General features: G+C 39.0%; 8 protein-coding genes and 3 long non-coding RNA genes across 12 annotated transcripts; all 11 read right to left on the bottom strand.

The window, feature by feature from the left end:
* Positions 1–5,955: 5,955 nt before the first annotated feature.
* Positions 5,956–15,973, bottom strand: LOC311082224 (scavenger receptor cysteine-rich type 1 protein M130-like; the record flags this gene model as incomplete). Its single annotated transcript, XM_084112958.1, has 19 exons — positions 5,956–6,005; positions 6,169–6,231; positions 6,341–6,391; positions 6,667–6,723; positions 6,916–6,975; positions 7,184–7,279; positions 7,378–7,578; positions 7,683–7,997; positions 8,375–8,452; positions 8,662–8,964; positions 10,353–10,670; positions 10,747–11,070; positions 11,532–11,846; positions 11,951–12,265; positions 12,417–12,731; positions 12,816–13,112; positions 13,675–13,839; positions 14,810–14,938; positions 15,763–15,973. 19 exons carry the CDS (start codon positions 15,971–15,973, stop codon positions 5,956–5,958), a joined length of 3,663 nt encoding a protein of 1,220 aa, XP_083969084.1.
* Positions 15,974–27,210: 11,237 nt separating this feature from the next.
* Positions 27,211–56,610, bottom strand: LOC311081440 (scavenger receptor cysteine-rich type 1 protein M130-like; the record flags this gene model as incomplete). Its single annotated transcript, XM_084111977.1, is given in 18 exon segments — positions 27,211–27,263; positions 27,589–27,684; positions 27,783–27,992; positions 28,958–29,272; positions 29,719–30,015; positions 30,174–30,491; positions 30,529–30,891; positions 30,979–31,072; positions 31,075–31,289; positions 34,221–34,538; positions 34,676–34,978; positions 35,547–35,864; positions 36,003–36,305; positions 51,790–52,104; positions 52,212–52,508; positions 53,836–53,853; positions 55,635–55,832; positions 56,562–56,610. Coding segments are annotated over 18 exon segments (4,080 nt in total).
* Positions 56,611–68,819: 12,209 nt separating this feature from the next.
* Positions 68,820–71,211, bottom strand: LOC311080756. The gene is made up of 3 exons (XR_014605713.1): positions 71,125–71,211; positions 69,217–69,276; positions 68,820–69,093 (listed from the first exon to the last, which is right to left on the bottom strand). It is a non-coding gene; the product is annotated as an uncharacterized lncRNA (long non-coding RNA).
* A 127-nt stretch (positions 71,212–71,338) lies between these two features.
* On the bottom strand, positions 71,339–77,934 carry LOC311081439 (scavenger receptor cysteine-rich type 1 protein M130-like; the record flags this gene model as incomplete). The annotated part of the gene is made up of 11 exons (XM_084111976.1): positions 71,339–71,349; positions 71,471–71,785; positions 71,984–72,061; positions 72,267–72,569; positions 72,966–73,283; positions 73,360–73,683; positions 73,772–74,086; positions 74,183–74,494; positions 74,624–74,938; positions 75,318–75,432; positions 77,920–77,934. The coding sequence occupies 11 exons, from the start codon at positions 77,932–77,934 to the stop codon at positions 71,339–71,341; spliced, it is 2,421 nt and encodes an 806-aa protein (XP_083968102.1).
* On the bottom strand, positions 71,339–91,425 carry LOC311081438 (antigen WC1.1-like; the record flags this gene model as incomplete). The annotated part of the gene is made up of 25 exons (XM_084111975.1): positions 71,339–71,349; positions 71,471–71,785; positions 71,984–72,061; positions 72,267–72,569; positions 72,966–73,283; positions 73,360–73,683; positions 73,772–74,086; positions 74,624–74,938; positions 75,318–75,432; positions 78,535–78,615; positions 81,385–81,444; positions 81,587–81,735; positions 82,090–82,185; positions 82,284–82,484; positions 82,590–82,904; positions 84,033–84,104; positions 84,222–84,524; positions 85,929–86,246; positions 86,323–86,646; positions 86,739–87,053; positions 87,133–87,447; positions 87,596–87,910; positions 89,300–89,494; positions 90,041–90,077; positions 91,405–91,425. The coding sequence occupies 25 exons, from the start codon at positions 91,423–91,425 to the stop codon at positions 71,339–71,341; spliced, it is 5,211 nt and encodes a 1,736-aa protein (XP_083968101.1).
* Positions 81,380–94,642, bottom strand: LOC311081437 (scavenger receptor cysteine-rich type 1 protein M130-like; the record flags this gene model as incomplete). Its single annotated transcript, XM_084111974.1, has 18 exons — positions 81,380–81,444; positions 82,090–82,185; positions 82,284–82,484; positions 82,590–82,904; positions 83,659–83,754; positions 84,033–84,104; positions 84,222–84,524; positions 85,929–86,246; positions 86,323–86,646; positions 86,739–87,053; positions 89,300–89,494; positions 90,041–90,077; positions 90,838–90,893; positions 90,983–91,285; positions 91,405–91,719; positions 92,949–93,090; positions 93,383–93,430; positions 94,625–94,642. 18 exons carry the CDS (start codon positions 94,640–94,642, stop codon positions 81,380–81,382), a joined length of 3,219 nt encoding a protein of 1,072 aa, XP_083968100.1.
* Positions 94,643–103,412: 8,770 nt separating this feature from the next.
* LOC311080755 lies at positions 103,413–106,186 on the bottom strand. Its single transcript, XR_014605712.1, has 3 exons — positions 106,092–106,186; positions 103,830–103,892; positions 103,413–103,665 (listed from the first exon to the last, which is right to left on the bottom strand). It is a non-coding gene; the product is annotated as an uncharacterized lncRNA (long non-coding RNA).
* A 31-nt stretch (positions 106,187–106,217) lies between these two features.
* LOC311081436 (scavenger receptor cysteine-rich type 1 protein M130-like) lies at positions 106,218–110,296 on the bottom strand (the record flags this gene model as incomplete). The annotated part of the gene is made up of 10 exons (XM_084111973.1): positions 109,986–110,296; positions 109,447–109,827; positions 108,842–108,912; positions 108,610–108,766; positions 108,133–108,447; positions 107,686–107,985; positions 107,253–107,567; positions 107,107–107,140; positions 106,590–106,888; positions 106,218–106,483 (listed from the first exon to the last, which is right to left on the bottom strand). Exons 1-10 carry the CDS (start codon positions 110,242–110,244, stop codon positions 106,218–106,220), a joined length of 2,397 nt encoding a protein of 798 aa, XP_083968099.1. The 5' UTR covers positions 110,245–110,296.
* A 2,001-nt stretch (positions 110,297–112,297) lies between these two features.
* On the bottom strand, positions 112,298–128,758 carry LOC311080735 (protein O-mannosyl-transferase TMTC2-like). Of its 2 annotated transcripts, XM_084110852.1 has the most exons (5): positions 128,557–128,749; positions 128,413–128,474; positions 120,200–120,314; positions 113,746–113,809; positions 112,298–113,510 (listed from the first exon to the last, which is right to left on the bottom strand). In XM_084110852.1, exons 3-5 carry the CDS (start codon positions 120,268–120,270, stop codon positions 113,331–113,333), a joined length of 315 nt encoding a protein of 104 aa, XP_083966978.1. In that variant the 5' UTR covers positions 120,271–120,314; positions 128,413–128,474; positions 128,557–128,749; the 3' UTR covers positions 112,298–113,330. The 2 variants fall into 2 exon arrangements, with proteins under 2 accessions (XP_083966978.1, XP_083966977.1); XM_084110851.1 differs by lacking the exon at positions 128,413–128,474 and having other exon boundaries at positions 128,557–128,758.
* On the bottom strand, positions 123,771–128,090 carry LOC311080746. Its single transcript, XR_014605703.1, has 2 exons — positions 124,795–128,090; positions 123,771–124,619 (listed from the first exon to the last, which is right to left on the bottom strand). It is a non-coding gene; the product is annotated as an uncharacterized lncRNA (long non-coding RNA).
* Positions 128,759–129,633: 875 nt separating the features above from the next.
* Positions 129,634–143,922, bottom strand: LOC311080703 (scavenger receptor cysteine-rich type 1 protein M130-like). Its single transcript, XM_084110798.1, has 14 exons — positions 143,647–143,922; positions 137,212–137,356; positions 136,589–136,900; positions 135,484–135,810; positions 135,066–135,380; positions 134,884–134,967; positions 134,480–134,797; positions 133,774–134,070; positions 133,593–133,670; positions 133,102–133,416; positions 132,826–132,975; positions 132,639–132,731; positions 130,553–130,615; positions 129,634–130,429 (listed from the first exon to the last, which is right to left on the bottom strand). The coding sequence occupies exons 2-14, from the start codon at positions 137,267–137,269 to the stop codon at positions 130,374–130,376; spliced, it is 2,466 nt and encodes an 821-aa protein (XP_083966924.1). The 5' UTR covers positions 137,270–137,356; positions 143,647–143,922; the 3' UTR covers positions 129,634–130,373.
* Positions 143,923–144,179: the final 257 nt, after the last annotated feature.

The raw sequence follows: 144,179 nt of genomic DNA, 5'->3' as shown, positions 1-144,179 counted from the left end.
TATGCAGACCGCCGGAAGCCCAAGCTCGGTGTGGTACTCGTGCACTCAGCCAGCGCTGTAGCGGGCGCATACATAGCAAACCCAGCTGAAGCATGTTGCGGTTGAAGCCATGCAGCCTAGCATTCTCTGAAAAGTTTTCAGGGGAACAAGGCTGCCCGTCCGGAATGAGGTGGCTAGGTGTCGAACACGGTGCGCGCGCTGCGTCGTCAGGCGGGCCGTCATAGACACAGAGTCCAGATCTATCCCCAAGAAAGAGGTAGTCTGGCTGGGCAGTAATGAGCTCTTGGTCCAACTGACCGTGAGACCCAAACTTTCCAGGTGGCTGAAAAGCCACGTTCTGTGAGATATTAACTCTATCTCTGACTGTGCTAGAATCAGCCAATCATCCAAGTAATTCAGTATTCGCATGCCCTGACTTCTGAAGGGAGCGAGAGCCGCGTCCATGCACTTCGTGAATGTACGAGGTGCTAGGGACAGGCCAAACGGAAGGACGGTGTATTGATATACCTGACCGTCGCGGGCAGCCAAGGGTCTTATGACATAGACTAATTTTTTTTTCCCCATCTGCTTTTCTGTTGTTATCTCGGGACGTTAGTCCCGAGGTAAATACAGATTGTCAGCTCAAGTTTCTATCCAGCCTCCCATGGAAACTACAGATGCCCCAACACCTGTGCAGAGACGACTAGAAGCATGTGAAGAGACGACTCGACGCCTGATAAGAGACGACTCGACGCTGGCGATATGTTTATGCCCTAAATTAATGCATGTTTAACTAACTGTATTTTTCTATGTACATTTCTATGTATTTTCTATATACATTTATGCCCTAAATTAATGCATGTTTAACTAACTGTATTTTTCTATGTACATTTCTGAAATGCACTTTCTGTAAAGCTGCTTTGAAACAATATGTATTGTGAAAAGCGCTATACAAATAAATTTGAATTGAATTGAATTGAATTGAACATAGCCGGTGTGTGTCGGCTTTATGTTTTTTGTTCCCCGGGATAAGGGTGTGACAGAGCGGGCAGTGAGTAGGTGTGGGCACTGTATTGTGGGCACATTTCCTACATTTGATACTCGAGCGGCATACGCCAGCTTTATGCAAGTGGGCTCTGTATGAGTGAATAACACCGGGGGAACCGTGCTTGTGTGTAGGGGTGAACACTGGGAAGCGGACACATTTTCTACACTCAAAACACCAACGGCATGAGCCGGATAACCAGAAATTGTACTCTTTATGAGATTTCTATGGGTCGCCGTGAAAACGGCGTTTGTATGCAGGTGAGCGGGTTGCATGACACGCTTGTTGGCTGCAGAATACACATCTGCAGTCGCCTTTGCTAAGGGAACTGTCAGAGCGAAATGTTTTGATGGCGGTCCGGCCGCGGCAGGACTCAACCACCGTTTCCTCCCAGATGCTAGGAGGTCTTCGCTGGCTCAGGTGTCAGCGCAATCCTAGGTCGGGGTCCCCGTGAGGGAGGCGGCCTGCGGCGGCTTGACGATTGCCATCTCTGGCGAGAGCCTGGGCATCGTTGCGGAGGCGGCTGAGAGGACTGCTGAGCCGGAGCGTGAGCAGGCGGCTGCTTCTGAGAGCGGCCTGCGGTAGAGCTCGAGCATCAAGGCAAAAAGAGCTTCATAGCCTGAGTGGTCTTTTGTACCTTTGAGAATCGGTCCACAATCCCGCTCACAGCTGTCGTCGCGCTTCTCAAATCCGTAACAATGGACTGATCCGCGCCTTTCTCATCCCATTCACGGAGGAGATCGGCCTGAAGGATCTGGAGCACGGCCACGATTTGGTGAGCTCAGCGGGGAGCTCAGGCAGGAACGGGGCTGATCTGGACGCGGGCGCTTGGCGGCGGCCAGGTAGAAAACACCCGTCGAGTCTGTTGGGCGCGGGCTCTTGAGGCGGGGACCACTTGAGGCCGAGTTGACCAACTGCCTTGGTGAGGAGGCGAATAAGCTCAGCCTCCATGCTGGCCCGGGACCCAGTGGACTCCTGGAGCGAAGGGGAGGGGTCTGGGTTGGAGCCAGACCAATCTTCTCTTCCCGACGCCACGAGAGAACAGCTGTCGTTAATGGCGTCCTCTCGCGCTTCGTCCCCCGAAGCGTCATCAGTGAGGGCGGCAGCCGTCATCTGTGCATCCGGGAGGGAGCGTGGGGAAAGGGGCGGCGAGGCTGGTGGGGAAGGCTCCGGCGAGCGCTTGGAGGCCCTATCAGGCTCCGGTAGCCTCTGGGAGCGATGCTTCTTGCAGCGTGGTCCAGCAGAGGCGGGCGGAGGTGCAGGTTTGCCGTCGAACAGTTGAAGTCAAGCCCGCAGGGTCGACATGGTCAGTTCTTCGCAGTGGACGCAGCCGCCTGCGGAAAGGGCGAGGGCTGCGTGTTCACGGCCCAGGCAGAGAGCGCAGATAACGTGGCGGTCTCCGTCGCTGAGCGGGGCTCGGCAAGAGCCACAGGAAGTACGAGGCATTTGTGAAGTAAAATGCCTCGCGCTCTTTTAGGAAAATGTGTGTCGCAGTAGCGAGCACACACAGGCAGAAAGGATATGACGCCGGATAGCGTAGCTCACACGGATGGCTGAAGGCGGCGAAGATCGTCCGGCTTCTTCAGGCGCTGTCCTAAGCTGGCTTTTTCGCTTGATTCGACGGCGTCGGCTTCTCTCGGAAGGATCCAACGATGCGAAGAGCTTCGCTGAAGAGATGAAAATCAGATAAGCAGCCTCCGAGCCATCCTTATATACGCTAAGCCACACCCATTCTGGCGGGCTGTGACGCGTGAGGGCGCGACGTCACGCTGGGCTCGACGATAGGCTGCTGCAGTTGCCGCAGGGCAGCCAATGAGCTTGCTAGTAAGCCCGCTCTAGGTCTGCTGGCTGCTGCAACGCGTTGACAATAAATACAAAATTAAGGATAATTTTTTGGCTTCAATATCTCGAGAAAAGATGACTTTACCCGTAGCGTAAGCAACTTACGCAATACGAGAGAACCTCTCGTAAGAGAACAAATGTATGCATGATGTGTATGTCTGCGGGACATAAAGTGAACAACATGCTCTTTTGCTCAGTTCAAAGAATCATTACATTCTTTTGAGGGAAAGATCCTTGATCACAGCTGCTGTTTGTAAACGTATTTCCCAAAGTACATTCCAACGTTCTTTAGCTAAATATACTGTACATGTTCACCACCAGTGGGTCTACATTCAATAGGAATATGATATTTTAAGTTGTGAAATGTTAGAGACTGGAGCAGTGGAAGTTAAATGGTGAAGCATCTGAAATCATAACAACTATACATGTCTACATGTTTCATTGCAAAGAGATCACAAAAAACTTTTTATATAAAAACTTTTGGAAAGAGAAGTTTAAACTAAGCATTTTTTCCTGTTAAACACTGATAAAATGTAATTGATTAAAGGTAGGGTAGGTAGGATTTTTATAAAAACCTTTTTTTCTAATTTGTTTAAACTGTCTTTATATACCAATACATAATTAAAATGTAAGTGCTCTGAAAAAGAGAGTATAAAAATAGAGTGACTGTAGACCTTTTAATCTGCAATAAACACAGCTCATTATTTCCATTCGGGACGAAACAATTGATTGGTTTGGGCGACTGTCACTCACTCTCGCAACCATGGCTACCACCACTGTTGCTACAAGATCGCCCATATGCGTGCACACCTGTTTGATTTGAAGAGTGCAACAAGAGAGGCGCGGAACCTACGAAGAGTAAAATTATGGCAGAGAAAGAGCATTCAAAATTCAAAGCACCTGCATATGCAGTCAGCGAAGGCAAACAAGGCAAAAACTACTTCCTCGGACCCTGGTTGCCCGCACTCTTGAACGACCTCCTCTGCTTCGCCCTCGACCCTGGACCTGTCCTCGAACCGACGATGCGGTACTTGTCTCCGGAGTTTAACGTTAGTCCTCATCAGAGTCAACAATGTTTTCATCATGGAAACTCTTACATGCAAAACACAGTATATGTTATTAATCTTACACTAAATTCACCTTCATCACAGTTTAACTGATGGTAATGGAAAAACGTGTATCAATGCAACCTGTTTTAAGCTTTGCCTTATAAATATAGCTCGTTACCTATAAATATAGCTTGTTACCGAATCAAACAAAATATATTTTAAACTTTACCAGTATCGATATGCTAGCTTGATAGTGAGTACTAAAAGCCATCTTATTTGTTTATATTTATAGTGATAAAGTTAGGTATTTTATTACATGTGATTCTGACATGTCACTGCATGCACTGCGCTTCCTCTCCACTCGTCTCAGGTAAATAAATGCGTCTTCCAGCTGAGCCTGGTGCGTGTCCACTGGCACGGTCGAGCGGAGCGGAGCGAGCGTTTTCAATTCATTCCTATAGAGCTGGTAAGTTCCGCCCCTTCCGTAAAACCCCGCTGGACCTCAAAATTGAAAAACCGTCAATGCAAGTGAATGGGAGAAAATAATTATTTTCTGGTCCCGTTTGAATTGTGCCATGAATGTGAACATATGTTGTCTGTGAATTTTTTATATAACTCTTCATGTTACGAGTTTGACAGTATATGGTATGATTCTTCAGCTAGCAGTTGTGGAAAAGACATAACGAAAAAAGACTACATGTCGCCTATGTGACGTCACCCCATAAAGTTGACTTACCCGTGGTTTTCGCCAACCTCAACGATTTTGTCCTCTCCCTGAAAGAAGGCGATGAAGTGCACCAAAGGCACAGCCATGTTTAGCGGGATCCGTGAGCTAGTCCGTGTGCTAGTGGTGTTGACGTTTCAAACGCGTCGAGAGTTGTAGTCCACAAAGTGCTCTCACACAAAGTCTAACCGTATCAAACTTCTACCCGCTAAATTGTAGCATTCTTTACACGAAAAGTTATATAAAAAATTCACAGACAACATATGTTCACATTCATGGCACAATTCAAACGGGACCAGAAAATAATTATTTTCTCCCATTCACTTGCATTGACGGTTTTTCAACTTTGAGGTCCAGCGGGGTTTTGCGGAAGGGGCGGGACTTACCAGCTCTATGGAAGTCGAGCTTCACGCTCGCGCAGTGCATTTTGGGATTGATAGCGGACCGGAGAAAGCGCTGAGAGCGACCGAGAGCGTCAAAAGGTTGAGCAGTTCTCGACTTTATGCAAATATCAAGCGAAAAACGCGGTCGGCAGCCAATTGCTGTGAGGTTCGGAATGTGACGTCTGTTTTGAGAGTTTAAAAATATGCAAATTGTGCCTGAGTTTATGCTGGATTTAGTGCTTAAACCATTTTGTTTACAAATTAGACCCTTTGCAGTTGTTATAAGTATGTTAAAGATTTTATTTTGGATGTGTTCATTGTGATTACATTGGCTGGGTTTATAAAAGTTTATAAAATTGAAAGGATATCTTTGCTTGGTGCATTTGAGCTTGTCTATTTCTAAATGTAATCGCGTGCATCGCTGATGATTATACTGTCCGTGTGTTGAAAAAAACTTAGATTAAACACACTCGCAACAGACACACCCAAAAGCGGAGACGTTACAGCGTTGCCAGCGGCACTGAGCGGAGTTTTGGCGCTGTAGTGGACACGCACCGTGAGCGTTTGGCGTTTGGTCGCGCGTTCATGTGTTTTGGGGGCGTGGCTTTGGAAGGAGCTCAGAAGGGAGGGGGTGGAGTGAATGGAAATAATTAGCTGTGTTTACAACAGTCGTGAGTGGTCTACAGACACTCGATTTTTATACTCTCTTTTTCAGAGTACTTACATTTTAATTATGTATTGGTATATAAAGACAGTTTAAACAATTTTTTTTTAGAAAAATCCTACCTACCCTGCCTTTAAGTAGATTTCAATGCAAAATATTACATGTGGTTACATATGGTGGATAGCAGTTAAAACGTATTTAGTAAGACACTTAAACTGCAAAGCACTTAAAAGCTTTGAAAATATGTGATGCAGTGATTGTGGTTTCAGTTATAATGTCCCTCCCTGTTTTCCTGGCTCCTCCCCCACATCATCATAGTCTGTTATTAGAAAACAAGAGCAAATTAATGTATCAATATATGCAACACATCAATATTGACAATCAAGTTAAATGACCTATCATAATCACAGAAATTGATATTATAAAGCAATTATAAAAATTAAACAAATTCAGTGTAACGTAAAAAGGTGTCAGTAACATACCAAACATGTCACTCATATATTCCCTGATATTCTTCACATCATCATACTCCTCCTGAACACCCTCTATTATAAAGGTGTCCATTATTAATTACATAAGTTTAAATGCAACTATAATTTGAAGACAAACAAACAAAAAAACATAAAATTTAAGAGAGTAATTTGAATCCCACACCTGCTTTATCATTGGAGAATTGTTGTACAATTATGACATCATCATAGTTTTCTGGCAAGTCAAAAGAGACAAATAGACAAAATAATGAAAAATTAAATGCATTCATTAAATGTGCAAAATTTTGGATTTTGAAACTGTGCCTATGTATAATTAACTAAACCCTTATTAAATAAAATATAATAAAATAAAACCATCATAATTCTCAAGTGTGATTTGCTGCTCTTCTAAATGAGTTAACAGCAAGGAGGAAATAAACAAAAACTGCTTTAACTTTTCAAAGGCCCAATAGTTCATTTAATTAAGTGAAATGAGTTCAAGTCACTGACCTTTATTTGACCCTTCAGTGGTGGTGATGTCATTATAGTAGTCAGGTGCGGCTCCTTCTGCAAAATTTGCTTTAAAAAGAGATTCAATAAATCCTTATCTGAATTATTATGGGCTGAAGAGTTTACATAATTTAAACTCTGTAACCTGCTGGATGTTTTTAATTAATTTACTGTAACATTCATTCATTTCTGTATGTAGAAGATAAGATTTGAGTTAGGCTATATTGATTTATATTTGAGTCCTCTAACCTGAAAGAAGCTCATCAGCATCTTCATACCCAGAATGCTGTTCTTCAGAAAGGACACTTCCTATTATGGAGAAGTAGATTCATCAGACACACACGATCACAATCGTAAATCAGCCAAAATCCCCACTTCCTTTGAATCACAACACTAACACTGTATATCTTACAGATAACAAACAAAAGTCCCACAAATGGATATGATTAACTCTACTCTCCGCTATGAATAAAGTGATTATGATCTCCTCAAATCAGACTCTATGACATTTACTCACCCCTCTGAGTGAAGAAAATCTGTCTATTAGTGGGTCTGTGATGAATCTCCTCATAAACGGCCTCAGTCGTCGTCTTGTGTCTCCTCTTAGAGAGAGCTGTGAGTGTAGACAGACAAACCTGCTGTCAGTTCACAACACATGACTGATCACACACTGAATAAGACACAATATGACAGTCTCTGGATCTATCCTACCTCTCCTCATCACTCTGTTCTGCTGAATCAGTATAAGCAGTGGCACTAAGAGCAGTAAGAGCAAAACTCCCAGTACAACCACAAGCACAGAGAGAGACACTGGAGGAGTTTGTGGAGGAGTGACTGATGTTGAGCGCACTGTCTGAGAAACTGGAGGAGAAGCTGATGTTGTTGTGGCAGGAGTAGTGGACACTGACAAATCTGGCAAAACAGACACAGACAGATAAAAAATAATGCAAATACACAATTAGTAGCATTAAAATGATGTAGAAAATGACTACTATTGCTCAGTGTTTTGCAGTGACCTGCACAGGTGAGTCCAGCGTGCTCTTTGTGGGAGCAGTCAGTGTGGTTCTTCAGGGAGAGAGGACAGTCCCACAGGTGAATCTCATTCCCTCTGCACTCGACTCTGTTCAGCCACACAACACCTTCACCAGCACCAAAGATTGAATTCCCATCAGCCCTCAGTGCTGCTCCACAACCCAGCTGCCTGCAGACCACCTGAGCATCGCTGATGTCCCACAGATCAGCACAGACTGAACCCCACACAGCGTTATGATACACCTCCAGCCTCCCAGAGCACCGGCCCAAACCTCCACTCAGTCTGAGAGGAACATGGTCTAAATCACACACAGCAACCATCAATGACCAGCTTTAGCACAACATTTACAATAAAACACACACTGGTCTATGATTAGATTTATGAAATTGATCCATCCATCCTTCAAAGTGCTCATCATCCGTAGGGTCACAGAGATGCTGGAGCCTATCCAAGCATCTCGGACCGCAGATGGGGAACACCCTGGACAGATGGCCAGTCCATCACAGGGCTTCATATACTCACTCACACTTGAGGGCAATTTATTGAGTCCAATTCATATGCTGCATGTCTTTGGATTGTGGGGGAAACCCACTCAGGCACGGGGAGAACATGATAATATAAAAAAAAAAAACAGGCTAACTTTTTTTTTGTGTGCAAATTTGTCAAAAAACTTACTTGAACACTGTCTCTGTTGAGGAGATGGTGAGGTTGAACATATCAGACGACTCCGAGGAGACTCAGAACTTTCCTCCACTAAGATTAAAACATGAGAAAATGAATAAAACTGAAGTGAAAATTAGGATATAAAAGCAATAATATCTATGTTAAACGTATTAAGAATTCCACTTCAGCTCAGTTTAGTTTATCAGAAACATGAGTTTACTCTCCACATTAGATATAAATATTGTATTTAAAGAAACTAACTACTGAGACCATCTTAGGTCATTTAAATATCATCTCACTTGAGCAGGTGATCTTGACCACTTCATCTTTATTACAGTAATTCTCTCCCCAGGGTGAAGACGGACACTGCCAAAGTGTGGAGTCATGTGGTCGACATGATACTATATCCAGCCAGTTAGTTGCTGATTCCAGTCTTGGTGTAGAAGAGGATTCAACACCAGATCTTCCACAGTTCAGCTCTTGACAGATCAGACTCGCTGTGTCTCTGTCCATCTGGTTCCAGCACACATTACCCCAGGATCCATTGTAGAAAACCTCCACATTCCCTTCACAGCCCTCAGTTAACCTGATCTCTTTAAACTCTATACATGCAAAAGGATGAGAATCAACTTTAACTTTCATCCAACCCCAATACATTTCTACCACTGAATGGTACATACACTCACCTAAAGGATTATTAGGAACACCATACTAATACTGTGTTTGACCCCCTTTCGCCTTCAGAACTGCCTTAATTGTACGTGGTATTGATTCAACAAGGTGCTGAAAGCATTCTTTAGAAATGTTGGCCCATATTGATAGGATAGCATCTTGCAGTTGATGGAGATTTGTGGGATGCACATCCAGGGCACGAAGCTCCCGTTCCACCACATCCCAAAGATGCTATATTGGGTTGAGATCTGGTAACTGTGGGGGCCATTTTAGTACAGTGAACTCATTGTCATGTTCAAGAAACCAATTTGAAATGATTCGAGCTTTGTGACATGGTGCATTATCCTGCTGGAAGTAGCCATCAGAGGATGGGTACATGGTGGTCATAAAGGGATGGACATGGTCAGAAACAATGCTCAGGTAGGCCGTGGCATTTAAACGATGCCCAATTGGCACTAAGGGGCCTAAAGTGTGCCAAGAAAACATCCCCCACACCATTACACCACCACCACCAGCCTGCACAGTGGTAACAAGGCATGATGGATCCATGTTCTCATTCTGTTTACGCCAAATTCTGACTCTACCATCTGAATGTCTCAACAGAAATCGAGACTCATCAGACCAGGCAACATTTTTCCAGTCTTCAACTGTCCAATTTTGGTGAGCTCGTTCAAATTGTAGCCTCTTTTTCCTATTTGTAGTGGAGATGAGTGGTACCCGGTGGGGTCTTCTGCTGTTGTAGCCCATCCGCCTCAAGGTTGTGTGTGTTGTGGCTTCACAAATGCTTTGCTGCATACCTCGGTTGTAACGAGTGGTTATTTCAGTCAAAGTTGCTCTTCTATCAGCTTGAATCAGTCGGCCCATTCTCCTCTGACCTCTAGCATCAACAAGGCATTTTCGCCCACAGGACTGCCGCATACTGGATGTTTTTCCCTTTTCACACCATTCTTTGTAAACCCTAGAAATGGTTGTGCGTGAAAATCCCAGTAACTGAGCAGATTGTGAAATGCTCAGACCGGCCCGTCTGGCACCAACAACCATGCCACGCTCAAAATTGCTTAAATCACCTTTCTTTCCCATTCTGACATTCAGTGTGGAGTTCAGGAAATTGTCTTGACCAGGACCTCACCCCTAAATGCATTGAAGCAACTGCCATGTGATTGGTTGATTAGATAATTGCATTAATGAGAAATTGAACAGGTGTTCCTAATAATCCTTTAGGTGAGTGTATATATGACTGACTGAAATATCTGGAAAAAACTTTTTTGATTTTAAATGTTACTGAATAACACATTTTTCACACTAGTGTACCGTTTACCTGAGCACATGACTCCTACATCCTCCTTGTGTTGACAGTCATGTTTCCCCCAGCCTGGAGAAGAGCAGTTCCACAGGGATGTCTCGTTCCCCTCACACTCCACCTCATCCAGCCATATGGGTCCAGAACCAGGACCAAACCAGGCTGGTACCTGCTGGTTACTGAGGGCCACTCCACACTGCAGCTGTCTGCACACCACATGGGCATCTTTAATATCCCAGGAGTCATCACACACTGTCCCCCATGAGCCGCTGTGAAAAACCTCCAGCCTCCCTGCACAGTCTCCCCCAGAACCCACCAGCCTGATAGACCCGTGACCTAATATTCAGAGAGAGAAAAACACATTATTGATCACTAACAACTGAAGAATCTGCCCAGATGTTGTTGTTCTCACCAAGGCATGTGATTGACAGCTGTTGTGTGGAGCTGCAGTTGAGAGTTTGTGGAGAGCTGCAGTTCCCCAGATGAGCTTCACTCCCAGAGCACTGGAAGCCCGTCACACACTCATGACTGTGTTCAGGACTGGATGAAGATGAGCCGGAGAAGTTCAGCACAGAGCCACAGCCCAGCTGTCTGCAGACCACAGAGGATTCAGTGAGACTCCAGGAGTCCAGCAGAACTCTCCTCCAGACCTGATGGATGGAAACTTCCAGCTCCCCATCACACTGTCTCTCTCCAGACAACCGCACCAGACCGTCATGTACAGCCAGAGAGGAACCTGAGGAGAAGATCTGACATTTTACTAAAATATTGCAAGAGCAGAGATGAAATTTGCATAATATATATCAGGGGTGGCGAAAGTCGGTCCTGGAGAGCCACAGTACTGAGTTGTGCTGTGCTGACTGTGCTTCAACCCTAATTAAACACACCTGAACAAGCTAATCAAGGTCTGAAGGTTTACTAGGAAGCTGCAGGCAGGTGAATTTTAACAGGATTGGAGTTGAACTCTGCAGGACTGAAGCTCTCCAGGGGAGTTTGCCACTTCTGATAATAATATATAATATTATGCTTTATTTCAATTTTACATTTTACATAATAAACTAATTTAGAACTAACTTAAATGACACAAGCATTAATATTCAACCTGAAATGTGCATGTACTAGGAAAAAATATTGTGTACTGTATAATACTATTTGAGTAGCACAATATCAGTGAATCTCACAGTAATATAAACTCACTAGAGCAAATGACTCCAACATCTTGTCTATGAGAACATTCAGCTCGACTCCATGAAGAGACGGAACATTCTGAGAGTTTTGTTTCATTCCCGTCACAATCAAACACATCAGCCCAGATTTCACTACTTCCCTCTCCAAACCAGTCTGATCCCACAACAGACACAGCAATCCCACAATTCAGCTGTCTACAGAGGACACTGGCAGCTCTCATATCCCAGCATGCATCACACACTGTCCCCCATTCATTGAGGAACCGAAGCTCCACTCTTCCAGAACAAAAGTCTGAGCTGTTAACCAGTCTGAGATCAGTGTAACCTGGATAAAAAACAGAGAGGTTAGGAACTGTATAATGCAGCTGACAAAGAAGAAGTTAGACTTTTTCAAAATAAATAAAGCAATACTAAATTTTGATAATTTACCTGAACAGATCAGTCCCACAATGTTGTCACTGGTGCAGCTTTGTTTGTGTAATGATGATATTGTGCAAAATGAGATCTGAGATTCATTTCCTCTGCACTGAATCTCTTGTGTCCACATCTGAGCGTCTCCTTTGCCAAAAGCATCTTCTCCCAGCACCTGTACAGGAGCCCCACAGTCCAGCTCTCTACACACAACCTCTGCATCCTGCTGGTCAAAGGCAGCGTCACACACTGAAACCCACGACTGATTGTGAAGTATCTCTAACCTCCCAGAGCACAGGTGAGATCCATTAATGAATCTGGAAGGTTTATGGCCTGTTTGTATGTACATGAACCACAGTAGACAAAAATAAATGCTTGATAATACCATAGCAATCCAAACATTTATTACACAGTATTTCAAATGAAAAAAAAATAATTCTGAAATAATTCCATATATCCATGGACAACCAGTTAAATGATTTACCCGAACAGATGACACCGGCATCATAATTGTGAGTACATGCATGTACGCTCCATCCTGATGTCCCACAGTTCTTCAGTGTTGACTCTGATCCAGTACATAACACAACAGTCATCCAGATTGGTCCTGATCCTTGTCCAAAATGAGCATCACCCAGAGCATCTACAGGTTCTCCACAGTCCAGTTCTCTACACACCACTGCAGCATCAGCCATATCCCAGAAATCACCACACACTGTTCCCCACTGACCTCTATGAAGAACCTCCACTCTACCAGCACAGCGACTGTTGCCACCAACCAACCTCACATTCTTTTTACCTAAGTGACAAGAGAGAGACTATTAGTAAATAATAAGACAACTAAAAATTATTATTCTTATATTATTTTAACTCCTACTAGCACACAGCAGCCCCTGGTCATCATCATGAGAACAGTTGTGTTTGAGTGTGGATGATGTTGGACAGAGGTGAATCTGAGACTCATTTCCTCTGCACTGAATCTCTTGTGTCCACATCTGAGCGTCTCCTTTGCCAAAAGCATCTTCTCCCAGCACCTGTACAGGAGCCCCACAGTCCAGCTCTCTACACACAACCTCTGCATCCTGCTGGTCAAAGGCAGCGTCACACACTGAAACCCACGACTGATTGTGAAGTATCTCTAACCTCCCAGAGCAACTGGAGTTTCCGATAAGCCTGAGGCCTGAAGTAGCAAGAGATAAGAAACATTAAACATTAAGTATTGTACTGTTTTTATCATTTTTGTTTGTTATCAAACTGTGTTATTCTTGTCATTATTGGTCTACTAAGAAGCAACACTTATTCATGTGAAAAGGAGTCAAAGTAAATGAATTAAATTCATCACTTTCATTTCAATCCAAACTTCTATAACTTTCTTTCTTTCGTGGAATACAAAAAGGGAATTTTAAAGAATATCCTGGCTCTCTTCTCAATATAATAAAAACAAGTAAAATAAGTAAAAAGTATTGTTTGTGCTCCACAGAACAAAGTGGCAAGTAAATGATAACTGAATTTTGATTTTTGGGTGAACATTCTCTTTGATGCAGTTGGATCATCTCTGATGTAAAAACAGTGCAGGGTTTGGAGCAGTTTACCTGAGCAGATTACTCCTGCATCTTTTGTATGATCACAATCATAAAAACCCCAATTTACTGTTCCACAGTTCTTCAGTGTAGATTCTGATCCAGTACATAACTTGCGATTCGTCCAGATTGGTCCTGATCCTGGTCCAAAATGAGCATCACCAAGAGCATCTACAGGTTCTCCACAGTCCAGCTCTCTACACACCACTACAGCATCAGCCATATCCCAGCCAACATCACACACTGTTCCCCACTGACCTCTATGAAGAACCTCCACTGTACCAGCACAGCGACTGCTACCATTTACCAGTCTCACATTTCTTATGCCTATGAATGTAAGAGAAAAGGCTATTGTAAATTTAAATTGTTATAATAAAATGAAATTAAATCTGCTTTGTTGTACTTTGAACTGTTACCAGTACACAGCAAACCAATGTTGTGCTCATGAGAACAGTTGTTTTCATCTAACGGTGATGTTGGACAGAGGTGAATCTGAGACTCATTTCCTCTGCACTGAATCTCTTGTGTCCACATCTGAGCGTCTCCTTTGCCAAAAGCATCTTCTCCCAGCACCTGTACAGGAGCCCCACAGTCCAGCTCTCTACACACAACCTCTGCATCCTGCTGGTCAAAGGCAGCGTCACACACTGAAACCCAAGACTGATCATCAAGTATCTCCAACCTCCCAGAGCAGCGAGAACCTCCAACCAGCCTGACTTCTGAAAGAACAACAGGAAAGAACAACATCTTAGGAAACTTAAATTCTATACCATTTATCAATCCAATCACATAAGAAATTTTATTTTATTTAATCTTATGAAATAAAAGAATTTTTTATGAAAACACTATACACTTCAGAAAAACTTGGCTCATGTCAAAAACAGCATATTGGTATGGTTACTGTATGCCTTAAATATGAATACATACAGTCATTAACAGAACAACTCATAGTTTCATGTCAACAACGTTTATTTTTTTGTTTAGGCCCACACAGTTACAGTGAGGAAATAAGGAGGATTTAGGATAGATAGATAGTAAAATGTAGGGGAAATCAACCAGTTCTTGTGCACACCTGCTGCCCTGAATCCTTTCAGGCAATGGCATTAATATGCAGAGTTAGAAATGAGCCACTGAAGTTTATTTTTAACAAGATTGCTGATTAATACAATCTCGCCATAACAGGTTATGAGGTCACAGAGATGGTGGAAAATGGTTACGTAAAAGAAAGAAAGAAAATGACTACCTTTGGTGAAATTGTTTTGTGTTATAAAAGACTAAACTAGGATTTTTAACTTACCTGAACAAACGACTTTAGCGCTCTTATCAAGACACATATCAGGAACACTTGATTGTATGAATCCACATTTCTTAAGTGTGGACTCAGATCCAGTACACATCGCATTTTCTATCGAGATTGGTCCTGATCCTGGTTCACGATGAGCAACATACAGAGCATCTACAGGATCTCCACAGTCCAGCTCTCTACACACCACTGCAGCATCAGCCAAATCCCAGCCATCACCACACACTGTTCCCCACTGACCTCTATGAAGAACCTCCACTCTACCAGCACACCGACTGCTACCATTTACCAGTCTCACATTTATTATGTCTAGGAATGATAGAGAGAGTGAGAGAAAAAGTGAGTGGAAATACAGTACAGTATGTTACAATAAATTTTAATAAAACTGCTCTGTTGCATTTTGAACTCTTACCAGTACACAGCAAACCAATGTTGTGCTCATGTGAACAGTTGTTTTCATCTAATGGTGATGTTGGACAGAGGTGAATCTGAGACTCATTTCCTCTGCACTGAATCTCTTGTGTCCACATCTGAGCGTCTCCTTTGCCAAAAGCATCTTCTCCCAGCACCTGTACAGGAGCCCCACAGTCCAGCTCTCTACACACAACCTCTGCATCCTGCTGGTCAAAGGCAGCGTCACACACTGAAACCCACGACTGATCATCAAGTATCTCTAACCTCCCAGAGCAGCGAGAACCTCCAACCAGCCGGACTTCTGAAAGAACAACACAGATCAACAAAAGCATGGCTTATTTATGGGGCTTCAAGATAATCATTTGTACATCAAAGCCATTTTATTTTTAGTCTTATAATGAATAAATAAAGAAAATCACAACAAATATAAATATAAAATGTATTTATTATTGAAGTCAACATTTTAAAACTTCTTTAAAATTTAGAAGCCAATCTGGAAGCGCATATGAATTTTAATATGTAAAATACTTTACCTGAACAGATGACTCCAGCATCTCTACTGTGATCACAGGTGCTTTTACCCCATCCTCTTGATCCACAGTTCTTCAGTGCTGTCTCTGATCCAGTACACATGACAAAACCCATCCAGATTGGTCCTGATCCTGGTCCAAAATGAGCATCACTCAGAGCATCTACAGGTTCTCCACAGTCCAGCTCTCTACACACCACTGTAGCATCAGGCATATCCCAAAAAAGATCACACACTGTTCCCCACTGACCTCTATGAAGAACCTCCACTCTACCAGCACAGCGACTGTGACCACCAACCAGCCTCACATTCACACTTTCTAAATATTAAGCAGTAACAATGAGAGATGAAAGATGAAGGGATGAGAGTTCAATTTACAGCATTACTAAGTGGGACAACTGGGAAAATGGGACACATACGTCTGAGTATTTAAAATGAAGGCATGTTCATTAACAAAAAAAGAATTATGCTGACTCCCTCCTTTTATAAAAAAAAAAAAAAGTAGGGTTTCAATTATCCTAAAATGCATAATTTTTCAGCTGTAAATAGTTCAAAACAATTACAGGGTTTATACCATTATGTTGTCATGGAAACAAAGTTTAAAACTGGAAATAACTTTGCACAGAAAAGGTTAGTAAGCATTTTTTTCCACACTATAATCATATTAACGCATATTTGTTTACATCTTGTTTCTTACAGAAAACCTCTTTTTTTTAAAGGAGGGACAAGTAGAAATGTATTATTTTGGTAAAGAATTATACCACAAATTATGTTGATTGAGCTTAAACTATATTAAGCTTAAACCTGGTCTATTCTTTTAATATATATATTTTCCCTCTAGTTCTTCTGTAGCTGAGGTCTTGCCATTGTTTAAGACACTAACATTGTAACCCTATAAAAGGCCTTTAGGATTTTTTTTGTTGTTGTCTTGTTTGTCATGATCACAACTTCTTGACACAATATTATACAGCATTTATCCTGCTGGATTATGAATGAGTGATTCTTTTTTTAATAAAAATGTTAAGGGGACTTGCTCAAGCTAACATGTCTGTCACTAATATTTCCAAATCAATGTTTATCAAATCAGAACTCCAAATGTGTAATCAATTTTACGGCCACCCAACTCGAGGGACAGAGATGCCTGCATGGTTATAGAATAATGTTTGACACATGGCGATTAAATCGTTTTCAACCAGAGAAAAGGTGATCAATGTATTATTATTATTTTTTTAGATAACAGAAGATTGAGACAACATTTACAATGTTGATATCACATGAAAATTTTAATTGCGATCACAAGACAACAAGACAAAAAACTACAATAATGACCTCTCAGGGTTTCAATAAATAAATATTAATATTGTTTTGATAACTAGTTATCATTAATATATTATAATTAATGAAAAGAAGACACTCAAGTAAAACTTATTTGTAGCTCTTTATAAATTGGAGAGACAGAGAGAAAGAGAAAGAGATAAACTGCCTGTTAAACACAGGAGCACATTCAATATATTGTGACAATGCGATTACACGGGCATCTAAAAAAACACATTACAGTATAGTTTAATTTTAAGATCTTAAATAACATAGCCCTTCATATAAAAACAAAACAAAATAACAACAACAAAAAGAACACTCTCTTTAATTTCATGTCTGCTTACCAGCTGTGATGAGTATTATAACTGAAGACAGTAAAATGAGTGTCAGGCATCTCTCCATCTCTCTCTGCTTGATTAATTCAACATCCAGTACAAGCTTCTCCGCACTGATGATACAGAAGTACAGGCGTCCTCTCTCAGCCCCCTTAATGAGAGAGAAAGAGGTTCAAAACCCTCCAATCACACTCGCTGTTACCTTATTAGACAGAACAGAGGAAATCATCAAACAACTTCAGTGACAAATCAGAGGAGGCATTTATGATCTTCTCCATATATATATATATAACTGTGAATGAACTCCTCCTCCCCACCCATCAAGACTGAGGGGATGCAGAAACACACACAAACACACACACACAGGACTTACAGGAGACAGGAAACTCTCCAGTTTATTTACAGCATCAAAGCCCAACACCTGCAGAGAAGAGATAAAAGCTCTGATAACTGTGATATTATGTTAGCATGATATTAATACGTAATAAACTCAACTATTTAAATTAAATACTATTGCCAAAAAGCAATTTTAAAAATAGGCAGAAAAGACATTCTCCTTAAAATGTCTTATCACTTTCTCAAGATAATTCTCATATTGCACCAAAGTGGTTTGTTTCAAATGGCCCACAAAAACCCTCTTCATCTTGTGTCCAGCAGAGTGAGCCTCTGTGCTTCATTTCTGCTAAAGCGCCCTTAGTGGTGCAGGGAAGATGTATTTTTGTAGGCCAAACCCCAGAAACATATTAGCATTTTAGCACTTTTGGTTCCATCAACTTTAAGTGAATGGTTTTTTTATTTATATGTTTTTGGTTAAATGCTTGAAATAAGGCCTTTGGCTAAAACAAGCTCAAGATATTTTCACGTTTTATTTAACAATATAAAATACATCAGTAATACGCTCTTGTGACTTTTTTAAATGCTTTTAGTTGTCTTTAAAAATGTTGTTGCTAACAAATGGCTAAATGGGACAACGAGCATCCATCCATCATAAGTCAAGCACTTTTTCAAGTAGGCCTACCTCTTCATAAATATGGCTATTTTCAAGGGTTTTCCAGGACTTAAATTTCAAAAAGTCAAATTCAAGTACTTCAAGTAGCCTACTTTAAGCACCGTACAAACGGAAGAACTCTTCCGCCGCAAATCGCTACACAAGGCCATCTGCCGGAAGCTAGTTATAGCTAATTAAGTTTTAAAGATGGATATTTTTCTTACAAAAACCCATTGCTTTGCTTCAGAAGAACTTTATTAAACCCCTGGAGCTGTATTGTTTTTTTTTTTTGTTTTTTTTTGTGTGGTAAAACCCATTGCTTTGCTTTAGAAGACCTTTAAACCCCTGGAGATGTGGATTATTTTTTATGATGAATGGATTTTATGGCTTTAAAATCTCGTTACCCATTCACTACCATTGTAAAGCTTTAAAGAGCCAGGATATTTTTAAATTTAACTCCAATTGTGTTCGTCTGAAAGAAGATAGTCATATACACTTTGGATGGCTTGAGGGTGAGTAAATCATGGTATTCATTTATGGGTGAACTATTCCTTTAAATCAAACCTACCAGGAGGCATGATTAACAGACTAATGTTGTGTTTCAAAGAAGACACATCACACATGATTATTTGGATTAAGTCAATGAAGATCAATACACACACACAGTATGACTGCAACTCATCTTTATCTACAAGATGGCTGTAAAATATCGTCGAATTCAGAGATTTATTAGCTTTGTGCATCAATAAAAAAATAACGATGACGTAATTAAAAAAATAATAATTTAAAATAATTTTATAACATTATAATTTGAAGACTGTTTGAAAAACTGTATCAGACCATCTAAAACAGTAACATTTTAAACCCACATGCTTTATTTGCTGCTTGCAAACACTTTCAAAATAATAAATACATTAATAATAATAATAATAATAATAATAATAATAAAACATTTTACCCTGTTAAATATTATGATTAAATATAAAATTAATATTGACACAAGATGCTCATTTTGCCATGTTCACACAGAAACTGCTTATCATTTATTTTGGTCATGTTTCATATACAACTGGAAACATATAGACACATTATTTTTAAAGATTATCTCCAGCAAGATATATCCGTAACCTTTAAAGACATTATTTTTTAATACTTTGATTTTGACCCCACAAAAAACAAAGCTTGCTTTGTGATAGAATTTATTTTCTAGGCAAATTTTATATACATAGGCTAAATGTATATTCACCAACAACAAACCAGTTTTTCTTGTCTTTTGAAAGAATTTAAAATGTACATTAACACTATGTCATCCTCAGTAAATAAGAAAGCAAGTAAAACAACCTAAACTTGTAATTACTTTAATTTGTACACTCTTATTGATGTATAAAACAATATCTTAACCTCATGGTGTTTTTTTCTATCTTCTCCTATTTTTCCTTTGTTATTTTTTTCTTTTTTTAGCAAATCATTGTTAACTTTTTTTTTTCAAAGTTGTATATCATTAATGTCATGTACGGTTTGCAATTACAATTTTTTTTAATTTTTAAATTAAAATAATAATAAAAATCATTTTTAAAGTCTATTTGCTAACACCTTGTCTGAATGGATGAAAGGTTCTCTTTGTGAGTAAGTATTATATAATTACTGGAAAGAAATAAAATAAAAATATAGCTGTTGTTGTTGAAAATGTGTAACTCTGAAGCTCTAAAAGAGAAACAAAGGAAGGGAATTTTCGAAACGGCAACAACAACCAAGGGTGTGTAAAATGAACACGGATCATACATTCCCACCAGGGTTATCAATTAATCCTATTTATAAGCTTCCTTTTCACACTGTACATTCCTAAACCCTGGCTTAAAGTCCTTATTTGCATATTTGCGTTGTCAGTGTCATTGATTGAAAGAACAACCCAGTATGTTTACATAAAGGCTCTAGCAATGTGCAACCATTATAGGCTGCTCAGCAACAACAACAAAAAACAACAGTGCTTTTTTCCAGCAACTTTTTTCTTATGTGTAAATATTTGTATGAACATACAAAGCTTGAGATATAAAATGAAATAATACAAAAGTAGCAGTCAGTATCTGGTGTGGCCAGCGGCTGCTTCAAGTACAGAGCATCTCATCTTCAACGACTGAGCCATCAGTTCTTGTTGTGAGATGTTACTCCGCTCTTCCACCAAGGAATTTACAAGTTCCAGGACACTTCTGTGGGGACATTGTGTCACACGTGGTTTGGCCTTGCAAGGCCCATCAGCTGTCCTTCCTGTCTCCCTATAGGACTGTCTTAGACGTCTTAAATGACTGACATTGCAGTTTATTGCTGTTCACATCTGCAGTCCTCAAGCCTCCTGCAGCAGGCCTATGTTCACGCAGGTGACCAGAGACCCTGGGCATGTTTCTCCTGGAGTCAATGGAATGGCCTCTTTAGTAGTAGTAGTTATTGTAACTGTGACCTTAATTTTCAGCTGTAGTTTGTAATGTTATGATTAGCCTCGTAGCTGCTTGGCTTGGTTCACACAGACTTTAAGTGTATAGTGTGTAAAGCCCTCATGTTGTTTGCACAGTAGTTTCAGCATTTGAGGGGGAAAATGTCAAATGGTGAGAGAAAACAAGAAGAGACTGTTTTATTTTTACCTTTATAGTCCGAAAAGTCCATTCAGGATGCTAGAGGTAAAGTATATGGTAAAGTATGAGCAATGTGAAATGTTAATCATGATTCACTTCACTCAGGGTTCAGACTGACCCTGGGATAACCATTTAAAGTGTAAAAAGCACTATTGAGTTCTGACAGGACAACAGGATTTCTGAAGAAAAACATTTTTACCTCACAACAAATGATATGTTATATTAATTAATAAATAATTCTAAAATATAAAAAGACAACATCATATTTGATATACAGTATTTCTCACTCTTTCACTAGCACTGCTTTAAAAACTGTTTTAATGTTACTGTTAAACACATGTACAAAAGCATTTGCTTTTATATGTAGTTGCCTAATTATTTGGACGTGATAACGAGGGTTGCTACAACGTCCTTTTCAACGTACCTTTACTATTAGTATTACTGCAGCATTTTACCCACAAAATCGCTGTTAAACGCTGATTAATCTGAAGAAGAACAGCTATTGTTCTCTTTATTACCAGCACCTGCCTGAAATCACACAACTAAAAGTGCTGAAATGTAAATATGGGGTTGTACTGTGACTCATATCTTTTGGGTAAGACATGCATGCAATATTTCTATTCTACCAAACATGTAATGCAATTGTGTCCATATTCATTTATTAATAGCATCAACATTTGCTTAAGCATCCTGTTTCAGGTTGGATACAATGTTTTGATTCTTAAATAGCCAAATGATTAAGGCTTGGGAAAAAAGCATTAAATAAGCATTAAAAAAGACCATTGTATTTCTTTATTTGTTTTAATTAGATACAGTTGTGCTCAAAAGTGTACATACCCCTTGCAGAATCTGCAAAAAATGTTAATAATTTTAACAAAATAAGAGGTATTATAAAACTTGCTGTCCTGAAATAGATGTTTAATAGCAGAATCTATTAAAATGTCCCCGTTCAAAACTTTACATAACCATGAATCTTAATACTAGCTGTTGTTACCTGAGTGAACCAGTGTTCACCTGAGTGTTTTTTTCATCATTCCCTTGCATGTCAATTGAACAATTAAACTGCCCACTGCTCTTCAGAAAAATCCTTCAGGTTCTGCACATTATTTACTTTTCCAGCATCTTCTGCATATTTAAACCCTTTCCAGCTGTGGCTGTATGATTTTGAGATCCATCTTTTCACACTGAGGACAATTCACAACTATAACTAACGCTGCAAACATTCACTGATGCTCCAGAAGTAAACAATGCATTAAACTTTTGAACAGGATGATAATGTGTAAGTTTTTATTATTTTGTTTAAAGGTAATGTTTCATTTAGTACTGCATGCCTCCAGAAGCTATGCACAAGAGATACTTACATGTTTCCCAGAAGACAAAAATACAATTTACCCTGATCATAAAATTCAGAAAGTTTACACCCCAGCTGTTAATGCATCATGTTGCATTCTTGAACATCAGTGAATGTTTTCACCTTTGAGTCCCTCAGTTGTTCGCTCTCTTATGTTGTACCTTAGGTTGTCCGCCCTTTTTAACGCTGTGCTCATTGTTTTCTGTCTTTCAGTTTGTATTTCCACAGTATGAAGGTAAGATCTTATGGATTTATGAATGAGCCGCTCAATTTAAAATCTTCTGGTTCTATTGACATGTATTATGACACCCGCTTCAAACATTATAATGTCTTCACCAGAAAAGTTCAATATTCTGATGGCTGGGTGCTTGTTTCACTGGCACATAAGGTCTATATGTAAACATCTGTTATGTGAAATAGCTTATTTAGGACAGTACTACATAAAAACAACAATACGTTTTTATGTTCCCTGTTATTTTGTTAAACATATTAACATTTTCACAGATTCTGCAAGGGGTATGTAAACTTTTGAGTACAACTGTAAAACAGAACAGGGAAATGGCTCCAACTTCAAGTAAGGAATAAGGCACAAAATTAACAATGTTCAGAGAAAAAAAAATTACATTAGCATGATTTTATGCATTTATAATGTTTGTTTTTAATATTGTTAAAATGTGTTTGTTAAAGAGAAGCAAAAAAAGAATCAATGTTATACCTCCTAAATTTCAAAGCAATCCTTTTTACAAAATGCAAGCTCATCAATACAAAGTAATTTAAAACCTAAAGTAGCGATTCAACCCAACTCTAGAAGCTGTAAAATGTCATGAACCGAGGCAGTGTGTGTGGCCATTGAGTCATACAGTCATGCCGTCATTTTTTGACAACTCCCCCACATCATCATAGTCTGTTATTAAAGAAAAAAGCAAATGTTTAATGTTGTATTTAATATCTAAAACTGAGCCTATTAAAATCAGCAAATAATTAGTCAAAGATTAAAAAAGAGACAAACACTGACCCAACAGGTTCCTCTCTTCTTCATTGCTGTTCTTCACATCATCATACTCCTCCTGATCTCCCTCTGATTCACATGTGAAATAAAACCTCACATTGTAATTTGTAATACAGCTTGTGTCACTGATGATGTCATTGATCTCTTTCCCTCATTACTGTGTGAGATTATTAGATTTACTCCAGATAAAGTCATGATGATTAATTAATGGTAAACTATAAACGCATGTTCAATATATTGTTCTGTAACTCACCCGTTACACCTTGAGAGTCCTGTCCATTAATGATGACATCATCATAATTTTCTGCCGTGTCCACTACACACACACACACACACACACACACACACACACACACACACACAGAGAGAGAGAAACATAGACAGATCAAATGTTGCATTTTATCGGTACTGAGCATCAATTTAAAGGGACTGTGTTGTTATATACAGTACATACACATAAAACAATGAATACCTTCACCTTCTACAATACCAGGGTTATGTTCACTGGTGATGACATCATCATAGCTCCCAGGTGTGTCTTCTACAAATTTAAAATGAATCAGATGCCATCACACTAAAAACAAACTTGCATATGTAATGTATATTTTCTTAATTTTATATTTTATATAAAAAAATTATAAAATATAAAAAAATATATATAAAAAATATATATGTGTGTGTGTGTGTGTGTGTGTGTGTGTGTGTGTGTGTCTCACGTTCTGGTTTCAGTCCATCAGTAATGACATCATCATAGTACCCCAGTGCGATTTCATTCGCCTCGTCTTCAGAAATCAAAACAGAATATTTTTAGGACTTAATGCTCTTGGCCATTGCCATTGTGATCAATCAATGAATGATGTGACCAGTTTACAAGACATTAATGTAACATGATGTCCTATAATGTAACATCAGTCACAAAGACAGCCTTCATGCTTTCAATATGGAACTAGGCAAAGCTAGACAGACTTTCTTCTCAAATATGATAAACAGCAATTTAAACAACACACGCACTCTTTTTGCTACTGTAGAGAGACTGACAAACCCTCCAAGCCAGTCTCAGTGAAATGCTCTCAGAGAACAAGTGCAGTGAGTTTGCTTCTTTCTTCTCTGAGAAAATCAGTAATATCAGAAAGGTGATCAGCACATCCTTGAGTTGCACTGAGGTCAGACAGATCAAACCACCTGAGAAATGAGTTACTATGTCTGATTTCAAAGAAATTGATGGCAAAATTTTGGAAGAAACCGTACAGCACCTTCAACCTGCGCTCTTGACACACTTCCCACATCATTTTTCAAAAGTGTGTTAAACAGTTTAGAAGCAGATCTTCTAGAAGTGGTAAATGTCTCACTTCGCTCTGGGAGTTTTCCAAACTCCCTGAAAACTGCAGTTGTCAAGCCCCTCCTGAAAAAGAACAATCTGGATAAGACCATATTAAAGGGATAGTTCACCCAAAAATGAAAATTCTGTCAGTAATTACTCACCCTCATGTTGTTCCAAACCCGTAAGACCTTCGTTCATCTTCGGAACATAAATTAAGATATTTTTGATTAAATCTGAGCCTTGTCTCACTCCTCCATAGGCTGCTAGGTGGCCCAAACTTGCTGGCCCAGAAAAGTTATTAAAGAGATCGTTAATATAGTCCAAGTGACTACAGTGGCTCAATCTTAAGTATATCAAGCGACGAGAATACTTTTTGTGCGCAAAAACAAACAAAAATAACGACTTTATTCCACTATTCATTTCCTTCTCTCTCGACCTCTAGTTGGTTCACGTAGTGTTTTTGCGCAGCGCGTCTGTGTTACACGTCACCACGTAGGCTCACTATTGGCCGACGCCGGTCATGTGTGTGATGCGTGATTACGTATAACACAGACGCGCAGCGCAAAAACACTACGAGGCCCAGAGAGAAGGAAATGAATAGTGGAATAAAGTCGTTATTTTTGTTTGTTTTTGCGCACAAAAAGTATTCTCGTCGCTTGATATACTTAAGATTGAGCCACTGTAGTCACTTGGACTATATTAACGATCTCTTTAATAACTTTTCTGGGCCAGCAAGTTTGGGCCACCTAGCAGCCTATGGAGGAGTGAGTCAAGGCTCAGTTTTCATCAAAAATATCTTAATTTATGTTCCGAAGATGAACGAAGGTCTTACGGGGTTGGAACAACATGAGGGTGAGTAATTACTGACAGAATTTTCATTTTTGGGTGAACTATCCCTTTAAGCAACTATAGGCCGATCTCAAATCTTCCTTTCATAGGCAAGATCATTGAAAAAGTTGTCTTCAATCAGCTGAACAAATTCTTGAGCTTGAATGGATCCTTTGACAATTTTCAGTCTGGTTTCCGACCGCACCACAGCACAGAGACAGCGCTCATAAAGATAATAAACGATATTCGCTTAAATACTGATTCAGGCAAATTATCAGTGCTGGTACTACTTGACCTTAGTGCTGCATTTGACACTGTCGATCATAACATACTTCTTGACAGGCTGGAAAACTGGGTGGGGCTTTCTGGGATAGTCCTAAAATGGTTCAGGTCATACTTAGATGGGAGAGGTTATTATGTGAGTATAGGAGATCATAAGTCTGAGTGGACATCCATGACATGCGGAGTCCCTCAAGGCTCGATTCTTGCGCCACTCCTGTTCAACCTGTATATGCTCCCAATGAGCCAAATAATGAGAAAGAACCAAATTGCTTACCACAGCTATGCAGACGACACACAACTCTACTTAGCCCTATCGCCTAAAGATTACAGCCCAATTGACTCCCTGTGCCAATGCATTGACGAAGTCAACAGTTGGATGTGTCAAAACTTTCTTCAGTTAAACAAAGACAAAACTGAAGTCATTGCATTTGGAAACAAAGATGAAGTTCTCAAGGTGAACGCATACCTTCACTCTAGGGGTCAAACAACTAAACATCAAGTCAGGAATCTTGGTGTGACACTAGAGTCAGACCTTAGTTTCAGTAGTCATGTCAAAGCAATAACTAAATCAGCATACTATCATCTAAAAAATATTGCAAGAATTAGATGCTTTGTTTCCAGACAAGACTTAGAGAAACTTGTGCATGCTTTCATCACCAGCAGGGTGGATTATTGTAATGGACTCCTCACTGGCCTTCCCAAAAAGACCATAAGACAGTTGCAGCTCATACAGAACGCTGCCGCCAGGATTCTGAGCAGAACCAGAAAATATGAACATATCACACCAGTCCTCAGGTCTTTACACTGGCTCCCAGTTAAATTTAGGATTGATTTTAAAGTATTACTACTGGTATTTAAATCATTCAATGGCCTAGGACCTCAATACATTGCAGATATGCTCACTGAATATAAACCCAACAGATCACTCAGATCATTAGGATCATATCAGCTAGAAATACCAAGGGTTCACTCTAAGCATGGCGAGTCTGCTTTTAGCTATTATGCCAGCCGCTATTCTATTTTTCTAAACTGTTTTAATTATTCTTATTTCTTTTATTATTTTAATTTCTTCTATGTAAAGCACTTTGAATTGCCATTGTGTATGAAATGTGCTATATAAATAAACTTGCCTTGCCTATAATGTAACATCAGTTAAAGGATTTTAGAGACAAATACACACAGAAACATACCCTACAAATATATGATCCCCTACCTCCCAAAACTTTTGTGTGTGTGTGTGCGCGTGTGTGTGTGTGCGTGTGTCTCACGTTCTGGTTTCAGTCCATCAGTAATGACATCATCATAGTACCCCAGTGCGATTTCATTCGCCTCGTCTTCAAAAATCAAAACAGAATATTTTTAGGACTTAATGCTCTTGGCCATTGCCATTGTGATCAATCAATGAATGATGTGACCAGTTTACAAGACATTAATGTAACATGATGTCCTATAATGTAACATCAGTTAAAGGATTTTAGAGACAAATACACACAGAAACATACCCTACAAATATATGATCCCCTACCTCCCAAAACTTTTGTGTGTATGTGTGTGTGTGTGTGTGTGTAAAAAAACAGAGCTGCAGGTGCATGTCTGTTATCTGACACGTTCACAAATATCCACATTCTTTGGATCATACAACACTAACCAATCATTTTAAATAATGCACAAAAGGTCCCACAAATATAACTCAATGTGATGTACTCCACTCACCCCTCTGAATAAAGTTATTTCTCTGTTGATTTCCACAAATCAGAACCTATGACACTCACCCCTCTGAGTGAAGAAACTCTGTCTATTAGTGGGTCTGCGATGAATCTCCTCATAAACGGCCTCAGTCGTCGTCTTGTGTCTCCTCTTAGAGAGAGCTGTGAGTGTAGACAGACAAACCTGCTGTCAGTTCACAACACATGACTGATCACACACTGAATAACACACAATATGACAGTCTCTGGATCTCTCCTACCTCTCCTCATCACTCTGTTCTGCTGAATCAGTATAAGCAGTGGCACTAAGAGCAGTAAGAGCAAAACTCCCAGTACAACCACAAGCACAGAGAGAGACACTGGAGGAGTTTGTGGAGGAGTGACTGATGTTGAGCGCACTGTCTGAGAAACTGGAGGAGAAGCTGATGTTGTTGTGGCAGGAGTAGTGGACACTGACAAATCTGTCAAATCTGGAAAAACAGACACAGACAGATTAAAAATCATGCAAATACACATATTATTAGCACTAAAATGATGTTAAAGGGCCCTATCTTGCACCCAGCGCAATTGACTTTGTACACCGACGCATGTATCATTCCTATTTTGCACCCGCGCAAAGCGCGCTTTTCCCTCTACAGAAGCACGTCGCTAAACTAGGGAATGAACTTGCGCTCCCTGGGCGGTTCAGCGCAAAAAAGGAGGCGTGTTCCGGCGCAAACGTTCCTTCATGCTATTTTGCAGGTTTAGAAAACAATTGCGCCACTAACCAGGAAAAAATAGTTTAAAGTCAGTGGCGCGTTGCGCATGTTATTCATATATGCTATTTTAAGGGCGCATGCTTGGCCATAATCAATGTAGCGTGTGCAAAACGCGCACTTTGATTCTCTCATCTACACAGAAGCAGCAGTTTTCATTTTTGCAAATCATACATTATTACGATAGATAGATAGATAGATAGATAGATAGATAGATAGATAGATAGATAGACAATTTAATATAAAAGCATACATCTATCTTACACATTTACCCAAATTATCATACGTCTTTTTAACCTAAGTTAATTTGGGTGGGTTTCTCCATCCCCAACATCCCTGACGAGAGCGTTGCTCTCCTTGGCTGTGAACCGCTCCTGGCGCGCGCCTGGCAAATCCGCCGTTATGATCGGAATCCGCTTTAGAACAAGCGCGCCTGCTCTTAAAGGGAATGTGAGATGTCGCTCTGATTGGTTTATTTCACGTTACGCCCAAACCACACCTATGAATAATGAAGCTCTTCAGACCAACCCATTTTAGATTTGCGCCTGGCGCAAGAGTCATTTATCCCGCCCGGAAAATATCAACAGCGCCAAGACCCGCCCACAAAGATACTTGCGCTTTGCGCTTTGACACTTGCGTTTCAGATCGTTAAAATAGGGCCCAAAGTGTTTTGCTCTGACTTGCACAGGTGAGTCCAGCGTGCTCTTTGTGGGAGCAGTCAGTGTGGTTCTTCAGGGAGAGAGGACAGTCCCACAGGTGAATCTCATTCCCTCTGCACTCGACTCTGTTCAGCCACACAACACCTTCACCAGCACCAAAGACTGAATTCCCATCAGCCCTCAGTGCTGCTCCACAACCCAGCTGCCTGCAGACCACCTGAGCATCGCTGATGTCCCACAGATCAGCACAGACTGAACCCCACACAGCGTTATGATACACCTCCAGCCTCCCAGAGCACCGGCCCAAACCTCCCCTCAGTCTGAGAGGAACATGATCTAAATCACACACAGCAACATCACTGACCAGCTTCAGGACAACATTCACAACAAAACACACTGAAACTGATTGCTAGAGGCCTTTAAATTTGTATAAAAAAAAATGTGATGTGGAATAAAAAATTATTTTGTGTTGAAATATAAATAATTTAAGATGAAAACAAATACACAAATATCAGACTTACTTGAACACTGTCTCTGGTGAGGAGATGGTGAGGTAGAACAAGTCAGATGACTCCGAATAGATTCAGAATTCTCATCCTCTGAGATGAAAACGATGACAATAATATAAAATGACAACATCAAAAGATTTTTTACTCTGTAAAATTTAAGGTGTTTAAGAATATTTTGGAGAAAATTTATTTAATCTATGAGACATAAAATAATCATATTTAAATAAACATGACCACTTCAGACCATATTAAATCAGTTAAATATCTCCTTACCTGAGCAGGTGATTTTTGCCACTTCATTATCACAGTCATTCTGTCCCCAGGGTGAAGATGGACACTGCCATAGAGTGGAATCATGACGTCGACATTTTAAATAATCAAGCCAATTATGAGACTTCAGTCCCTCTGAATAATCGGGTTCACTGCCAGATTTTCCACAGTTCAGCTCTTGACAGATCAGAACTGCTGTCTCTCTGTCCATCTGGTTCCAGCACACATTACCCCAGGATCCATTGTAGAAAACCTCCACATTCCCTTCACAGCCCTCAGTTAATCTGATCTCTTTAAACTCTGTACATGCAAAAGGATGAGAATCAACTTTAACTTTCATCAAACCCCAATACATTTCTACCACTGAATGGTACATATATATTGAAATATCTGGAAAAAAACATTTTTGATTTTAAATGTTACTGAATAACAAATTTTCACACTAGTGTACCGTTTACCTGAGCACACGACTCCTACATCCTCCTTGTGTTGACAGTCATGTTTCCCCCAGCCTGGAGAAGAGCAGTTCCACAGGGACGTCTCATTCCCCTCACACTCCACCTCATCCAGCCATATGGGTCCAGAACCAGGACCAAACCAGGCTGGTACCTGCTGGTTACTGAGGGCCACTCCACACTGCAGCTGTCTGCACACCACATGGGCATCTTTAATATCCCAGGAGTCATCACACACTGTCCCCCATGAGCCGCTGTGAAAAACCTCCAGCCTCCCTGCACAGTCTCCCCCAGAACCCACCAGCCTGATGGACCCGCGAGCTGATATTCAGAGAGAGAAAAACACATTATTGATCACTAACAACTGAAGAATCTGCCCAGATGTTGTTGTTCTCACCAAGGCAGGTGATTGACAGCTGTTGTGTGGAGCTGCAGTTGAGAGTTTGTGGAGAGCTGCAGTTCCCCAGATGAGCTTCACTCCCAGAGCACTGGAAGCCCGTCACACACTCATGACTGTGTTCAGGACTGGATGAAGAGGAGCCGGAGAAGTTCAGCACAGAGCCACAGCCCAGCTGTCTGCAGACCACAGAGGATTCAGTGAGACTCCAGGAGTCCAGCAGAACTCTCCTCCAGACCTGATGGATGGAAACTTCCAGCTCCCCCTCACACTGTCTCTCTCCAGACAACCGCACCAGACCGTCATGAACAGCCAGAGAGGAACCTGAGGAGAAGATCTCATGTTTTACTAAAATAAGAATTGTGTTAGAACGTGAAATAGTTCAGTGGTCTCAGTGTCAAATAAGTTTACCAGAGCAGACGACTCCAACATCTCGTCTATGAGAACATTCAGCTCGACTCCATGAAGCGACGGAGCATTCTGAGAGTTTTGTTTCATTCCCGTCACAAACACATCAGCCCAGATTTCACCACTTCCCTCTCCAAACCAGTCTGATCCCACAACAGACACAGCAATCCCACAATTCAGCTGTCTACAGAGCACACTGGCAGCTCTCATATCCCAGCATGCATCACACACTGTTTCCCATTCGTTGAGGAACCGAAGCTCCACTCTTCCAGAACAAGAGCCTGAACCATTCATCAGTTTGGCCTCTGTGTAACCTGAATAAAGAACAGAAGTTAAAATAGTGTATAATGCAGCTGACAGAGGAGAATGAAGAGAGACAGAATATTGATAATTTACCAGAACAGATCAGGCCCACATTATTGTCACTGGTGCAGTTGTGTTGGTGTAATGGTGATGTTGGACAGAAGTAAATCTGAGATTCATTTCCTCTGCACTATGTAAGGATGGACTTTTACTAAGACTGAATTCAAGAATTCTAACTTGCAATAAAACAATAAAACTCACTAATCTGAAGAAGAGATCTATGGGACAGAGAGCACAACACAACTTCTCCAATCTCATCTTTTCCCCCCATGCTGAGTTCCTCTGACCCCTCACACTATCTTCTCCCCTCCAGGTCTCATTCAGTCATGCAAAACACACAAACCTACTGTCTCCAGTTGTTTTATGAGAGGTCAAAATAAATACTTCTGGTGCGAATGGTAAAGAAGTTTCATTCCCGCAGCAGCAGAACAGTCAGAAAAAAGAAAACAATGCATGTTCTTCTGATGTGGGAAGATGCCCCAATAAAGATAATAGATAACCATTTGTGTTTATCCCCCAAACTCAGGCGTGACCACTTGGGGCACGAGAAAGGGTCCAGCAAAAGCTGAATAAATATTTGGGTGCTAGATGTTTATTGTTCTTTCTTTTGTTCCACTTGGGTATTTAAAGGGAATTGGCAAACCACTCAAGGAAGCATCTGTAAACAGAACTTCCCACACTGTTGCTGTGTGTCTCTATTGCCAGGTATGCTGACTCTTTGAAACTATTGATATTGCATTTTGAATGATGTCTCTATTATATGCTGATCAGTTGTGTATTATGTATTCTTTTTAATCCTTTTTATTTGATGCTTAATTCTGCCTGGCAAAAATAAATGTTAACCTTGATTTATTCTGCATTCTTCTAAAATCATTATTTCCAGTATATTAAAAGTGTGGTGTTTCTGCAAATCTTTGTCCAGGATAGATCAAACTGAAGGCACTTTGAATGGACCATGGGGCACATTAAATCACAACTAATCCGAGGATAAGCTGTTAAAATAGAAAACTTGAAAAAACAAAGAGTCACTTAAATTTGGAGTCAGATTAAATTATTCATGGAGTCAAAATTAAAATTGGAAATCAACTGTTTAATAAATTAAAGTGATCTTTCCAGAAGCGACATACAAAAGACATACACGCTGCATTGCCTTCGACCAAGACACCGGACACCGTCTTTGGGCCGGTGATTGGAGCTTACAACTGAATCTCTTGTGTCCACATCTGAGTGTCTCCTTTGCCAAAAGCATCTTCTCCCAGCACCTGTACAGGAGCCCCACAGTCCAGCTCTCTACACACAACCTCTGCATCCTGCTGGTCAAAGGCAGCATCACACACTGTGTACCAGGTGTCCCCATTAACCTCTAATCTCCCAGAACACAGGTGAGACCCATCAGAAAGTATGGGATGTTTATGATATGTTTATACTAAATAAAACCATACAAAATAGATTTATTCAGAGTGGCAGATTTAAGAGTGTGTTTAATAGTAACAACATCTAAATTTAACTAAATAACATGTTTATTATGCCAATTTGTAGGAAAATGGCAAAATAAATAACATATTTGGGGTAGATTTTCGCTCAATAACGTATTGCAAAATACATCCAATTACCAAAATAATAAGAGTGGAATTCACTAAGAATCAACTGTGCATGTTGTTTGAACATGTTAGCTGATTAGCACAACCACACAGAAATGTACAAAATCAGTGCTGAAGGCAATTTGCACAGTCCAGTTTGGATCTCATGGGCCGGGTCTGAGTTCTGTATTGTGGCGGATTTGCTGCTGTCATGAAAACTAGGATCTAATGAGTCATGAATTGAGAAATAAAAATGTCCTTGATCTTTTGACATATAAGAGGTCATTGTACTATAGAAATATCCTGTAAGTTTCAGAACTTAAAACTTCAAAAACAGCTTTTATTAAAACCAAGCCCAGAAAATGATGAGTTTAAGATTTTGTCACATTATTATGTATATACTGATAAAAACACTCAACACATGACGAAAGACCAACGCCTACTTCTACATCATTGGCTCTTTAGCCCCGCCCACTGATTCACGCATGTCGTGTAGTAGTAAATGTGAGACAGATGCAAACAAAAACAAAACAATAGAGATTACATTTAGGATTAGGATTACATTTGCAATTACAATTGCATTGCCATCTTTGTAAGCCTAACTTTAAGAAAGTGTGGATGAACTTTATTTTGTTTTTATTTTAAAAACTTCGTTTTTAAACAAGACACAGTTTGACCAACTCCGATGCAGGCTTTTCAGAGAGACTGAAAATAAAGCTGATGCAGTGCCAACTACATTGTATCCGACATTAATGTTGCCAAACAGAGGACAAGAGTTACTTAACTCTTGAAGTGTTCTTATAACTCTTGTATGTGGCATGTCTATCAAAACAGTGTTCGAAAGAGAGGGTCAAAAACAGGAATTAGAATGTTTTTTAATGTAATAATCTTGATAACATTATAAGTTGACCTCAGAGAACATTATAAAATTAAAAATTAAATAAAATTCATAACCACTTTAACACAAATATATATTTTATATAAAGATTAATTTGCCATCTTCTTTCAATGGTAATAGTGTGATTTAAACTGCACCGGGCAAACAGCACAGAGTTTTGTGAAAAGCCATCAGTAATGAGCCTTATTTAGACAGAAGGAGGCATGTTTGCATGGAAAAGAACAACGACTCAATTAAACAAGTCAAAACATAGTGCCATTTTGGCAATGAATGTAACTGTTTAATTAGTTTGTGGATGGTTAGTAAATGAGATACAGCTTTTTGCACTGATAGCACACGCAAATGTGCCGCAACTGTTTAGGGAACTGTTTACTGTAAGAGTTTTGAAGATCAATATCACTGACCTGAGCAGATGACTCCAGCATCTTTACTATGATCACATGGACCACTTAATAATCCACTTAATGACCCACAGTTCTTCAGTGTTGACTCTGATCCAGTACACATGACACCACTCATCCAGATTGGTCCTGATCCTTGTCCAAAATGAGCATCACTCAGAGCATCTACAGGTTCTCCACAGTCCAGCTCTCTACACACCACTGCAGCATCAGCCAAATCCCAGAGATTATCACACACTGTTCCCCACTGACCTCTATGAAGAACCTCCACTGTACCAGCGCAGCGATTGTTGCCACTAACCAGCCTCACATTCATTACATCTATGAGAGGGTAATAGAAATGGAGAGAGAAAAGCATTTATCAAACTTTAAATAATATAATAGACCAGCGTGTTGCTTTGTGATGGGTTCATATACAGTATATGTGTATCTTTTCAGTCTTTTAATTCAGCTCTTACCAGAACACACCAGTTTAACATTGCTGTCATGTGAACAGTTGTTTTCATATGATAGTGATGTTGGACAGAGGTGAATCTGAGACTCATTTCCTCTGCACTGAATCTCTTGTGTCCACATCTGAGCGTCTCCTTTTCCAAAAGCATCTTCTCCCAGCACCTGTACAGGAGCCCCACAGTCCAGCTCTCTACACACAACCTCTGCATCCTGCTGGTCAAAGGCAGCGTCACACACTGAAACCCATGACTGATCATCAAGTATCTCTAACCTCCCAGAGCAGCGAGAACCTCCAACCAGCCGGACTCCTGAAAGCAGAGAATACACACATAAAAACATTTACTTCCAAGTCTTAAAAGTGGCATGCCTATCAAAATGAAGTGTTTGAAAGAGGTGGTCAAAAACAGGATAGAAAATAGCTTTTTACTTCTAAATTAGAATGTTTTTTGATGTAAAAATCTTGATAACATAATAAGTGGACCTCAAAGAACATTATAAATGTTTTAAAAAAAAATGCAATTCATAACCCCTTCAACACAAATATCTCTTTTAAATAAAGATTAATTTACTGTCGTCTTTCAAAGATAATAGTGTGATTTAAACTGCACCGGGCAAACAGAACAAAAGTTTTGTGGAAAGCCATCAGTAATGAGCCTTATTTAGACAGAAGGAGGCATGTTTGCATGGAAAAGAACAACGACTCAATTAAACAAGTCAAAACATAGTGCCATTTTGGCAATGAATGTAACTGTTTAATTAGTTTGTGGATGGTTAGTAAATGAGATACAGCTTTTTGCACTGATAGCACACGCAAATGTGCCGCAACAGTTTAGGGAACCGTTTACTGTAAGTGTTTTGAAGATCAATCTCACTGACCTGAGCAGATGACTCCAGCATCTTTACTATGATCACATGGACCACTAAATGATCCACTTAATGACCCACAGTTCTTCAGTGTTGTCTCTGATCCAGTACATGTGACACCACTCATCCAGATTGGTCCTGATCCTGGTCCAAAATGAGCATCACCCAGAGCATCTACAGGTTCTCCACAGTCCAGCTCTCTACACACCACTGCAGCATCAGCCAAATCCCAGCCAGCTCCACACACTGTTCCCCACTGACCTCTATGAAGAACCTCCACTCTACCAGCACAGCGACTGCTACCATTTACCAGCCTCACATTCATTACATCTATGAGAGAGTAATAGAAATGGAGAGAGAAAACCATTTATCAAACTTGAAAATAATATAATAGACCAGCATGTTGCTTTGAGATGGGTTCATGTACAGTATATGTGTATCATTTCAGTCTTTTAATTCAGCTCTTACCAGCACACACCAGTTCAACATTGTTGTCATGTGAACAGTTGTTTTCATATGGTAGTGATTTTGAACAGAGGTGAATCTGAGACTCATTTCCTCTGCACTGAATCTCTTGTGTCCACATCTGAGAGTCTCCTTTGCCAAAAGCATCTTCTCCCAGCACCTGTACAGGAGCCCCACAGTCCAGCTCTCTACACACAACCTCTGCATCCTGCTGGTCAAAGGCAGCGTCACACACTGAAACCCACGACTGATCATCAAGTATCTTTAACCTCCCAGAGCAGCGAGAACCTCCAACCAGCCGGACTCCTGAAGAAGAGAATACACACACAAAAACACGAGACACTTATTTTATTGGTGGAATTTTAAAAAAGTCAGGCTTTAATAATTGAGAATTTGATGTTTTGTGTTGATTATCTCTGGATTGATTATTGACCATAAACAGTTTACAACTAACTCCTCAGCTTCTCTTATTCATGAGCCTCGGTAATGTTCTTATCCTGCTCAGAGAATTGCAGTAACAATCAGACTCTTCACAATTTACTGCAAATAATGATTGATTTCTTCTTGGATCTCCACTAAATCATTATTGTGAAGTCTGATTGTTGCAAATATTGTCAGTAGCAGTAGGCACATTGTTAGTGAGGTATTCTAGCAGGGCTAGTTCATCAAGGGTTTAGCCAGTAAACAGGATGGTGTATCGGTCAGGACACCATTAGGTCACCTGATGGAGTTTTTCGGTTCCTTGCCACTGTTGCCTTTGGCTTGCTCATTTGGGGATACTTAATTTAATTTAATTAATCAATCAACAATACTATTGATCAGCATTAACAAACGTGGATGTTTTACACTAGAAACAAACACTGATGTACTATTTTATCTAATACTGTGAAGCTGCTTTGATGCAATCTGTATTGTGAAAAGCGCTATATAAAATAAAGTTAAAGTTGACACAGGAATAAAGACGAGGAGATGTTCTTCTATTAACTGTATTGAGATCCAGCAGTACTCATCAGAACATTCCAATATCCAGTATTGTCATTATAGTCTGATAAGAAACAAATAAATCACCATTAGGTACTGTCATTTAAACAGTTGTACTTAAATTACTATGCAACGTAAATAATAAATCCACACAAATAATACAAATCAGGATCATCAAACATAAATCTCTCAATAAACATTACTATGCCCCTTTTAACATAATATACAATTACATAGACGAGAATATTACTCTTTGGAGAAATATAAGGAGCTTCACCTATCTCACTGACCAGTTTACATGAAACTGTATTAAACGGGGTTTACAGAAGGAGAAATGGCGACATCCTCACTAAGCTACTACACAAACAGCGTCCGCACATGGTCTCCAGAGCACGATATTAATTTTCCTTAACTCAATGTTATAAACGTTACTACATAACTTAGACATCAGAAGGCTCACATCAGTTAAATTATTATTTCCTACAGTGTTTTACAGCATAAACATTGTTCTATCGCTATAAATCTCACTCATCACGCAGCACGTTAATGCATTGTAATTCTACAGTATAGAAACATAAACACAACAAAGTGACAGTCACTTACTTTTCGTCATGAACTCAACACATGAATATTGGAAGCTGGATCATCCAGAACAGATTAAGGGGCCGCTCACACCTGACGCGTTTTTTGCAATGAGAGGCGCCTATTTTCAATTGGTTTCCTATGGCAGCGAGTATGGCGAGTACTCCGTGCCAAAATCAAACATCCGAACGACCTATGACGAGTGGATAATGCCTTTTCTAAGTCTACCCTGAAGAAGGCGAAGGAGCAGTCTACCCTTCCGTCGCCGTCAGTCCGTGTCTATTTTTGAATGGGATTGATAGAGACGTCAAACGACAGACCGGCGACGACGTCATGGCGACGTCACAGTAGTAATGTATACTTACGGCGACGGCGTACGTGAGAAATGTATAAAAAATCATAACGTCTGAACCAGGCACGTCGCCTAATAAGACGCCTGATACACACGTCGTCCCTCAGTACGTCGCCTAATAAGACGCCTGATATGGCGGGTACTCCGTGCCAAAATCAAACATCCGAACGACCGACCGACCGATCGTCTATCCGAACGTCTATCCGAACGTCTTGAACTTTCAAACGGGTGACCCACGTGACGACCTGACGTGACGTCAGCATCTTCGAATTTGCAGCTTTTTAACCATACAAGTATACAAGCTGATGTGTAAAGGCTATAAATGGACATGATAGGCAATACATATAAATATTGTACCCCAAAAACAACTTTCCTGAATTCTGTGCTTGTGCGGCTATGTGTTTTACTTTCAAAGAGCAGAAATACTGCCTACAGACATTCAATAGTCTTGACCATATAATCATTTTAACTAGTTTTTATTGTTAATTTTATTGCCCAATGTACAAAGTTCCCACTGTCCATAAAAACACTCAAAAGTCGATTATTTTATTTTTTACTTTTTGATCCAGAAGGTTTTCATATTAGATTTATATATTTGGACTGAATGGTCTAATGAATGCTCTGCAGTGTTTATGATATGAGCTGTGTATGATCTGAAAGCATTGTTTGATTTTGAGCACAGATAAAATGGTTTTGAGTAAATTTCTTTATTTTGAAAAGCATCAGATGGTCTCTGAATGTAGTTTGAAGATTTGGTTTTGTATTTAAATTTTTGAGAAAGTGGGTGATGGTTCCAAGAAATGTAGGCAGTTCAGGAAAACTGTCCTATAGATTAAAAACATGCATTATTTTTTATACATAATATCAAACAAATAAAGTAGGCCTAATAAAAAGTAAATCTAATTAAGCATGATTTTTTGTTTCAAGAACTTAGAGATCTCAACACTTACTAAATTATCATAATCTTTTACAAATAATCATCATAAATGTTAAAGTGGAAAGGTTTATTAAAAACATATGTATAATAGTTCTAATATTACATTTAGACAAGATCAGCTGAATATATCTTATTTTGTAATTAAGGTTCTTTGATTTTCATGTCTGCAACTTATAAACAATGAGCCCAAAAAAATGTAATGATCATTTAAATAAAATCATATGTAACACGTTCCTACATGTGCTTACGTGTTGTTAACGCGTTCCCATGGCGACCGGTCGGAAGCGCGAGTAACTGATCGTCTTCCCAACGTGTTGTTTACGTGTGAAGACACGTTGTAACACGTTTTTTTATATATACCTTAGTTTAACTTCTTATTCTTCGATTGTATCCTCTAACTAGTCTACATTTGATTACTGCAATCAATGACTGATTTAGAAAGTGATTTAGAAAGTTATGTATGGTGTAGTTTTATTAAAGTTAAATAAAGTTAAATTAAGGCTAAATATTATTGACAAACCTGACATGCTTAAACGGTTATTTTGGAAAAGCACGATATTCCACATCATTTTTCTCCATCTCCCATTAAATCGGGAATAGATCTTATTGAATAGAAATACGCTGTAGCGTATTCAAATGCAGCAAAAACTGCAATCAGTATCCCATCTGCTTTACCTAAATATAAAAATAATAGGAAATGAATTATATAGGCTACATAAAATATGCTTACCTTTTATCAGACATATTGGCATTTCAAATACAAAGCCGGCCTATATGTCTACTTTATGATACCCTAGTTCACTTTGAAATTAATTTTTGATATGTTTTAGCTTACCTCAAGGGCATCCAAGATGTAGGTGTCTTTGTTTCCGCAGTAGTTTAAATTTTGATATTTTTAGGTCAAACCGTTCTTGTCTGTCAGTCATATAATGCAGGTCGATGGTCACTGGCTCAAAACACAAGCACAGAGTCCAAATTAAAACAGTTCCCCATCGTCCAAATGAAACAATTCCCCATCATAAGTACACATTGATGGCCTAAGACACGAAACAAGCGGTTTGTGTGAGAAAACGAACAGTATTTATATCGTTGTTATCTCTTGAAAACAGCACACGTCCAAATGATCTGACGGCGCGGGCGGGTATAGATATATACATAGATGTCGCCTTGGCTACTGCAGTTCATTGGAACGAAACCGTAGCCAAGCGACATCTAGTGTATATATCTATACCCGCCCGCGGGCGGGTATAGATGTATACACTAGATGTCACTTCGCTACTGCAGTTCATTGGAACGAAACTGTAGCCATGGGGACATCTATGTATATATCTATACCCGCCCGCGCCGTCAGATCATTTGGACGTGTGCTGTTTTCAAGAGATAACAACGATATAAATACTGTTCGTTTTCTCACAAAAACCGCTCGTTTCGTGTCTTAGGCCATCAATGTGTACTTATGATGGGTAATTGTTTCATTTGGACGATGGGGAATTGTTTTAATTTGGACTCTGTGCTTGTGTTTTGAGACAGTGACCATCGACCTGCATTATATGACTGACAGACAAGAACGGTTTGACCTAAAAATATCAAAATTTAAACTACTGCGGAAACAAAGACACCTACATCTTGGATGCCCTTGAGGTAAGCTAAAACATATCAAAAATTAATTTCAAAGTGAACTATCCCTTTAATTTCATGAAGTCTCTCGTCTCAGGGGGACATGAAGGAGGTCTACAGGTTTTCTAATAATACAAAGCTTAATGCTAAATCCTGAAGTATCAACAAAAAACGTTCTTAATATGACAGTTTTTTCAACTTGTCACATTTGTTAGAAAAGTATTTTTTATTGTTTATGTTATAACATTTTCAGTAACAATAATTAATATTGTAGATCTTTCCCCCTGAAATATCCTGTAATTGGACCACTAGGAGGTGCTCTACAATTCATTCACAGGTGACCCCCAAAACAGAAACCCTTATTCTCAGCATAACATAACACTTATTAACAAATGACAAATTTTATTCACCTCACAAAACAAAACAAAAACTCTTGTAGCCCAAGAGTCAGCAGAGTCAGCAAAGTAAATTTCAGAATGAAGATGAAATCATGGTAAAAATGAACAAAGTAGCCTAGGCAATAAATAATCTTATATTGGATAATCTTAACTGTGTCTTTCTCAATGTGTTATTACCATGAAAAGTCAATGGCCAACTAATGACAACATGGTCCATGGCATTGAAGACTTTGAAATTAAAAACCCTTTATCTTATAACTTTTAACTCTTACTTGTAAAACAATCAGTTTGACAAATAAAAAAATAAAAAAGGAAAAATACAACAACATTAATTAAAAGCATACCACTGTAGCCTATACAGTTACAATAGGTGAGTCTGGTGTTTGAAACATTAGAGTCATGAAATACACAGAAAGTCATGATACAGGTGGCAACTTGGTCAGTTCATCACTTAGCCTACAATAGGCTTATTCAGGGAAGTGCAGGAAATGGTTGAGTATTATTTTAGGTATAACATCTGTAGGCATATTTAGTGCCTATCATGTCCATTTATAGCCTTTACACATCAGCTTGTACTTGTATGGTTAAAAAGCTGCAAATTCGAAGACGCTGATGTCACGTCAGGTCATCACGTGGGTCACCCGTTTGAAAGTTCAAGACGTTCGGATAGACGTTCGGATAGACGTTCGATCGGTCGGTCGGTCGTTTAGTATGGAACGCCGTTGGGGACAATACCTATTATATGCAACGCGTGAAATTTGGACGCATTAACACGCACAGTTTGTACGCGTCTTTTTGGTCCGTGTAAACGCGAACGTTTTGTACGTCTAAACGCGAAGTTTTTTGTCATGTTATTTAAAGACACGATCGTTTGTATCGCCTTAACGCAACATTTTTGGCCGTGTATTTTTTGTTACGTGTTTCTATACGAACGTTTTCGTCGTGTAAACATGACATTTTTGAACGTGTAATATTTCTGAGTCTTATTTGATGTGCGACATACAAATTTTTCTGTTTTAGTTAAACTGGTGATAATTTAGAGTCAATGATTAAATACATTCAATGACTGCATGAATTAACATTATATTATTTTGTAACGTTAAAGGAATTTGTCCTGTAGGAAAAGTGAGTGGTCTCTGTGATCCAACGAGCATAGCCTATTTCCCCTCTGGTTAATGCATTCGAGGTGTCTATTTGGACCACTGCAAATAGCCTACTTGTTGGCAGAACTAATTACACTAGGCCAGTCTACCCTATATGTGGAAAAAGTCACCTCTTTAGTCAGTGGTTTCTGTGGCGTAACGTGTAAAGGGAGACCGGGGTTCTATTCCCACTGACAGCGCTTTTTTTTAATAACTTTACAGTTATTAAACGCAAAATTGTTTTCAATAAAAATGATTTGACTTAAAATTCATTTTAATTCATAAAAGTTACATTTAGGGTAAGGTTAGGGGTAGCTCTAGTCTTTAATATCTCAATAAGTTGCCATGATTTTAATATTGTTTTATAAATCTAATAATCTACTGTCAGTTATATTGCAGGATGTTTAATGCACAACAATACTGATGAGCAAATAGTAACGTTATCTGTCACTATTTATAAGTAAATAGCATCTAAATGTCTACTGAATCCACAACTGTTGCTATTTACACTTGGACTTGGACTGGCTGCCCCACAGTTTACGTGGTCCGCCTGCTGTAGTTATTCTGTAATGTTTATGTGTCGTATGATTGTGTCTGTGTTTAAATGTTGAATAAAGATTTGTAAATTGTCATAGGCTACTGGTGCTTTGTTTTCTGCTTTTGTATTTGCCTTATTGTTATAATATAATTGTTAAATTTGTGATTGTTACAATATATTGTTGTTATTAGATTATTTTTATCTGACATATACAGTATACATACAGTATATGTGTATTAATTATTTCCAGTCAAACTGACATCCCGACTTCAAGGAGCATTCCAGAGTCTCTCATACCAGATTGATGCTGGCCCACTCGGAGATTACTCCAGTCATTTTGAAAAAACAATAGCCACAGTATTTAGTATTTAGCCTTTGCTAACTTTATTATTCATTGTATTTATTAAAGTTGAATGATTTATGGCATTTATTGGCACTATTATGTATAATTATTGACACCCCACCCTGGACCTCATTAATTATTAAACCCTGGCTATGGCCGTATCCAGTGTTGTATGTTGTATACATATGTTAACATATGTTATACACAGGGCTTAATTTGAGCCTGAACACGCCGGAACATGTTCCGTCACCTCCGACATTGGATCCGGCACCTTTTTTATTGGATCCGGCACCTACTGTGTCACTAAAATTAATTGCCTAAATGAAAAATAAATAAATAAATAAATAAATAAATAAATACTGTTTGTGTAGTGTTCAATGTTTGTGACACATGACTTGCGCGCTTGTTGTACGAGTTGAGATTGCTGTTAGCCTCGATCGTTTCACGCAGGGGAAAAATGTCAAAAAGACAGGAAAGTTTGCTTAACTTTTTCAAATACGCTGGACAGTCAGATCCCAAACAAGCAAAAATCGTTTCCGCTGATCAAAAAGGAGACCACGGTGGACACAGTAGCCTAGTATCGACATAATATCTCGTTATTTCGACATAATAAGGGGACATTCTAATCTGCATTAAGCCACATTAAGCGTTCTTATAATGGGTTTCTATGGGAGGAAAATGCTTAACGTGTAATTGCGTTCATATTCTGGGCTCATTTGATTTGTTTTTCTGATTTGGGCTTTTCTGATTTTTGTACATAGCATAGCCTATTTGTTAGGATTTTAGTATCATAATGATTAATAAATGCACGCACAATTATCCGTGAACTTGATTTGAACAAATGCCTTTCAACTTGTGTGTGCAAAATTCAGAATTAAATCAATGTGCAGAAATTTGTACAAATAGAAAGTATGTAGGCCTACTATACTGTTTTAGCCATTAAAAAAGCGCATTTAGTTTCATATTTGTTAAAATATTATAATGTTATTTTTTTTCCATTTATGTTGATTTATGAAAAGTGAACAGCACGACCGAGTAAGATAGGATGCGCAATATGAGACATGGAGCGGGTCAGACATGATTTTGACCGCTGAAGTTGAAGTTGTTTTGTAGAAAGCCTTTCTTTAAAGTGAATTTCGTTTTGTATAAATTGTATCTTAATTTTAATCAATTTTTCATCAACCAATTGCCTGTATAGGCCTACGAAACAAATATAACGGAGGCGCCCGCGCGCTCACTTCCATTGCACGTGAACTAGAGCACACCCTAACTTAACGAAACTCAGTGTATGCCTCACACAGACATGACAAATACATCAAATACACAAAGCTTGAAATGTCTTTAAACGAAATAATTCAAAACGAAAAAATAAAAAGGCTACTCTCTGATTATGTAATCCATTAGTCTTATTTATGTGCATTTCTCTCTATAAGCGCGTTCACACGGAGATGGCGATCGTCAACTTCATCTTTGCAGCCGAGTCGACACTTTTAGAGAAAACACTTGTTTATTAATAAAAATCAATACACGCGTCACCGGATTTACAGATGCACGCACACATATTATTTCGAAATAACGAGATATTGTGTTGAAATAACATTATTATTAATAATAGCCTACATCTTTTAGAATAGGCCTATTTGATTGAATGCTGAAAGTTGCCCTTGTTCAATTTAATAAAAATAAAACTTTAATTGTGATCATTAACATAACTGAATATTAAATATTTAGTGGCCAAGTTTTGCGCGGCTCTCCGTCAAATCTAGCACCCACTCAGCACATGCGTTAAAAATGCTCTGGCGCTGTCCCTGCAGAGAAGCTACGTAGGCAGTGTAATTTTTTTTTTTTTTTTGTTTGTTTGTTTGTTTTGTTCCGTTACCTCCAACCCCCGTTTTGAGTCGCCGGATCTGCGCTCCGGGACCTCCCACTTTACAAATTAAGCACTGTACATGTGTATATAGCCTGTTATAAGAGGATGCAAACTGAATGCAGTCTGTAAAAGTTCTTTGACAGTTTAATAAAAAAATTCTAAGAGCCATCGTAGAGAGCAATCCACTTTTCCACGTTACCGGAGACAAAAAACCTGCATGAGTACAAACGGGATGAGATGCCACAGCATGACACAGCACTGACATCACAGCCAACGTATAAATGCATCATTGACTCTAAAGGTTTACGCTTGCCTATGTACATGCCAACGTAAAATTACGATCTCATTCACGAACAAATGTTACGTGTGACGTTTGCATAGGTATTTGCTTACCTAACAGCACATCATCCCTCACGGAAAGAAATGTCGTCTGATGTTTATATATGTATACAGCAACGTGCCATCGCATCACAAATGCAAATGAAATCCTAAATAGAGCAACGCTATTGGCTGTTGTGCGGTCTGACGCGACACCCGAACATATACTTCGTATTTACGCGTACAAACTGTGCGTGTTAATGCGTCCAAATTTCACGCGTTGCATATAATAAGTATTGTCCCCAACGGCGTTCCATACTGTGATGCGGCGTACCCCTTCGGTCACGTAAAAGTACACGACTGTCGACATCGGTAAGTTATCCGTGGCATTATCCACTCGCCATAATCCGTGGCATTATCCACTCGCCATACTCGCCATAGTAAATGCACAAATCACACCTCATACACCTCATACAAAAGTCCGCTCAGTGCCGCTGGCAACGCTGTAACGTCTCCGTCTCCGCTTTGGGGTGTGTCTGTTGCGAGTGTGTTTAATTTAAGTTTTTTTCAACACACGGACAGTAAGCTATAATCAGCAGCGATGCACGCGATTACATTTAGAAATAGACAAGCTTTGTTTCCAAATGTACCAAGCAATGATCCTTTCAATTGTATAAACTTTTATAAACCCAGCCAATATAATCACAATGAACACATCCAAAATAAAATCGTAACAACTGCAAAGCGTCTAATTTGTAAACAAAATGATTTACGCACTAAATCCAGCATAAACTCACTGAGACTGTCGACCGTTTCTTTTCCATGCATCATTTTATTATATCCATGTTTGTGGTTAGTTAGTCAAATCATATAAAACAGTGAAATCGCCCTCGAACTCTTCTGTCTTCCTGCATTTGAGACGGTGACGGGAGCTGAGCTCCACTGAAAGGCTTCTTTCCTATTGGTTGTCGCTCGCGAAAATCGCTTCTCATTTTATAAAGTTGAAATTTAGTTGCTGTGTGTGGTTGTTAAATAAAGTGTCTTGTGTTTATGTGCTCAGTGATATGTTAATAACAATATTAAAATTGAAAACAATATTAAAAAACTCACTGTTGTAGGTCTCGAAAGAAATGAATTATTTTACATGAATTATGAATGAATTATTTTAATATTACACTTTTTTAAAATGACTCTATAAATCGAGGGGATGGGGGGCCTACAAAACCTCTCAGCCCCGGGGCCTAACATTAGGTTAAGGCGGCTCTGGTCATAAGTATCAAATTACATTCATAACCGGCCTTAAAGTGTGTCCCCGGCTTTATGCAGTTATTAATGCAGTTATTAGAGAGAGATGTTGCAATAATGAGACAGAAAAGCATGTGCGTCATTATTATTTTTTATTTATTAATTCAATTCGTTTTAATTAATTCGTTCATTCTTTTTTTTTCTATTATTGACAGATGACAGTAGACTAGCCAAATAAAAGAAACACAAAGCCCTTTTAACAAGTAGGCCTATCAATTATTATTTATTTGTTAAATTATCTGCAATAAAAATCCGTGCTGCAGGACTATCCATTTATTTAGCCTATATTCAGTTTAATTGATTATATAGGACTATATACTTTATTTATTCAAATTAAACTGCATGTTTCCATTGATTGTGAAGCTAGACATTGAAAATTGCAGATCAAGCGCATGGGGCTAAATGTTTTTTCTTGTTATGAATTGTATCCTATTTTCCGTTATTACAGTTGACTATGCGAAGTGATATGGAACTGTAATGCGGTCAAGACCTGCCTGGAACTACTTTAGCCGTGCGTTTCCCTGAAAATAATGCACACCTTAGAACGCTCGCCAACCAATCAGATTCAAGCATTCAATGGCCCTGTAGTATAAAAATAAACATTCTGACATAAACACTCAGTCAGCTACACTGTTTACTTCTAAATATTATAGTTTGGTTCCAGAACGTGATTTAAAAATAAACATTCTGATATAAACACGATGAACTGACATTAGAGGGTTGTATCATTCAAAGAAGCTCCAAGAAGGTTGTGGTTTAAAAATAAACATTCTGATATAAACACGATGAAAACCATATTTTCTGTTTCAAACTTTCACATAGCATCTTTAGGTTATAATAACATAACAATTCAAATCCAGATTTTGATTTTCAAAGATTTTTTACAAAAACTTATTATTTTTCCCCAAAAATGCAATAAATTCATGACATTGCCATTGAATCAATATAAAAGTTATTTTTTTATCATATTGAAACTGTTGAAATCAGCCATCGCTAATATCTCCTGAACTTTTTTGACGGCGATCAGCTCACAAAAACTGATTTTGCACTGGCACTTTGCACTGCTCCCTGAATCAACGCGCTTATTCATTTGTGGATGTTAACTGAATCTGTAAGTCAGCTATGCTGTTTACTTCTGAATATTATATTTCATTCTGGTGTGCTTAAAGTTATCGCTACTGTGTAATAGTAGCCTATGTTATTCACCAACTAAACATAAGTTATCCTATTCAATGCGTTCACAGTCTCTTTCACGGGCATCATTTGTAGTTGCCTATTCACAAACTGTTTGCTCAAGCGTTTTCTCGGAGAGTTCACTGTGTGCTTTCTACCATGCACAAATAAAAATGTCACTGAACTTTTGCTGTGTAATTGTAACAATGAGCACTCAAACACACCAAACCAACAATTACTAAAAACACACACAAAAACTGATTTTGCACGGGCATTTTGCGTGTCTGTCTGTGTGTCTGTCTGTGTGCCTGTTAACCACATATCTCTCGAACCGTTAGTCCGATGGATTTCAAACTCGACAGGTGTCTTGCCACGGGCACGAGTAAGTGCAGTGCCGAGTTTGACGTTGTTTGGATGAGAAATGCTAAAGATATTGTTAAATATATCATTTTTAAAAGGTTGTGGTTTAAAAATAAACATTCTGACATAAACACTCAGTCAGCTACACTGTTTACTTCTGAATATTATAGTTTGGTTCCAGAACGTGATAAATCCATTTTGATTAATTTGAGTAAAAATGTGTTTTCTTTACCAAGAAAGTGGCAAGATGAAAACCACTATTTTCTGTTTCAAACTTTCACATAGCATCTTTAGGTTATAATATCATAAAAAATTCAAATCCAGATTTGGATTTTCAAAGATCTATTATAAAAACGGATTATTTTTCCCCAAAAATGCAATAAATTCACGACACTTTTTTTTCCAAAATGCAATTAATCCATTGAATCAATATAAAAGTTATTTTTTATCATACTGAAACTGTTGAAATCAGCCATCACTAAGAAATATCTCCTGAACTTTTTTGACGGCGATCAGCTCACAAAAACTGATTTTGCACGGGCACTTTGCACTGCTCCCTGAATCGACGCGCTTATTCATTTGTGGATGTAAACTGAATCTATAAGTCAGCTATGCTGTTTACTTCTGAATATTATTTCATTCTGGTGTGCTTAACATTATCGCTACTGTGTACTGTAAATGCTATTCACCAACTAAACATATCCTTTTCAGTGCGTTCACAGTCTCTTTCACGGGCATCATTTGTAGTAGCCTATTCACAAACTGTTTGCTCAAGCATAGCGTTTTCTCGGAGTTCACTGTGTGCTTTCTACTATGCACAAATAAAAATGTCACTGAACTTTTGCTGTATAATTGTAACAATGAGCACTCAAACACACCAAACCAACAATTACTAAAAACACACTCAAAAACCGATTTTGCACGGGCATTTTGCACTTGCACTTATTAGGTTGTGGTATACATAAACACTCAGTCAGCTACACTGTTTACTTCTGAATATTATAATTTATTTACAGCCATCATTTGTAGTAACCTAGCCTGCTCCCTGAATTCAATGCATTCACAGTCTCTTTCACGGGCACCAAACCAACAATTACTAAAAACACACTCAAAAACTGATTTTGCACGGGCATTTTGCACTAGTCTCTCTATAAATTACAGAAACGTCTGTCTGTCTGTCTGTGTGTGTGTCTGTTCCTCGCATATCTCTCGAACCGTTAGTCCGATTGATTTTAAACTCGATAGGTGTCTTGCCACGGGCACGAGTAAGTGCAGTGCCAAGTTTGACGTTGTTTGGATGAGAAATGCAAAAGATATCGTTAAATATATCATTTTTAGAAGGTTGTGGTTTAAAAATAAACATTCTGACATTAGAGGGTTGTTTCGGTCAAAGAAGCCCCAAGAAGGTTGTGGCTTAAAAATAAACACTCAGTCAGCTACACTGTTTACTTCTGAATTATTATAGTTTGGTTCCAGAACGTGATAAATCCATTTTGATTAATTTGAGTAAAAATGTGTTTTCTTTACCAAGAAAGTGGCAAGATGAAAACCACTATTTTCTCTTTCAAACTTTCACATAGCATCTTTAGGTTATAATATCATAAAAAATTCAAATCCAGATTTTGATTTTCAAAGATTTATTATAAAAACGAATTATTTTTTCCCCTAAAATGCAATAAATTCATGACACTTTTTTCCCCCAAATGCAATTAATCCATTGAATCAATATAAAAGTTATTTTTTATCATATTGAAACTGTTGAAATCAGCCATCGCTAAGAAATATCTCCTGAACTTTTTTGACTGCGATCAGCTCACAAAAACTGATTTTGCACGGGCACTTTGCACTGCTCCCTGAATCGACGCGCATATTCATTTGTGGATGTTAACTGAATCTGTAAGTCAGCTATGCTGTTTACTTCTGAATATTATATTTCATTCTGGTGCGCTTAACGTTATCGCTACTGTGTAAATGCTATTCACCAACTAAACATATCCTATTCAGTGCGTTCACAGTCTCTTTCACAGGCATCATTTGTAGTTGCCTATTCACAAACTGTTTGCTCAAGCATACCTTTTTCTCGGAGTTCACTGTGTGCTTTCTACCATGCACAAATAAAAATGTCACTGAACTTTTGCTGTGTAATTGTAACAATGAGCACTCAAACACACCAAACCAACAATTACTAAAAACACACTCAAAAACTGATTTTGCACGGGCATTTTTTGCACTAGTCATATATAAAGGCTAGATGTCTCGTGCGCGCTGCTGGCCAATGGAGGTCGACATCCGCACGTGGCGGCCATCTTGCCACAGTGTGCTCGCTCACTCGTTTAATGGTGCATGTACTTTTAAATAACCATAACTTGCTCAATTTTTTGACGGTTTGGTTTGTTATAAACGTCAGAGATGTAGTTATGACACAAAATACATAAACTGCATACATATGAATAATTATAACATACATGTTCAAGCATTCGGGATTATAGCCACGTTAATAACGTTTGTAAGAAACCAAACCGTTTGTAAATCCGTTCAGATTTCAGCGAGATATGAGGATTTGTGTGCATGCTGATCACTCACCTAATGCACAGCTTTACTGTGACAAGATGGCCAAATGGTGATGCCGGAAGTGACTGCGCCATAAGACATCTAGCGTTTATATATGATATCTATGACCATAGATATCATATAAAGGCTAGATGTCTTAAGGCGGAGTCACTTCCGGCATCACCGGCGGCCATCTTACCACAGGGCTCTGTGAATTAAGGTGAGTGAGCAGCACGCACACAAATCCTCTTATCTCGTTGAAATCTGGATGGATTTACAAACGGTTTGGTTTCTTACAAACGTTATTAACGTGGCTATAATTCTGAATGCTTAAACATTTTGAACATAATTATTCATATGTATGCAGTATAATAGCTACATCTCTGACGTTTATAACAAACCAAACCGTTTGAAAATCGGTAGAAAATTGAGCAAGTTATGGTTATTTAAAAGTACATGCACCATGTTATGAGTGAGCAAGCACCCTGTGGTAAGATGGCCGCCGTGTGCGGATGTCGAGCTCCATTGGCTAGCAGCGCGGACGAGACATCTAGCCTTTATATGATATCTATGTCTATGACTATAACCAACACACTAGCTACACACTTCCTCTACCGTAACCACCGAAGAAGAGTCTTAAAGCGGCAGGCACCCAGAAACGTCAGAGCCTTTTATACACACATGATCTGAGACCAGCTACTCTATTAAAATACATCTCTGGGCCAATATGCGGAAAGAACACATAGAAAGTAACATAAACCTTTTAATGTTGTCTGGTTCTTTATTGGTTCATGGAACCTGATGCATTAACTAATGTTTGCAAATTGAACCTCATTGTAATTTGTTACAAAACATTAAATATAGGCTATGTTATGTACATTTGGTTTGTTTTAGACCAGGAGATTATTTCTCTCATGAAAAGAAAATGTTACACTATCTGACAACATAAATCTTTTTGTTGGTCAACCATTAAGCACAATTTATTCAAGCTAAAAGTAAACCAGTTTTAAAATATGGAAGTCAAAACAGCTTTAAAAAATCTAATTATGAATAAGAGGTTAATAGGCTTTATGCCCAGCTCCACTACTTCCTGAACTTCAGCCAGCTCCTTTGTTTCCTGTCTGCCATTATTGGACAAACTGATTAATCCAGGTGTGTCTGAGTATTGTTACTGAGGTCAGGCACACCTGGATTAATCAGTTTGTCCAATAATGGCAGACAGGAAACAAAGGAGCTGGCTGAAGTTCAGGAAGTAGTGGAGCTGGGCATAAAGCCTATTTAAGGCAGGTGACTCATTAGTGAGGTTAGGTTTGAAGCAGTTTACCTGAGCAGATGACTCCAGCATTTCCACTACGACCACAGCCATGACTACGCCCTAATGAGCCCCCACAGTTCTTCAGTGTAGACTCTGATCCAGTACACATGAATCTACTCATCCAGACTGGTCCTGATCCTGGTCCAAAATGAGCATCACCCAGAGCATCTACAGGTTCTCCACAGTCCAGCTCTCTACACACCACTGCAGCATCAGCCAAATCCCAGTCATAGTGACACACTGTTCCCCACTGACCTCTATGAAGAACTTCCACTCTACCAGCACAGCGACTGTTGCCACCAACCAACCTCACATTCACACCATCTAGATATTGAACAGAGAAAATGAGAGACAAACACAAGTAAAGGACAGAAAAAAAACTGAGAGAAAAACAACTTACAGGAAATTTGGAAAATTGTTCAAACCTGCACACACCAGTCCAACATCACTGTCATGTGAACAGTTGTGTTGGTGTGATGGTGATGTTGGGCAGAGGTGAATCTGAGACTCATTTCCTCTGCACTGAATTTCTTGTGTCCACATCTGAGCGTCTCCTTTGCCAAAAGCATCTTCTCCCAGCACCTGTACAGGAGCCCCACAGTCCAGCTCTCTACACACAACCTCTGCATCCTGCTGGTCAAAGGCAGCGTCACACACTGAAACCCACGACTGATCATCAAGTATTTCTAACCTCCCAGAGCAGCGAGAACCTCCAACCAGCCGGACTCCTGAAGAAGAGAATACACACATAAAAACATGAGACACTTATTCTATAGGTGGAATAAAATAAAATAAAAAGGCTATAATAGTTGAGAATTTGATGTTTTGTGTTGATTATCTCTGGATTGATTATTGACCATAAATAGTTTACAACTAACTCCTCAGCTTCTCTCATTCATGAGCCTCGGTAATGTTCTTATCCTGCTCAGAGAATTGCAGTAACAATCAGACTCTTCACAATTTACTGAAAATAATGATTGATTTCTTCTTGAATCTCCACTAAATCATTATTTCCAGTAAATTGTGAAGTCTGATTGTTACAACTATTGTCAGTAGCAGTTGGCACATGATCTGAGACCAGCTATTCTATTAAAATCCATCTCTGGGCCAATATGCAGAAAGTACACATAGACAGTAGATTTTATGTAGATCTTCTGTGTTTTTGGGAGGGGAGGAATTGGAGTTGGTAGCCCAGTTCAAGAACCTTGGGGTTATACTAGATTCAAACCTCACTTTCAAAAAACACATACAAAAGGTAACCAATGCTATAAAATTAAATCTACAAAATTACAAACAAATCAGGTCCTACATTACAACAGAGGCTGCTAAATCCTATCTCCATTGTATGATTTTTTCCCACATTGAATACTGCTTCACAGTTTGGTCTTTTGCTGGAGTTACTGCATTAAAACTCATTGATCAACTATATAAAAATGCAGTTAAGGTATTTGACAGGAAACCACAGTCGTTTCACCTTTGACCAATTCTTGAGAAGTATCAACTTCTAAATTTTGAAAATCTAAAAAAATTTAAAAGTAGCTGTCTTATTTATAAATCAATTAATGGAATCACCCCACCACCCCTGGGGGATTTTATCAAAAAGAGAAATAGCGAGACTAGGACTAGATCATTTACTCGAGGGGATTGTGAAGTAGAAAATCTTAGTTTGCACAAAATGTCTTCTCTATTAAAGGCTGCACAAACTGGAACAGTATGCCAATGCCAACGGAAATTAGAGATAGCCCCAGTTTTGTTTCATTTAAGCAACATCTTAAAAGATGGCTAAATAACAATCAAAAATGTAATCATTAAGTAAGAAGGTAGAATTTGATAGGTAGATTTATTTATATATTTATAATAAGCACTTTGGGATATCTATGCACAGGCATTTATGCAATTTAAATAAATACTACAATAAGTACTCTATAAGGTATAGGAACTTTTAATGTTTTTTAGCTCTATGTATATTTGTATATTTGTTGATATGTATGTTGTTTGTTTGACTGATCCACGACTGATCATCAAGTATTTCTAACCTCCCAGAGCAGCGAGAACCTCCAACCAGCCGGACTCCTGAAGAAGAGAATACACACATAAAAACATGAGACACTTATTCTATAGGTGGAATAAAATAAAATAAAAAGGCTATAATAGTTGAGAATTTGATGTTTTGTGTTGATTATCTCTGGATTGATTATTGACCATAAATAGTTTACAACTAACTCCTCAGCTTCTCTCATTCATGAGCCTCGGTAATGTTCTTATCCTGCTCAGAGAATTGCAGTAACAATCAGACTCTTCACAATTTACTGAAAATAATGATTGATTTCTTCTTGAATCTCCACTAAATCATTATTTCCAGTAAATTGTGAAGTCTGATTGTTACAACTATTGTCAGTAGCAGTTGGCACATGATCTGAGACCAGCTATTCTATTAAAATCCATCTCTGGGCCAATATGCAGAAAGTACACATAGACAGTAGATTTTATGTAGATCTTCTGTGTTTTTGGGAGGGGAGGAATTGGAGTTGGTAGCCCAGTTCAAGAACCTTGGGGTTATACTAGATTCAAACCTCACTTTCAAAAAACACATACAAAAGGTAACCAATGCTATAAAATTAAATCTACAAAATTACAAACAAATCAGGTCCTACATTACAACAGAGGCTGCTAAATCCTATCTCCATTGTATGATTTTTTCCCACATTGAATACTGCTTCACAGTTTGGTCTTTTGCTGGAGTTACTGCATTAAAACTCATTGATCAACTATATAAAAATGCAGTTAAGGTATTTGACAGGAAACCACAGTCGTTTCACCTTTGACCAATTCTTGAGAAGTATCAACTTCTAAATTTTGAAAATCTAAAAAAATTTAAAAGTAGCTGTCTTATTTATAAATCAATTAATGGAATCACCCCACCACCCCTGGGGGATTTTATCAAAAAGAGAAATAGCGAGACTAGGACTAGATCATTTACTCGAGGGGATTGTGAAGTAGAAAATCTTAGTTTGCACAAAATGTCTTCTCTATTAAAGGCTGCACAAACTGGAACAGTATGCCAATGCCAACGGAAATTAGAGATAGCCCCAGTTTTGTTTCATTTAAGCAACATCTTAAAAGATGGCTAAATAACAATCAAAAATGTAATCATTAAGTAAGAAGGTAGAATTTGATAGGTAGATTTATTTATATATTTATAATAAGCACTTTGGGATATCTATGCACAGGCATTTATGCAATTTAAATAAATACTACAATAAGTACTCTATAAGGTATAGGAACTTTTAATGTTTTTTAGCTCTATGTATATTTGTATATTTGTTGATATGTATGTTGTTTGTTTGTTTTTTGGTTTGTATTTGTATATGTCTGGGACTACGGATGGAAATGATAGCATTGTGCTAAATCCGGCGTATTTACGTTCAACTTTGATTGTACGTTCATGAATATGCACAGCCCCATCTAAATAAATAAAATAAAATAAAAATAAAATAAAGTAACATAAACCTATTAATGTTGTTGTATGGTTCTTTATCGGTTCATGGAACCTGATGCATTAACTAATGTTAGCAAATTGCAAAACATTAAATATAGGCCATGTTATGTACATTTGGTTTGTTTTAGACCAGGAGATTATTTCTCTCATGAAAAAAAAAAAAAAAACTGTTACACTATCTGACAACATAAATCTTTTTGTTGATAAATCATTAAGCACAATTTATAAAAGCTAAAAGTAAACCAGTTTTAAAATATGGAAGTCAAAACAGCTTAGATCAAAAAATCTAATTATGAATAAGAGGTTAATTTAAGGCAGGTGACTCATTAGTGAGGTTAGGTTTGAAGCAGTTTACCTGAGCAGATGACTCCAGCGTTTCCACTAGGACCACAGCCAGGTCTAAACAGCTCTAATGATCCCCCACAGTTCTTCAGTGTTGACTCTGATCCATTACACATCACAATAATCATCCATGCTGGTCCTGATCCTTGTCCAAAATGAGCATCACCCAGAGCATCTACAGGTTCTCCACAGTCCAGCTCTCTACACACCACTGCAGCATCAACCAAATCCCATGTCTCACCACACACTGTTCCCCACTGACCTCTATGAAGAACCTCCACTCTACCAGCACAGCGACTGCTACCATTTACCAGCCTCACATTTGCACTGTCTGTACAGTACATAGAACAGAGGGAAACAAGACATGAAGAAACATAGGGAAAAACAGAGAAAGAAAGAGGGTGATTAAATTCATACTTTTTTGCAACAGGTGAATGACAAACAAGAGAGATCGAGAAATAACTGTGAACATTCTGTGTCAACTGAACGGTCCTGCCGCCGGAGGTCCACAGCTAAAAAAAATATTTTGATATTGATATATTTACTGAGTAATCCACTATTTTGTACAGGGGGGTCAAAATAAGAGGGATGACAATAGAAAGATGGAACCATTACGATTTTTTATTTACACAGAGATTGGTACAACAAAGTGGATTACTCAGTAAATATTCATCCATGGAATTTTATATTTTGACTTTCATCACCATTTAAGTATGTCTTCATTCAGAAAAATAATATGAACAAGATCAAACATTTAATCGAGAAATTCGTTTGATTTGACACGGAATGACCCAAAAGGGAAAGAGCTATTAGAAAAAGAACAGTAAGACAGAAGAAAAAAAGTGAGAAAACCACCACACAAAACTTAATAAACATTTTAATAAATGCACAAAATATAGGTAATATGTGGCAGTTAAAAAAAAAATCTATATAAACCTACCAGCGGTGATGAGTTTTAGCAGAAATATCAGCATCAAATATCCCCCCATCATCTCCTTCAGCTCTATTTCATCAGCTCAGAGAACGCAGCACAAGTTTCTCCTCTGCTCCCTCAAACACACTGAAGAAACTGGGAACTGTCAGTCCCCTAAAGAGAGAGAGCAAGCTGCAAAACTTTCCAATCAGGTTCATCATTACCTTATTAGACACAACAGAGGAAATCATCAAACAACTTCAGTGACAAATCAGAGGAGGCATTTCTGATTTACACCATATTTATCTAAAGCGTGTCAGCAGAGAAAAGAACTCCTCCTCCATATCGAGACACTTCAGTGAGGATGCACAGACACACACACACACACACACACCTGCCAGAGGCAAAAAATAGTCACATCATACAGGAGACATTAAAGAGTTCAGAGAGGAAGCAGCCCAGGATATTTACAGCATCAGACCCAAACACCTGCTGATACAGATACTGATAACTGCTTAAAAGTATATATATGTATATATAAAGTTTATAAATTCTGCATTCAATAATAATGTTTATTGTTAGAAAAAAATCAAAATCACAAGTTTAAACTGTTTAAAAAATATTCACTATCGCATGATATACATAATCACTAGCAAGTAGGCCTGTACAGCAAATTAGCAGCAATGGGTATCTGAGTTAAAGGGGGCAATGCGTTACTGACACCACAAGATGGCAGCAAAACACTTCTTATTCTAAAGACAGGCGGACAAGGCCCACTTTCACTGCAGTGCGTTAGTCTTCCAATAGATGGCAGTAAAACACTTATTCCAAAAACATGTTGAACGCTTAATGGAACAGAAATTGTTCGGCTCTTTCTCATAATAAAAATCATGAATGACTCATTCTGGCCGAAGAGACTTTTTTTTTCCTGGTAGAAATGTTTGAGTAAAAAGCCATAATTAAATAATTTAAATGTCAGTCATTAATATACTATGGGGCGCCGTTTGTAAAGCGGTTCATGCTGAAAATAACAGCAACATTTTTTCACATTTAGCTTCAAACAATGTTTAAAAAACTGGTATGAATTTTTGACGGTCACTTTTTAGCACATTTACAACAATATTTGTCAACTTAGAGATACTATAAATAGTTAAATCTAAATATTATATGTTATACCTAAATGTTAAATTTTAAATCTAAATGCTAAATCTAAATGTTAAATCTAAATGTTAAATCTAAATGTTCTCTTACGAGAGTTCTCTCGTACTGCGTTTTATCAAAACGCTACGGGAAAAGTCTCTTTTCACGAAACACTGAAGCAAAAATTATCCTTTAATTTTTCATATATGTAAGACGCGTTGCGGCAGCAGCAGACAGCTGAAGCAAGACGGCTTGTCTGCTCATTGGCTGCTCTGCGGCAACTGCATAAGCCTATCGAGCGCAGGCTGATGCAACATCAGACCAATGAGGGCGCTTCGCGCCCTCCTCGCCACTTCCCGCCGAGACGGGCGTGGCTTACCTCTATAAAAGGAGCTCGAGAAGGCTGATTCACTTGATTTTAATCTCTTCAGCGAAGCGCACTCATCGCTGGATCACGGAAGCAGCGTCGTTCGAAGCAAGCACTTCAGCGGGACGAGCCCTCGAAGCCGCTGGCCTACGCCGCCTTCTACAGCCGTACCTGCTGCGCTTTCCGACGCCCATATCCTTTATTGTGCTCTGTTTTGTGTGTGTGTGTGAGTGTTCTCGTAGCACTCACCCCCTAAAAGAGCGGCGTCTTTCTAAAGATGCCTAAATCCTGCGGCTCGTGCAGAGCCCCACTCGCCGGGGGAGACGACCACGTCATCTGTGTTTCCTGCCTCGGTGAGGACCATGCAGCGCTCGCGCTCGCTGACGGCGGCTGCCCTCACTGCGAGCTTTTGCCTATGGTGGCTCTGAGGACCCGCCTGGCATCCTTCTCGAAGCCTGCATTCTCCGCCGCGATGCCGCGCCGTAAGAAGCGCCGCTCGCAGCGGGTCCCGGAACCCTCTCCACCCCGACCAAGCTCGCCGGTTCGCCCGCCAGCTTCACCGACCTCCCCCGAATCACTTCCTGATGCTCAGCGCCCGCAGCCTGCCGCCGCTTCATCAGAGGAAGTTGTTTCGGAGGCCGCGTCGGGGGAAAAGGATTCCTGTTCTCTCCTCGCTTCAGGCAGCGAGGATTGGGCGAGTTCTGAGGACCTCGCGCCTCCTGCCCGAAAGCCCTCAGTGAGAGCCAGCATTGAGACGGAGCTCATGCGAGTACTCGCGTTGGCCGCGGCGAGCCTCGGCCTCGAGTGGTCTGCACCGGAGCCCCCCTCTCGCACCCGGCTCGATGGTAGCTTCCTCCCAGGTGAGCGCAATTCTCCGGAATCTAAGCCCGCTCCTTTTCTTCCTGAGTTACCTGAAGAAGTTGCGAAGGCCTGGAACGCGCCCTACTCTGCGCGTACGCGCTCATCTGTGTCGCCTGCATTCTCCTCACTGGACAAGGCGAATGAACGAGGCTACCTCTCTCTGCCGCCGGTGGAACAGGCTATAGCGACCCATCTGTGCCCGCCCTCTGCTGGACGGCGGACTAAACCGGTGTTGCCTTCAAAAGCCTGCCGCATGACGTCGACGCTGCTCGCGCGAATATTCTCCGCCGCTGGGCAAGCCGCGTCAGCGCTACACACCATGGCTACATTACAGATTTTCCAGGGTGATCTCCTCCGTAAATGGGACGAGGTTGGACCTGATGCTGTCTGTATTGCGGATTTGAGGAGTGCTTCGGACCTCACGCTCCGAGCCACCAAAGCTGCCGCACAAGCCATGGGACGCTGTATGGCTTCCGCCACTGTCGCTGAGAGGCACTTATGGCTGACGCTCACGGAGATGGCCGATTCCGAGCGCATCGCGTTTCTCGACGCCCCGCTGTCTTCCGCTGGCCTCTTTGGTTCTTCTCTCTCCGAGTTCGTGGAGAGATTTACCGAAGCCCAAAAAGCGTCTCAAGCCTTCAAGCACTTCCTACCGAAGCGCTCTGGTTCCGCGGCGGGTCGAGACAAACGGACCCCGCGAACCTCACAGCCTCAGCCCCCGCCTTCGGCCTCCTCTTCGCAGCAGCCTCAACAGCGCAGCTCGAGACCCCGCTCTCGATCGAGCGCCCGGCGCCCCGCACGCGCGCCGCGACCGATGATTGTAGTGAAACCAGAGGCCCCGAAGAAGTCCTAGCCCGCCTAGGAAAGCGCAGGTGTGTGAGTCCCGTTGCGGCCGGCCTCCCACCCAAGCGCCTCGCTGTCTCAGCCCCAAGCTTCGCGGCTGTCCCAGCGTTCTCTGCAAAGCGCAAGCCTGTACAAGTGCCCGCTTGCCTGCACTCAAAAGCCGTTTTTACGGCTACCCAGATATGTCTCGAAAAGAGTGTGATTTCTGGTGTCCCGGCCACGGCCGATGGTGCTATAAATGTAGTGTCGATGCACTCCTCTGTGCCCATCCATACACATAAGCACAGCCCTGCACTCAGGGCTCGCGCAAATAAAATCGACTCAGGTCGATTGCGCCCCCCACATAGTAAAAGTGCCCACTACTCAGTGCCCACGAACACTATGTCTATCAGATCACAGGCTCTCTGTAAAAACGAGACCTGTGAGCGCGCGCGCTGCTTACACAAGCAGCGCACCCCAAGCAGTAAATGTGCCCGCTCCCAGCCCACATCTACTCGCACACATGAGTCCCACGGGGCTTGCGCAGCCCTCCCTCACTCAGTCTGTTGTAATCAAACACTGTTGTAAGGTCGAGGGCGAGCACTCCGCCCGCTGTATTAAGCGCGCCCCCCGCCTCAAATGCCGCAGGCATAACGCCTATGTTTGTGAGCCCCGTAGCACCTCTGTCACACGGCGAACAGAGCGCGCTCTGTATCCGGCCCTTAGCCAACCATGCAGATGCATGGGCAGCGCTTCCAGGGGTTTCGGACTGGGTCTTAGGCATTATAAAGAGAGGCTTCTCGCTACAGTTTCATCGACGCCCTCCGCGCTTCACAGCGCGCGTCGAAACTTCGGTACCGCTGAATGTAGCACACCTACTTCACGCCGAAATATCAAAACTGATAAGCAAAGGGGCGATAGAGCTTGTTCCCCGAGTTCAAAGCGAACAGGGGATATACAGCAGATACTTTCTAGTCCCCAAAAAGGACGGCGGTCACGATCACCTCGAGAATCTTGGTATCACGGTCAATTGGGCGAAGAGTTCACTGAACCCCAGCCAAACGATTCCGTTTCTGGGTATAGTTCTGGACTCACAGTCTATGACAGCGCGGCTGTCGCCACAGCGCGTGCTGAACATTCAGCGCGCGGCGATGTCTTTCCGCCGCGGCGCTTTCACCCTGCTCAGAAAATTTCAAAGGATGCTGGGTCTCATGGCCTCAGCATCGTCAGTTCTCTGGCTGGGCTTGCTCCGCATGCGCCCGCTGCAGTTCTGGTTGAAAGCGCGGGTTCCGCGCAGAGCGTGGGTGTCCGGTCATTTACGCCTCAAGGTCGATCAGGACTGTGTCACAGCCCTGGTACCTTGGATGGCGAACGACTGGTACCAATCAGGTGTAAGCCTGGGGACTTCCTCGAGGGTGAGGATGGTGTCTACGGACGCATCCACCTCGGGATGGGGAGCGCTGCTCGAGGGCAGACCGTCCTTCGGCCTATGGTCGGAATGGGAAAAGCTCCAACACATAAACTGCCTAGAAATGCTGGCAGTGCACAACGCGCTGACGCGTTTTTGTCCCCACATCAAGGACCAACACGTCATAGTCCGTTCGGACAACATGGCAGTGGTGTCCTACATAAATCGCCAGGGCGGTCTGAATTCCAAACCCCTGTACAGGCTGGCGAAACGCCTCCTGCTATGGGCTCAGCACAACCTACGCTCGCTGAGAGCAGTACATGTGCCCGGGCTGCTGAATGTGGGCCCGGACAGACTGTCCAGGAACAACGTTCCTACGGGCGAATGGTCTCTACACCCACAAACAGTCCGGCTGTTGTGGGAGAGATTCGGCAAAGCGGAGGTGGACCTATTCGCGTCCCGCGAAAACGCTCACTGCCCCGCATTCTTTTCAAAGACCGGCAGCGCGCTGTCCCAAAGGTGGCCGCGCTGCCCGCTATACGCTTTTCCCCCCGTCTCCCTCCTGCCTCAGGTGTTGGAACAGGTCAGGAAAACGAAATGCCCAGTGCTGCTTGTAGCACCGTTCTGGAAGAACCAGGCATGGTTCCCAGTTCTGATGCAGTTAGCAGACATCGCTCCATGGCCAGTGCCGTTGAGGAGAGATCTCCTCTCGCAGGCCAGGGGCTCGATCTGGCACCCACACCCGGAACTATGGTCCCTTCATGTGTGGGCGCTCAACGGATATCCGTTGATCTCGCAGAGGGAGTCATGAATACCATCACGGAGGCTAGAGCGCCGTCGACCAGGCGACTCTACGCTTCAAAGTGGTCGGTTTTCTCCGGCTGGTGTACAGCTCGGAGCCTTTCACCCCTCGAATGTGAGGTAACGGAGGTTCTCTCCTTCCTACAAGAGCTGTTGGATAAGGGCAGATCCCCTTCCACGCTCAAAGTGTATGTGGCGGCTATTTCAGCGTTCTCCGGTTCAACGCTGGGTCAGTCACTAGGAAGGAATGATTTAGTCATCCGCTTCCTCAGGGGAGCTAGGAGACTGAATCCACCCAGACCTCCGTCAGTTCCTATGTGGGACCTTTCTACGGTCCTGGCGGCCATGAAAGGTGCCCCTTTCGAGCCTATCCAGTCAATCAGCCTCAAACATTTGTCTTTCAAAACAGTGTTTTTGATGGCTCTCGCTTCAGTGAAGCGCATAGGCGATCTGCACGCGCTCTCCGTGAGCCCGACGTGCTTGGAGTTTGGTCCTAATGACTCTAAAGTCATACTCAAACCTAAGCACGGCTATGTGCCGAAATCCCTCAACACGCCTTTTCGGGCTCAGGTCATTTCCCTGGCTGCCCTGCCGGCGTCGAGTGAGGAAGGGGACTCGAGTTTTCTTTGCCCTGTTAGGGCTTTAAGAACTTATATGTCCCGCTCTGCTGCCTTTAGACAGACAGAGCAGCTCTTTGTCTCGTTCAGCGGACGTTCCAAAGGAACGGCTGTTTCGAAACAAAGTCTATCCAGATGGATAGTTGACGCCATAGCGCTGGCTTATACTGCCAAGGGCATTCAATGCCCGTTGGGAGTCAGAGCGCACTCTACGAGAGGCGTTGCCTCCTTGTGGGCTTGGTCCAGCGGGATTTCCTTACAGGATATATGTACGGCGGCAGGCTGGGCCTCTCCGTCTACATTTATCAGGTTTTATAACCTAGAGGTTCCCGCCTTACAGGCTAAGCTTTTGTTGGTGTAATACTATGCCGACTATACTGGGCTGAACTGTGTAAGACCCACGTTTTCCCACATTAGTGCAGGCTCCCTACCCTGGCTATGTGATGTCATATTCGCGTCTGTGGACATGTCTATATAAGGACGGAGGAAACCCCTCCTGTCTTTAGACTCTCCCTGTGAGGTCATGTGAAGCCTGCGGACGCTACAGTATAGGGAATTAAGGCTTCCCCCCCTTATTCCCTGACTCTGTGTGAGTCTATCTGGTGATTATGCACTGTATGCCTGAAATAGCTTCCGGTGATCAGTGTTTTTATCCCAGCACGCACGGCGTTTTGCAAGGGGTTCCCGTAGCGTTTTGATAAAACGCAGTACGAGAGAACTCTCGTAAGAGAACGTACTCGGTTACTAACGTAACCTCGGTTCTCTCTAGAAGAGGGAACGAGTACTGCGTTCCCTTGCCGTGCGTTTGGTTCACTCTGGTTCGCTTCGGCGATCAAAATCAAGTGAATCAGCCTTCTCGAGCTCCTTTTATAGAGGTAAGCCACGCCCGTCTCGGCGGGAAGTGGCGAGGAGGGCGCGAAGCGCCCTCATTGGTCTGATGTTGCATCAGCCTGCGCTCGATAGGCTTATGCAGTTGCCGCAGAGCAGCCAATGAGCAGACAAGCCGTCTTGCTTCAGCTGTCTGCTGCTGCCGCAACGCGTTTTACATATATGAAAAATTAAAGGATAATTTTTGCTTCAGTGTTTCGTGAAAAGACACTTTTCCCGTAGCGTTTTGATAAAACGCAGTACTCGTTCCCTCTTCTAGAGAGAACCGAGGTTACGTTAGTAACCGAGTACGTTAAATCTAAATGCTAAATCTAAATCTAAATGTTAAATCTAAATCTAAATGTTAAATCTAAATGTTAAATCTAAATCTAAATGTTAAATCTAAATCTAAATCTAAATGTTAAATCTAAATCTTAATGTTAAATCTAAATATTAAATCTAAATCTAAATGTTAAATCTAAATGTTAAATCTAAATCTAAAAGTTAAATCTAAATCTAAATGTTAAATCTAAATGCTAAATCTAAATCTAAATGTTAAATCTAAATGTTAAATCTAAATCTAAATGTTAAATCTAAATCTAAATCTAAATGTTAAATCTAAATCTTAATGTTAAATCTAAATATTAAATCTAAATCTAAATGTTAAATCTAAATGTTAAATCTAAATCTAAAAGTTAAATCTAAATCTAAATGTTGAATCTAAATGTTTCGGGTGAAACTAAATATTTAACTAATATGCAAATTCAAAATGCCGGTAACCGGATTTAGATTCAACATTTAGATTTAGATTAGATTTAACATTTAGATTCAACATTTAGATTTAACATTTAGATTTAACATTTAGATTTAACATTTAAATTTAGATTTAGATTTAACATTTAGATTTAACATTTAGATTTAGATTTAACATTTAGATTTAGATTTAACATTTAGATTTAACATTTAGATTTACATTTAACATTTAGATTTAACATTTAGATTTAGATTTAACATTTAGATTTAGATTTAATATTTAGATTTAACATTTAGATTTAGATTTAACATTTAGATTTTAGATTTAGATTTAACATTTAGATTTAGATTTAACATTTAGATTTAACATTTAGATTTAGATTTAACATTTAGATTTAACATTTAAATTTAGATTTAGATTTAACATTTAGATTTAGCATTTAACATTTAGGTGTAACATTTAAAGTGACCGTCAAAAATTCATACCAGTTTTTTCAATGATGTTTAAAGCTAAATGTGAAAAAATGTTGCTGTTATTTTCAGCGTGAACCGCTTTACAAACGGCGCCCCATAATATAGTGCTTTATAGATTCAGGGCTTAGTGATGGAGAGATTGAGAATTTAAGTTCTGTTAACTGCCATAATACAGAAAGTGACAAACCACTGATTTATTAATATTAAATCAAGAGAAGGCATTTTTAAATATCTGCATAATGACATTAGATTTTAAGTAATTAAAGAAAAATAAAATCTTCAGCTTATGTCTGTGGACAAACACACACATTACTAGAACCTGTAAGTTGTTATGAAAATGATTATGCATGAATACACGATAATAATAATAATAATAATTATTATTAAAATAACAACGCAACTATAAGTATTTGAAATAGCCTACTTAAAAAGAAGTATAAAATACTTAAAATAAGTATTTGACAATAACAACAGCGACGCAACATCAAATATTTGGTGTTCATGATTAAAACATTAATTTGACTCCTATAATTAAATAATTATACATATTATGCATAAATAAATACATTATTAACAACAACAAGTGTGTGATAATAACTGGCCCATGATTTAAATAAATAAAAACATTAATTTGACTGTTTGATATAGATTACTTTTAGCCTTTCTGTCATGCTTGATTAAGATTGGTTAATCATGGCATTAATTCTGTTCTAATATTGCAGCGTAATGAGTGTTGGCTCAAAGAGAGTGAGAGTGGACGATGGGGGAGTCGGAGGACATGAGGCAAAAATTAATAATAGGTGTCTTTCACATTTGCAATTCTATCAACCACAATTTAAGTGAAACATATGTTTTTTTTTGTGAATTGACCATTAGTATTGCAGCTGTGAAAGAGACTATAGCAGCAGCAAACAGACTGGAGCAGTTTGAGCTCAGAAAGACTCTTGACAGGATTTCTGAAGAAGACACTTTTAGCTCACAACAAATGATATCATTTCCCATTAAAAGTTTTGAAAGTAACATGCGGGCCATGATATTAAAGATTAACCACAGGTAAAGTCAAGTCTTTATACAGGTTGTTTCACAGAATTATCGTGATAAACAGGAAATGATGATTCAATGATGCAGTAAAGCAGCTCTAAAAGACAACAGTTCAATGTTTATTTAGTTCGGTTCAATAATTGTGTAAAGTTCATCAGTTATGGAATGAGTTTAGTTCTGATGTCATCATCCAGCTCAGTTCAGACCGATATTGTCAGTAAAGTCATATCAATAATATTGTTGAATATTAAGTGTCCCCAACTAAGCAAACCAAAATGTGACAGTGTCAAGGAACCCAAACTACTGGTGACAGAAATGGAGAAAAAAAGTCTTTCTAAGACTTGGGGAAAGAACGAAACATGGTGTAGTTATGATTCCAGACTGCAGACTTTTCTGGGTGAGATATGTACTTATTGCAATTGAGTTCTCATTAGAACAGTTGTTTTCTATTGGAGTAAATGTACAACTTCACAATAACAACACAGACACTGAATATCATTTATGCAAACATCATATTTCAGGTTATTTATGAATGTTTTCTAACATATATTCAAAAATATTCAGAAAACCTATTTTTGTATTGTAACTATCGTGTTTTTTCACTGGAAGAGGAAATAAATGTTTAAATGTCAAAAGATTTAACCCTGACTCTGATTCATAACCCTGAACTGTGGCAATCATGGTAATAAACAATGCTTACTAGAAATGATCAAAGGGAACTCTAAAAGTATTGTTTAAAAAAAATTTTGACAAATATTTCAGGTATTTTGTTAAATAAAAAAATAAAATAAAATTTCCAGAAGCTGATATGGCAGTGGGTGTGGCCATCGAGTCAAACAGCTTCTCTGTCCTCCCCCACATCATCATAGTCTGCATTAAAGAAAGAGCAACAGTTCAATTTTGTGATTGCATCAGTTTTTCGAAATGAGTTTATTTAAAAAATCAGCAATTAAAATTATTTATATACAGTGCCCTCCACAATTATTGAACCCCCTGGTAAATATGATCAAAATTGGCTGTAAAAAATAAATCTGCATCGATCATCCTTGTGATCTTTCATTCAAAAAATGTGCAAAATTCTAACCTTTCATTGAAGTAAAAGAATTGAAAGTGGGGGGAAATCACATTATGAAATAAATGTTTTTCTCCAAAACACGTTGGCCACAATTATTGAACCCCTTTTATTAAATACTTTTTGCAATCTCCTTTTGCCAAGATAACAGCTCTGAGTCTTCTTCTATAATGCCTGATGAGTTTGGAGAATAACTGACAAGAGATCAGAGACCATTCCTCCATACAGAATCTCTCCAGATCCTTCAGATTCCCAGATCCATGTTGGTGCTTCTCCTCTTCAGTTCAGCCCACTCATTTTCTATATGGTTCAGGTCAGGAAACTGGGACGGTCATGGCAGAAGCTTAATTTTGAGCTCCACAACAAATTTTTGTTTTGATTTTGATGTTTGTTTTGGATCGTTGTCCTGATGGAAGATCCAACCACGGCATATTATAAGATTTCTAGCAGAAGGCGTCAGGTTTTGATTTTTTATCTGTTGATATTTGATAGAATCCACAATGCCATGTATCTGAACAAGAAGTCCAGGACCTCCAGCAGAAAAATATGCCCACAACATTAAAGATCCAATGGTATATTAAATTGTACACATGGGGTACTTTTTATCCTTGTGTTCACCAAACCCATCTAGTGTGTTTGCTGCCAAAAAGCTCTGTTTTAGTCTCATCTGACCACAGAACCCTGTGTTGTTTGAAGATCCAGTCGTGTCTGACAATTAAATTTGCTGGAATTTGTTTTTGGATGAGCGAGGAGGGTTTTTTTTAAACCCTCCCAAACAACATGTGGGGATGTAGGGGTTGTTTGATAATTTTTTTTTTAGGCTTTCTGACCCTAAGACTCAACTAATCTCTGCAATTCTCCATCTGTGATCCTTGGAGAGTCTTTGGCCACTCAAACTTTCATACTCGCCATGCATTAAGACAGTATAGACACACGTCCTTTTCCTGGCAGATTCATAACATCTTTAGTTGGTTATAACTTCTTAATTATTGCCCTGATGGTCAAAATGGGGATTTTCAATTCTTTAGCTATTGTCTTACAGCCACTTTCTAGTTTGTGATGCTCAACAATCTTTTGCTACGCATCAGAACTGTATTCTGTGGTTTTACTCATTGTGATGGATGATTAAGGGGATTTGGCCTTTGTGTTTCCTCATATTTAAACTTCTGTGAAACACGAAGTCATAGCTGGACAGTTTCATGTTCCTAGTCACCCTGGTGTACTAAAAAAGGTAAATATTAATGGGAATATACTTCAGAGATATTTTACTCGTAAAAAATTCTAGGGGTTCAATAATTGTGGCCAACATGTTTTGGAGAAAAACATTTATTTCATAATGTGATTTCCCCCCACTTTCAATTCTTTTACTTCAATGAAAGGTTAGAATTTTGCACATTTTTTGAATGAAAGATCACAAGGATAATCGATGCAGATTTATTTTTTTACAGCCAATTTTGATCATATTTACCAGGGGGTTCAATAATTGTGGAGGGCACTGTATATATGTGTGTGTGTGTGTGTGTGTGTGTGTGTGTGTGTGTGTGTGTGTGTGTGTGTGTGTGTGTGTGTGTGTAATAAGATTTAAAATTCAGTTTCAATTCAGTTTTAAACTGATGAAGTGGTCAATTCGTAAATTGTGAATCTTAAACATGAAAGATATTCCAATATAGGCCTATTGAATCATAAGACATAAAGCTTACCTAACAAGTTTCTCAAATCTTCAGTGATACTCTGCACATCATCATACTCATCCTGATCTCCCTCTTTACACATAAAAAAAAAAAAATAAAAAAAAACACATGTTCACTATATCTTGTAGATTAATGTAGATCAAAAATTAAGTTGTGTGACTCGCCTATTACACATTGAGAGCACTGTCCATTAATGATGACATCATCATAATCCTCTAGTGTGTCCACTACACACAAACACACACAAGCTCTTAAATACAACATAACATGGGTGGAAAATTTTGTAAAATTATATATATATATATATATATATTGCTTTATTATGTATATACTCCTTATTAATAGTTAGTAAGGTAGTTGTTAAGTTTAGGTATTAGGGAAAAAAACACCTTTTCCAGGACCATAGGTCTGTCCACTGGTAATGACATCATCATAGCCCTCTGGTGTGTCATCTACAAATTTAACATGAAATCAATGCCATCAAGCTCAAAACAAACTTGAATGTATATATTAATATGTAGACTGTAGAATAACAGAGAACTACAACTACAGCATGATTTCATGAAAAGATGAAGTGGGTGTGGTCAGTGAGTCATATGGCCCCACCCTCTTTATTTGACTCCTCCCCCACATCATCATCATAGCCTGTTATTAAAAACAAAAGCAAATTTACATTCTCTGTTGTTTTAATTGCATTTAGGCTTAGTTTAGTTGAGCAACATAAAAATTAAATGTATCTGGTTATGTAAACAGATTATAGTATCTTACCTAACAGTTTTTTCCCATTTTCATTGCTGTTCTTCACATCATCATACTCCTGATCGCCCTCTGATACACATGTAAAATAAAACCACATTATAACTTGTAATACACTTATAATACCATAGATCCCTCAGATTCTCCTTATGACAGTCTGGGTCTATGATTATGATGCAGTGAGATCCAGGCAGACAGGATTATGTCTTGAATTATTAAGGAATAACACATTTTATTAAAATGTAGCAAATAAGTTTCAATATAAGATAGAAAAGTAAATACAAGTATTAATATCCAAAAGAATTGTATCTAAAAGATAAGATCAGAGTATAGAGAAAGAAGGACCCAAAAGAAGTGTAATATTTGCAGAATGAAAGGAGAAAAAAGAAAGAAGAGGCAGAAGAAGAAGCCCAGAGTCTTCTGAAACGAAACATTTTATTTGCAGTGCCTACGTAACAGGAAAGGACTAGGGAAAGTACCTATTGAAGTTCTTCTCTTGAAACCATTTAATGATGGACTCAAGGCAACATGTACCCTGCAGGTCTGATTAGGTCATGGTCTAAGGGACATGGAATAATTTAATAAGCAATTGTGGTTTTGCACCTTTAAGACCTTTAAGAGAATATTGCAGATTTTGCATTATCTAATGCAGACAGAGATGGAAAGAGACTTATTTTGATACCATGTTACATCACATAATCAATCCTGATGGAAAATACAGACGGTCAACAGGATGAACCAATCAATTGACGAAAATGAAAATCAATGAACATGCAAAATAATAATCATGCAACACATGGAATATAACGATTACGCTAATAATGGTTAAATTAACATAGCAATCAATGACTAGAATTCATAAAGAAAAGATTATTAAGATGCATAGAAAGGAAACATTTATTTAAAAAAATAAAATAAAAGACATAAGTAAAAATCTTTGATCTCAGTGCATGGGCTTTTTTTTTTACAACACTGTGAAAACACATTTCGAGACCATGGTTTTTTTTTTTTTTTTTCCTCATTATACTGCTCTGCAACTTGTTTTGTTTTTAAAGCACAACTCAGTTCTGTGTGAACGGCACTGTTGCTCACATCATTTTCAGGGCTAATTCACACCGCAGTGACAGATGCATGAGACAATCATCAGATCACAGTTTTTTGAGAAATCATACCACACTGCTCAGACATTCCACGACCCGACAAACGCAGATGGAAGATGTTCAGTCCGTGGAAAAAAACAGTGACCAGCGGCATCAGACAGTGACAATAACACACACTGATCCAAAATGTACACTGAAGTATGTCTGTTGCTCAGCATCTGTCAGTAGCCAAATGTTTGAACTGAACTATTTCTGTTTCAATAAACTATCATTTATTCAAAGAGCTGATGTGATCAATCATATCATATTTTGGGAAGCCAAGAAAGCTCTTTATCTCTTCCAACTCTACAAATGCACCAAATATAACCCCCTGCTTAGTGCTTAACACTCTCTAAAAATTCACACAAGATCTTCACTGACACACAGACATAAACATGCAGCTTTGTGGTTTGGTGGCTGGTGAAGTCTTATCTACAGATTCATCTGATTACGCATCAAAAACCCAGAAACAAAAATAGTCATACCGATCTGACATTCTCAGTGGAGAGATTTTCATGAATATAGAAAACTTTTCATATGATTAAAATTGATAAGGCAAATGTGAATGAAAGAAAAAGCTTTAGTTCTAGAGTGGATCAGATCTGGATCACTGATGTCTCCCCTTATTTCAGGATAAAGTGATATTCATCAGTTCACACTTACATATAATCAGATAGAGTAAAGTGTATTTGTCATTTTGTCCGAGGGGAGACTACAGGGGATCTCTAAACATAAATTGTAACATAATTAAAGCTTTTAACATTTTCCCATGATGACTCACCCTTCTGAGTGAAGTGATGTTGTCTGTGATGAATCTCTTGATAAATGGCCTCTGTCGGAGTCCTGTTAAGTCCTGTGTACCAGTCAGAGAGAGCTGTGAGTGTAGACAGACAAACCTGCTGTCAGTTCACAACACATGACTGATCATGTGACAGAGAGAGACACTGGAGGAGTTTGTGGAGGAGTGACTGATGTTGATGTGGTTGTGGACACAGTTAAATCTGTCCTTGTAAAAACAGACAGACACAAACATTAAAAATAATGCAAATTATATTTTAAATAAAAATATTATTAGCTCTAAATGTCAAAAAAATAAAACTAAATAATTCTCAGTGTGTTGCTCTGACCTGCACAGGTGAGTCCAGCGTGCTCTTTGTGGGAGCAGTCAGTGTGGTTCTTCAGGGAGAGAGGACAGTCCCACAGGTGAATCTCATTCCCTCTGCACTCGACTCTGTTCAGCCACACAACACCTTCACCAGCACCAAAGACTGAATTCCCATCAGCCCTCAGTGCTGCTCCACAACCCAGCTGCCTGCAGACCACCTGAGCATCGCTGATGTCCCACAGATCAGCACAGACTGAACCCCACACAGCGTTATGATACACCTCCAGCCTCCCAGAGCACCGGCCCAAACCTCCACTCAGTCTGAGAGGAACATCATCTAAATCACACACAGAAACATCACTGACCAGCTTCAGGACACCATTCACAACAAAACACATGGAAGCTTAACTAAGACGGCTTTAAATGTATGATTAGTGGATTTCATTTATAAACTTGATTATGATTTTTAAATGTAAATAAATTCTTTTTTAAATGCACATTTTAATGGAAAACAGTCTTAATTTAAATATCTTACTTGAACACTGTCTCTGGTGAGGAGATGGAGAGGTAGAACATGTCAGACGACTCCGAGGAGACTCACGACTTTCCTCCTCTGAGATTAAATATTAAGAGAACTTCTCTCAGTGAAACATATCAATGTGAAAATATAATTTATGCCTCATAAATAATTTTAGGCTCCGTCCATCAAATTAGTTTAGTATTTCAGAAACAGTTCATTCACCACATTATATACAAACATTGTGTTTAAAGAAACATAACTAGTTAGACCATCTTACATTATTTAAACATAATTTCACCTGAGCAGGTGATTTTGGCCACTTCATCATTATTACAGTAGTTCTGTCCCCAGGGTGAAGATGGACACTGCCACAGATTTGAATCATGTGGTCGACATTTGACTTCATCCAGCCAGTTACGAGCTGATTCCAGTCTTGGTGTAGAATCAGACACAACACCAGATCTTCCACAGTTCAGCTCTTGACAGATCAGACTCACTGTGTCTGTGTCCATCTGGTTCCAGCACACATTACCCCAGGATCCATTGTAGAAAACCTCCACATTCCCTTCACAGCCCTCAGTTAACCTGATCTCTTTAAACTCTAGATGGAAAGGGATGTGCATTAAAAATATTGGAATTTAGGTTGTGCTAAACCTAAAATATCACCAAAATAACTGGTTAATACAAGGCTAATGCATGCTGCTAACACTGTAGCATCTGAAAAAAATACTTAAATATATTTTTATAATATATTATGAATCTTATGTATTACTTGATTCTGCTTGGTCAATAAAATAATATTTAAAAAGTAGCGGCATCCATGGCAGCGCTGTCTATCAGACCATCATACAGTAAGATGGTCTTTGTTGTAAAATATGAGCCATCCGCTCCTGATGATCCTGGTGTTCATTTTGCAAAAAATTACCAGCTGCACATTATTCCTTTAAACATTTGAAATTATATATTTTAAAATAGATCACATTACTTTACTGATTACCTGAGCACACGACTCCTACATCCTGCTTGTGTTGACAGTCATGTTTCCCCCAGCCTGGAGAAGAGCAGTTCCACAGGGACGTCTCATTCCCCTCACACTCCACCTCATCCAGCCATATGGGTCCAGAACCAGGACCAAACCAGGCTGGTACCTGCTGGTTACTGAGGGCCACTCCACACTGCAGCTGTCTGCACACCACATGGGCATCTTTAATATCCCAGGAGTCATCACACACTGTCCCCCATGAGCCACTGTGAAAAACCTCCAGCCTCCCTGCACAGTCTCCCCCAGAACCCACCAGCCTGATGGACCCGCGACCTAATATTCAGAGAGAGAAAAACACATTATTGATCACTAACAACTGAAGAATCTGCCCAGATGTTGTTGTTCTCACCAAGGCAGGTGATTGACAGCTGTTGTGTGGAGCTGCAGTTGAGAGTTTGTGGAGAGCTGCAGTTCCCCAGATGAGCTTCACTCCCAGAGCACTGGAAGCCCGTCACACACTCATGACTGTGTTCAGGACTGGATGAAGAGGAGCCGGAGAAGTTCAGCACAGAGCCACAGCCCAGCTGTCTGCAGACCACAGAGGATTCAGTGAGACTCCAGGAGTCCAGCAGAACTCTCCTCCAGACCTGATGGATGGAAACTTCCAGCTCCCCCTCACACTGTCTCTCTCCAGACAACCGCACCAGACCATCATGAACAGCTAGAGAGGAATCTGAGTGAAAGATGTGGCATTTAATGAAGTCATTGCAAGATTTATATAGGTAATTTATAACTTTTTTTCTTAAATAAAACCCCCTCACCAGAGCAGACGACTCCAACATCTCGTCTATGAGAACATTCAGCTCGACTCCATGAAGAGACGGAACATTCTGAGAGTTTTCTTTCATTCCCGTCACAATCAAACACATCAGCCCAGATTTCACCACTTCCCTCTCCAAACCAGTCTGATCCCACAACAGACACAGCAATCCCACAATTCAGCTGTCTACAGAGGACACTGGCAGCTCTCATATCCCAGCATGCATCACACACTGAGCCCCATTCATTGAGAAACCGAAGCTCCACTCTTCCAGAACAAGAGTCTGAGCCGTTTACCAGTCTGAGATCTGTGTAACCTGTGCAAAGGTTATTGAGTAAAAAAACACAGTTTGAGGCTACTGAATGTCTTTATGTGTAATATAATGTAAAGAGAGGTATAAAATATTATTAACCAGAGCATATTACTCCTACGGCATTGTCATGGGAACAGTGTGTATTTGAAGAGTTGGATGTAGGACAGAACACAAAGTGTGATTCATTTCCTCTGCACTGAATCTCTTGTGTCCACATCTGAGCGTCTCCTTTTCCAAAAGCATCTTCTCCCAGCACCTGTACAGGAGCCCCACAGTCCAGCTCTCTACACACAACCTCTGCATCCTGCTGGTCAAAGGCAGCGTCACACATTGTGTACCATGTGTCTCCCTGAAGTATCTCTAATCTTCCAGCACACATATGAGATCCATTAACGAGACTAGGGAGGCGACCTGTGTGTTTACATTATGTAAATAAACAATGTAACAAATATGTGATATGTTAATTATTTCATTATTAAGATAAATATAAATTTCATTACATTTCTTTTTCTAACAATTAAGCAGATTGAACAGGCTCACCTGAGCATCTGACTCCAGCATCTTCAGGATGACCACAGTCACTAACACCCCATCCTCTTGATCTACAGTTCTTCAGTGTTGACTCTGATCCACTACAGGCCACATCATCCATCCAGATTGGTCCTGATCCTTGTCCAAAGCGAGTATCACGCACAGCCTCTAGAGCCTCTCCACATCCTATCTCTCTACACACCACTGCAGCATCAGTCATATCCCAGCCATCATGACACACTGTTCCCCACTGACCATCATGATGAACCTCCACTCTACCAGCACAGGGACTGTTGCCACCAACCAATCTAACAGTCTCGAAATCTGTACATTAAAAGAGAAAGGTTTATCCAGTAGCATCAGAACAGTCTACACTCATCTGTAGAATATTAATAATTTGATTAACATACTGTATATTCATATCTTTTCATCATTACACTGGTCGACTAAATGCTTTAATAAATTATAACATATTAATAATATTTAATATTCTATTGTCTCAAAATCTCGATTTCTATTACACAGGCCTCTACGCCGTTTTCTGTGATATGAGGCCATCATAGACAAATTAAAAAATTATTTAAAAATGTTAAATTTTACATCTTTAAAATCTATTTTGCAATTACCAGATGTGGTTATAGTGACTATAGAGGAGAGTAAAACGAGTGTCAGAAATCCCTCCATCTTCTTCTGCTCGTCACACTGTTTGTTTGACTCTGTTTCTCCTCTGCTCCCTCAAACACACTGAAGAAACTGGCTCCTGTCAGTCCCCTAAAGAGAGAGAGACTCTCACAGCTGCCAATGACACTCACTGTTACCTTATTAGACACAACAGAGGAAATCATCAAACACAATCACTGACAAATCAGAGGAGGCATTTCTGATTTACACCATATATATCAAGAGAACATCTGCGCTGATGAACGGGACTCCTCCTCCACCTTAAAAAACACACTTCACTGAAGATAGAATCATATCTTTCATAAGTCAGGATGGTGATAAAGTCTCACCAGAGAGAGAAACACTGCAGGTTATATTCAGCATCAAAGCCTGCATCCGCACACACAACATACAAGACTGATGACTGACTGCTCACTTACTGACACTTTATTTCACACACAAAAATACTTGATCTTTGCTTTAAATATAAAAAAATATAAGAAGTTCTTTTTGGGGGTGACAAATGTGCACAATATTAAGCTTAATACACTGTCTCATATTTTAACAAAGAGCACAATAAACAGCAAGTTAAAAAATATATAAAATGAATTGGGCTGTTCTGTGTACAACAAACAGAGGCTTATTCAGACAATATTTGTAAATAAACATTGGTTTCTGATCCAAAGGTTCAATGGCCAATGGTTTCATATCAAGCATTTGAGGATGTAGATGTGTTTAATACTGCAATGAGTAATACATCCAGCAGATGGCAGCAACACACTTATTGTAAAGAGAAGCCGACAAGAGTCTTGACCTTGTGGAAATAATTTGTTCAGAAATTGATAATTTCTCTTTTTACAGCTTTTTTTCTTTTTTTTTCTTTTTTAGTGTTAATTTCACTGAAGATTTACTCCTTGTCTGTACTCTGCAGTGAGTGATATTTCTTGTAATTTTTTTCATTTGGTAATTATAATGATCATTTCTAAATTCTAAAGTGTTTATTAAATTAATATTATTAATAATAATTATAAATAATAATTATTATTATTGCATAGTCATACTGAATGAGGAAAAATTGGGGTTTCCTTCTTCTTTTTTTTTTGTCCTTAGCTGATCACATGTCTGATTGTAACAGATACAAATTAGAATGTTACAGCATATCAACATTTAAAACAGCACCAAACAAAAATAGAAGATACAAAAAATGTGTTACAACACTCCCTGGCCTTCAACATTTTTATCCATTTTTCACATATTCATGTTGAATCATCATTTTTTTGCCAGTGAGCAAAGTACATCATTTCTCACAAGCCTCTGAAAAACGGTCCAATAATATCACTTTGAATTACAAATAATATAGCAAATGAATTACAACGAATATGGCAAATTGAAAGAAAAAGCACACAGATGAAGTTAATAAGAAACAACATGAAAGCAAAGCATATTCTCTTTCAGTTTAAATGTAGAAAATTTGCAAAATGTAATTGATCTGGCATATTTCAAAGAGTGACATAAAATATTGATGAATTGCAACTTAATAATATGCAGCAATTAAACTCTGCTCATATAAAAGCTGCATATAAAACAATGTGAAGTGGTGGGTGTGGTCACTGACTTAAAATAATCATAAAAAATGAATGTATCAATTTATGTTTATAAAGTAACACATTGAACTCATCAATGTTTGAAATACATTAGAATATTTAGTTATGAAGATTAAACGGGACCTATTCAGTGAGAGATAAAGCAGGACACAATAACTTACCAAACAGGTCTCTCACATCTTCACTCACATTCCTCACATTATTACTTCCTCTGATACAAATGTGTCAATCATTATTTTCATAAATAAAATTCAAAATGCGCTTTAAAGTACACAATTATATATAATATAAATTATAATGTAATAATGATTGAGTTATTTTATAACACTAACTTGAAAAATTATACTTTAAAAAAATATTTTACCAGGGTATATCCAAAAAATTAAAATATTTAATGTAAAAAATGTAAAAGAAAATCCAGTTCTCTTTATTATTGGAGAACTGTTGATGATAAAATCATCATAGGTTACTGATATTGTAACGGTGTGGTGGTAGTTGAAGGCACAAGACGAAGATGAGGATATACACAATGTTTAGTGATCAGGCAGGACAGACACAACCACAAATAACATTAATGAGAACCGACAAGGGACTGAACAAAACAGGGAGTATAAATACACAGGATGAAAGGAGGAAACTATCTAGACCCAGGTGGAGGAAGATTAACTAATCAGGGACTAACAAACACAGGTGCAGACAAGACAGAACATAGGTTTATGCACTCAGGTTTATGGCTGCTATAACTTTGACCTGCCACAAGATGGTGCTGTTTTCGACACACTTGATGCTTTGAATCTTTTCCCGAAACAATCAGGGGAAAGCCTCAGTGCTTCATGTGTCTTCATTTGTGCATCCCTAGTTCTCATAGCAGAGTTTCCACTGTCGGGCCAGTGCGAGGCAGGGCTTTAAACGGGCCGTGCCGGGCTAATAGCCTCGGGCCTGTAGCACCGGGCCCAAAATCTGCTGCGTTTCCACTGTCAGGCCAGAAAAAAAAGAAAACCTCAAAATGTTTATTATAGATACAGTAAGACAGAAACTCACCTGTTCACCACTCATTTTCCTCAGCTGAAGGCAAATGCAAGCGTGTTTCAAATCAGTACTTCTCCCGGCAGACTAGCGCTAAATTAATCCCTATCTTAGCGTCATCTAGGCTATTTTAGAAGAGGAAGTTGCTCAACTGCATTTGTGAGAAAATCGAGCCAAGAGATCTCATAAAAAGCCAAGTGTCTCACAATCGTAACAGACAGATATGCATTTGTGTGCACTGGATTTGGTATTTGTTCAAAGGTTAGCCCACATGCAATTTGTAGGATGGTTTGTATTTATTTGTGAAATATTATCAAGGCTCATTTATCTATAGGCTATTTGTAAAACACAATATTTGTTACTCCACTGCGTTTTCGCTCAAATTGACCTTTGTATTTGAACATTGCTTTCTGTTTGTTTGTGAGTCGAGTTTTCCTTTGCAAAGCAGATCGAGTTTGTTTGCAAAATGCTGGATTTGTTTGTTTAATTATGGCACATAATTCACTCCATAGTATGTAATCCACCAGAAGCAAAACCGTGCAGATGTAGCATGTGAATGTTTCACACACACACACACACACACACACACACACACACACCTCAGCATATAGGCTAAGCAGCGCTGAACACCATGCCAAACTCAGAACTGTCCAGCTCTGCAGCTTTCTGAGCCATTACTGCCTCTCCTAGACGAGACTCTTCACACAGAAACTGAAGAGAGAGAAAAAGACAGAGGAGATCACAAGATGGAAAACAACTCAAACACAGCAGGCGAAGATCAGATACGCTGATACCAAAAAGACGCTAGAGAGACTGGAGGATGGAGGTTTTGAGGCTCAATGAACCTCTGCTGCTTTAGGATATAGTAACGATTACTGATTCATTTCAGTGATAAAGGATGTGGTTTGTAAGAGATGAGAATGGCACAATCATATTTATATTTTTATTTTATGTTTTTATTCATTTTAAAAATGACTCGGATCTAGTACAATTCATCCCTCCATATTGGTCATGATCCTTGTTGAAAGTGAGTATCACCAACTACACGTAATGCTCATAGACCAGCTCTACACACCACTGCAGCATCAGACAAATCCCAGAAATCATCACACACTGTTCCCCACTGACCATCATGAAGAACCTCCACTCTACCAGCACAGCTTGTACACAAGGAGCAAGTCTTTTCTATACACATTTTATAGGTATTTTATGCTCTCAAATTAAAATGATTTCCAAACTTATTTTTATTGTTTGCAGTTCACTGGTTCTGCAGTATGACGTTAATTTTTCTATTTTTCATCAATTAATATGAGGTAATTAAAAATGCATGTATAATAATTATGCAAAACAATTGATAATATGAAAGCACAAGATTAAAGGATAAAATAAAATGGTGTCAGCAGCATCTTGAATATTATTTTTATGTGAACAACTTTACTATTGAATAATTAACTTAAAACAAAGATATAAGTACAGAGGAAATATGATAGGCTACAGTGAACAAAAACAAACTAAACACAGTAAAGCTTTTAAACCCAGCAAATAAGCAAGTAAATAAATATATAAATAAATAAAACCAGTAAGAAATCTGAAAGGAGGAAGGAATCAAGTTAAACACTGAACTCTACTTAGGCTACATTAAATATTTTGACAGAAACTGTTTGGCCCTTTAACTGAACAGGAATCCTCCTCTACTTTACAGAGACACTTTACTGAGGAGACACACACATGATAAAGTGCTGACAAAGTCCAGCTGTCATGAGAGTCAATGTGGGAAACACAAAGTCTGACAAGAGATGACAAACACTGACAACTACCCTGGCTTGAGGAGCACTGGGTGTTAATAATAGGCTAGGAAAGCATTTACACAGCAAACGACAATTTGTGAATAAAAAAACAGAAATATATCACAGAAATGTATTGATTTTTTTCTTTTTCTGTACAAAAAAAACACAATGTGTTGAAATAAATATTTTCAGCCTTCCCAAGAAACTCCTACAGGACATTAAGTGAACATGCTTTTCTGGTAATTGCTCACAGCTGCTGTTTGTTAACATATTTCCCAAAGTAAAGTCCAACAGCTTTAAGTAAAATATAAAAGTCCACCAGCAGTGGGTCTGCATTTAAGAGGAGTTTTATTTTTATAAGTTGAAGGTGCTGTGAAATGTTAAAAACTGTTGTGGTGGAGGCTTAAAGGTAAAGACATTTTTTCCCTCAAATTTCTAAGGCTACATGATAGAAATGTATCAATTCAGAGAAATAGCAAAAAAGAAAAAGAAAAAAATCATGGTCTGCAAAAACTAAAAAAAAATCTAATATTTTGAAAGCAATGCATTTTTTTTTTATTATTGAATTAGAAGATTTGAATACAAAGTGCAAAATAAAACATTGCTGGACTGCAGCTAAAACATACAGTATATAGGATCTTAAACACCTAAACTCTGCAGACCACTTAAAAACTGAAAATTGATTTGCTGCAGTGGGTGTGGTTTCAGTTATAAAGTCCCTCCTTGTTTTCCTGGCTCCTCCCCCACATCATCATAGTCTGTTATTAAAAAACAAGAGCAAATTCATGTATCAACATGATTTAAAAAGTATTATAATGAACACAATGTTTTCAGTCCATTTAAATTAGCTTTTGAGACAACAGAACAAGAGAAATTTACAATATAAAGCTATTATAAGGACTACACCAAAATTATTCAGTAAAAAAAATGGTCAATAACGTACCAGATATGTCACTCATATATTCCCCGACATTCTTCACATCATCATACTCCTCCTGAACACCCTCTAATATAAATGTGTCTATTATTAATTACATGCAAAAAGTCTTCATACTTTACATGTTACTATAATTTGACAAAAAAATAAATAAGAAAATAAACCCTGTTCTAATAAGTGTATAATTGAAACCCACACCTGCTTTATCATTGAAGAACTGTCGTACGATGACGACATCATCATAGTTTTCTGCTAAACAAAATAATGAAAAATTATATATATGTATTGTGTTAAGACCTAACAAAATAATTAAAAGAAATAAACCTGTATCATGATGTCTCCGTTCAGCATTGATTACATCATCATAATTCTCTGATGTGATTTGTTGCTTTTCTAAATAATTTAATAGAAAAGAGAATAAACAGAAACTAATTCACAGGCCAAATAGATAATTAAATGAAGTGAATTTCTGTGATCAGTCACTGACCTGTTGGGCCTTCAGTGGTGCTGACGTCATTATAGTAGTCAGCTGTGACTCCTACTGCAGATTTTGATGTGAAAAATAAAATAAACAAATACATAAATACCAACATACATACAGTACATACTATTATTACTATACAGTACATACATATTATTGCATATTATTATTAAACACTGCTAAGATACCTTTTTTATCTTAATGTTTTTAATTTAACAAACATATATACTTTTCTGTATGTAGCGGGTAACATTATTATATTTCAGTCCTCTAACCTGAAAGAAGCTCATCAGCATCTTCATACCCAGAATGCTGTTCGGTAGAACGGACACTTCCTGTTAGGAAGGAGCAGAACTATCAGATACATGTTCACAATCACAAATCAGCCCAAACCCCCATATGCTTTGGATCATTTCAGAATCAGAAATCAGAAAGAGCTTAATTGCCAAGTGTGCTTGCACACACACACTTGCACACAGCGCCAGTGCTGATTGTGCAAGTGTTGGATGTGAATGTTCCCAGCCTCACTAGCTGCTGCCTGTCTGTCAGGAAGTTGGTGATCCACTGACAGATGGAGGTCGGCACAGAGAGCCGACTTAATTTGGATCTGAATAGAATTCCTCTGACTAAAATGTCCAAAAAGATTGGGAGCTGTGCATTGTCTAATGTCCAGCAGTTTGTCTCTCAAAAAAGTTATAGTTAAAAGTTGACTGAAGACAGGACAAATAATCAATAAAAACAAACACTGAGGAGCTCCAAAACAAGGCAGCCATCTGTGGCGCCATCTTCAAGTTCAGCTCATACTAATCTAAGGAAATCCATTCCTTCTTGACTCTAACATTGACTCACACCTGAATATAACACTAACCCTTAATCATCACACAAACAAGGTCACAGAGATGAATCGGTGATTTTACTCCGCTGAATTCAGTGATGAGTCTGATGATCACGACAAATCAAGCATTATAACATTTACTCACCCCTCTGAGTGAAAACACTCTGTCTATTAGTGGGTCTGTGATGAATCTCCTCATAAACGGCCTCAGTCTTCGTCTTGTGTCTCCTCTTAGAGAGAGCTGTGAGTGTAGACAGACAAACCTGCTGTCAGTTCACAACACATGACTGATCACACACTGAATAACACACAATATGACAGTCTCTGGATCTCTCCTACCTCTCCTCATCACTCTGTTCTGCTGAATCAGTATAAGCAGTGGCACTAAGAGCAGTAAGAGCAAAACTCCCAGTACAACCACAAGCACAGAGAGAGACACTGGAGGAGTTTGTGGAGGAGTGACTGATGTTGAGCGCACTGTCTGAGAAACTGGAGGAGAAGCTGATGTTGTTGTGGCAGGAGTAGTGGACACTGACAAATCTGGCAAAACAGACACAGACACATTCAAAATCATGAAATACACACATAATATTAGCACTAAAAATATTTAAAAATGAATAATATTGCTCAGTGTTTTGCTCTGACTTGCACAGGTGAGTCCAGCGTGCTCTTTGTGGGAGCAGTCAGTGTGGTTCTTTAGGGAGAGAGGACAGTCCCACAGGTGAATCTCATTCCCTCTGCACTCGACTCTGTTCAGCCACACAACACCTTCACCAGCACCAAAGACTGAATTCCCATCAGCCCTCAGTGCTGCTCCACAACCCAGCTGCCTGCAGACCACCTGAGCATCGCTGATGTCCCACAGATCAGCACAGACTGAACCCCACACAGCGTTATGATACACCTCCAGCCTCCCAGAGCACCGGCCCAAACCTCCACTCAGTCTGAGAGGAACATGATCTAAAATCACAGCCAAGTGGATACATTATTGGCCAACAGAGTTTTGTCAAGACAGAAACACCTACAGGTATGTCTGTGGAGTGAGATTAAATCCTCTTGGTTCCCCAGAACTAAATCACATACATACAACATATGGCTGTTATGATTTTTATGTTCTTCTAAATCCCCCTTCTAACCTTACTAAATGTTTGCAGGATGTTAATATATGGATGACTAATATTTTTTAAGTTAAATACAGGTAAAACTGAAGCCCTTCTTGTTGGATCTAGGTCTGCTTTATCTAAAGCTCAATCTTTCCCCTTGCTCATTGATAATTGCCCGGTTAACTTTTCTAGTCAGGTGAAAAGTCTTGGCGTTATTTTTGATGGTTTGCTTTCTTTTAGTTCCCATATTAATAATATTTCACGTACTGCATCTTTTCACTTACGTAATATTACTAGACTTCGTTCTTCACTTTCTCAGCACTGTACTGAAGTTCTCATTCATGCCTTGGTTACATCTAGGCTTGATTATTGTAATTCTCTTTTATTTGAGATTCCGAAAAAACAACTTCACAGATTACAGTTAATACAGAATTCAGCAACCAGAATTGTAACTCATACACGTTCTTTCGAACACATAACTCCAATTCTCTACCATCTACATTGGCTTCCTGTTCATTTTCGTGTACATTATAAAATATTACTCCTTACATTTAAAGCACTTCATAATCTGGCACCTCAATATTTGTCAGATCTTCTTCATTTGTATAGACCTCTTAGATCTTTGAGATCATCCTCTGCAGACTCATTGTCTGTGCCAAACTTCAAGATGAGTTCCTTTGGTGGTAGAGCTTTTAGTTGTGTGGCACCTAAGTTGTGGAATGCATTACCCTTGCACATTCGCCAAATGGATTCAATTTCCAGTTTTAAAGTTCAGATAAAAACGAATCTTTTTAGAATAGCTTTTAATGAAATGATTGTATGATGTGTAGCATCGATGTGTTTTGTATGTTTTGTACTTATTGCCTTGTTCTATATTGTAAGGTGTCCTTGAGTGCCCTGAAAGGCGCCCATAAATAAAAGGTATTATTATTATTATTATTATTATTATTATTATTATTATTATTATTAAATCAAATTAACTTACCCAAACACTGTCTCTGATGTGGAGATGTGGAGCATGACAAATAGCTTCTAGGGGACTCATGACTCTCCTGTTCTGTAATCACAAGTAAATTCAATATTATATAGACACATTTTGTTTATATACTCAATAATGTTAACTGAATATTGTTGTATTTTTAGAGATGGAAATTGCAATGGAAATCAGTCTTACCTGAGCAGGTGATATGGGCCACTTCATCTTCACCACAGTCATTCTGTCCCCAGGGTGAAGATGGACACTGCCACAAATTAGAATCATGTGGTCGACATTTCACTTTATCCAGCCAGTTACGAGCTGATTCCAGTCTTGGGATAGAATCGGAAAAAGCACCAGATCTTCCACAGTTCAGCTCTTGACAGATCAGACTCGCTGTGTCTCTGTCCATCTTGTTGTAACACACATTACCCCAGGATCCATTGTAGAAAACCTCCACATTCCCTTCACAGCCCTCAGTTAACCTGATCTCTTTAAACTCTAGATGGCAACATGAACACAACCTCTGATTTCATCCAACCCCATTCATTTCAACCACAAACACATACAGGTAACATAACATATATACAGGGGTTGGACAATGAAACTGAAACACTGGCCAATAAAGTGTTGGAGGTTTAATGCCTATATATGCCTATATGTTTATATATCTGGTGGCCAATCTTCACTGATTTTAAATTCCATCAGCAAGAGCAGAATGTGAGAAGGTTGAATTAGCAGAGCAACAGCACAGCTGTACATACAATATTGCAATCCACAGACCATAATGGGAGACATATCAGAGTTCAAAAGAGGACAAATTGTTGTTGCGCATCTTGCTGGCTCATCTGTGATTAGAACAACAAGTCTTTGTGGTGTATTGAGAGCTATGGTATCCAGGGTAATGTCGGCATACCACCATGTAGAACGAACCACATCCAACAGGAGTAACTGTCGACACATGAGGAAGCTACTAGGATGAGGATATCCAAGTACTAACCCAGATTGTATACAAAAAACATAAAACCACAGCTGCCCAACTCACCGCAGAATTAAATCTTCACCTCAACTCTCCTGTTTCCACCAAAACTGTTCGTCGGGAGCTCCACATGGAACACATTGTCAGGCTGCTATAGCCAAACCTTTGGTCACTCGTGACAATGGCAAATATCAGTTTCATCATTGGACTGTGGACATGTATTGTGAGTTCACTGTCCACCGTCACTGTCTTTCCCACATCCATGGGAGTTACAGTGTGGAGAAGCCCTAAAGAGGCTTAACACCCGGACTGTTGCGTGCCCAGAGTAAAGTACAGGGGTGGATCAGTGATGGCTTGGGCTGCAATATCATGGCATTCCCTACTGTGTTTGATGGGCACGTCACTGCCAAAGACTACGAACCATTCTGGAGGACCATGTGCAGCTAATGGTTCAAGCATTGTACCCTGAAGCACATTGTGCCGCGTATCAGCATAATAATGCTACACACAGCAAGACTTGTGACAGAATGAAATGATGAACATGAAAGTGAAGTTAATCACGGCCTGAACAGTCAACAGATCTAAATATGTTTGAGCCACATTTTGGACGAGCAAGTCAGAAAACGTTTTCCTCCACCAGCATCACATAGTGACCTGGCCACTGTTCTGGAAGAGGAATGGCTCAAAATCCTTCTGGCCACTATGAAGGACTTATATCTGTCATTCCCAAGACTAACTGATGCTGCAAAAGGAGTCCACTAATAAACTACACCATATTAATAAATTATTGTGGTCTCAAACCACAGTTTCAGTTTCACTGTAAAACCCCTGTATGTGTAACTGTAAAAATGTTAGATATTCCCAAAAGATATTTTAGATTTTAAATATTACTGAATAACAATTTTTCACAACACTGAAATGTTTACCTGAGCACACGACTCCTACATCCTCCTTGTGTTGACAGTCATGTTTCCCCCAGCCTGGAGAAGAGCAGTTCCACAGGGACGTCTCATTCCCCTCACACTCCACCTCATCCAGCCATATGGGTCCAGAACCAGGACCAAACCAGGCTGGTACCTGCTGGTTACTGAGGGCCACTCCACACTGCAGCTGTCTGCACACCACATGGGCATCTTTAATATCCCAGGAGTCATCACACACAGTCCCCCATGAGCCGCTGTGAAAAACCTCCAGCCTCCCTGCACAGTCTCCCCCAGAACCCACCAGCCTGATGGACCCGCGACCTGATATTCAGAGAGAGAAAAACACATTATTGATCACTAACAACTGAAGAATCTGCCCAGATGTTGTTGTTCTCACCAAGGCAGGTGATTGACAGCTGTTGTGTGGAGCTGCAGTTGAGAGTTTGTGGAGAGCTGCAGTTCCCCAGATGAGCTTCACTCCCAGAGCACTGGAAGCCCGTCACACACTCATGACTGTGTTCAGGACTGGATGAAGAGGAGCCGGAGAAGTTCAGCACAGAGTCACAGCCCAGCTGTCTGCAGACCACAGAGGATTCAGTGAGACTCCAGGAGTCCAGCAGAACTCTCCTCCAGACCTGATGGATGGAAACTTCCAGCTCCCCCTCACACTGTCTCTCTCCAGACAACCGCACCAGACCATCATGAACAGCCAGAGAAGAACCTGAGGAGAAGATCTCATGTTTTACTAAAACAAGAATTGTGTTATAACATGGTGAAAAAGAGCATAATGCTCTCAGTGTCAAATAAGTTTACCAGAGCAAATGACTCCAACATCTCGTCCATGAGAACATTCAGCTCGACTCCATGAAGAGACGGAACATTCTGAGAGTTTTGTTTCATTCCCGTCACAATCAAACACATCAGCCCAGATTTCACCACTTCCCTCTCCAAACCAGTCTGATCCCAGAACAGACACAGCAATCCCACAATTCAGCTGTCTACAGAGGACACTGGCAGCTCTGATATCCCAGCATGCATCACACACTGAGCCCCACTCATTAAGGAACCGAAGCTCCACTCTTCCAGAACAGGAGTCTGAACTGTTCATCAGTTTAGCATCTGTGTAACCTGAATAAAGAACAGAAGTTAAAACAGAGTATAATGCAGCTGACAGAGAATGAAGAGAGACTGAATATTGATAATTTACCAGAACAGATCAGGCCCACATTATAGTCACTGGTACAGCTTTGTTTGTGTGATAATGAAATTGAGCAAAATGAAATATGAGACTCATTTCCTCTGCACTGAATCTCTTGTGTCCACATCTGAGCGTCTCCTTTTCCAAAAGCATCTTCTCCCAGCACCTGTACAGGAGCCCCACAGTCCAGCTCTCTACACACAACCTCTGCATCCTGCTGGTCAAAGGCAGCATCACACACTGAAACCCACGACTGATCATCAAGTATCTCTAACCTCCCAGAGCACAGGTGAGATCCATTAATGAGTCTGGAAGCTTGATGACCTGTTAATATGACAGTGCACAGCAGACAAAAACAAATGCTTGATAGTTAAATACAATAAACATATAAACAGTTTACAACAAACAGTTTTCCAAACAAAATATTCTTTATGTCACAACAAATTAATGGGCAATCAGTTAAATTATTCACCTGAACAGATGACACCGGCATCATAACTGTGAGTACAGGCATGTATGCCCCATCCTGCTGACCCACAGTTCTTCAGTGTTGACTCTGATCCAGCGCATAACACAATAGTCATCCAGATTGGTCCTGATCCTGGTCCAAAATGAGCATCACCCAGAGCATCTACAGGTTCTCCACAGTCCAGCTCTCTACACACCACTGCAGCTTCAGTCATATCCCAGCCAAGATCACACACTGTTCCCCACTGACCTCTATGAAGAACCTCCACTCTACCAGCACAGCGACTGTTGCCACCAACCAGCCTCACATTATTTTTATCTAAGTGACAGGAAAATACAGATAGAGACTGTGGGTGCATCTCTGTAAGCACACTAGTTTGTGTATCAGTATATTGTGTACACAAATTCAGCACTGGTAAAGCACACTGGCTCACTACACATTTGGACACTGATTTTTCAATTCCCGGTGATATGACTAGGTGCTTGTGTCATAAAACGTCACCACAGGTATTTATTAACAACACACACAACATCTTTCTGACATTTTTTATGCTGTTTAAAGTATGTTATGAAATATACTTTGATTGTTGTTATATATATATATATATATATATCTGAAACATTTGAGGCAATTTATAATTATAAAAATGTACTACACTGTTCACTACCTATCTACTGATGTTTATACTGACATATAATTAAATAACGATTTGTCTTTTCAAATCTTCTATCGCATGTCATGATGATATTGTGTTGATATTGTGTTGGTTTGTGCAATTTGTTTTGCACCTAACAGAATTTCCATTAAGGGGAACGTAGTGAGCATCTATAAGTGCATTGTGGGATTTTTAGGGAGTGAACATTCCAGTGAACTTGAAGGATTTTGTGATTGAGACAGACCTTAAAATGGCTGGCTCCTTGGTCAGTTTCTGACTGTGAAATATGAAGCTGACTGAGATGCACTCTATTAGTAAAAGGTATGATATTACTATATTCTTTTAACTCACCAGCACAGATCAGCCCCTGGTAATTATAATGTGAACAGCTGTTTTTGAGTAAGGATGTTGGACAGAGGTGAATCTGAGACTCGTTTCCTCTGCACTGAATCTCTTGTGTCCACATCTGAGCGTCTCCTTTGCCAAAAGCATCTTCTCCCAGCACCTGTACAGGAGCCCCACAGTCCAGCTCTCTACACACAACCTCTGCATCCTGCTGGTCAAAGGCAGCGTCACACACTGAAACCCACGACTGATCATCAAGTATCTCCAACCTCCCAGAGCAACTCGAGTTTCCAATAAGCCTGACACCTGAAGTAGCAAGAGATAAGAAACGTTTCAATTTTGTTTATCTAAGGGTGTGTAATTCTTGTCATTATTGTTCTACCATAAAGCACCACTTATTAATGTGAAAGGAGTAAAATAGTCAAATTACTCAATCTCTCATGTCAATCCATATCATCTGACTTTCTTTTTTATGGAACATAAAAGGGGAATTTTACAGAATATCCTGGTACTCTTTTCAATATAATGAAAGTAAAATAAGAAAAAAAAAAAAAAAAAAAATTGTGTGCTCTACAGAACAAAGTCATAGAGGTTTGAAAAGGCACAAAGTAAATGATGACTGATTTTTCATTTTTGGTTGAACTTTCCCTTTAAGGCAGTTGAATTATCAGTAATGTAAAAACAGTGCAGGGTTTGGAGCAGTTTACCTGAGCAGATTACTCCTGCATCTTTAGTATGATCACAGTCATAAAAAGCCCAATTTACTGTTCCACAGTTCTTCAGTGTAGATTCTGATCCCAAACATATCTTGCGATTTGTCCAGATTGGTCCTGATCCTGGTCCAAAATGAGCATCACCAAGAGCATCTACAGGTTCTCCACAGTCCAGCTCTCTACACACCACTGCAGCATCAGCCAAATCCCAGAAACCACCACACACTGTTCCCCACTGACCTCTATGAAGAACCTCCACTCTACCAGCACAGCGACTGTGACCACCAACCAGCCTTACTCTCAAATTGTCTATAAAATAAATAAAGAGGGAGTGAAGACATATGGACAAAAGGAAATGAGGAAAAAAGCCTCACAATAAGAGAAAAAACTATGATAAAATTTACTAATATTTAGTGTAGAATTTGGGAACATTAAATTTGATTTCAGTTTATTTTAAAAAGGCTCAAACCTGCACACACCAGTCCAACATAATTTTCATGAGAACAGTTGTTTTCATGTGATGGTGATGTTGGACAGAGGTAAATCTGAGACTCATTTCCTCTGCACTGAATCTCTTGTGTCCACATCTGAGCGTCTCCTTTTCCAAAAGCATCTTCTCCCAGCACCTGTACAGGAGCCCCACAGTCCAGCTCTCTACACACAACCTCTGCATCCTGCTGGTCAAAGGCAGCGTCACACACTGAAACCCACGACTGATCATCAAGTATCTCTAACCTCCCAGAGCAGCGAGAACCTCCAACCAGCCGGACTCCTGAAAGAACAACACAGGAAAAAACTAAATTTAAAGTTAAAGAACTTCAATAATGAGTCAGTCATATAATCAATATATCAATCAACGAGAAATCATATTTTCCTTAATCTTCTGAAATAAAAGATAATAATATAAATGTCAGCAAAACTTTTTCCCAGTCCAAAAGGACTTGAAAGCAACTTACAAAAACAGCTCATATACAAAACAGTGTATAGTTATTTTTACTTTAAAAATCTAAATGCATTACATGACTGCCCACATTTCAACATTTTCATGTCAACAATATCTATGAATGAATCCTATCAGGGAATTACATTAGAATGTAGAGTTAGAAACAAGCTTCTAAATTTTATTTTTAACAAGGTCTCTAATTATTACAGTCTGACCTTAACAGTTTGTGCTGTCAAAAACAAGCTGCAAAATGGTCACAAAAAAAATAATTATGACTGCTTTGGTGCAATTGTTTTGTACATTAAGACAGGATTTTTAGCTTTAGCTTACCTGAACAAATGACTTGAGCGCTCTTATCAAGACACACATCAAGATCAGTTGGTTGTATGAATCCACATTTCTTAAGTGTAGACTCTGATCCAGTACACATTGCATTTTTCATCCAAAACGGTTTTGATCCCAGTCCAAAATGAGCATCATACAGAGCATCTACAGGTTCTCCACAGTCCAGCTCTCTACACACCACTGCAGCATCAGCCAAATCCCAACCAGCTCCACACACTGTTCCCCACTGACCTCTATGAAGAACCTCCACTCTACCAGCACAGCGACTGCTGCCATTAACCAGTCTCACATTTCTTATGTCTATGAATGTAAGAGAAAAGGCTATTGTAAATTTAAATTGTTATAATAAAATGAAATGAAATGTGCTTTGTTGTACTTTAAACTGTTACCAGTACACAGCAAACCAATGTTGTCCTCATGTGAACAGTTGTTTTCATCTAACGGTAATGTTGGACAGAGGTGAATCTGAGACTCATTTCCTCTGCACTGAATCTCTTGTGTCCACATCTGAGCGTCTCCTTTGCCAAAAGCATCTTCTCCCAGCACCTGTACAGGAGCCCCACAGTCCAGCTCTCTACACACAACCTCTGCATCCTGCTGGTCAAAGGCAGCGTCACACACTGAAACCCACGACTGATCATCAAGTATCTCTAACCTCCCAGAGCAGCGAGAACCTCCAACCAGCCGGACTTCTAAATAAACAGATCAACAAAAGTATGGCTTATTTATTGAAGTCAACATTTTAAAACTTCTTTAACAATAGAAGCCAATCTGGAAGTGCATATGAATTTGAATATGTAAAATACTTTACCTGAACAGATGACTCCAGCATCTCTACTATGATCACAGGTGCTTCTACCCCATCCTGCTGACCCACAGTTCTTCAGTGTTGACTCTGATCCAGTACACATGACTTTACTCATCCAGATTGGTCCTGATCCTGGTCCAAAATGAGCATCACCCAGAGCATCTACAGGTTCTCCACAGTCCAGCTCTCTACACACCACTGCAGCATCAGCCAAATCCCAGAAATCATCACACACTGTTCCCCACTGACCTCTATGAAGAACCTCCACTCTACCAGCACAGCGACTGTGACCACCAACCAGCCTCACATTCACACTGTCTAAATATTAAGCAGTAACAATGAGAGATGAAAGATGAAGGGATGAGAGTTCAATTTACAGCATTACAAAGTGGGACAACTGGGAAAATGGGACACTTGCGTCTGAGTATTTAAAATGAATATTCAGAGTTCAATACAAGTTTAGCTCAATCAACATCATAGGTGTTTTGATTAACAAAAAAATAATTATGCTGACTCCCTCCTTTTATTAAAAAAAATAAATAATATGGTTTCAATTATCCTAAAATGCATTATTGTTTCAGTTGTAAATAGTTAAAAACAATGACAGGGTTTATACCATTATGTTGTCATGGAAACAAAGTTTAAAACTGGAAATAACTTTGCACAGAAAAGATTAGTGAGCCTTTTTTTCCACACTATAATCATGTTAACACATACTCGTTTATGTCTTGTTTCTATATTATTGAGACAGTGAGTATTTTAAAGTTTACATAACTTCTTTTTTAAAGGGGGAACAAGTAGAAATGTATTATTTAGGTAAAAAAAAATATTTGCCACAAATTATGTTGATTGAGCTTAAACTATATTAAACCTGGTGTATTCTTTTAATATATATATTTTTTCCTCTATATAGTTCTTCTGTAGCTGAGGTCTTGGCATTGTTTAAGAGACTAACATTGTAACCCTATAAAAGGCTTCTTGACATAACATAATACAGCATTTATCCTGCTAGATTATGAATGAGTGATTATTTTTCTTTTTTTATGAAAACGTTCATGGGACTTGCTCAAGCTAACATATCTGTCACTAATATTTCCAAATCAATGTTTATCAAATCAGAATGTATGATTTTTTTATTTTTTTTTTAGATAACAGAAGATTGAGACAACATTTACAATGTTGATATCACATGATAAATTGAATTGCAATCACAAGACAACAAGACAAAAAAACTACAATAACGGCCTCTTAGGGTTTCAATAAATAAATAAATATTAATATTATTTTGATAACAATATATTATAATTAATAAAAAGAAGACACTCATGTAAAACTTATTTGTAGCTCTTTATAAATTGGAGAGACAGAGAGAGAAAGAGAAAGAGATAAACTGCCTGTTAAACACAGGAGCACATTCAATATATTGTGACAATGCGATTACACGGCATCTAAAAAAACACATTACAGTATAGTTTAATTTTAAGATCTTAAATAACATAGCTTTTCATTTCACAAAAAACAATCTCTTTAATTTCATGTCTACTTACCAGCTGTGATGAGTATTATAATTAAAGACAGTAAAATGAGTGTCAGGCATCTCTCCATCTCTCTCTGCTTGATTAATTCAACATCCAGTACAAGCTTCTCCGCACTGATGATACAGAAGTACAGGCGTCCTCTCTCAGCCCCCTTAATGAGGGAGAAAGAGGTTCAAAACCCTCCAATCACACTCGCTGTTACCTTATTAGACAGAACAGAGGAAATCATCAAACAACTTCAGTGACAAATCAGAGGAGGCATTTATGATCTTCTCCATATATATATATATATATATAACTGTGAGTGTTGATGAACTCCTGCGCCCCACCCATCAAGACTGAGGGGATGCAGAAATACACACACACACACACACACACACACACACACACACACACACACACACACACACACACACACACTCACATGTATTTCACTGACTTACAGGATACAGGAAACTCTCCAGTTTATTTACAGCATCAAAGCCCAACACCTGCAGAGAAGAGATAAAAGCACTGATAACTAACTGTGATATTAGTGTATACATAAGTTAGCATGATATTAACATGTAATAAACTCAACTATTTAAATTAAATATTATTGTCAAATAGCATTTTTTTTAAAAAGAGGCAGAAAATAAATAAAAAGAAAATAAATAAATAAAAAGAAAATAAAGTTTACACGCCTTTCACTTCTGAGACTGCAATTTAGTAGTATTTTATGTCTATGGTCCTATTAAGCCTGGTGATGAAAGTTAATATGCTAAATAAAATTATATATTTAAATAAGTATTTTAAGTATTTCAAATACAAATTACAGTCCCTCAAAGTATTTAATTACAAATTACATTTCATGTATTTTTGTTGAGGAAAATTCAAATTACTAAATATTTAAAAGTAATTAAATACATATTTCAAATACGTGTAATTAAAATACTGCCCATCTCTGCTAACAACTAGGGATGTGCGCCACAGCTAATTTCCTTAATGTTTAAACTGTTATAGAATATTTTTTTTTATGATTTTTTTTTATTTTTTATAATAATTAAGAATGACATTTGACATTCTAAAATAGCAGAGGGATAAATATGATAAAAGACAGTGCTTCGGAAAATCAGAACTTTGCAATTTATGTATGAAAAAGATTAAGGCCTTATGCAAGGTAAGAAGGTACTTACATCAGGAGCTGCTAAGTTAAGACTGTGTCTTAAGAACTAGTCTGACCAAAAGCAATTAATTACTGATAATCAGTCTTACTTATCAGACCGGCCCCAGGTCTTAAATCAGCTGCCTTCCCATAATACCTTTCAGCTGCCTCATCCTGTCTGTGGACAAACACACACATTTACTAGAACCTGCAAGTTGTTATGAAAATGATTATGCATAAATAGCCTACATGATAATAATAGTAATAATAATAATTATTATTATTATTAAAATAACAATGCAACTATAAATAATTATAAAATACTTAAAATAAGTATTTGACGATAACAACAGCAACGCAACATTATACAATTTTTGGTGTTCATGATTAAAACATTAATTTGACTCCTATAATTAAATAATTATAGTACATTTTATGCATACATAAATACATTATTAACAACAACAAGTATGTGATGATAAACCGGGCCCATGAATTTAAATAAATAAAAACATTAATTTGACTGTTTGATATAGATTACTTTTAGCCTTTCTGTCATGCTTGATTAAGATTGGTTAATCATGGCATTAATTATGTTCTAATATTGCAGCGTAATGAGTGTTGGCCCAAAGAGAGTGAGAGTGGACGATGGGGGAGTCGGAGGACATGAGGCAAAAATTAATAATAGGTGTCTTTCACATTTGCAATTCTATCAACCACAATTGAAGTGAAACCTATGATGTTTTATTGTAAATTGACCATTAGTATTACAGCTGTGAAGAGACTACAGCAGCAGCAAACAGACTGGAGCAGTTTGAGCTCAGAAAGACTCTTGACAGGATTTCTGAAGACGACACTTTTAGCTTACAACAAATGATATCAATTCCCACTCAAAGTTTTGAAAGTAACATGCGGGCCATGATATTAAAGATTAACCACAGGTAAAGTCAAGTCAAATCATCTGTATAAGCGTTTAACAGGTTGTTTCACAGAATTATCGTGATAAACAGGAAATGATGATTCAATGATGCAGTAAAGCAGATCTAAAAGACAACAGTTCAATGTTGATTTAGTTCGGTTCAATTATTGTGTAAAGTTCATCAATTATGGAATGAGTTCAATTCTGATGTCATCATCCAGCTCAGTTCAGACCGATATTGTCAGTAAAGTCATATCAATAATAGTTGAATATTAAGTGTCTCCAACTAAGCAAGCCAAAATGTGACAGTTAAGGAACCCAAACTACACGGTGACAGAAATGAAGAGAAGAAAAGAAAAGAAAAATATTCCAGGAGAACACGCCTGTTTCACACATAGCCGTGTTGTAACGTCTGTCAGAGAGTTTGAAGTCTGCCCAGATGAAGAATACAAGACAGTGCAAACGAACTGGTAGTTCCACGAGACTTTTATAGATGTTTCCTCTCAGTTAAGCACACTCTTCACATACATGTCGAAGAGCGATTGTTAAAAGGGAAAAGAGAACACTCTGAAACACGCTACAAATCAAAGTGGAAGTAAACACATTATAATAAAACAACGGTCAGAGTGGTCATCTCCCTCTTTGCGCGAGCAATCTCACTCTCTCACTGTGCGTGCGCGCTCACATAAAAACAGCACGCATACACTAACGTACAGAAGAATACTACTTAACAGTAGGTGGCGTGCAGGTGCAGCATGCGCTATAGTGCTTTCATGCTGTTTGCAGTGCGCAACTGACCCGCGGCTGTACCACAAACACATACTATTTTTATTTCAAATCCAGAAGTTATCAGTAACTTTTATTTAAAAAAAGTTTTGTCAGCATTGCGATTCTCTTTGTACACAAATACACTATTTAATAGACGTTTAAACACAATTTAAACAACGTATTATTCAATGCTACTTCTATATAGATTTATATATTAAGTTGCTAAAGCAAGTGGTAAAATATTTAACCATAGCCTACTTATAATAAAATCGGAAAACATTTAAATGAAAACTTAAAATTGATAAAAACTGCCGACTCTCATGCCTTTTCTTTTGCATTTTTAATACAACTTTAATACAACAAATCTTGACAAACAAATCTTGCATGTCACAAAGAACTTGTTTTTTTCCAAAACAATGCCGGACCGCATCCGCGTGCAGTGTGAAAGCTCTAGTCTGGGTGCGAATGGGTGCGAAAAAAATACGCACCGCATATGCACTGGCACTGCAAACGGAGTATGAAACGGGCGTGACGCGGGGGGAGAACGAACATGGCGTAGGTATGATTCCAGACTGCGTCCTCAAATCAACCTGTGGATTGATCATTCATTCACAATATTTCATAGCTTACAGTTCCTTCTGTTTGACGTTCGAGTACATCTCACTCACACACACTTTGTGTTTGAGGACTCTCCATGGACAACGATTTTTATATTGTACAAACTTTACATTCTATCCCCTAACCCTTACAAAAACATTCAGCATTTTATATTTATATTTTCACACACACACACACACACACACACACACACACACAAAAAATGCTATTATGATTTATAATACTGAAACTTTAATGACTGAAATTATATTACTGTAACTCATCTGTATCCACAAGATGGCAGTAAAGACTGTAAAATTCAACTGAAATGTGCTGGATCTGTTTGAACTGTCATTAGGGGCTACCAAGGTCATTTTATCTGTCTATATAAATCAAAGCATAATCTCAAAGTCTCCAACATGTAAATACAATGCCAGCATGAATTGTTTCAAGTTATATTTTGCCAGTGTAATACTTTAGACTGCATACATTTTGAAGTTTTTTTTGTTTTGTTTTTTGTTTTTTTTGGAGTTAACAGAAAACAGTTTTGATAACATAAGAAAATCACAATAGAGATGAAATTAATTCAACCATATTAAAAAAAAATCACAACAAAGACAAACAACAGAATAATCATGATAATGAATCAGATATTCTTAAAAGAGTCTGTTTATTCTTGGCTTTAATTAACATTCTTTATTCAGAACAATTCAGGAATCAGGATTAGAAGAGCATTATGATCTCTCAAAAAATGAGAAAGATTTTTTTCTCTTCAAAAATGCTGTTTTGGGTGAGATATGTACTTGAGTTATTATTAGGACAGTTGTTTTCTATTGGAGTAAATGTACAACTTCATAACAACAACACAGACACTGAATATCATTTATGCAAACATCATATTTAAGGTTATTTATTAATGTTTTCTAACATATATTCAAAAATGTTCAGAAAACCTATTTTTGTATTGTAACTATCATGTTTTTTTCACTGGAAGGAGAAATACGTTTAAATGTCAAAAGATTTAACCCTGACCCTGATTCATAACCCTGAACTGTGGCAATCATGGCAATAAACAATGCTTACTAGAAATGATCAAAGGGAACTCTAAAAGTATCGTTTCAAAATGTTGACAAATATTTCAGGTATTTTATAAAAAAAAAAAATTTAAAAATCGAGTCAAACAGCTTCTCTGTCATCGTTTGACTCCTCCCCCACATCATCATAGTCTGCATTAAAGAAAGAGCAACAGTTAAATTTTGTGATTGCATCAGTTTTTCAAAACGAGTTTATTTTTAAAATCAGAAAATTACTATTCAAATTATTTTATAATTGTGTCTTTAAAGGGATAGTTCACTTTGAAATTAAATTTTGATATGTTTTAGCTTACCTGAAGGGCATCCAAGATGTAGGTGTCTTTTTTTCCGCAGTAGTTTCAATTTTGATATTTTTAGGTCAAACCGTTCTTGTCTGACAGTCATATAATGCAGGTCGATGGCCCCTGTCTCAAAACACAAGCACAGAGTCCAAATTAAAACAATTCCCCATCGTCCAAATTAAACAATTCCCCATCGTAAGTACACACTGATGGCCTAAGACACGAAACGAGCGGTTTGTGTGAGAAACCGAACAGTATTTTTATCGTTTTTACCTCTTATAACACAACCACGTCGAAGTGATCTGAAGTCGCGGGCGCTTCCTGCTGTGTGACGTGTGCGCAGACTGCTGCTTAGATGTATATACACTAGATTTCGCATTAAAGACATTCGTTCCAATGAACTGCCGTAGCCAAGGCGAAATCTAGTATATATATCTATGCGCCAGTCTGCGCACACGTCACACAGCAGGAAGCGCCCGCGACTTCAGATCACTTCGACGTGGTTGTGTTATAAGAGGTAAAAACGATAAAAATACTGTTCGGTTTCTCACACAAACCGCTCGTTAAAAGCAATTAATTACTGATAATCAGTCTTACTTATCAGACCGGCCCCAGGTCTTAAATCAGCTGCCTTCCCATAATACCTTTCAGCTGCCTCATCCTGTCTGTGGACAAACACACACATTTACTAGAACCTGCAAGTTGTTATGAAAATGATTATGCATAAATAGCCTACATGATAATAATAGTAATAATAATAATTATTATTATTATTAAAATAACAATGCAACTATAAATAATTATAAAATACTTAAAATAAGTATTTGACGATAACAACAGCAACGCAACATTATACAATTTTTGGTGTTCATGATTAAAACATTAATTTGACTCCTATAATTAAATAATTATAGTACATTTTATGCATACATAAATACATTATTAACAACAACAAGTATGTGATGATAAACCGGGCCCATGAATTTAAATAAATAAAAACATTAATTTGACTGTTTGATATAGATTACTTTTAGCCTTTCTGTCATGCTTGATTAAGATTGGTTAATCATGGCATTAATTATGTTCTAATATTGCAGCGTAATGAGTGTTGGCCCAAAGAGAGTGAGAGTGGACGATGGGGGAGTCGGAGGACATGAGGCAAAAATTAATAATAGGTGTCTTTCACATTTGCAATTCTATCAACCACAATTGAAGTGAAACCTATGATGTTTTATTGTAAATTGACCATTAGTATTACAGCTGTGAAGAGACTACAGCAGCAGCAAACAGACTGGAGCAGTTTGAGCTCAGAAAGACTCTTGACAGGATTTCTGAAGACGACACTTTTAGCTTACAACAAATGATATCAATTCCCACTCAAAGTTTTGAAAGTAACATGCGGGCCATGATATTAAAGATTAACCACAGGTAAAGTCAAGTCAAATCATCTGTATAAGCGTTTAACAGGTTGTTTCACAGAATTATCGTGATAAACAGGAAATGATGATTCAATGATGCAGTAAAGCAGATCTAAAAGACAACAGTTCAATGTTGATTTAGTTCGGTTCAATTATTGTGTAAAGTTCATCAATTATGGAATGAGTTCAATTCTGATGTCATCATCCAGCTCAGTTCAGACCGATATTGTCAGTAAAGTCATATCAATAATAGTTGAATATTAAGTGTCTCCAACTAAGCAAGCCAAAATGTGACAGTTAAGGAACCCAAACTACACGGTGACAGAAATGAAGAGAAGAAAAGAAAAGAAAAATATTCCAGGAGAACACGCCTGTTTCACACATAGCCGTGTTGTAACGTCTGTCAGAGAGTTTGAAGTCTGCCCAGATGAAGAATACAAGACAGTGCAAACGAACTGGTAGTTCCACGAGACTTTTATAGATGTTTCCTCTCAGTTAAGCACACTCTTCACATACATGTCGAAGAGCGATTGTTAAAAGGGAAAAGAGAACACTCTGAAACACGCTACAAATCAAAGTGGAAGTAAACACATTATAATAAAACAACGGTCAGAGTGGTCATCTCCCTCTTTGCGCGAGCAATCTCACTCTCTCACTGTGCGTGCGCGCTCACATAAAAACAGCACGCATACACTAACGTACAGAAGAATACTACTTAACAGTAGGTGGCGTGCAGGTGCAGCATGCGCTATAGTGCTTTCATGCTGTTTGCAGTGCGCAACTGACCCGCGGCTGTACCACAAACACATACTATTTTTATTTCAAATCCAGAAGTTATCAGTAACTTTTATTTAAAAAAAGTTTTGTCAGCATTGCGATTCTCTTTGTACACAAATACACTATTTAATAGACGTTTAAACACAATTTAAACAACGTATTATTCAATGCTACTTCTATATAGATTTATATATTAAGTTGCTAAAGCAAGTGGTAAAATATTTAACCATAGCCTACTTATAATAAAATCGGAAAACATTTAAATGAAAACTTAAAATTGATAAAAACTGCCGACTCTCATGCCTTTTCTTTTGCATTTTTAATACAACTTTAATACAACAAATCTTGACAAACAAATCTTGCATGTCACAAAGAACTTGTTTTTTTCCAAAACAATGCCGGACCGCATCCGCGTGCAGTGTGAAAGCTCTAGTCTGGGTGCGAATGGGTGCGAAAAAAATACGCACCGCATATGCACTGGCACTGCAAACGGAGTATGAAACGGGCGTGACGCGGGGGGAGAACGAACATGGCGTAGGTATGATTCCAGACTGCGTCCTCAAATCAACCTGTGGATTGATCATTCATTCACAATATTTCATAGCTTACAGTTCCTTCTGTTTGACGTTCGAGTACATCTCACTCACACACACTTTGTGTTTGAGGACTCTCCATGGACAACGATTTTTATATTGTACAAACTTTACATTCTATCCCCTAACCCTTACAAAAACATTCAGCATTTTATATTTATATTTTCACACACACACACACACACACACACACACACACACAAAAAATGCTATTATGATTTATAATACTGAAACTTTAATGACTGAAATTATATTACTGTAACTCATCTGTATCCACAAGATGGCAGTAAAGACTGTAAAATTCAACTGAAATGTGCTGGATCTGTTTGAACTGTCATTAGGGGCTACCAAGGTCATTTTATCTGTCTATATAAATCAAAGCATAATCTCAAAGTCTCCAACATGTAAATACAATGCCAGCATGAATTGTTTCAAGTTATATTTTGCCAGTGTAATACTTTAGACTGCATACATTTTGAAGTTTTTTTTGTTTTGTTTTTTGTTTTTTTTGGAGTTAACAGAAAACAGTTTTGATAACATAAGAAAATCACAATAGAGATGAAATTAATTCAACCATATTAAAAAAAAATCACAACAAAGACAAACAACAGAATAATCATGATAATGAATCAGATATTCTTAAAAGAGTCTGTTTATTCTTGGCTTTAATTAACATTCTTTATTCAGAACAATTCAGGAATCAGGATTAGAAGAGCATTATGATCTCTCAAAAAATGAGAAAGATTTTTTTCTCTTCAAAAATGCTGTTTTGGGTGAGATATGTACTTGAGTTATTATTAGGACAGTTGTTTTCTATTGGAGTAAATGTACAACTTCATAACAACAACACAGACACTGAATATCATTTATGCAAACATCATATTTAAGGTTATTTATTAATGTTTTCTAACATATATTCAAAAATGTTCAGAAAACCTATTTTTGTATTGTAACTATCATGTTTTTTTCACTGGAAGGAGAAATACGTTTAAATGTCAAAAGATTTAACCCTGACCCTGATTCATAACCCTGAACTGTGGCAATCATGGCAATAAACAATGCTTACTAGAAATGATCAAAGGGAACTCTAAAAGTATCGTTTCAAAATGTTGACAAATATTTCAGGTATTTTATAAAAAAAAAAAATTTAAAAATCGAGTCAAACAGCTTCTCTGTCATCGTTTGACTCCTCCCCCACATCATCATAGTCTGCATTAAAGAAAGAGCAACAGTTAAATTTTGTGATTGCATCAGTTTTTCAAAACGAGTTTATTTTTAAAATCAGAAAATTACTATTCAAATTATTTTATAATTGTGTCTTTAAAGGGATAGTTCACTTTGAAATTAAATTTTGATATGTTTTAGCTTACCTGAAGGGCATCCAAGATGTAGGTGTCTTTTTTTCCGCAGTAGTTTCAATTTTGATATTTTTAGGTCAAACCGTTCTTGTCTGACAGTCATATAATGCAGGTCGATGGCCCCTGTCTCAAAACACAAGCACAGAGTCCAAATTAAAACAATTCCCCATCGTCCAAATTAAACAATTCCCCATCGTAAGTACACACTGATGGCCTAAGACACGAAACGAGCGGTTTGTGTGAGAAACCGAACAGTATTTTTATCGTTTTTACCTCTTATAACACAACCACGTCGAAGTGATCTGAAGTCGCGGGCGCTTCCTGCTGTGTGACGTGTGCGCAGACTGCTGCTTAGATGTATATACACTAGATTTCGCATTAAAGACATTCGTTCCAATGAACTGCCGTAGCCAAGGCGAAATCTAGTATATATATCTATGCGCCAGTCTGCGCACACGTCACACAGCAGGAAGCGCCCGCGACTTCAGATCACTTCGACGTGGTTGTGTTATAAGAGGTAAAAACGATAAAAATACTGTTCGGTTTCTCACACAAACCGCTCGTTTCGTGTCTTAGGCCATCAATGTGTACTTACGATGGGGAATTGTTTAATTTGGACGATGGGGAATTGTTTTAATTTGGACTCTGTGCTTGTGTTTTGAGACAGGGACCATCGACCTGCATTATATGACTGTCAGACAAGAACGGTTTGACCTAAAAATATCAAAATTGAAACTACTGCGGAAAAAAAGACACCTACATCTTGGATGCCCTTCAGGTAAGCTAAAACATATCAAAATTTAATTTCAAAGTGAACTATCCCTTTAATTTATTCAAAAATATGTATTAAATAATAAGGTGTGTTCAAACTTTTGACAGTATATATTTACAGTGTATATATATGTGTGTGTGTGTGTGTGTGTGTGTGTGTGTGTGTGTGTGTGTGTGTGTGTGTGTGATAAGATGTAAAATTCAGTTTCAATTCAGTTTTAAACTGATGAAGTGGTCAATTCGTAAATTGTGAATCTTTAACATGAAAGATATTCCAATATATTTAATAAGTGTAGGAATTATTAGACATAAAGCTTACCTAACAAGTTTCTCAAATCTTCAGTGATACTCCACACATCATCATACTCATCCTGATCTCCCTCTTTACACACACACACAAAAAAAACCCCGCATGTTCACTATATCTTGTAGATTAATGTAGATCAAAAATTAAGTTGTGTGACTCACCTATTACACATTGAGAGCACTGTCCATTAATGATGACATCATCATAATCCTCTGGTGTGTCCACTACACACAAACACACACACACACACACACACACACACACACACACACTCTTTAATACAACATAATATGGGTGGAAGAATTAGTAAAATTATATATATATATATATATATATATATATATTTATTTATTTATTTATTTATATATTTATATATCTATATACTCCATATTAATAGTTAGTAAGGTAGTTGTTAAGTTTAGGTATTAGGGAAAAAATACCTTTTCCAAGACCATAGGTCTGTCCACTGGTAATGACATCATCATAGCCCTCTGGTGTGTCATCTACAAATTTAACATGAAATCAATGCCATCAAGCTCAAAACAAACTTGAATGTATATATTAATATGTAGACTATAGAATAACAGAGAGAACTACAACTACAGTACAGAAGTGAACCAGCACCTGTCTCACGATCTGGTTTTGGTACATGAATGATGATTTCCTCATAGTATCCGGATGTGTTTGCATTACCCCTCTCTTCAACATCAGAACAAAATATGAATATAGAAAAATAAAGATATTTGCAGAAATAAAATGCAGGCAGAGAGGTCTTTATGATTTTAATCATCTGGTAAGGAAATTTGTGAATTTCACTATACATTTTTTTTATTTTTTTTTACAGTTTGTAAATCACCTCTAACCTGAGAGAAGTGAATCAACATCTTCATACCCAGAATTCAGTTCTTCAGAGATGAGACTCCCTCCTGTTAAAGGAGAGCAGAACAGAAACAGACTGAATCCTCAAATCCTTTGGGTCATAAAGCTCTGTGATAGTGAGAGGGGGGTCATCTTTTTTACCTTTTATCATCTTATTTATTTTAACATACACCTGCAGTTCTGTTGTTTTTTGTGGATTGATACATAATTAAAACTAATTAGTTAGATGTGAATAATAGAACAATATTTAATTCTACAGTGGATCAGATCTGTATCACTGATGTCTCTTGCTAATCAATGATGAAGTTACATAATTAAAGGGGCATTCCACCCATTTGAACATTGTTTTTTATTTAAAGTGGGTCATATATGTAGTCGAAATGTAAAATTAATTTTGAATTTGGTGCCTTCGTGACCGAGGAAAGACAAAAAATAACTTCAGGACGCATTTGTATGAAAGACAACAACTCCCACAATGCACCACATTGCACAGCTCCGCAAGCCACTCCCACTAATCCAGAAAGCGCATATCTGCCTATAAGAGAAATCACTCTTCCGTCAACAAGGCTAGCTACCACCAGAGCTTGAAATTAATTTCACACAAAATGTCTAGTTAGTTGGCGAACTCATTAGTGCATTACTCCTCGTTTGCATTTCTTTCGAAAAGGTGAATTATTGCATGGTACCGGGATGTTCAGTCAGAACATATGCGGTGCGAAACTAGGATAGTTCTCAACACAAACGTCCGTGTCCTCGTCTGATTCAGAGATTTCGTCCAGGAGAAATTGTCATCGTTGAAATTCTTTGCCGCAGACGGACTCTATGGGTGTTTCTCAATATGCGTTCTTCAGCGATCTTGCGTCCTTGTGTTCTCGTTTTACGTCATCATTAACCGTCGAAGTTCAGACCCAATTCTCAAGAACGCAAGTACAGAGGACGCATGAAAGAACCCGGATGTGTTCTTGATACCGAGGATGCATCGAATGCAGACTTGAGCTAGTACTCGCCTGGTGTCCCAGAAGTCATTGCGGCCGGTTCCGAGTTCGTTCTTCCAAGGAAGCTTGGCAAGACCGGTCTCCACGAGAACACAAGTCCATTCACTGCGTTCTTGGATTTGAGAAACAGCCTATCTCTGTGTTCGTAGCGGTTCGTAGTTGCATAGTGAGATCACCGGCGCCACCAGTCCGCCCTAACTTGAGCCAGTCCGGGCTCCTCGTCCGCGGCAGGCAGGTCTTCTGCCTCGGCTGCTCTTTGCTATAATGCGGCTTGTAAAGGTAGCCACAAACACCTGATTCAAGCATCAGACTTCCGAAATCCTCTTCTTCTATATCATATTGAGTACTCTCCTCCGCTATTGTCATAACTTTACATCGGTCTCCACAGCACCTGTTAGCTTAGCTTCAAACAAGATGGAGGATATTGCTTTCAGTTTCAGAGAGTAAAGTCCCACCCACTGATCTGTAATAGGTCTGTAGCGTGAGCGGGTCCCGCCCCTGGGAAAGATGAGGAACTAGTGCTTGTAGTCTCAACAGAAATCCCCCCCTCTTACACTTCCTCCTACAATGACGCAAAATGACGATTTTTGCGACATTGTAGGAGGAAGTGTAAGAGGTAAATAACGGATTTCTCCCGTCTCAGGGGAAAATGAGAGAGTGTTGCACGACCATTCAATAGTATGACTGGGTTTCTAACAATGCAAAGCTTAATGCAAATGGGTGGAGTGTCCCTTTAAGACTGAAGGAAGTAGCTCACATTACTAACAGAACTTTAACACAGATGACAGGTTTTTGCTTGATGGAATTCCTTTTCTCAGCAAGATTTTCACAATGATCTAAACACATAAATTAGTTGCATTCCAATTAATCGAATATGCCCTGCGAAGTGGACTTCATGGGGTATTACTCTATCTGAAGAGAGATTCCCTTTCAAATGGAGCATATATGTTCAGTTTGAATGGCACTGCAAATAGGGAATAGGGGTTCATCAACTTCACTTCACAGGAAGTGAAGAGGGAAATTTACCCACCAGTCATTGTGCATCACCACAATACTTGAAGTTTGATTGAAATAAACACCAGGTAATTAATACATTTAATTAGTCCCAGGTGTGGTTTGTGCATGACTGTTCATGGGTGCAATGTGCACAAGAGGCAACAGTTACAATGCAAGAGGAGAAGTGAACACTTTGGGACCCTTTGATCAGAATGCAATAGTTAAAGTTTTGAACAATCTCTGATGATGCCTCACCTGTATGAGTGAATTGATTGTGTCTGTGATAAATTTCCTCATAAACTACCTCACTTGGAGCCCTGTGTAGTCCTGTGTACCAGTCAGAGAGAGCTGTGAGTGTAGACAGACAAACCTGCTGTCAGTTCACAACACATGACTGATCACACACTGAATAAGACACAATATGACAGTCTCTGGATCTCTCCTACCTCTCCTCATCACTCTGTTCTGCTGAATCAGTATAAGCAGTGGCACTAAGAGCAGTAAGAGCAAAACTCCCAGTACAACCACAAGCACAGAGAGAGACACTGGAGGAGTTTGTGGAGGAGTGACTGATGTTGAGCGCACTGTCTGAGAAACTGGAGGAGAAGCTGATGTTGTTGTGGCAGGAGTAGTGGACACTGACAAATCTGGCAAAACAGACACAGACAGATTAAAAATCATGCAAATACAAAAAGATTATTAGCACTAAAATTATGTGAAAATGACTAATATTGCTCAGTGTTTTGCAGTGACCTGCACAGGTGAGTCCAGCGTGCTCTTTGTGGGAGCAGTCAGTGTGGTTCTTCAGGGAGAGAGGACAGTCCCACAGGTGAATCTCATTCCCTCTGCACTCGACTCTGTTCAGCCACACAACACCTTCACCAGCACCAAAGGTTGAATTCCCATCAGCCCTCAGTGCTGCTCCACAACCCAGCTGCCTGCAGACCACCTGAGCATCGCTGATGTCCCACAGATCAGCACAGACTGAACCCCACACAGCGTTATGATACACCTCCAGCCTCCCAGAGCACCGGCCCAAACCTCCACTCAGTCTGAGAGGAACATGATCTAAAACACACACAGCAAAGACAAAGACACATTATTGTATACCATCAAAGTACAGTACTGTCAGAACAGCAACATCTACAGCGAGGCATGTCTGTGGTGTGAGATTAAATCATCTTGGTGTCCCAAGCACAAAATAACATACATACATACATAACATATGGCTGTTATGATTTTTATGTTCTTCTACATCAAATTAACTTACCTGAACACTGTCTCTGATGTTGCAGTTGCAGTCCCTAAATAACAATAATCGTATGAAAATTACATCACATCAGATTAGTTGTTCTGTCAAGAGAGTTTTGTGTAATTTATGTTTATCACAATGTAAAAGTACACTATGTCATTCACCTGAACAGATGACTCCAGCATCACCATTATGACCACAGGTATGTTTACTCCATCCTGCTGATTCACAGTTTTTCAGTGATGACTCAATTCCAAAACAAAATAAAACACTCATCCAGATTGGTCCTGATCCTGGTCCAAAATGAGCATCACTCAGAGCATCTACAGGTTCTCCACAGTCCAGCTCTCTACACACCACTGCAGCATCAGCCAAATCCCAGTCCTCATCACACACTGTTCCCCACTGACCTCTATGAAGAACCTCCACTCTACCAGCACAGCGACTGTTGCCACCAACCAACCTTACATTCATTACATCTATGAGAGTGTAATAGAAATGGAGAGAGAAAAATAATAGACCAGTGTGTTGCTTTGTGATGGGTTCATTCATATACAGTATATGTGTATCATTTCAGTCTTTTAATTCAGCTCTTACCAGCACACACCAGTTCAACATTGTTGTCATGTGAACAGCTGTTTTTGTATAAGGATGTTGAACAGAGGTGAATCTGAGACTCAATTCCTCTGCACTGAATCTCTTGTGTCCACATCTGAGCGTCTCCTTTTCCAACTGCATCTTCTCCCAGCACCTGTACAGGAGCCCCACAGTCCAGCTCTCTACACACAACCTCTGCATCCTGCTGGTCAAAGGCAGCGTCACACACTGAAACCCACGACTGATCATCAAGTATCTCTAACCTCCCAGAGCAGCGAGAACCTCCAACCAGCCAGACTTCTAAAAAAGCAATAGAACAGAAACATTTTCAGAAAAAAAATCAATGACAAATTATTTATTTAAAAATAATACAGGTGTGTACGTATATAATTTAAATATATACAGTATGGTATAGAATAAAATGAGGTTTGGAGCAGTTTACAGTACCTGAACAGATGACTCCAGCATCTTCAGTATGATCACAGGTGCTTTTACCCCATCCTGATGACCCACAGTTCTTCAGTGTTGTCTCTGATCCAGTGCACATGACAAGATTCATCCAGATTGGTCCTGATCCTGGTCCAAAATGAGCATCACCAAGAGCATCTACAGGTTCTCCACAGTCCAGCTCTCTACACACCACGGCAGCATCAGCCATATCCCAGTCATCACCACACACTGTTCCCCACTGACCTCTATGAAAAACCTCCACTCTACCAGCACAGCGACTGTGACCACCAACCAACCTCACATTCGAACCGTCTATATATTGAACAGAGAGCATGAGAGATGAAGAGACAATGAGAAACAGAGAGAAATAAAGAATGAGATAAAATAAATCACACAATGAGGAGGGAAAGTACATAGATATAACATCAAGTTTTAATCTGGGGATTTGAATCTGAAGTGAAAATTTGTTTCAACCTGCACACACAAATTCAACGTCGTTGCCATGAGAACAGTTGTTTTCATCTAATGGTGATGTTGGACAGAGGTGAATCTGAGACTCATTTCCTCTGCACTGAATCTCTTGTGTCCACATCTGAGCGTCTCCTTTTCCAAAAGCATCTTCTCCCAGCACCTGTACAGGAGCCCCACAGTCCAGCTCTCTACACACAACCTCTGCATCCTGCTGGTCAAAGGCAGCGTCACACACTGAAACCCACGACTGATCATCAAGTATCTCTAACCTCCCAGAGCAGCGAGAACCTCCAACCAGCCGGACTCCTATAACAACAACACAGTTAATTTAAATAGTTCATTGGACAAAAAAGTCATTTTTATTGTTAGAATTGTGATTTCATAATATTTAGATATGAATCCAACTGGAAAAACTTGTGAAAAGATATCTTTCAGTTAGTCAAATAGCAAATAGCATATAATGGAGCTCTATAGCCATCTATTGGCTAAAATGATAATGTTTTACCTTAAAACTACATTTTCCAAATTATGGGCAAAAATTTTACACTAAACCATGTAAAATTATTCATGCTATCCCTATAAATGCAATTTAGAAATTTGGGTCTTTTATAAAGTGAATTTTACATAAAAAGCTGTTTTTGTATAAAAACCTATTTAAAAAAAAAACATTTATTTATATAAATTTAAGATATATCATAAATCCTCCAAAGACTGCACAAATGTGGAGTAAAAACATTTTCAAAAAACAGAGTAAAATTACATTTGTTAAAAAAAAAAAAAACTATTATACCGTTACAAAATTACATGTTATTGTTTGGGGTCCCTGGGGACCCCAAAGACCACGAGTGTCACTATAAACGAAGACCATCAGAGGGTTAAGGTGAGGTATTGTACAAAGCAGTTTACCTGAACAGATGACTCCAGCATCTTCAATATGATCACAGTTGCTTTTACCCCATCTGGATGACCCACAGTTCTTCAGTGTAGACTCTGATCCAATACACGAGACATAACTCATGCAGATTGGTCCTGATCCTGGTTCAAAATGAGCATCACTCAGAGCATCTACAGGTTCTCCACAGTCCAGCTCTCTACACACCACTGCAGCATCAGACAAATCCCAGTCATCACCACACACTGTTCCCCACTGACCTCTATGAAGAACCTCCACTCTACCAGCACAGCGACTGTGGCCATCAACCAACCTCACATTCACACTTACTGTATATTAAATAAAGAAGTGAACAGATGGAGAGATAATAATGAACAGTCAGAAAAAGAGTTAAAAGAATCACACAAAGAGAGAGAGAAAAAAATTCATACTGAGTGTCAACAGATTTGACATAGATTTTATAAAAGTAAAAGAAATCCACTCTGACCTGCACACACCAGTTTAACATCATTGTCATGAGAACATTTGTGTTGGTGTGATTGTGATGTTGGACAGAGGTGAATCTGAGACTCATTTCCTCTGCACTGAATCTCTTGTGTCCACATCTGAGCGTCTCCTTTGCCAAAAGCATCTTCTCCCAGCACCTGTACAGGAGCCCCACAGTCCAGCTCTCTACACACAACCTCTGCATCCTGCTGGTCAAAGGCAGCGTCACACACTGAAACCCACGACTGATCATCAAGCATCTCTAACCTCCCAGAGCAGCGAGAACCTCCAACCAGCCGGACTTCTGAAGGAATCCAGATCATTTAAATTATTTTTTGGGAAGAAAAAAAAAAACCTTGTTGTACACTTGCATAAAAATATTTTAGAGATTCCTATATCATATTTTATATGTAAGAGAAACACCACATGTTGTATATGAAAAAAACAAACAAATAAAATCTAACATTTTAAAAAGTGAAAAAGATTTGAGAAAAAGAAATGTTAAAGAAACATGTCATACATAGGTTTATTTTCATTTATGTATTAGCATACACAAGTAAGATACAGAGAAACAATAGAATGAGTGTTTAAACAGTTGTGATTTGAGGTCAGTAAGATTTAGTTTGAAACAAAAATTGTATTGAGCAAGATGCATTCATTTAGAATGTTACAAAATATTTCTGTTACAAATAAAATGCTTTAAACTCCTTCAAAAAACACATCCACGATTCATTAAGCAGCAAAACCATTTTCAACTGTGCGCACCAAATCTAAGATTTCAGGAGGATCATGTGAAACTGAAGACAGAGGTAATGTCTGCTAAAAATTACATTTTAAAATATGTTAAAATAGAAAACAGTTATTTTAAACTGTAAAAAAAAAAAAAATAGTACAGTTTTTGCTGGGCATAAGCAGCTTCTTTAAAAAAAAAACAAAAAAAAAACCTAAATCTTACTGACCCCAAACTTTTGAATGCGGTGTATAAAAAAGCAGGACTATTTTTAGTGATGTAACATTATGGTGCAGAATGTAGCAGTTTACCTGAGCAAATGACTCCAGCATCATTAGTATGATCACAGTTGCTTTTACCCCATGCTGCTGACCCACAGTTCTTCAGTGTAGACTCTGATCCAGTACACATGACAAGATTCATCCAGATTGGTCCTGATCCTGGTCCAAAATGAGCATCACCCAGAGCATCTACAGGTTCTCCACAGTCCAGCTCTCTACACACCACTGCAGCATCAGCCATATCCCAGTCATCACCACACACTGTTCCCCACTGACCTCTATGAAGAACCTCCACTCTACCAGCACAGCGACTGGGACCATCAACCAGCCTCACATTCACACTTTTCTTTTGTGCAACAGAAAAATGACAGACTGGGAGAGAGAAAGGAGGAATTAAATTAACAACAACTTAGCACAAAATATACATAATATGTGCCAGTTAGACAGCAAGTCAGATGCAGTATCGTATTGCATATAAATGTTTGTATTAAGATCATTTCATCCTCAACTGAAAGTATAAACCTACTAGCGGTGATGAGTTTGATTAGAAACATCAGACTCCTTATCATCATCTTCTGCTGGACGCAAACCATTTCATCAGCTCAGAGAACGCAGCACAAGTTTCTTTTCTGTTCCCCAAACACACTGAAGAAACTGGGTACTGTCAGCCCCCTAAAGAGGAGAGCCCTAAAACTTTCCAATCAGGTTCATCATTACCTTATTAGACAGAACAGAGGAAATCATCAAACAACTTCAGTGACAAATCAGAGGAGGCATTTTTGATTTACACCATATACATCAAAAGCTCGTCAGCGCTGAAAAGAACTCCTCCTCCATATCGAGACACTTCAGTGAGGATGCACACACTCACACACACACACACACACACACACACCACCTGCCAGAGGCAAAAAATAGTAACACATCATTTGGGAGACTTTGAAGATTTCGAGAGGAAGCACCCCATGTTATATACAGCATCAGAACCAAACACCTGCTGATTCAGACACTGATAACTGCTCAATTCAAACATCATAATATGCAAAAAATATATTTATATTGAACATATTTATAAATGTATATTTTAATTCGACAGGATATAAATTATATATTAATAACAACAAAACAACATATTTGTCCCAAATTAAAGTTAAATTTGCAACCCTGTACCCATTCTAAGTACATATTATTATTTAGTTTTATCAGTTTTAATGTTCATTGTTCATTTAATGTTCATTTAATGTTCAAAAACTCAGAAATCAGTTGTAAATAAAAAGGTTTCATTGACTTTAGAAACTACAGAGAATTTAGCAGCCTTTGGGCAACAGGCATGTGCATTGATTGTGGGAAAGCGTTACTCAACCACAAGATGGCAGAAAAACACTTGTTATTCTAAATACAGGCAGACGTAATTCAGGGGAGTCCAGTCCTGTTCCTGAAGATCAACCTATCCAACCCTGATTCAACACACCTGTCTGTAATTATCAAGTGTTCCTGAAGATCCTAATTAGCTGGTACAGTTGTGTTTGCTCATGATTGGAGCTGAACTTTTCAGGAAGTTAGTTCTCCAGGAACAGATTTGGCATCCTTGCTGTAATGTGTTACTCTTCAGATAGAGTGCAGCGAAACATTCATGAAATGAGCTGATAAACGTCTTGTCAGGAGAGGGTCTCAATGTTGAACGCTTACTGGGACAGAAAATGTTCCGTTCTTTCTTATTAATAAAAATTCTGAATGATTATTTGGGCAATCTGACATTTTATTGTGGTAAAATGTTTTGGTAAAAAGTCTGATTAAACAAATTAAGCTCTATGGCAGTCAGCAACAACATAGTGCTTCATAATAGATTCAGCGCTGGGTGTTGAGAGATTGTAAGTTCTATTAACAACCATTACAAGTGACAACATCACTGATTTATCAACAATAAATTAACAAGAGACATTTTAAATATCTGCATAATGCCAATATATGACACTTCAGTTGGTATGAGTTACCGGTGACATGTTTAGCCTTCTGTATACGCAAGTCAGTTCATCCTGGTCACTGCTCTCAGAAGAATACAATCCAGTTTGTTGCAAACACCACCTCTCCTGCGTGTGTGAGAAGAAGAATTCAGAGGCTATTACACTCTTTCAAGTGCACTTTACTGTTCTTTTACACTATTTACTGTTCAATACAGAACTTCACAGAGGCTCCATCTTCATTCCCAACCTCTAGACCAGTTCAAGTTTTAACCAACATCTGTCCACAGTAAGGGCTAAATATTCAGAGAAATCCATCTCAAATAAGATCAGACATCCACAGATGCAATATCTGCGGAGGTTACAGCAGCAGATCAAGTTCCAGCGGCTCGTAGACCCTGTTTCTGCATGACATTCCAGAGTTTGTGGAGGTTGGACTGAGTGATGAGGTCGTCTGGTTTGAGTTGCAGCGCACGGAGGTAGTTGCTCTCAGCTTCCTTCAGCTTCCCATTAAGATGGAGGATGGCCCCGAGATTCATCAGAGCTGCTGGATGCTGGGAGAACGAGAAAAGCAGGCACAAAAAGAGAGAATCATGGATGGATTATAGAATGTGGTTCTGGAATTAGGTAAGAAAAAAAACTGAACATTCTAAAAGAGCAAATGCAACAAATATAATGGAAGAATTCAGAAAATTTGAAGTTTGTAATTAATGCATAGAAGATTCAATAATTGTGCAAGGTTACTACGAACAAAAATATCTTTAACATCTGGCTGAAGAAGGTACTTACATCAGGTCTTAAATTAGCTGCCTTCCCATAATACCGTTCAGCTGCCTCATTCAGACTGGCCTGTCTGTGGACAAACACACACATTACAAGAACCTGTAAGTTATTATGAAAATGATTATGCATACATAATAAATTATTAATATTGCTGCATAATGAGTGTTGGCCCAGGCAACTAGCTCTCGTACATACTAGTACATACTAGTGCGACTTTAAAGGTGCTGTATGTAGTTTTTAGCGGCCTCTAGCGGTGATGTTTCAGATTGCAACCAATAAGTTTACAAGCGCGTGCTCGAATTTATGAGCGAGCACTGTGGGTACCGGCCAGACTGAGACGCAACACACAAAGCATCCCACCAGTGTTGGGGGTAACGAGTTACAAAGTAACGAATTACAGTAACGATATTACTTTTTTGGGTAACGAAATAAAGTAACGCATTACACTAAAAATATCGGTAACTACACTACTTTACTAGACTATAGGAACGCGCTTTCCTGCGTTACCCAAGCCATTTTTGCCTGCGTGTAAAGCTCTGATCTGTTTGTGCTGCGTGCATGTCTGTCTGTGTGTGTGTGTGCGTGCGTGCACCGTTGTCATAGAGATCGATTTGAGTGACGTAGCTGCTGGTGCGAAGGGGAGCGGGAAATGGAGACGGAGACAGGGGGGTTCGGCCAGTGGCAATATTCACATCACTTTCAGTTTATTGCTCGAAAGGGCAAAAATATTCGCGTGAAATGCACTTTGTATGCCCAGGCAGCAAGTACTGGCCATCGGGACTACCGGGAGATTCCCAGTGGGCGGACGTGCCTTTTGGGTCGACATCTCTTCTTTTTTCTACTTCTTCGGAATATATTTAACGGACCATAAAACTCGTACATCGGCGGCCCATTCGTTTTGCTTAATTGGTGGCGCTGGGTTAAGTAAGTGCGTGCCGGTGTAATGCATTAGTTAAAAAAGTCTGTGTCAGTTTTTTTTTTCCTGATAGCTGACCGGTCCATGAAACACCGTGGCCCATTGGATCTTTTCTTGATTGACACTGGGCTGGTCCAATCACATCTTTAAACACCTCCCCCTTTGGGCTTTGATCGAGCGTGCACGTGTGTCAGTGTGTATCTGTCAAAATAGTCTGAGAGATGGAGAAGAAACGCAAGGAATGTGCAGAGAAATAGCGTGAGAAATAGACAAAGGCCCTTCAAGCAGACGCTGTAAAATGTGTCAAAATGTTTTCTGCAGCAGCATGACCTTCATCAGCTCCTGTGACTGATGATGAGGATAGTGAGGAGGATCAGGACAGAGATGAGTGTCACATGCCTGTCCTGTCTCGTGTAGCACATGTGGTGTTTGTGTTCCTGTCTCTGTTTTGACCCCACCCACCTTGTTATCTCATCATTGGTTTCATTTGCCCCACCTGTTGTTCCCTCATCACCTGCCTGATTTGTCACCTTTATAAGTTTCTTTGTGTTTGCAGTCTGTGTCGGATCGTTGTCTTGTCTACGTTTTCCCTGTGTTATGTTCCTGACTTCTGCCTGCCTTGTTTTCCCCCACGGGGAGTTTTTGTTCATAGTTTTATTTTGTTTATCATTTAATAAATATCCTTACCTGCACTTGGATCCTCGCTTCACTTTTCGACAAACCGTGACAGAACGATCCGACCAAGATGAGGATTCAGCGGAAGGATTCACTCCAGCCTCCTATTTCCTGCCCGCATTATGAGCGCATTGTAAAGTTCAGCATGTTGAGTTCCCTTCGTCAGAAGGGGACTGACATGAGAGAGTTTGCCATGAAGTTCTGCGCTGCTGCAGAAGGACTGGGGCTTAGTGTTATGGCTAAGGATTTGTTTAATTACGCCCTTGATGAACCCATCAACTCTCTGATCATGAGAGCATTGAAACATTTGACGTTTGAGGAATTTGTGAATTCCTTGGAGCGTCATGGTAATCCTCCTGCTAAAGAGGTCCCAGTTCCGGGGGTCCCAGTTCCGGGGGTCCCAGTTCCGATGGTCTCGAGTCCGGTGGTCCCAGTTCTGGTGGTCCCGAGTCCAGTGGTCCCAGGTCCGGGGGTCCCAGTTCCAGTGGTCCCGAAACGGAGGAGGAGAAGAAAGACGTTTGAGGAATTTGTGAATTCCTTGGAGCGTCATGGTAATCCTCCTGCTAAAGAGGTCCCAGTTCCGGGGGTCCCAGTTCCGGTGGTCCCAGTTCCAGAGGTCCCAGTGCCGGTGGTCCCAGTGCCGGTGGTCCCAGTTCCGGTGGTCCCAGTTCCGGTGGTCCCAGTTCCGGTGGTTGTCCCCGAACAGCCCGCTGTCGTCCCGGAGGCCGTGCCCGAACAGCTCGCTGTCATCCAGGAGGCCGTGCCCCAGCAGCCCGCTGTTGCCATAGCGGCTGAAAAACTCTTGGATTATTTTTCGACGCTATTCAAGATCCTAGAGTTTCCCAGGAGTATTCACGTCACGTCTGCTGAGCCTGTGTCTTCGGACAAGATGGCCGCCGCTGAGCCTGTTCACGTCACGCCTGCCGAGCCTGTGTCTTCGGACAAGATGGCCGCCGCCGAGGCTGTTCACGTCACGACTGCCGAGCCTGTGTCTTCGGACAAGATGGCCGCCACTGAGCCTGTGTCTACGGACAAGATGGCCGCCGTCGAGGCTGTTCACGTCACGACTGCTGAGCCTGTGTCCCCTGACAAGATGGTCGCAGTCGAGCCAGTGTCTGTTCCTGAGCCGGAGCCAGTGTCTGTTCCTGAGCCGAAGCCAGTGTCTGTTCCTGTTCCTGAGCCGGAGCCAGTGTCTGTTCCTGTTCCTGAGCCGGAGCCAGTGTCTGTTCCTGAGCCGGAGCCAGTGTCTGTTCCTGAGCCGGAGCCAGTGTCTGTTCCTGAGCCGGAGCCAGTGTCTGTTCCTGAGCCGGAGCCAGTGTCTGTTCCTGAGTCTGTGCCTGTGCCTGTTCCTGAGTCTGTGCCTGTGCCTGTGCCTGTGTCTGTGTCTGTTTCTGTGTCTGTTCCTGAGCCGGTGGTGTCTGTTCCTGAGCCCTCAGTGACCGCGACACTGGCCATTATGGCCACAGCCATGTGGTGTGTGTGGGCTACGCACACACTTGGGGCGGTGGTGTCTGTTCCTGGGCCGGTGGTGCCAGTTCCAGTGCCTGAGCCAGTGGTGCCAGTTCCGGTGCCTGAGTCGGTGGTGCCAGTTCCGGTGCCTGAGTCGGTGGTGCCAGTTCCGGTGCCTGAGCCGGTGGTGCCAGTTCCGGTGCCTGAGCCGGTGGTGCCAGTTCCGGTGTCTGAGCCGGTGGTGCCAGTTCCGGTGCCTGAGCCGGTGGGGCCAGTTCCGGTGCCTGAGCCGGTGGGGCCAGTTCCGGTGCCTGAGCCGGTGGTGCCAGTTCCGGTGCCTGAGCCGGTGGTGCCAGTTCCGGTGCCTGAGCCGGTGGTGCCAGTTCCGGTGCCTGAGCCGGTGGTGCCAGTTCCGGTGCCTGAGCCGGTGGTGCCAGTTCCGGTGCCTGTGTCGGTGGTGCCAGTTCGGTGCCGGTTCCGGTGGTACCAGTTCGGTGCCGGTTCCGGTGGTACCAGTTCCGGTGCCAGTTCTGGTGCCGGTTCCGGTGGCACCAGTTCCGGTGCCAGTTCCGGTGCCGGTTCCGGTGGTGCCAGTTCCAGCGCCCGAGGGGTCGTCTCCGCCCTGGCCGCCCGAGGGGTCGTCTGCTCCGCCCTGGCCGCCCGAGGGGTCGTCTCCGCCCTGGCCACCCGAGGGGTCGTCTGCTCCGCCCTGGCCGCCCGAGGGGTCGTCTGCTCCGCCCTGGCCGCCCGAGGGGTCGTCTGCTCCGCCCTGGCCGCCCGATGGACTGTCGTCTCCGCCCTGGCCTCCCGAACTGTCCATTTTCCCTGCCCTACCCTGGTCTGTCCTTCCTGTACCCCCTGTTTCTCCCTGGTCTGTCCCTCACGTCCCTTCCTGGTCTGTCCCCCCCGTCCCTTCCTGGTCTGTCCCCCCCCGTCCCTTCCTGGTCTGTCCCCCCCCGTCCCTTCCTGGTCTGTCCCCCCCCGTCCCTTCCTGGTCTGTCCCCCCCGTCCCTTCCTGGTCTGTCCCCCCCGTCCCTTCCTGGTCTGTCCCCCCCTGTCCCTAGTGGAGCGTCTGGTAGCCGCTCCTTAAGGAGGGGGTAATGTCACATGCCTGTCCTGTCTCGTGTAGCACATGTGGTGTTTGTGTTCCTGTCTCTGTTTTGACCCCACCCACCTTGTTATCTCATCATTGGTTTCATTTGCCCCACCTGTTGTTCCCTCATCACCTGCCTGATTTGTCACCTTTATAAGTTTCTTTGTGTTTGCAGTCTGTGTCGGATCGTTGTCTTGTCTACGTTTTCCCTGTGTTATGTTCCTGACTTCTGCCTGCCTTGTTTTCCCCCACGGGGAGTTTTTGTTCATAGTTTTATTTTGTTTATCATTTAATAAATATCCTTACCTGCACTTGGATCCTCGCTTCACTTTTCGACAAACCGTGACAATGAGAAAGTGTAGAGCCTGCGGTAAGCAGAACTAACAGTTACTTTCAAAACACTTAGGCTATCCCATACACAAAAGATAAATATATTTGAAATATATTTTCAGAGTATATTTTGGAATATATGCAAATATTTGAAATTGGCCCAATAAATATATTTCACACTTAACATCATATATTTTTGTTATATTTCAGAATATATTTCAATGTACTTTTTTTCTGTATGGATCCCCAAAAGTGTCAAAATATATGTGGCATATATTCCAAATACATTGAAATATATTCTGAAATACAACTAAAATATATGATGTTAAGTGTGAAATATATTTATTGGGCCAATTTGAAATATTTGCATATATTCTAAAATATACTCTGAAAATATATTTCAAATATATTTATCTTTTGTGTATGGAATGTCATGAGTGTAGGAACCCATTACCCAGTAACACATTATTTGCACATCTGCATAGTTGACGATTACCGTAATTTACTATAAATTTAATGAGACGCGTTTGTAAACCATGTTTTCCGTCAAAATAAAAGATTATGTGCTTATATCTCTTTCAAGTATAGAAATTAGTACAAAACTAATTATGAAAGTTTCCTTTATTTTTCAGTGCATTTGTTTTACAATATATGTATATTAGTGTGCTATTATTATTATGGCCAAAATGCCGATTTTTTTTTTTTTTTTTGTCCCAGTCCAGCCCTGATTATGTGTCTACCACCGCAGACATTTGTCCTTTATCCTGTTGTTTGTGGATTTTACAGTGAGGCATATTTCTTTGTGCAGACATGGATATTATTCTTTCATATGGTTTTACATGCCATTTTGTATAGGCTACATTTATAAACACTATTTGGACAGGCTAAGTGATGATAGGGCTATGATGTTTGTCCGTATCTACAGGGTAAATTAAGAAATGGGAAAGTAAAGTAATAAGTAGTGAAGTTACTTTTCAAATGCAGTAACTAGTAAAGTAATCTCATTACAATTTACAGAAGTAACTAGTAACTAATTACTTTTTTTGAGTAACTACCCCAACACTGCATCCCACAACATGCTGGAAACTCAGGTAAACTCCCACTGCAACGTTAATAGGCTACTTTTATCAGCTTGACGTTGAACTAATGCTCCATGCTCGTACCATGATAAGTAGGCTATGGAACCCTATCAACCGTGCCGAATTTTGCCACTGCAAGCACCACTTCACATTTTCTTCAGGAAATGTACATTCTAGGTTTGTAGGTACGGTTTCTCCATGATTCAAATGCCCTGCCGATGTTGATCCGTGTTTTTTACCCGAAGTTCATCCGATTCACGTCTGGCCTTACGAGCTTCAGCAGAAAAAGCTTCAGCTTGTTTTTTATCAATATGTGGAGTTTGTGTTGGAGTCTGTGTTTTGCTGGGCGCAGGTCGTTTCTTAGTGTTATTATCAGACATGTCATAAGTTGCATAAGTCATAAGTCCATGTCATAAGTTGCAGTGTCGTCGCTGTTGAGTGCAAAGTCAGTAGGCTAGACGAGGCGACTCAGGCGAGAGGCTCGGGAGCGCGCAAGCAGGTGACGTCACTGGCGGTAAATCCGACCCGGGACCTTCACATAAAAATAAGAATACTTGCTTTCAGAGGTTATAGCAAAACCCGCAAAGTGTATAATTTTAATGTGAGATTACAACCCTTTCACACACAGGCAATAAAAAAAGGATTCGTTTTGGTAGAAAAGCTACATACAGCACCTTTAATTTCTCTAATAATACTCTGCTGCCTCTTCTCACATCAACACAAGTTAGAATAATTAATTAGCTAAGCTGTAAGTGAAATCAATATGTCCATGTATTTATCTGGCAAGCAGCTTTGGAATAAGCAGAATAATGTAAAGTCAGCTAGTCATTATCGCAAAATATTCCCCTGTTTCATTGTAGATGATGAAACATGTGAAGTCCACCTGCAATTCATGAAACAACTGAAACACACACACACCTGAGCATATGAGCAGCGCTGAACACCACATCAAACTCAGAACTGTCCAGCTCTGCAGCTTTCTGAGCCATTACTGCTGCCTCTCCCAGACGAGACTCTTCACACAGAAACTGACCTGAGAGAGAGAGAGAGAGAGAGAGAGAGAGAGAGAGAGAGAGAGAGAGAGAAAGAGAGATAGAGAGAGAGAGAGAGAGAGAGAGAGAGAGAGATTTTTTTTTTTTTTGAGATTCAAAAAGCTTTTATTTACAAAAATTCATCTTGTTACAATGATACAGCCTCCAAAAAAAAAAACAACTTTTAAAATAAAATCAATAAAGTGTGAAAATTAATTCATCTTCAAAAATGACACAGAGCATCATTACAGCTCCAAATATTTTCAAAAGAAAGCAGATCATCAATACTTTTATAATAATAAAAATCAATTAAGATTCTAGATTGTGCCAAGTTAAAAAACAATACAACAATGTTTTGTATTACATCCTGTTCAATTTTTTTTCTCCTGCTCAAATAGATGGCCATTTTTGCTTGTCCCACCACAAAATTAAGCAGCTGACACACAAACTTTTTTTTAAGGACATATTTACATCCTAAAATAAAAATCTCTTGTGAAAATACCTCATTACATTTTTTAAAAACATCTTTTAAAACAGAAAACAGTGGTTCAAGTCTATAACAGTTTAAAAAAAGCATGAAAAATACACTCAAAAAAAAAAATTTGTCTAAAAATAAGATTTATGTATTTTAATTGCATAACAAATTCCCATGCATTTGGATTACAAAGTTTTAACATAAACCAGTCAATAATCTGAATGTGATTCATATTTTTAAGTCATATCTAAATGAAACAGATAAGATTTATGTAATTGTACTAATAAACTGAATGTGATTTATATTTGTCAGTCGTATGTAAATGAAACCGGTAAGATTTATGTAATAGTACACAGAAAAATGCCCATGTTAAATTAACACTACTCAGTGTTCATGTGTGCACACTACAGAGTTAAAGCAGTGTTGAAGTTAATGAGATAATTAAGTGATGATTGAGCATTAATGATGAACACCTGCTGTTAACAAGCAGAATCACTGAAGGAAAAAGAAACACAAGAACTACAACTGACTTCAGACACAGCCTTAGATGAAATCAACTGAAGAGATAAGAAGACATTAAATCTGTGAAGATCTCAGCAGAGGAGGATTAAACAACTCCACAAACAGCATTACCAGCTTCACTTATTACTAACCAGACTGACTTTATTTCATTTCTGTTTGAATTAAATCAATAGTTATATTTTAAAGTCACCATGATGGTGGTGAGCGTTTGCTTTAGTTGGACTCTTGACCATTGACCATTCCTGGTTGCTATAATTATGTGTTTATAAGACACATTTGTTGCAGCGAAAAAGCCAAGAGAAAATGAGATCAGGTGATGTTGGCTGTTTATTGATGAAGGTGTAATCATCATATTGTGGTCTGAATCACTGATCTTTTTCAGTGTCTAATGCTTTGATTATTGGGGTTATGTGATTTTGTTTTAATTGTTATAGTAGCTGTGTGACCTGACAGCATTAGATCCAACAGTTAATCAAATAATATAAAGAATTTTAAAAACGTTTAGTGCATTAATCTTTCTACATTATTACTTGGACATCAATAATCAGTGTATGACTCTCAACAATGGTGACAATCAATGAAATGCTTCATGCTGCAGTGCATGCTGGGTACCACCAATCAAAACTCACCCATATCTCCCAGCATGCATTGCGGCATTAATAAATTATGCATCAGGATTTTTGTATCTTTTGTCACCATTGTTGAGATTCATATGCTGTTTCTTGATGTCTGTGTGAGTCTAAGTAATGCCATAGATGAAAGGTTTTTGTGCACTAACTATTGAAAAAAAAAGTATATTGTTTGATAAACAACACTGTTAGATTTCATGCTGTAAAATCAAATGGCTTCTGTTATGAATAAAACAATATTAAAAAGCATTAGACACTGAACAAGATCAGTGAATCAGGCAATTACATGATGATGACTTTGTCGTCATCATCATCAATAAACAGCCAACATCACCTGATCTCTTTTTCTCATGGCTTTTTTGCTGCAACAAACATGTTTTATAAACACATAATTATAGCAGCCAGAGAAAATTTTATATTAAAGAGTCAATGGTCAAGAGCCCAACTAAAGCAAACGCTAACCACCATCATGGTGACTTTAAAATACACCTATTGTTTTCATTAAAACGGAAATGAAATAAAGTCAGTCTGGTTAGTAATAAGTGAAGCTGGTAATGCTGTTTGTGGAGTTGTTTAATCCTCCTCTGCTGAGATCTTCACAGATTTAATGTCTTCTTTTCTCTTCAGTTGATTTCAATCTAAGGCTGTGTCTGAAGTCAGTTGTAGTTCTTGTGTTTTTCTGTTCTTCAGTGATTCTGCTTGTTAACAGCAGGTGTTCATAATTAATGCTCAATCATCACTTAATTATCTCATTAACTTCAACACTGCTTTAACTCTGTAGTGTGCACACATATGAACACTGAGCAGTGTTAATTTAACATGGGCGTTTTTCTGTGTACTATTACATAAATCTTACCTGTTTCATTTACATATGACTGACACGTATAAATCACATTCAGTTTATTAATACAATTACATAAATCTTATCTGTTTCATTTAGATATGACTTAAAAATATGAATCACATTCAGATTATTGATTGGTTTATGTTAAAACTATGTAATCCAAATGCATGGGAATTTGTTATGCAATTAAAATACATAAATCTTATTTTTAGACAAAAATTTTTTTTTGAGTGTAGTTTCTGTCATCACAAAAAGGACACTTATCAGTGCTTTCAGGATTTAAAACAGAAGTAAAAGCATTGACTGCAGTAACACCATGAACAATTCTCCATTGCAAGTCTCCTGTTTTTTTGGTCAATGGTGGTTTATAAAAAACTCTCCATTCAGGTTTGTCTTAATTTAACTTAAAAAAACCACGCCAAGGTGTATCTATTCTATTATTCAACTTGTTCTTATTAAAAACAATTACACAATATTTATACAAAAGCTTTCTATCACAGGAAAAAAATCAACACTTAAAGAATCAACTTGTTCAAGATAAAAACCAGCACACCCATCCAACTTGAGAGAAAAAAACAAACCCGGAAAACACTCTTCCGAGTCTGGATTACACAATTTGTTTTTATAGTCCAATAGCAAAAGTCTCTCTTGATCACTTATTGCAGATTCCCATCTCTGAAGAAGTTGTGCTATAACGCGAGTAGAATGATTCCAAGACATCGAGATGTTGCTTCCTTGTTTTTAAAATCAAGTCCAGCTACTTCCAGCAAACGGCCAAGAGTCACTATTTTGTTGTCAATAAGTGCTTTGTTTATTCCGGGAAGGAAAAAATTGTTCGTTAAGTCCAAACGCTTCCCATGGATTAAAGGCTCTTCTAATAGCCAGTAAAGAGATTTTGAGTCTTCTGTAACCGATGTTAGGGCCGAGGGACAATTACCACACTCCGGAGGAGCAGACACCAGAGGACACCAAGAGGCGGACAACAGAATGACTTTTAAAAGGTAAGTTTTTATTAATTTAAAACAATAAAAACAGTGCTGAGAATGTTTGTGGCTGGAACCCGGTTTGGGGAAGAGGAACTGGGGGGGAAGGGATATTTCTCTTCTCTACGAGCTCGTGGGTGGGACAATGGCTTCTTCTTGTCTTTTCGACTCGTCAGAAAAGTGCTTGTGGGACAGACAGTAATTTCTTTTAGTTTCTTCGACTCGTCAGAATGTGCTTGTAGGATGGACAGAGGCTTCTCCTCACCTTCAGCTTTCCCCACGGACAGAGCAGGTAAGTATTCATCACGTGAAGATGTTCTTAGGACAGCCGATCGAATGAACAGCAGCTTCCCCACCTCTTCTCTTCTGAGGGACAGACAGTGACGGGGCTCAGACTCAGCTTGTGGACGTGTTCATAGAACAGCCGATCGAATGACAGCAGCTTCCTCACCTCTTCTGAGGAACAGACAGTGACAGTGCTCAGACTCGGCTTGTGGACGTGTTCATAGAACAGCCGATCGAATGACAGCAGCTTCCTCACTTCTTCTGAGGGACAGACAGTGACTGTGCTCAGACTCGGCTTGTGGACGTGTTCATAGAACAGCCGATCGAATGACAACAGCTTCCTCACCTCTTCTGAGGGACAGACAATAACAGTGGATCAGGCAATAACAAGTGATACAGGACTTTGGTAATTTACCCGCCTTTGCTCTCGTTCCGTGCGTAGCAGAGCGGCGTTGTTTGGAGAGTTTGTGAGACTGGACTTTCGTGGCCGTGAGAGACAGTGCTCAGGGAGTGTGGTACTCGGGGTGCGTTGAGCTCTTTCCCTCCACACCGTACACTCGAGTGGGAACCTGGACACAGCTTAGACAGATCAATTTAAAGGAATCTTCACAGTCACAAGTCAATATTCATCCATCAAAGTTTCAGAGGAAACGCAGTCGTTTGATCTCACCACACTCGTGCATAAATAACTCTTGTAAATCTTCACACTTGTGCACTTCACTCTTTCAGACACTGCAAACTCACTTCATCTCCACAGTGATTAATCAACTCGTTTCTCTTCTCTCTGTAGGGTGGATGACTCGAGGAATAATGGTTTCAGAAGATCAGCATGAACACATCAGCGATCCTCCCAGCTGTTCCAGTTACTACGCTTCGTTCTGTCAACAGGATCACACACACTGCCCGCAAACAAAGGTTAGTTGCACACTGGTGATGGTCAATCTTCAAATGTGGTTTTCTCAACAGGTAATCAATGGAAGGGTGCACTTAACTTTTCCTCGGTGAGTCACTCAATATCCTGCAGTGGTTTCCTCTCTCACTTCTGTATAATCCTCTCACTTACTTCATTGCGTGGCTGTTCGTGGTTTCTTCAGAAAACTCACCAAATGAGCATGCCTCGGGAAATCTCACAGTAGAACTCCTGATCCGGCATTAAACCTTCAGCCTTCTTATTTCACCGCCGTTGTCAGAACACACACTGCTGCCTGCCCGTTCTCTCCCACACTGCTCAAACACTCTTCTTTTATGCTTCTTTTCCTGAGCATGTGCTTCAATGAAGCGCAGCTGATTTGCTTCAGCTGGCGCTCGTTATGGCCAACACTCAACAGAGCCGGATTTAGGACCAATGAGGAATCTTTTTGGTTTTGCCAGGTTTTCACCCGGTGACACTTCCACTTTTTGAAAAGTAAAAAGATTCCACACTTTAAAGACATTATTATAAAATACAAGTAACATAGGAAAACTTAATTTCAGTGGATCCATCAAAAAAATTGTCCTTCCCAAGTTAAAATTACCCAACCTGTTCAAAATCAACCTTGCTACAGCATTCCAGTTAAAAACATCTGAAACAGTTCAGTCTTTGCACAAATTGTAATCTAAAAGCAGCTATTCTACTTTCTAAATGTATCAGTCCCTGACCACCTGCATCCAATGCAGCTTATCCCCAAAAAAAATCCACAAGCAGTGCTTGTAGTTTTATTAACAAAGTTAACGGGGGATCTAAACAAGCAAACTTGTGCCACAGCGAAGAAGCCACTAAATTATTTGCAATTAAAACTCGCCCTCTAAATGACATTTTTGGAAGCAACCATTTCCATTTCTCAAGTCGACCTTTAACTTTCTCAATTATACCCTCACAGTTTTTCTGTGTAACTACTTCGTCTCCAATAAAAACTCCTAAATATTTAAAACCAACTTTCCCCCACTCCAGGCCCATAGGAAGTTTTGGTTTATCATTTTTCCAATCCCCTATTAAAAAGCTTCACTTTTTTTCCAATTTATATTGGCAGAAGATTTTTTTTTTAAAGTTTTCAACAAATTTAACAAAGCCTGAATATCACTTTGTCCATTGATACTCACAGTCACTTCATCTGCATAGGCCGACAGTGTGAATTTATTCCTATATTCTGGTAAAATTATACCTTGAAGCTTACACCTTATCTGATTTAACAAAGGCTCAATCGCTAAAGAATATAACATACCAGATAATGCACAACCCTGTCTTATGCCTCTAAAAACTGTAAAAGGAGTACATAAACCACCATTGACCTTTAAAATACTCTCAACATCATTATAAAGAACTTTGATGTAGTTAATGGAACTATCACTAAAGCCAAATGCGTTTAAAACCTTCCATAAAAAACAATGTTCTACCCGATCAAAAGCTTTCTCTTGATCTAACGAAATAAAACCACAATTTAGTTTTAGCATCTTGGAGACTTCGATAAGATCACGAATAAAAGAAATGTTGTCAAATATCGATCTACCTATAGGTTTGATCAGGATGAATAACACTATCCATTACATTAGCCAGTCTGTTAGCTAAGACCTTCGATAAAAGCTTATAGTCGCTGCAGAGCAAAGAAACTGGACGCCAACACTTTATATCTCCAAGATCTCCTTTTTTCGGTAGGAGGGTCAACACAGCTCTCCGGCAACTTTGAGGCAGTTTACCCCTTGCCAGACTGGTATTCAACACTTCTAGGAGATCTTCTCCTACTGTTGACCAAAAAGACTTGTAAAAGTCCACTGGTATACCATCAATGCCTGGTGTTTTTCCAGACACCATTCCCTGAACTGCCTTCTGTAGCTCACTCATACTCAGAGGGCCAGAAATTCCAGTGTTGATGCTTTCAGGCACCTGAGGTAAGTTTTCAAAGAAGAACTCACCCTCATTTTCTAGCTCTACAGCAACTTCACTTTTATATAAATTCTCATAAAAACCAACTGCCCTCTGGCGAATATCCGAAGGATCTGTCAAAAGAATTCCAGATTCAGATCTTAAAGCATGAATGGTTCTACTTTGACCATTCTTCTTTTCTAAATTAAAAAATAATTTAGTTGAAGCATCCATTTGATTCACGTTTTGAAATCTCGACCTGACCAAGGCTCCCTGTGTCCTAGAACCAAGATCAGCCAATTTTGTTCTTTTATCTAAAAGTAAGTCTAAGAAACCTCTTGTACGAGTAGACTCTGCCAATTCTTGGAGTTTTAAAATATCAGCCTCCAAGATACTCATTCTAAAAGTCGTCTCTGTAGTGATGTTTCGAGTAAACTGTAAACAAAGCTGTTTAATGTGGGCTTTTCCTACATCCCACCATTGTTGTACAGAGTTATAAAAACCTTTCTTAGTTTTAAAATCCTCCCAAAAAAAGTTAAAACATTCTTTAAAATGTTTGTCACTTAATAATGAAGTGTTGAATTGCCAATAAGCACTTTGGGGTTTTAAAAGATTTATAAAAACTGAACATTTGACCATACAATGGTCAGAAAAACTAACAGGTACAATGTGACAGTTCCTTATAACATTATAATGGTGTCTGAAAACGTAAAATCTGTCTAATATTGCCATAGAAATGATTCTATCACGCACATGAGTCCAAGTATACTGTTTTTGCATGCCCTTTTGTCGTCTCCAAACATCACACAATTCATGCAAATTGAATCAATCGATTTCTAGAAGGCATATGAGATTCTAAATGATTCCTATCTAGATTAGATTCAGTGCAGTTAAAATCACCTCCCAAAAACAAAAACTCTTCTTGATCACATTTTTGTAACACAGAAGACAATATATTTAAAAACACCATTCTCTCTATTGCGGAGACCGGACAGTACACACAAATAAAAACAATAACAATCTTGAACTGAACTGTGGCAACCATGGCATTAAACAATGCTTATTAGAAATGATCAAAGGGAACTCTAAGTATTGTTTAAAAAATTTTGCCAAATATTTCAGGTATTTTGTTAAATAAAAAAATTAAATAAAAATTCCAGAAGCTGATATGAACAGTTGCAGTGGTTCAATTTTGTGATTGCATCAGTTTTTCAAATTGAGTTAATTTAAATCAGCAAATGACTATTAAAATTATTTATATATATATATATATATATATATATATATATATATATATATATATATATATATATATATATATATATATATATAATCTATAATCTGTGTGTGTGTGTGTGTGTGTGTGTGTGTGTGTGTGTGTGTGTGTGTGTGTGTGTGTGTGTGTGTAATAAGATGTAAAATTCAGTTTTAAACTGATGAAGTGGTCAATTCGTAAATTGTGAATCTTAAACATGAAAGATATTCCAATATAGGCCTATTGAATCATAAGACATAAAGCTTACCTAACAAGTTCTCAAATCTTCAGTGATACTCCACACATCATCATACTCATCCTGATCTCCCTCTTTACACATAAAAAAAAAAAAACGCATGTTCACTATATCTTGTAGATTATTGTAGATCAAAAATTAAGTTGTGTGACTCACCCATTACACATTGAGAGCACTGTCCATTAATGATGACATCATCATAATCCTCTGGTGTGTCCACTACACACACACAAACACACACACGCTCTTAAATACAACATAATATGGGTGGAAAATTTTGTAAAATTATATATACAGTGCAATGCATAAGTGAATACACCCATGCTAAAGTTGACTAAAAAGAGGAATAAAAAAATCATATTTTGGAAATTGAACTTAATGCCTTAATTTAAAAAATTAGGAAAAATCCAACCTTTAAGGACACCAATTTTCTTTGTGAATGAATAATGTATCGTAAATAAATAAATGTTCTTCCTTAAAATACATGGTGCATAAGTGAGTACACCCCTATGTTAAATTCCCATAGAGGCAGGCAAATTTTTATTTTTAAGTATTTTTTTAACATTTTTTTTAGGATACTATGCATCCTGATAAAGTTCCCTTGGCCTTTGGAATTAAAATAGCCCCACATCATCACATAGCCTTCACCATACCTAGAGATTGGCATGGGGTACTTTCCATAAGATCATCTCTCAATGCAAATCAAACTAGCTATTAGGTTAACTGAAATAAAACCATGCCAATCTCTAGGTATGGTGAAGGCTATGTGATGATGTGGGGCTATTTTAATTCCAAAGGCCAAGGGAACTTTATCAGGATGCATAGTATCCTAAAAAAAAATAAAAAAAAATACTTAAAAATAAAAATCTGCCTGCCTCTATGGGAATTTAACATAGGGGTGTACTCACTTATGCACCATGTATTTTAAGGAAGAACATTTATTTATTTACGATACATTATTCATTCACAAAGAAAATTGGTGTCCTTAAAGGTTGGATTTTTCCTAATTTTTTAAATTAAGGCATTAAGTTCAATTTCCAAAATATGATTTTTTATTCCTCTTTTTAGTCAACTTTAGCATGGGTGTATTCACTTATGCATTGCACTGTATATATATATATATATATATATATATATATATATTTATTGCTTTATATATTTATATACTCCTTATTAATAGTTCTGTTGTAAAGTTTTCTTTGATCGAAGCAGAGACCAGTGAGACAGTTGGGATCGCGTTCAACAGAAGTTGTTCTTTATTGAGAACTCCACTGTACGCGGCTGTAGAAACTTCCAACATGATCTAACTCTAATACAGTATGCATTGTAGTTATATACATTCCAAGGGGGAGGGATTACATAGAGGTGGAGACTCTGAACAAAGCATGCAAATGAAGTAGGAGCACACCCTACTCTGAGTCCAATTGAATCAGCATAACTATTCACATGCTGATACTGGCCAGGAGCTCCAATTCCAAGAGCCATCCCAGAGACGTTAAAGACAAAAGGTGAAAGTCAATCAACCTAACGATTCAATGTATGGGCTCCGAAAGGTGAGAATCAATTGATCTGATTCATTTAAAACACAATAGAGAAAACAAGTCTGGCAGGAACGGAGACTCTTTGCTGGAGACTCAATAAATCAGTCTACTAAACTTTATCAGTTTAGATACTATTGCAGTGGAAAAACTAAATTAAACATTTAATAAAAATGTAATCCAACAGTTATTAAGGTAGTTGTTAAGTTTAGGTATTAGGGAAAAAACACCTTTTCCAGGACCATAGGTCTGTCCACTGGTAATGACATCATCATAGCCCTCTGGTGTGTCATCTACAAATTTAACATGAAATCAATGCCATCAAGCTCAAAACAAACTTGAATGTATATATTAATATGTAGACTGTAGAATCACAGAGAGAACTACAACTACAGCATGATTTCATGAAAAGATGAAGTGGGTGTGGTCAGTGAGTCATATGGCCCCACCCTCTTTATTTGACTCCTCCCCCACATCATCATCATCATAGCCTGTTATTAAAAACAAAAGCAAATTTACATTCTCTGTTGTTTTAATTGCATTTAGGCTTAGTTTAGTTGATCAACATAAAAATGAAATGCATCTGGTTATGTAAACAGATGATAGTATCTTACCTAACTGTTTTTTCACATCTTCATTGCTGTTCTTCACATCATCATCCTCCTCCTGATCTCCCTCTGATACACATGTAAAATAAAACCACATTATAACTTGTAATACACTTTTAATACCATAGATCCCTCAGATTCTCCTCATGACAGTCTGGGTCTATTAGATTATGATGCAGTGAGATCCAGGCAGACGAGATTATGTCTTTAATTATTAAGGAATAACACATTTTATTAAAATGTAGCAAATAAGTTTCAATATAAGATAGAAAAGTAAATACAAGTATTCATATCCAAAAGAATTGTATCTAAAAGATAAGATCAGAGAAAGAAGGACCCAAAAAAAGTATAATATTCGCAGAATGAAAGGAGAAAAAAGAAAGAAGAGGCAGAAGAAGAAGCCCAGAGTCTTCTGAAACGAAACATTTTATTTGCAGTGCGTAACAGGAAAGGACTAGAGAAAGTACCTGAAGTTCTTCTCTTGAAACCATTTAATGATGGACTCAAGACAACATGTACCCTAGCAGGTCTGATAGGTCATGGTCTAAGGCAGTGGTTCCCAATTCCAGTCCTCGTGACCCACTGCTCTGCACATTTTGTATGTCTCCCTTATTTAACACACCTGAACCAGATCATCAGCTCATTAAGAGAGACTCCATGAACTGAACTGAGTGTGTCAGATAAGAGAGACATACAAAATGCGCAGAGCAGTGGGTCACAAGGACTGGAGTTGGGAACCACTGGTCTAAGGGACATGGAATAATTTAATAAGCAATTGTGGTTTTGCACCTTTAAGACCTTTAAGAGAATATTGCAGATTTTGCATTATCTCATGCAGACAGAGATGGAAAGAGACTTATTTTGATACCATGTTACATCACGTAATCAATCCTGATGGAAAATACAGACGGTCAACAGGATGAACCAATCAATTGACGAATATGAAAATCAATGAACATGTAAAATAATAATCATGCAACACAAGGAGTATAACGATTAGGCTCATAATGGTTAAATTAATATAGAAATCAATGACTAGAACTCATAAAGAAAAGATTATTAAGATGCATAGAAAGGAAACATTTATTTAAAAAAATAAAATAAAAGACATCAGTAAAAATGGGCTTTTTTTTTTTTTTTACAACACTGTGAAAACACATCTCGAGACCATGTTTTTTTTTTTTTTTTTTTTTTTTCTCATTTTACTGCTCTGCAACTTGTTTTGTTTTTAAAGCACAACTCAGTTCTGTGTGAACGGCACTGTTGCTCACAGCATTTTCAGGGCTAATTCACACCGCAGTGACAGATGCATGAGACAATCATCAGATCACAGTTTTTTTGAGAAATCATACCACACTGCTCAGACATTCCACGACCCGAGAAACGCAGATGGAAGATGTTCAGTCCGTGGGAAAAAAACAGTGACCAGCGGCATCAGACAGTGACAATAACACACTGATCCAGTATGTACACTGAAGTATGTCTGTTGCTCAGCATCTGTCAGTAGCCAAATATTTGAACTACTATTTCTGTTTCAATAAACTATCATTTATTCAAAGAGCTGATGTGATCAATCATATCATATTTTGGGAAGCCAAGTAAGCTCTTTATCTCTTCCAACTCTACAAATGCACCAAATATAACCCCCTGCTTAGTGCTTAACACTCTCTAAAAATTCACACAAGATCTTCACTGACACACAGACATAAACATGCAGCTTTGTGGTTTGGTGGCTGGTAAAGTCGTATCTACAGATTCATCTGATTACACATCAAAAACCCAGAAACAAAAATAGTCACACCGATCTGACAGTCTCAGTGGAGAGACTTTCATGAATATAGAAAACTTTTCATATGATTAAAATTGAAAAGGCAAATGTGAATGAAAGAAAAAGCTTTAGTTCTAGAGTGGATCAGATCTGGATCACTGATGTCTCCCCTTATTTCAGGATAAATTTCATCAGTTCACACTTACATATAATCAAATAGAGTAAAGTGTATTTGTCATTCTGTCCGAGGGGAGGCTACAGGGGATCTCTAAACATAAATTGTAACATAATTAAAGCTTTTAACATTTTCCCATGATGACTCACCCTTCTGAGTGAAGTGATGTTGTCTGTGATGAATCTCTTGATAAACGGCCTCAGTCGGAGTCCTGTTAAGTCCTGTGTACCAGTCAGAGAGAGCTGTGAGTGTAGACAGACAAACCTGCCGTCAGTTCACAACACATGACTGATCGCACACTGAATAAGACACAATATGACTCTGGATCTCTCCTACCTCTCCTCATCACTCTTTTCCGTTGAATCAGTATAAGCAGTGGCACTAAGAGCAGTAAGAGCAAAACTCCCAGTACAACCACAAGCACAGAGAGAGACACTGGAGGAGTTTGTGGAGGAGTGACTGATGTTGATGTGGACACAGTTAAATCTGTCCTTGTAAAAACAGACAGACACAAACATTAAAAATAATGCAAATTATATTTTAAATAAAAATATTATTAGCTCTAAATGTCAAAAAAATAAAAATAAATAATTCTCAGTGTGTTGCTCTGACTTGCACAGGTGAGTCCAGCGTGCTCTTTGTGGGAGCAGTCAGTGTGGTTCTTCAGGGAGAGAGGACAGTCCCACAGGTGAATCTCATTCCCTCTGCAATCGACTTTGTTCAGCCACACAACACCTTCACCAGCACCAAAGACTGAATTCCCATCAGCCCTCAGTGCTGCTCCACAACCCAGCTGCCTGCAGACCACCTGAGCATCGCTGATGTCCCACAGATCAGCACAGACTGAACCCCACACAGCGTTATGATACACCTCCAGCCTCCCAGAGCACCGGCCCAAACCTCCACTCAGTCTGAGAGGAACATGATCTAAATCACACACAGAAACATCACTGACCAGCTTCAACACATTTACAACAAAACAAACTAAAGCTGGAGGCCTTTAAAGCTTTGATTAATTTTGAATATGGAATCAAAATTAATTTACTGTACAAAAAAGAAATATATAAGAAAAAAAAATATATATAAGCTTATGATAAACTTACTTGAACACTGTCTCTGGTGAGGAGATGGAGAGTTTGAACATGTCAGACGACTGTGAGGAGACTCAGGATTTTCCTTCTCTGAAATATTAAAGTTTCAAAACAGAATATTAGACATCATAAATAATATTTAACCAAACATGATCATGTCAAACTATCTTAAATCAGTTAAATATTATCTGACCTGAGCAGGTGATCTTGGCCACTTCATTATCACAGTCATTCTGTCCCCAGGGTGAAGATGGACACTGCCATAGAGTGGAATCATGACGTCTACATTTAAGTTTATCAAGCCAATTATGAGACTTCAGTCCCTCTGAAGAACTGGGTTCACTGCCAGATCTTCCACAGTTCAGCTCTTGACAGATCAGACTCGCTGTGTCTCTGTCCATCTTGTTCCAGCACACATTACCCCAGGATCCATTGTAGAAAACCTCCACATTCCCTTCACAGCCCTCAGTTAACCTGATCTCTTTAAACTCTAGATGGAAAGGGATGTGCATTAAAAATATTGGTTGCATAAAAAAAATTCAGGTTGTGCTAAAACTAAAATATCACCAAAACAACTGGTTAATACAAGGCTAATGCATGATGCTAGCACTGGTAGCATATGAAAAAGATACTTAATTATATTTGTATAATATATTATGAATCTTATGTATTACTTGATTCTGCTTGGTCAATAAAAAAATATTTAAAAAAGTAGCGGCATCCATGGCAGCGCTGTCTATCAGACCATCATACAGTAAGATGGTCTTTGTTGTAAAATATGATCCATCCGCTCCTGATGATCCTGGTGTTTATTTTGCAAAAATTACCAGCTGCACATTATTCCTTTAAACATTTGAAATTATATATTTAAAAATAGATCACATTACTTTACTGATTACCTGAGCACACGACTCCTACATCCTCCTTGTGTTGACAGTCATGTTTCCCCCAGCCTGGAGAAGAGCAGTTCCACAGGGACGTCTCATTCCCCTCACACTCCACCTCATCCAGCCATATGGGTCCAGAACCAGGACCAAACCAGGCTGGTACCTGCTGGTTACTGAGGGCCACTCCACACTGCAGCTGTCTGCACACCACATGGGCATCTTTAATATCCCAGGAGTTATCACACACTGTCCCCCATGAGCCGCTGTGAAAAACCTCCAGCCTCCCTGCACAGTCTCCCCCAGAACCCACCAGCCTGATGGACCCGTGACCTGATATTCAGAGAGAGAAAAACAGTGCTTGTACATGAACATTATTTATCATTAACAACTAAAGAATCTGATGATGATTTTCTCACCAAAGTTTTTGATTGACAGCTGTTGTGTGGAGCTGCATTTGAGAGTTTGTGGAGAGCTGCAGTTCCTCAGATGAGCTTCACTCTCTGGAGAGAGTATTTATTTGTAATTCAGTATTTATCAAAAATGTATACAACATTTTAATCTGAAACCAATGACTTCATCACAGTGTGAATCTGCTCACCAGAGCAAATGACTCCAACATCTCGTCTATGAGAACATTCAGCTCGACTCCATGAAGAGACGGAACATTCTGAGAGTTTTGTTTCATTCCCGTCACAATCAAACACATCAGCCCAGATTTCACCACTTCCCTCTCCAAACCGGTCTGATCCCACAACAGACACAGCAATCCCACAATTCAGCTGTCTACAGAGGACACTGGCAGCTCTCATGTCCCAGCATGCATCACACACTGTGCCCCATTCATTGAAGTACTGACGCTCAACTCGACCAGAACAGAAGTCAGGACCATTGACCAGTCTGAGGTCAGTGTAACCTGGACAAAGAACAGAGAGTTTACTTAAACAGTGTATTCAAATAAATGTTTAAAAAAGCTTATTTGTGATTATCCCAATAAGTTGTTCTTTCTGCTTTATTACCAGAACATAACAGTCCAATGTCATTCTCATGGGTACAGTTGTATTTGAGAGAAGATGATGTTGGACAGAAATATATCTGAGAGTCGTCTCCTCTGCACTGAATCTCTTGTGTCCACATCTGAGCGTCTCCTTTGCCAAAAGCATCTTCTCCCAGCACCTGTACAGGAGCCCCACAGTCCAGCTCTCTACACACAACCTCTGCATCCTGCTGGTCAAAGGCAGCATCACACACTGTGTGCCAGGTGTTCCCACGAAGGACCTCTAGTCTCCCAGAGCACAGGTGAGGTCCATCAACAAGTCTTGTAAACCGTCCATAGTTTATGGTTTCTGATTATATTGAGAGAGTGCACAGCACAGAAGAACACTTTAATTGGATGTGTTATGTCCTGAAGAGACATCTGGCACTATCATTTTTATACAGACATAAATCAACAGCAAGTCACTGTCCTTTACTTAAATATTTTTAGAATCGAAAAAATTGTATTAATTGTTTAGACAATAACATGTTAATTATTCAACTTCAAATTCAAATTCAAATTGCTCACTTCTAATCTCCCAGAACACAGGTGAGACCCATCAGAAAGTCTGGGATGTTTATGATCTGTTTATATTAAATAAAACCATACAAAATGGATTTATTTAGAGTGGTTGGTGTAAGAGTGTGTTTAATAATAACAACATTCAGTTTTAAATAAATAACATGTATATTATGCCAATTAGCAGGAAAATGGCTAAATAAGTATCGCAGGTTAGACACTGAACCCCAGCCGCCTACAAGAACATCTCCACTCTCCCAGAACACAGGTGAGACCCGTCCACAAGTCTTGACATTCCGTAGTTTATTGTTTCTAAATATATTTACACAACAGGGAAGATCATCTTTCACATTGATTATGATATGGACATAAAACAATAGTCCTTTCATTAATAATAGATTTTATAAATAGATAAAATTAAGACAATAAAATATACAATTTGTCAATTAGTTGCATGTGATTTGCTCTGACAACAAATTACATTAAACTACATTAAATTGCTTATAAGATGTTTATCAAGAAAGTCTGATCAGTGATGCATTAACAGAGTGATGTATGGAGCCGCTCACCTGAGCAAATGACTCCAGCATCATGTTGATGACCACAGTTACTAACACCCCATCCTCTTGATCTACAGTTCTTCAGCGTTAACTCTGATCCACTACAGCCCACATCATCCATCCAGATTGGTCCTGATCCTTGTCCAAAGTAAACAGAACCCACAGCCTCTAGAGCCTCTCCACATCCTATCTCTCTACACACCACTGCAGCATCAGTCTTATCCCAGTCATCATCACACACTGTTCCCCACTGACCATCATGATGAACCTCCACTCTACCAGCACAGCGACTGTTACCACCAACTAACCTTGTCTCAAAATCTGTACATGAAAGAAAGAAAGGGATCGAATCATGCAAAGTCAAGAAATATAAGATGTAAAAGGTTGGTAAATAGAAATACATATAAATATTTTGAACTGGACAACTAAAGCTGGGCATGAGTGTATTGGTTGCCTATAAAAGCTCAAATAATTTATAAAATGTAAATGATAATTAATGATTTAGTGTTGCGATCTTAAGTTTCTAGATATTACAAAGGCTTCTATTAATATAGTGGTCTAATGCCATCATAGACAAAATGCTTTTTTTTTTTTTTTTAATTTTGTATCTTTACAGCCTATTTTGTACTTACCAGATGTGGTTATAGTGACTATAGAGGAGAGTAAAACGAGTGTCAGAAATCCCTCCATCTTCTTCTGCTCGTCACACTGTTTGTTTGACTCTGTTTCTCCTCTGCTCCCTCAAACACACTGAAGAAACTGGCTCCTGTCAGTCCCCTAAAGAGAGAGAGACTCTCACAGCTGCCAATGACACTCACTGTTACCTTATTAGACACAACAGAGGAAATCATCAAACACAATCACTGACCAATCAGAGAAGGCATTTCTGATTTACACCATATATATCAAGAGAACATCTGCGCTGATGAACGGGACTCCTCCTCCACCATGAAAACACACTTCACTGAAGATAGAATCATATCTTTCATAAGTCAGGATGTTGATAAAGTCTCACTAGAGATTGATAGAGAATCACTGTAGGTTATATTCAGCATCAAAGCCTGTCTCTGCACACACAACATACAAGACTGATGACTGACTGCTCACTTACTGACACTTTATTTCACACAGAAAAATACTTGATCTTTGCTTTAAATATAAAAAATTATAAGAAGTTCTTTTTTAGGGGTGACAAATGTCCACAATATTAAGTTTAATACACTATCATGTTCTAACAAAGAACACAATAAACAGCAAGTTAAAAAATATATATAAAATGAATTGCGCAGTTCTGTGTACAACAAACAGAGGCTTATTCAGACAATATTTGTAAATAAACATTGGTTTCTGATCCAAAAGTTCAATGGCCAATGGCTTCATATCAAGCATTTGAGGATGTAGATGTGTTTAATACTGCAATGAGTAATACATCCAGCAGATGGCAGCAACACACTTACTGTAAAGAGAAGCCGAAAAGAGTCTTGACCTTGTGGAAATAATTTGTTCAGAAATTGATCATTTCTCTTTTTACAGCTACAAATCTTTTCTCTTTTTTTTAATTCCACTGAAGATTTATTTTACTCCTTGTCTGTACTCTGTAGTGAGTGATACTTCTTGTAATTTTTTTCATTTGGTAATTATTATTTCTAAATTAAGTGTTTATTAAATTAATATTATTAATAATAATTATAATTAATTATTATTATTATTGCATAGTCATACTGAATGAGGAAAAATGGGGGTTTCCTTCTTTTTTTCGTCCTTAGCTGATCACATGTCTGATTGTAACAGATACAAATTAGAATGTTACAGCATATAAACATTTAAAACAGCACCAAACAAAAATAGAAGATACAAAAAATGTGTTACAACACTCCCTGGCCTTCAACATTTTTATCCATTTTCCACATATTCATCTACATATTAGTTTAATTTAAGTTGAAGTTGCAGTGAATTGTTAAATACTGGGTTGTTCTGTTTAATAGTGATGTTCTGAACTGGTAAGAGGTTCAGTCACAGTCCTGTTGAATCATCCTTTTTTTGCCAATGAGCAAAGTACATCATTTCTCACAAGCCTCTGAAAAACGGTCCAATAATATCACTTTGAATTACAAATAATATAGCAAATGAATTACAACAAATATGGCAAATTGAAAGAAAAAGCACACAGATGAAGTTAATAAGCAACAACATGAAAGCAAAGCATATTCTCTTTCAGTTTATATGTAGAAAATTTCCTAAATGTAATTGATCTGACATATTTCAAAGAGTGACATAAAATATTGATGAATTGCAACTAAAACTTAATAATATGCAGCAATTAAACTGCTCATATAAAAGCTGCATATAAAACAATGTGAGGTGGTGGGTGTGGTCACTGACTTAAACAGCCCCTCCCTTGCTCCTCCCCAAAATAATCATAGTCTCCTGTAAAAAAAACAAAAAAAAAAAAAAAAATTAAATGTATCCATTTGTTTCTAAAGTAACACACTGAACTCATCAATGTTTGAAATACATTACAAAATTTAGTTATGAAAATTAAACGGGACCTATTCAGTGAGAGATAAAGCAGGACAACAGGACACCAAACATCTTCACTCACATTATTATACTCTGATACAAATGTGTCAATCATTATTTTCATAAATAAAACTCACACATAGGTTACTGATATTGTAACGTGTGGTGGTAGTTGAAGGCACAAGAAGAAGATGAGGGTATACACAATGTTTAGTGATCAAGCTCAGGCAGGACAGACACAACCACAACATTAATGAGAACCGACAAGGGACTGAACAAAACAGGGAGCATAAATATACAGGATGAAAGGAGGAAACTATCTAGACCAAGGTGGAGGAAGATTAACTAATAAAGGACTTACAAGCACAGGTGCAGACAAGACAGAACATAATTACTGGTGGAGCAGAGAGGCTGACAGACCAGGGCGACATCGCAGGCCTGAAAGGCTGGTGCTGAGCCGCTGGTTTGCGGGACTGAGGGGGAGACTGGGACTCGGATGACTGGAGCGACGATGTGGCGAGTGAGGATGATGGGGAGGTCGGAGGAGCCCGATGAAGCCGTAGGGGTGCAGGGTGTAGGCGCAGCCGGAATCCCGGAAGTCCAATGCAAAAGCTGGGTGTCGTCCACCGGAGGCTGACCTGGAGAAACGAGGGACTTACAAGGGAGCTTCTGGGCAGACTAGCCGCGGAGGCGATGAGGGAGCGGTGAGCCGAGGCGATGGTGATGGGCTGACAGGCCGAGGTGGAGATATGGGACTGGAGGCCCGAGGTGCATCTGAGGGCTTGGTGGAGGGGAAGCCCGAGGCGCAGAGGATGAGCTGCACGGAGTGAGCGGTGGAGGCAGAGCCGAGGAGCTGGACCACATGGTGCCGACGGATCCAGGGGACTGGTCGTGACCAGCGATGGAGACGGGAGTATGAGGTCAGGTAGCCTGCAGGTTTCTGGACGGGACTGGCAAGGAGGATGAAGACTCAAGGTTGGTGACTAGCGAGGGAATAGGATCCGCAGACCACAGATCTATCAGGTCCAGGTCCGCTCCTGGCTCTGAGGTGGACTGACCTGCCTGCGTCAACTCGGGGGCCTTGATGTTCTCAGTAGTGATGTTACATATGACACTGAAGCTTCAAAGCGTGTATCGAGTACGAAGCGCAATTTCTCATGAATATCCGTGCTGGAGCACATATTGTTTTCAGAGAAAAATGTTATCAACAAAAAAATATGCCTCACTTTCTTTCCAGTCAAACCTATAGCTTATGTTACATGATCATATATTCTGCCATATAAACAGCATAGAAACCATAAAGTAATTATACCACCATTTACTTGTATAAAGCAACTCTCTTGGTATTTTTGTAATTAGTATTAATATAATTGTTACATTTAATTTATTGCCACACTTTAATATGTGAATTATATTGTCAGAAAACTGAACATTTAGCGTTTAAATGTTAGTGTCAGGCTTTTATTTACGCTTAATTGATAAAACAGCGGCGCTGCGCACTCGGGTTTATGGCTGCTGTAAATTTGACCTGCCACAAGATGGCGCTGTTTTCGACACACTTGATGCTTCGAATCTTTTCCCGAAACAATCAGGGGAAAGTATGGCAAGCCGTTTTAACATTTAATCATTTTAACCGACTAGTCTCTATTTTCATGTTACTAGTACTTATTTTTTAGATACTAGTATCTATTCCATTAAGTAGCCTACTAATAGGCTACTTATTCATTAGCTACTAGTGCTTATTCTTTAGGTACTAGTGCCTATTCTTTAGATACTAGTGCTTATTCTTTAGGTACTAGTACTTTTTCAATAGATACTAGTTCTTATTCATTAGATAGGCCTACTAGTACTTATTCATTAGATACTACCTATTAAATAGATACTAGTACTTATTCATTAGATACTAGTACTTATTCATTAGATACTAGTACTTATTCATTAGATACTAGTTCTTATTTATTAGTTACTAGTACTTATTCATTAGTTACTAGTACTTATTATTATATACTAGTACGTCATTAGATACTAGTACCTATTAAATAGATACTAGTACTTATTCATTAGATACTAGTACTTATTCCAATAGTGACTAGTAACTATTCTTTTGTTACTAGTAACAATTTTTTTTTTTTTTTTTGCCATTGACTTCTATGGGGATCTGTCATTCAGAAATCAACTATTTAGTTCTGACTAGTATGTATTCCAATTGTGACTAGTACATATATATTAGATACTAGTAGTTATCAATTAGGTACTAGTACTTATTTTTTAGATACAATTACCTGTTACTAGATACTAGTATGTATTCAATAAATACTAGTACTTATTCATTAGATACTAGTACTTATTCATTAGATACTAGTACTTATAAATTAGCTACTAGTACTTATTCAATAGATACTAGTACCTATTTATTAGATACTAGTATTTATTCCAAATGTTACTAGTATGATTTTTATTTTACTAGTAAGATTTTTAATTGAACTCTCCAGTGGCCGTTCTGACTAGTCATAACATAAGACAAGTAAAAAAGCAGTTGTGACTAGTAAAATAAAAAATCTATGAAAATCTATAAAAAACATGATAAAAGCGACCGTTTGCTGCCATTTTTGTTGTTTAGGCCTACTTGAATATTTAAAACCCAAGCATCGATGTTTTACCACAGGTTTACAATAAAAAGTGATACATTTATCATAATGAATTAATTTGTGTCAAAATTGCACATTAGTCACACAGAAATAAAGAGGTTTAGCCTACCGTAAGGTCTATTTTGTGGTGAGATCTGGTATTTTTGCCTGATTAACCCCTATTTAGGTAGTCTTTTGCTGTCAGGTCAGATTTACTACACTGGCTAGTTTATTATACCAGTTAAATCTAAGGTATGTCCCTTAACACCATACAACAATAACAATCATTGACTCAAAAGATCTTTCAGGTGAAGATATACAAGTGCCTATTCTACTGCTATTGAACTTTCTTTGTAGAGCTGAAGTATGACGAAAATAATACTTGTCTTAATAAAATAAAGGTTTATTTAAATAAAAGAGAAATACTTGGTTACATAATAATCAAAAAACTTGTTAGCAAATAATCAAAAGGTTACAGATTATGATTTTTCAGCTAATCCATTCCCGGATCAGTCTTGGTGTTGTGCCAAATTATTACCCCCCAAATTATTACTACGCAAACTTTTTATGCTAGTTTGCAACGTGCAATCCTTCATGGATGCAGAGATAAGTCCTCTTGTGTCACTCTTATCTTATTTTGTTCTTTCCTTCCATTTTTCTTCTTGTGTGTGCGTATGTCTGAGTGTATTTGGAGGTACATAGGCCTACTCCTTATTAAAACCCATTCCTACAATTTCACAAAAGAAAGAGGACTTTCTTATTCAGTCACGTCTGTTTCTGTTTGTTTGGTAGTTACAGCCAGGACATTTACATCACATTTAGAAAGAATGATAATTTCTACAAATATGCCAGCAAAAATACGACCCGAGGAGCTTTAGCACTCTCTCCCAGTAGTCAAACAAATTGCTGGAGAGGCAATAGGCTACTGGAAAGAGGTAGGCTACTGAAACGTGTGGTGGCAGTAATACAAATTTTAGCCGAAAGAGGACTGCTGCCTCTTCCAGACGAGACTCTTCTCACAGAAACTGCCTGAGAGAGAGAAAAAGACAGAGGAGATCATAAAATGGAAATCAACTCAAACACAGCAGGCGAAGATCAGATACGCTGATAGCAAAAAGACGCTTGAGAGACTGGAGGATGGAGGTTATGAACCTCTGCTGCTTTAGGATAGTAACGGTTACTGATTCATTTCAGTGATAAAGGATGTGGTTTGTAAGAGATGAGAATGGCACAATCATATATATTTTTAATTTATGTTTTTATTCCTTTTCAACATGACTCAGATATAGTACAATTCATCCCTTCATATTGGTCATGATCATTGTCGAAAGTGAGCATCACCAACTGCACGTAATGCTCACAGTCCAGCTCTACACACCACTCCAGCGTCAGACAAATCCCAGCCATCATCACACACTGTTCCCCACTGACCATCATGAAGAACCTCCACTCTACCAGCACAGCCTGTACACAAGGAGCGAGTCTTTTCCACACACATTTTATAGGTATTTTATGCTCTCAACTTAAAATGATTTCCAACCTTTAAAAAAAATGATTTGCAGTTCACTTTTTCTGCAATATGACATTAATTTTTCTATTTTTCATCAATTAATGAGGTAATTAAAAATGCATGTATAATAATTATGCAGAAAAATAGATAATATGAAAGCACAGGATTAAAGGATAATATAAAATGGTGCCAGCAGCATCTTGAATATTATTTTTATGTGAACAACTTTACTATTTAATAATTAACTTAAAACAAAGATAAGTACAGAGGGTAATACGATAGGCTACACAGTGAACAAAAACAAACTAGTAAAGCTTTTAGACCCAGCAAATAAGTTGTTGTATTTCTATACCACTGTAAATCATTCTTATACATCTCCATAATTAGTTGCAATTAAATATTGTTCTTACCTTTGAGAACAAGGATGTAGGATGTCGGTTCAGGGTCCTCGGCGGTGCCTCTATAACCAGTTCAATCATGAATTCGAATGCACTGGGCATTTGCCAATATTAATATTCCATGACCAAAATCATGAAATATTTATAGGGAAGAATTACTCTGAGACTTATTTAAAAAGTTTTACGAATCACCACAACATGATTTCGTTTATTTAAAAAAAGATTCAGAATAATACATAGACAAAAATTTCAAAGGCAAAAATAACACAAACACGTAAAAGTCTTCACCCGAAGTGTGGCCCCGAAAAACCCTCTTCCAGGTCTTTTATACTAACTCTATCTTTTTGGGCCACCTTTATTATGGGCTGTCATTATAGTACAGACAATTCCCTTATAAGGTAATACTTGGGACTTATCCTAGTCTCTCTAGCATAAGCTTTGCACAAGCACACATACAGATTCTCTATTATTGTTGTTCACACTTATTTTATGCAGCATGTACATTAAAAGGCTCATAGTAAGTTCCTCTATCGCAACCCTTTTGA

Source organism: Abramis brama (genome assembly GCF_963993115.1).
Source record: "Abramis brama genome assembly, chromosome: 4".
In the NCBI taxonomy this organism is placed as follows: Eukaryota; Metazoa; Chordata; class Actinopteri; order Cypriniformes; family Leuciscidae; genus Abramis; species Abramis brama.
This window is presented reverse-complemented; position numbering and strand designations above follow the sequence as displayed.

Excerpts from the sequence above, each read along its gene's own strand:
- LOC311080735 (XM_084110851.1), bottom strand. Across the intron at positions 113,810-120,199 it reads AGCGCTGCTCATATGCTCAG|ACAGGCCAGTCTGAATGAGG; the intron begins GTGTGTGTGTGT and ends GTTTGTCCACAG. Across the intron at positions 113,511-113,745 it reads CAGCTAATTTAAGACCTGAT|CATCCAGCAGCTCTGATGAA; the intron begins GTAAGTACCTTC and ends TCGTTCTCCCAG.
- LOC311080703 (XM_084110798.1), bottom strand. The coding sequence starts at position 137,269 with ATGGAGGGATTTCTGACACTCGTTTTACTCTCCTCTATAGTCACTATA. Across the intron at positions 134,071-134,479 it reads TGTAGGAGTCGTGTGCTCAG|AGTTTAAAGAGATCAGGTTA; the intron begins GTAATCAGTAAA and ends CTTTCCATCTAG. Across the intron at positions 130,616-132,638 it reads ACATCACTTCACTCAGAAGG|AGGGAGATCAGGAGGAGGAT; the intron begins GTGAGTCATCAT and ends CATGTGTATCAG.